Source organism: Megascapheus bottae, unplaced genomic scaffold (assembly GCF_031878675.1).
Source record: "Megascapheus bottae isolate mThoBot1 unplaced genomic scaffold, mThoBot2.hap1 HAP1_SCAFFOLD_43, whole genome shotgun sequence".
NCBI classification, from domain to species: Eukaryota; Metazoa; Chordata; class Mammalia; order Rodentia; family Geomyidae; genus Megascapheus; species Megascapheus bottae.
The window spans coordinates 235,655-379,833 of NW_028327392.1; the positions used below are offsets into that span (position 1 = coordinate 235,655).

A 144,179-nucleotide genomic window follows, 5' to 3' on the forward strand; every position below is an offset into this window, starting at 1 on the left:
AGAAGGAGACAGAGAGAGAGAGAGAGAGGGAGGGAGAGAGAGGGGGAGAGCCCATACATGTGGGAATGTACCTGGGTATGTGCCCATTATGTGCTTGAACTCAGGGCCAGGGCACTGTCATGAGCTTTTTGGCTCTAGTGTAGTGTTCTACCACTTAATCCACTTCTTACTTTTTTGGGGACGTGATTAACTGGACATCTGAATCACATACATTCCTGACCAGGCAGTCTTTGAACTGGGATCCTCAAATCTTAGCCTTCTGAGTAGCTAGGATTACAGGCATGAGGCATTATCTCCCAGTTGAAACATCTTTGGAAAATCTTTTCTGCATTACATTTAAATAGTACATTATATTTAATTAGTGGTTTCAATCGAACATGTCACTTTCTGAGTGCAATGCATGTTGATCCATGCCACGCCTTCAATCATTTTTCCCAATTTCTCCCAATCTTTTCCATTTCTCAAGTTACCTAGGTCCATTTTGATATAAAATTCCTCACTCTTCCTCTCTCTCTGGATCAATCTGATGTAGGGCATCTGAGCTGTTTCCTTAACATGGTTGTATAGTAATTAGTGCATCAATGAACATGGAGGTATATATATATATCTATCTTTATTGTATACTGACTTTCAGTCTTTTGGATAAATTCCCAAGAGGGTTACTGCTGCAACATAAGTAGTTCTAAATACCTATCTTACCTGAAAAATCATTTTAAAATTTAAAGAGCTTGTAACATAGTGTATTGGAAAAAATTATTTTCACTATAGACTATTAGAGGTAGAATGATGTAAATTATATGCATATTTTTCTAGCAGTACTTTTTTTTTCTGCTGGTCATGGGGTTTGAACTCTGGGCCTGGGCACTATCCCTTTGCTCTTCAGCTCAAGGCTATTGCCCTGGCCCTTGAGCCAGGGGCCACTTCCGGTTTTCCTAGTGGTTAATTGGAGATAAGAGTCTCATGGTCTTTAGTACCCTGGCTGGCTTTGAACCCAGATCGTCAGATCTCATCCTCTTGTGTAGCTAGGATTACAGGAGTGAGCCACCACTCCTGGCTTTTTTGTAGCAATTCTGAAAAATGGATACACAGGGAAGAAAGAAAATGAGTTGAGAGAAGAAGGCCAGTAGTTGTGGAGACATACAATTGGTAAATTCATAAACCAGCCAATTCAAGATTATGATGTATGTACATATGTATACATGCATTGATGAGTTCATAGAAACATACACACTCTGAAGAGAGGTTACTATTACCAATATATAATTTATTTAATAAACATACAGAATATAGTGTGTTTGTCACTGAAAGACTTCTTCAAAGAATATATCTACAGCAAAGTCTGGACGATATATGTTCCATGTCTTTTCTTTATGTGGATTGTCCAGGTCAGCTCGTGTTAAATAAAGTCTAAGGACAGGAAAAAAAGTCATTACATTTTCTTTTAGGGCTTACAGTATGTGATTGTAGTTCTTAATGTACTATGTTATTTCTCTTCTCGTTTTTTTGCCCTTATGGTTTTTCTCATGTTGTTACTGTGTGTGACTTGCTACCTGGTATATTGTATACATATTTATTTGTTTATTTGAAACAGGGAAGGGAAGGGGGAAAAAGAGAGGACTGGGAGGTGGAGGAGGAGACAAAAGCATGAGAAGGGGTACAATTATGTGAGAAGTAATGCACCTACTACCTGACGAATATAACTGTAATCCATCTTTACATTCTCCCGACATTAAAAAAAGAACAATAAAACCAAAACAGAATAGTCATCCAATAGCACACCCTTGTTTACAAAGAGACTTGCTGGCTGCAACCAGGATTTAAGTCCTACTTGTCTTCACTACTTAGCCCATTCTGCCTCTTTGGAATGACATAAAAGACCTTAATCTTCAGAAACAAATTGATCAGTCACAACATGCCTGTTAGAGAATTACTGACACCCACATTGAGCATATTATCTAAGTGTTTTGTAAAACTTTTTAAATTTCATTTGTCAGGTAGTAGGAGGTGCAGGTCTTCTCACACATTAATACACCTTCTCATGTGTTTCTCCCTGTTTCCCTCCACCCACCCCCTTCCAATCATGTTTCCCCCCTTTCCCTACTTCAAATAAACAAACAAACATATATTCTAAGTGTTTATAATTGACAAAAGTTACCAAGGGGCTGGGAGTTTGGCCTAGTGTAAGAGTGCTTGCCTAGCATGCATGAAGACCCAGGTTCAATGACTCAGTACTACATACATAGGAAAAGCTGACAGTGGTGCTGTGGATCAAGTGGTAGGACTCTAGCCTTGAGAAGGCCAAAGAACAGTGCAGAAGACATGAGTTCAAGCCCCAGGACTGTCACAATAATTACCAAGACATAATTGGGTGTATAATGAAACCTCGTAATTAAATAGTGTTCTGGGGTTTTTTTTTGTATTTGTCTTTGTTTTCGTTAATGACAGTAGTGGGGTTTCTACTCACGACCTTGAGTTCTCAATAAACTTTCTCTGCTCAAGCTGACCCTCTCTTACTTGAGCTCCAGTTGCATTTCTGATTTTTCAAGGACTCGTTGGAGATAAGTGTGACATAGACATGCCTGCCCAGGCTAGCTTCAAACTGTGTTCCTCAGATCTCAGCCTCCTGTGTAGCTAGAATGACAGGTCACTGAGCCACCAGTGCCCAGCTATATCGCCCTGAATCGGTGAAATGATGTTTTTGTCTAAGCCACAATCTCATCAGTGTAAAAAAGATTTATCAAGCAAGGAAAAAATGATACCAATTTTCCAGAAATGACTACAAAAAGGAGGATCCAATGTTCTTATAATCTCCAATGAGATGATGGTGGTGGAAAGGACAAAGCTATCCTTTAGCAAGAACCAGTTTGACAAGAAGCAACAAGTAAACACCCTGCCTTTGTCGAGGACTTTGCTCAAGAGACAGCTGGACACGTAAGAAAATTGATAGAATTTTTCCTTTAAATGTAGAGTTTACTCTTTCCAAAATCAAATTGTATGTGAGTTACAAATCTGTAGAAATGAGGCTTTCTTGCTGTTGTCTTAATAGATTTGAGGTATTATCAGGCCCAGTTCAGATTTCAAGAGAAGTCTGGCACTGGATGTAACCAATACTATCCAGCACCTCTTCTGGCTTTTTCTATGTATGTGGTACCGAGGAATCAAACCTGGGTCTTTGTGCATGTTAGACAAGCACTGTACCACTAGGACAAACTCATGGCCCAAGGTCTTCATTCTCCTCCCCGCCCCCCCGTTTCTCTCTCTCTCTCTCTCTCTCTCTCTCTCTCTCTCTCTCTCTCTCTCTCTCTCTCTCTCTCTCTCTCTCTCTCTCCCTCTTGGTGGGTCATGGGGCCTGAGTGTTGTCCCTGAGCTCTACAACCCAAGAATAACACCCTACCCTTAACTCAACCCCTATTTCCCTTTTCTAGAGGTTAATTGGAGATAAGAGTCTCAGGTCCTTTAGTGCCCAGGGTGGCTTTGAGCCTTAATCTTCAGATCAGGCTCTTGAGTAGCTAGGATAATAGGCCTGAGCCACCTCCCCCAGCTCCAAGGTCTTCATATCTATCCTCACAGTTTTATGAGGACATGGCAACAGTCATTTCTACCTTGATATGGATGATCTAGAAAGTGTTTTTCTTTTTACCACCACAGGTCAATACTCCTGAAAACTGAGTCTTTGTTGGTTCAGGAATGAGTTTCTAGATAAAGTAGTAGGTTCTTAGCAATAATACATCATTCAGTCATGAGGAAACCTTTTCAAAGGGGAGGTTAACCAAACAATGCTTTTGAAATTTCTAATACTTCTCAGGCCTTAAAACTTCTGTCCTACATGGAAATGTGCCTACAGCAGAAGAAAGCCAGCTAAAGCCTCCCTAGACGAATCCCACCAATCATGATCCAATAAAGTGACATCCACCTAGACCTTTCTATATTCCAGGAACCAGGTAGATGTACACGTCGTGAGAGAACTTGATCATTACTATGATCTGGGTAATTGCCTCTTCACTGACACATTGCCTTGTGGTAGGGGATAGGAAATGTTTGCTTAAGCAATTCTTTATTTTTTGTAGAAAATGAGCTTAGTATAGTAGGCAAAGGAATTGCCAATCTGTCTTAAAATCTGTCCTTACCTGTTCTTCTCTATGAGAGATGTATGGAACCACATGAAGAATGCACAGTCATCATAATAGTTTGGAAGCTTCTAAAAACACATGATTAAAGAAAGAGGTGATTTGTATAATAAAATGGATACCAAAAACTAATAATTGCATTGGGGTTGACGTTCCTTCCTTCTGCCTTTTTGTGTACATCAATTGCAACATCCTATCTATTACAATGTACTCAGGGGCTTGAAGAGAATACTTTTTCATTAAAAATATAAAGGATCAAAATTACTACAATGAAATAGAAAACAAGTGTTCAGTTGGATTTCATTAAAAGACATAATCAGGGTGAAAAAATGTAGCACCAAAATAGAGGGAAACATAGGCATATTTTGTATCTGGATGGGATCTTGTATTCACAATATTTTTAATTCAAAAACTAATGTCTGAAAAACAAAAGCAGATGCAACAAACACCAAGGGTTTGAGCATATACTTCAGTTAGTCAGAGAGTATACCCCAAAGGTGGCAAGCACATGCAGAGCAGAGCTGGACTTCTACTGTCTCACCCACTAGGATCACCAACAAAATTCAGCAAAACCACAGACCACTGGAGTCCTCAGACCTTGCTGACACAAATGCCAAATGGGAAAGCAATGGTAGAAAAGCGTCTGTGGGTTTCTCAATAAGTTAAACATAGAATGACCATTTGGCACCAATTCAACTTCAGGGATGTTTTTATATGATAAATATAGACAATGATCTCTCAATCTGATTAGAACACCACTAAAGAATCAACTAAAGACCTATGTTTACACACACACACACACACACACACACACACACACACACACACACACACACACCAAACATACTGTGGTGAATTCTTCATCCTTTCTGTTTGCTCTGCTTTCATTTTGACTCTGTTAGGCTGGAATACCAGAAGCAGGGCACAGCCACCCCCAACAGTTTCCAGTCTCTGCTACCTCTCAGTTCCTCAGTGGGAATGAGCTAGACACCTGTCTCATGCACCCATTTTCTAGTGATCACCTGTCTATGTGACAGCAGATACAATGCACTTGACCTAGTGACTTCATACTACCAGGGACCTCTGAAGATATGTCACAGTGACTACTTGTGTTACAGCACCTTGGGCCACAATGAAACCTCCCATGGAAAACCTGCTAAGGTCACACCTGGCCCCCAAGAGAATGTTATTTGCTTCTAAGGTTGCCTTGTGTCCCTCCACTGGTCAGGTATCAGTTTCCCCTGGATGGCTCCCCTCCATCCACTGGCCCTGCAAGATGTGCTGCCTTTCCCTTCTCTGTCATAAACTGCTTCTCTTATTCACTGTGTTGTGTTTTCATGCTTTGTTGGTGACTTATGTAATAAGCATATACAACCTGCTCTATTCAGGGTTTTCCTAGAGTGATTAATTTGGTAGAAAGTCAGACAGTAGCTATAGGTCATGTGTCAGTACAAACAAGTTTCCTGTGAAGAGGATCCATGGTCACCAGTGGGACAATTAGACATGAAGCCACTCCCCACCAGGGTAAACAATCATCCTGTGAAAGACACACTGTACAGCATCCACAGCCATTTCACCTGGAGCTCCATCACAACAAAGCTGGAATGTATGGTCCTGTCCAGAGACAGAGTCCTTGAGAGTCAGCCCAAAGACATAGAACTCACATCTATTTCCATAACTGACAGCTAGTTTGAATAATTAGGCATCAATATTGGTGATGGCTAGCTACACAAGAAGCTGAGATCTGGAGGATCAAAGTCAGCCATGGCAAAAAGTAAAATATTGTTTCCACGTTAACCAGCAAACAAACAGGCCTGGAGGCATGACTCGAGTGATAGATGTTTAGCCAAGCAAGCAAACCAAGCAAAAATCCAAACCAAAGTATGGCCAAAAACAAAACAAACCAGTAATCAATAATTTCCTCATTTTTCACAAGCATGCCATCCCATCTTAACCCTTAATAATCACAAAACTAGCTCTCATCAAGACCCCCTGCACCAGGGAAAAAAACCACAGTGTTTGTTTAGAGACACTAGCTAAGCAAGAATTCACAGTGGTTCTGTTATCCAAGGGGAAACATTGAAATGGAGAGACTTCCCAGGTGGTCACTTGCTTCAACATTCACATTCACATCTCAGTACCTAAGACTGCTCAGCAGTGAGCAAGCAGGTAATGAAGGAGGGCATACAGAACACATGGAAGTTCTTACTGAGAGTAGGAATAGATGATTTCATAGAAAATCATTATAGTCATATATGACACTCAGACATGACATGTACGGCTGATCCATTAAAATTACACAGTCATACTAATGATAGCAAGTCAACAGATAATTATGGACAGGAAAGTAAAATCTCCCTCACATTTGGTAGACACACTGATCATGACGTGTTTAAAAGATAGACAACATAACTGTAATTACTCTTATGGAAAGTCAACAATGTCGGTTTCTTTTTAGCATCTTTGCTTTCATACTTTTCTCATTTGATAAGTAACAGATATCAATTGCTTACAATTCAGAAGAAAGTGATCAGAAATATTTTAAATATATACAAGAAATTCTGATGACTTTGTTTTGTGTTTTCCTCCCCTTCCCGAGACATGCATTTTTATCTGTCCTTTATATTTTAGGGAACTGCAGCAAAGGAAATTGCAAACCCAGACCAAACAAAAGAGCATACAATCATGCAGGATACTTGAGGACTCACCGAAGAAGAAAATTTTACTTTTATATCATCACATAAGTCCGGACAGTTGGGCACCAAAAAGATTGCTCTATTTGTATCAATATCATGGACAACCTGTCAATGAACACATGGAATTAGGAACTCAAAGTGTTGCCAGCGATTAGTATTCTTTTTCACTCATGAAATCATCCTTAATTCATTATATACTCATAATTTCATAGCTCAGTAATTTCATATAGAAAATAGCAGTAATTTTTTTCTGAAGTGGTAAAGGTACTGGGCTCCAAATGTTTGATAGCTATCTTAAGACTACACTTGAGAAGCAAAGTATTCATTTTTGACAAGTGTCTTTTTGTTTATTGTAATGTATAGAGGGATTACAGTTATATTCACCAGATAGTAGGTGTCTTACTTCTCACACATTGATACCACCTCTCATGGTTTTGTCCCCATTTTCCTCCCCCAACACCTCTCCCAATCATATTGTTTCCCCACTTCTCTTTCCTATTTTAAATAATCAAATAAACATACATACAATATACCAGGTCACAAAGTCAGATACAGTAACAATATGAGATTAACCAGAAGGAAACTAAACAGAAGAGGAATAACGGAGTGCATTAAGAGCCACAATCACACAAGATAAAGCTCTTGTTTCAATATCCTAGAGATCCTTTCATTTAGTCTCATCCTATATGACCAGGAGTTTCTAATGTAATACACATGACTGTTCTATGTGAATCATCCGATTTTTATATTCTTTTAAGGATGCGCTTTTAACTTCAGTCTGAAACAGTATATTGATGTTCAAGAAGCAATGAATAATTGACCCCACTTTCATGACAAATATTATGTTGCTGATGAGGTCAATGAGCCATTCCAGTGAATGGAATGACCACAAACAGGTCAAGTTTGGGGATTAACAACTATGAAATCATCCCATGTATTACTCTGATATTCATATACCATCATAGAATAAGAAGAAAGCTATGCTAGGCTTCAAGAAACATACCCACAGAAGACTCTCACATGATTTTCAAGTTTTCAGGAAGTTTTCTACATACAGAACAATATGAAAATAATATATTGTTTTCAAGCTTTATAAGGAAGTGTGCAAGTGTGTCCTATGGGAGGGCAGTATACAGCAGAAAGTTTGAATAACAAAGCATATTCTAGAAAGTAGACTTTCAGTTGGTCATTGGAGGATTTTAATAAAGGAGGAATAATATAGGCCTGAGAAGAGAAACCAGCAAAAATATCACTGAAACTGAGAATTTTATTCCATGTGCCAAACAGATGAGTCAGTCTTCTCTAATGGGAATTTGTAGGTCCACATATTGATGGAAATAGCTTGGCTACACTAGGGTTTTCATGGATTCAGAGCTTAAAATCCAGGAAAATAAGAATAAATGTGGGCTAAGAATTGATGGGATCAGTGTCCTATGTGACAAAGTGGTTTGAAAATGGTCACTTTTTACACTGATTTGATAACTCATAGATTAGAGATTAAATTCAAATATATTACCTAAACCTCACAACACACTACACTTGTGTGCATGTACAGAAGTTACAACAGGAACCTGGGAATCATTCTGAAAGCTTCCTTTGGGATTAAAAAGGAAATTAGCCAATTCCTCCTAGAAAAGGTGCACAGTCTTGAGAATTTCTTGAACATTTCAGAAATGGCTGTGGGTAAAGAGGCATCTCCTCAGTCCATATGCTGTCTCTACTGCTCTCAAGGTGACATCCAACAAAACGTCTCAATGACAGTCACTGAGCCCATTGCTGAGTGGACAGATTCTGCATCACTCTTTGAACCTATGACTTTCCACTTCCACAAGTGACAAGGTGACCTTCAAGAACACTGCATTTGAGAATCAGAGCTTTGTAATAAATGATCAAAATGATCAAAAGGAAGATCATATGGCAAATACTGACATGATGTATGCATTTAAATCCTCGAGTAATACCTGGGGACATTCTTAGCATTTGTGGGCACAAGTGAATTCGAAGCAGCACTAAACTGAAGCCCAGTTTGACAATATCTTTCAGAAACTGTTTGGAACAAGGCTCTGCTTTGCATCTGAACTAAGCAATGCCAACTGGAATGGTGACAGAGGGCAAGAGCTGTCTCTTTTTGGTGAGTGTTACTTTGGGGAAGACCATCATGCCACTTGACTGGGAGCTTTGACACAAACATGAGAATTCTCATTTATGAGCTTTGGCTCACCGTGCAGGTTTGGCGAGTACAAGTAAATACAGTCTTGTGCTGCATTATTATTTCAATTTTCAGGTCTGCTCCATTACCTTCTCCTACTCCTGCATAAAAGTGAAAAAGAAAACGTATATGTTTGTTAGAGTACAGAGCAAAATGTCTTGCCAGTTAACTCAATGGAGAATAAAGAGAGAAAATATGGGCCAGCTAAGGTTGTGGGTTTAGTTAATTATTTGATCTTGCATAGAATTTGTCCTTTACAAATGGTTTCTGCCTCTTAAAGCAGTTCACAATATTGCAAAGAAAGACAAAAATCATTATATCTTAATCTTCTACAAGATAAATTCTTACTACATCACCATTCCAGGAAAAAAAAACATTGGGAGCTTCCAGAATTTCTTGCTTATGAAATGCTACCTTTAGAGTTCTATAATAATAATCTAAATTTAATTTTCTCTAAGTCAAATTTATAAATCAATATCAAGGATAATATTGGTCAGGTATACCCAAACATTAGAGAGAAATAGTCCTATGCCATTTTAACTTATACTTTTAGTATCTTAGGTGGTTACACAAGCGGGTTTACATTAACCAATCAGTTTATAAGTACAATATATCTTGATGGATATATCAACCCCTATCCTATCTTCTCCATTTCCCTAGGTTCATAGGATATATGTTGTTAAATATTATGGCTGCATTCCCCTATTCTCTCCACATTAATCTAAATTCCTCCTCTATATAGACATAAAAACCTATGACTTTATAGACATAATGTTTTATTTCATAAATTAATGTGTTTCCATGACATACAAACCTTAGCTTCATTGTGATTAAGTTCTAAATACTAAGTCCCAGTGATTGTAAATAGAGATTGCCTCCTTGAACACTTGTATGTTAAACTTGTCATTTAAAAGATGATGTAAAAATCAACGTTAATAAATTCTTTTTTTTAAAAAAAGAAAAGGTTAAAAAAAAACTAATGGGTTGTCAGCCTGACAAAATGAGTGTGCTCAGGAAAACAACCAGGGAGTCATTGGGAGAATTCACCAAAGTCAGGCCTTAGGTTTAGCTTCTTTAACCAGTTTGTGCAGAAATTTGCAGGCAACCCAGCAGGAGGTGTGACATTCCATTGGAGTTACTGAGAGATGAAACTGCTGCCACATATTCTGTTCTGCCTGATTCTACAACCACCCCACAGCCGTTTCCTGAGAGGACTGGAACCAAAAACTCTTGGTGATGGGACATTCTGTGCTAAACTCAAAGTCCCCTAGTTGGTTCCAGCCATTGTGGTGACTCTGGATGGGTGAATTTTCCATCCAGTGCTGAACAGCCTAGATGAGGGAGATGCTAAATGGGTATGAGGACTATGGGCCCCCCAGAGGAACCATAATCCCCACCCGAGGGATATGCATCTACCCTTGACCGGTGTAGAGCATTTGCATGAGGTGCAGCTAAGACTGCGAGGAGACGGCCTAAACAGCCCTCAGTCTCGGGGTCTCCTGAGGGACACACCCAATAGCATGGAGGTTGGCATCTATGAAAACCATTCCCCCGCAAAAAGATGCTTGGCCTCAGCAGAAAGACAGATACATGAGCCAGTGGGTCTTGCTTCTTCCTCAACATGGCCTCCATTCTAGGAATCAGGGCCTCTGTCCCCCCTCTCAGGTTAATGCCTACCATAATTCAGATATTGCCTAAATCCTTGCCCCTCACTTATTTCAAGATGACGGGAGGAGATCGGGGACATTCTCCCCCTCCCTGAATTCTTACTGTAAGAATGTGCTTGCATCTTGTAAGTAGGTCACTAAGCAACACATGCCTGCTTGCGTTGATATGCAAACATCCTACTACCTGGCCTCTACCCCAAGCAAACATCCTACTACCGGACCCCCTCCCCCGAGCAGTTCCTATACCCCAATCCCTCTCCTGAAGAGGCATATAAACCCTTGTGTGAAAAATAAAATTGGCAGCTTGATCAGGATGCTTGTCTTGCTGCCTTCTTCATGTCTCCTGTCCCTTTCATTCCTCCCTCTACGTTCTTGGCCCTAGTTGATGTCCCGCTGGATGGGACACTCTTTCACTTTGGAATATTTATAATTAATTGGGGATAAGTGTTTTCTATCTGGGTTGGCTTCAAACCACAATCCTCAGTTCTCAGCCTCCTAAGTAGCTAGGATAACCAACGTGAACCCAGGGTGTGTGACCTTTTCCTCAGTTCAAATGGCCCCTCTTCCTTTAGCCTTTCCTCCAAGATCTGGTTTCAGAGTCCACAATGAAGTTTTTCCTTTCAACCTTGCCTATTTCACATTAACATGAAGCATGTCTGATTGGGTTTTCATCTTGCCTTGTTTTGGTGTCTCTTAATTTCATGGATCAAACACTATCATCAGAAAGATTTCTGATGGAAACATGGCTTTTGCTGCACTCTCCTCTCCCTTGTTCCAGTTGTCCAACTGCTTTCTACTGATATCCTCTAGCAATAAGCCACTGAAATTCACAAGTACAATGTGCTAAGCCTTTATTTTCCTCACATTTAAACAATTTACATCACACAAAGGAATTTCATCCTTGAAAAATACAGACAAAGCTGGGCTCAGTGGCTTCCATAGTAACCATAGCTCCTTAGTGTCTGAAATCTGAGGATCAAGGTTCAAAGCCAGCCTGGGCACAAAAGGACCTGAGACTCTTATCTCCATCTAACCTCCAGAAAACAGTAAGTGGGGCTTGGCTCAAGGGTACTGCAGAGCTTAGGGACAACACCCAGGAACAGGGCTTGGGTCGTAGCCTTGAGCTGAAGAGTTCAGGTACAACTCACAGGTTGGGCTGGAAACCCATGATCCCCCCATGCACCCACCGACAAAATGCAGACAAAATGAAGTGAAAATTCTCTGTCTCACCTTCTTCTACGTGTTTAGGTTTCTAGCTCTAAATAAATAACCTCTTTCACTATTTTCTAGGCCAGCCTGGGTAAAGAGAGACTTCATCTAGGAAAAGAGTAGAGCGGCCCAAGCCTGTAGTCCCACTTGTGGGAAGACTGAGATGGAGAACCCAGGGGAAAACTTTGGAGAACTGGGTGGTCTGTGCCAGTCTTTCCAGCAATATTGGGAAGTCTAATCTAGACAGTCTGATTTCTTGGAAACAGCACCAACTTGGCAGTTGCTAGAGGAGTCTAGTAGAAGAACAAGTTCTCCAAACCTGTTCTATGTCCATGGAGATTCAGGTGTGAGTGTCAAACAAGGGCAGTCAGGGGAATCCAAGTGCTGCCCTCTAGGAACCTTGTCTGTACTACCTAAACCTGGCCTGCAACAGAGTCTAACTTTTGTATTTGCAACTAGCAGAGTTTGAAGTCTGGGTCTTGAACCTGCTCAGCTTGTCTAGCTGACACTCTATCACTTGAGGCATGCCCCCATTTTGCTTTTTTTGGTTGCAATTGGAGACTCAGAGTGGCTTGGGATGGCTTCAAACTGTGGTCCTCCACATGTCAGCCTTCTCAGTAAGGAGGCTTTTAGGTAAAGAGCCTTGAGAACCCCTGCATTGTAGTTGATTTTTTTTTAAATCTAAGCACTTATTTGTCTTTTCTGCTCACAACCCCAGCTGAATGCTAGCATATGACCTGGCCAAAGGTGGCAACAAATAAAATAAGGCATCCTGATGGAGAAGATAGTGAGGAGATGCTTAGAGGAGGAGGAAAGAGAGAAAAGACTATAGTTCTGAGAAGAAAGGGCCGCTGGAAGGACTGGCCAAGAAAATGAGGCAGGGCCAGCAATGCTGAGATGAACCATGAAGGAGAAATGAGTCTGAGAAAGAAGGATTCTACTGGGTTCTTTAATCTTCTCTTCTATGAAAAAAATCTATCCTAGGTTGAGACAAGAACATCGAGAACAGAACGCAAGGGGTAGAACCTCCCCTCAAGTGGAAATGGGCAAGGGAATAAGAGAGGCATCTAAGGAGAGCTCAAGAGGGAGAAGGTCACATGCATTGACACTTAGCTGTGATGTAGGATCATTTGCATAACATAAGCAAAACCCTCCCAAATAGTGGATCGCACATCCTCTTGTCTTCTCCTTCCTTTCTAAAGCACTTACCTTGGATGGAGTAAATCACAAATTTCACAATTTTAAGAGGTTTTTTCACTGGCATTTCCCAGTTCAACACATTCTTCAAGATGTCAAAGTAGTGGACATAGCGACTCTGTAAAGCAACAAAAGCCTCCACTTTAGTGGGAATGCCAGATGTAAAGTCAGTATCCTAATCTCCTTCTCTTTTTCAGCTTGTGAACAGCAGTAAGAAAGGAAGACAACATTTAGGGCTGGGAGTTTGGCCTAGTGGTTAAAGTGCTTGCCTAGCATGCATGAAGACCCGGGTTCGATTCCTCGGTACCACATACATAGAAAAAAGCCGGAAGTGGTGCTGAGGCTCAAGTGGTAGAGCTCTAACCTTGAGAAAGTCCAAGGACAGTGCTCAGGCCCTGAGCTCAAGCCCATGACTGGCAAAAAAAAAAGAAAGGAAGACAACATTTAGAATGAGCCCTTACATTATCAACATTCTTATGTATTTTCCTCATTGTGGAAAAAGAGCCCAGCTGAGACTTGCAGACAGTAACATGGAAAGAAGAAGCCCTTGCTTCTAGGCTTGCTTATGACCATGAGAACAGTGAAGGTGCTGAAACAGCGATGACAAAATCTGTTGTCATGCACTAGAGAAAGGACTATGGTTTGGGAGATAGTTCCTCATCAGGAGGAATGACATCTCCACTTAGCTGCACTAGATGATTCTGTACCCTTAGTTAGGGGTCCTCTACAGAGAAGAAATTCTTTATCTACCTTTTTCTTCAATATGTTTTTTTTTGGTAAGGGAACCTTTCAATACTCTGGCTCCTAGCAAGTTGCTCAAACAGGATTTCTTAGAATTCTCTTTGAGAAACTCCAGATGTCTGATGATGAACCAACTGAGAAGAGTTCATAAAGTGAACTGCCACATTTCCAATTAGCAAAAGCACTTGTACTGCATGCGAGTGGCTGATGTCTGTAATCCAGGCTACTCAGGAGGCAGAAGCTGAGAGGACTGAAGAATAATGCCAGCCAGGGCTGAAAACTTTGAGATAATCCATCTCTATATACTTAGCCAGAAGTTGAGCTAGAGATCTAGCTCACCTGGTAAAGTGCCACTTGTGAAGAGTTCAAGCCTACTGAGCAGCAGGCCACTGAGTTTAAGCCCCAGGATGGGCAAACAATGAAAGGGCAATAGTGAGAAAGATGCCTGAAAATGCAATAGGGCAATGCAAGATGCAATAGGGCAGTGCTGTACCACTTCGCATCTCCAACTCAGGCTGTTTTGGTTCTTCATTAGAACTAAGAATGAAAGGATTTCCTGCCAGGGCTGGCTTTGAAACACCATTCTCAAATCTCAGCCTGTATCTAGAAATACAGACAGGTGCCAGTCATCAGTGTCGGGTAGATGCTTTGCAGTTGTTGGATTTTTTTTTAAGAGTGCATATGTTGGGTGTCATGCCAAACTTCTTGTGAGGTAAAAGGACCTGATGAATAGAATTTCCTTCAAAGTAATCCTGGTTGAGGAAAGAAGAGTAGGAAGGGTGACCCAGGGTTTGAGAAGAGTGGGGAAGGAATAAACAAAGCATGACTGTAGGTTGGGATGATGATTGTAGAATGCACTGTATGGTTCCATCTTTGTGTGTTAGAATTTGGATATGAAATGTGCACTTAAAAGGCTCATAGATGGAAGGCTTGATCCCCAGTATACCAGCAGCATTCAGAGGTGGGTATGGGGAAGTAATTATATTATGAGGCTTTTGACTTTATCCACAGATTCATTCGGTGAGGGCTTCCTAAATTTAAAGCATTAGTAGGAGGTGGGGAAAATGTTAGGAGTTGGGGCCTCATGAAACCAAAGAAGTCACTGGAAGGATGGATCATGTCGCAAACCCTTCCTTCTCCTCAGCTTCCTGGGAACCTTGAGGTGAGCAATCCTTCTCCACAATACCCGCCTCCTTGACATGATTGTTCAGTGTCAGTGTAGGCCCAAAGCAATGGGATCAAGTGGCCTTAAAGTAAATCCTGAAACTGTGAGCCCAAATGAATCTTTCCCCACTTTAAGTTCTTTGGTCAGTTATGTTTTTTTATAGTGACCAACACTCCAATCCAATATAATTGGGATTTTTCATATTTTCATAATAAAGTATTATCAGAGGAAAATAGGACAACAGTGGATAGTTTAAACAATGTTAAGAATATGGAATGAAAGAATATGATAATGTCTGCTGGAACAAGATTTGTAAAATACTTATTTTCCCAGTTCATTCTGTTTTCTTCTTTCATATTCCCATTATCTCTGTGTGTCTTTATCTCTCATTCTTGGTCTGAGGATCTCTCATTCTTTCTCTTCTCTGCACTCTTCTTTCCCCTACACTGGGGTCATCACAAAACCATCCTGGCAGTGTTCTAAAGACCTTGAATTGCTCATTGCCTTAGCAAAAACTGGTGAAGGATCCAATCTCTCTTTCTAGGGAAACCAATGGCTAGTAGATCCTCTACTAGCCAGAGATCATCTTCAGGCATCAGAAAACCTCAGATATTTGACCTTCCTTTTTGGGAGGGGACTCAATTCCAGAAGCTGTAGGGAAACCTTGAAACTGACTGCTCACATTCCTGTCAGTTCTGCGCTCCCCGAAGTATTCAAGGCTGTCCTACAGAAAAGGGGTTAATACAATCACAGTGCTTATCTGTCCTCTTTGGACAGAGCTACTTATGAACTTTCTTAGTTCCTAGCTTTTTAAGTGGCTAAGATTACAGGCACAAGTCTACAATGCCCACCTTTCCTTTGATTCTTTTAAAAATTACTTTATTATTTTTTGAGAGGTCTTTCTAGCTCCATTGCCAAATTACTAATTAGCTCATTAGTTTTGGGGAGATGTTAATTTTTGAGCTTCTTGTATATTTTGGATATTAGGACTTTGTCAGATATATTGCTGGTAAAGATCTACCAGTCTGTTGGCTGTCTTTTTAATTTAGCACCTATGTTCTTTGCTGTGCAGAAAATTTTTATTTTGATATAATCACATTTGTCAAGTCTCTCCTACTTTCTGTGGCCTTGCCACTATTTCCAAAAAGTTCCTGCCTATGCCTATCAGTTCTAATATTTCTCCTACTCCAACTTGCAATAGTTTCAATGTTTCAGGCCTGACTTTGAGGTCTTTAAATTCATTTGAGTTGATATTGGTGCATGGTGATAAACAAGGATCCAATTTTAATTTTCTACATATGGAAGTCCTAATACCAATTATTGAAAAGACTATATTTTTCCATCACACATTTTTATTGTGCCTAATTTCTTTATATATATATATATATATATATATATATATATATATATTAAGATGCTGGAGGGGATGTGGCCAGGAGGGATCATTATTACACAGTTGGTGGGAGTGCAAACTCATTCAAGAATTATGGCAGCTCCTCAAAAGACGAAACATAGAGTTCCCCTATGACCCAGCAATTCCACTACTTGGCATTTACCCAACCGTCCAGAAACAAGGACATACTAAAGCTACTAGCACAACGATATTCACTGCAGCACTATTTACCATAGCAAAGATATGGAACCAACTCTGATACCCTTCGATTGATGAGTGGATCAACAAGATGTGGTATTTTTACACAATAGAATTCTATGCTGCTGTCAGAAAGAATGACATAACTCCATTTGGAAGGAAATGGAAAGACTTAGAAAAAATCATATTAAGTGAAGTAAGTCAGACTCAAAGGAACATATACTCAATGGTTTCACCTATTTGTCATAATCAGTAGAAACCTTGGGCTCTCCTAGCAGCGATTTACAATAGAGCAAAACCTAGATACATAAGGACATACAGTATGTCGCTAAATGAAAGGACCTATAGGAAATAGAAACAAAAGCCATAAAATGAGTGATTGTTGTACTATGTTATCTCCCATTTCTTTTGCTGTCCCTTGGTTATCTCATATTTTTATAGTATTTCACTTTGTTATCTGATATATTGTATATATGCCTATTTGGTTATTTGAAATTGGATAGGAAAGGGGCAAAAACAAGATGAGGGTGGGAGTGGGGGGAGGGAAATGGGGACCAAGACTTGAGAAAGGGTATCAATGTATGTGAAGTAATGCACCTTCTATCTGGCGAAAGTAATGTAACCCTCCTATTAAGTACAATAAAAAGTATTTTTAAAACTCATTATAAAGGTGTTGTACAGAGAGGCTACAATTACATAAGTCAGTTAATGAGGATATAGCTTTTTAGAAAACGTTGATTCTTATTTCTTAAATACGGAATTACAAAGTCATGTGTATATCCTACAACATTAAAGAAATGGTAGGAAGGAAGTAGTGGGTGGAGTTGGAGGGAGGAGAATGATGAACGAGTGACCTTACTCACAATGCACTGAATTCTCAAACTGCTTTTTTGAATGGCAACTACTTATAGATGGTAAAAAAATATACCTTAAAATGCTGTTCTTCTTAGTAATTCTGAATTTGGACATTCCCTCGCATTTGTGTCTCACTGCTCTCACTATAGGCTTGGCCCAGAACAAGAATACAAGGGTACAAGTCCAGTAAATAACTGCATATTAAACAAGACTGCATTAATCCAGGCTTTCACTTTCACTTAATCACCATGAGCTAAGCATTTCCTTAATATTGTACCATGAATGCTTCAGAACTAGCAAATTCAATACATATAAAAGACTAAGTATCAAAACCTTTTTCCTACCTTTGCGGTTAAAAACGTGCCAGTGGCAAGAAGTAGAATAGATATCATTGTGCCTGTTCGTCCTAGAAAAGAGCAGAAATGAGTTCAAGAAACCTTTGTTCCAGTGTAAAAATACACTCACAAATACTCATTTGGTATTGGTACTGTTTCTTCTGAAGTGTTGCTGTCTCAAAATTTCCAACTGAGAAATATTAAGACTTTATTTTTCATTAATGTAATGAAAAGAACGCTGGTCCTCATGTATAATTCCAGATTCCCAGGTGGGAAGATCAGGATGGTTGTGATTCCAACCAGCTTAGGCAAAATAAACAGGACCTCATTCTCAACCAGCAAGATGGGCCGGGTGCTTCACATCTACAGCCCTCATTGGGTGGGAGACATAGAAATGGGTTTCAGACTGATGCCAGCTCAGGAAAATGTAGGAGGTACTTTCTCTAAAAAAAGCATTGAAGCAAAACAGAGCTGGGCATATACCTGAAGTGGGAGAATGCTGGCCAAGCACGTGCCAGGTGCTGAGTGCAAATGCAAGCAGGAACCCACATTACCAACTAGAATTGTAGTCCCTATGTAATTGCATTATTTGAATTGTATTGTGAACATTTGCAAACATAAGAATGTAGAGAGACAAGCATAATGAATACGCATATTCCTATTCCTCAGATTATATAATTCTAAATATTTTGCTGTAGTGTTCTTGCTTACTTTCTACCTCAGCTTACATGCCTGCTTTTCTCTCTTCTCCCTCTCTCTTTGCCTCTGCCTGTGTGTGTGTGTGTGTGTGTGTGTGTGATAGTGTTTTGTAGCAAATACTTTGACAATTATAGCAAATCCTTGACTTCTTCCTGCTTCAAATCACTCATCCTCTAAGTCTCTTCTGTTACCTTCTACTTTTATCTTAGTTTTGTCCTACAAAATTTAAGTTTGAAAATATGTTCTTTTCTCTTTCTATATTCATCCTTATAATCTAATTTTTAACATACCCATTCACCTGAAAAGTACACATTTTTCATCTAGTCTTTAAACATTTTTTTCCACTGGAGGAAGAACAGATTTATTATCTTCATGTACAGAGAAATCAACATTGCACATCTAACCCAGCTTAGTAGCCAGTTCCTTAGCCTTTGCCTTTTCCAGCTTGCCAATTTGAGTCACATATTTTGGACTGAGGACGTGCCTTCCCAGTGAGGATGGATCTCATCGTGAGCTTCAACTCATGAACTCCTTTGGCTTCTTTTGAACAAGAGAAGGTACTCTACCAATTCAGTCATATTATCTCTACTTCTAGCCTTTTGTTTGTTAAACAGAGACAACCATCTTAGGGATTTTTTTTTTGCCTGGGTTGCCACAAATCTCACATTCCTGAGTAGCATGGGTTACCAGTGCCTGGTTGAAACTTTCACAAGGGCAAAAACAAAGTATCTTAAATGCCAAGTGAGAAGTCATTCATGTTGAGGTCTGGTTCTCAGAAGATATGCAAATGGCTAATTGATACCTAAAGAAATGTTCAACTTCTTTAACCATAAAGAAAATACAAATAGAATCTGTGCTGATTTCATCACACCAAGGCAGAATGGAAGTCATAAAATAAAACAATAGCAAAGGCTGGCAAGTATGGAGCAGAAAGGTGAGAATGAACTATATTAGTATACTGTTGGTTGGTTTGAAATTAGTCTATCCACTAGAGAAATCAGTATGGAGGGTCTTCTTCAAAACACTAATCATAGACTTACTTTGTAAGTTTTATAGGTCTTATAAGTTACAAGGTAACTTCTCATTTTATAGAATATCTTGTTTGTGACTTTGGATGTGGTGAGCTCTGTGTGTGTGTGCTGTGTGTGTGTGTGTGTGTGTGTGTGTGTGTGTGTGTGTGTGTTTCATACGTTTTACTACAGAAAAATCTCAAACCAACGATTTAATGGTACAACTTAAAATGCTGGAAAAAGAGTACCAAACCCAACCAAAATCTAGTAGAAGGAAACAAATTATTAAAAGTAAAGCAGAATCAAATGAATTAAGAATCCAAAAAACCCCAGAATCCACAAACAAGGAGTTGGTTCTTGGAAAAAATTAACAAAACTGACAGACCCTTACCAAATCAGATCAAAAAGTGAAGGGAGAACACCTAAATAAACAAAATTATAGACAAGAAGGGCAATATAACAACAGAAATTACCAATATCCAGAGCATCCCAAGGGATTACTTGTCAAATCTTCATGCCAACAAATTTGAAAATCTAGAAGAGATGGACGAATTTCCAGCAAATATTGAAATAACCAAACTGAACCATGAAGATCTAAATCTACTAAACAGACCCACTTCAAGTAATGAAATAGAAAAAGCAATAAGAGTCTATAGGATTCTTTAAATACAGAATCATGTCATCTGCAAAGTGGGATAGACTATACTCCCAAGCTCCTTGAGCTGATTCAAAACTTAGGAAGAGTAGCAGGCTATAAAATCAACCCTCAAAAATCAACTGCCTTCCTTTACGCCAACAGTGAGAGGAACGAGGCAATAATCAGGAAAGAAACTCCTTTCACAATAGCTTCAAAAAAAATAAAGTACCTATGTTGTCTCTCATCTCCTTTGCTGTCCCTTGGTTATCTCATATTGGTATAGTATCTCACTTTGTTATCTGATATATTGAATTTATTTGTATTTCGGTATTTGAAATTTGATAGGGAAAGGGGGAAAACCAACACGGGTGGGGGGTGTTGGGGGGGAGGGAAACGGGTACCAAGCATGTGAAAGGGTATCAATGTATGTGAATTAATGCACCTTCTATCTGGCAAATATCATGTAACCCTTTTACTAATTACAATAAAAAAATAAAAAATAAAAAATAAAGTACCTAGGAATTAGCTTAACTAAGAATGTAAAGGACCTTTTTGACGAAAACTTTAAAACCCTAAAAAAGGAAATTAAAGCAGAACTAAGGAAATGGAAAAACCTCCCATACTCCTGGATTGGAAGAATCAACATTGTGAAAATGACAATCTTGCCAAGAGCTATCTACAAATTCAACGCAATACCCATCAATATCCCAATGTCATTCTTTAAAGAAATAGAAAACGCAATCCAAAATTTCATATGGAATAATAAAAGACCCCGTATAGCAAAAACACTTCTTAGCAGAAAGAACAGCGCTGGAGGAATTTCATTTCCAAACTTTAGACTCTATTACAGAGCTATAGTGCTCAAAACAGCTTGGTACTGGCACAGGAACAGGCCTGAAGACCAATGGAATAGAACTGAGGACCCAGATATTAAACCACAGACCTATGGCCACCTAATCTTTGACAAGGGAGCCAAAAAAATAGAATGGAAGAAAGACAGCCTCTTCAACAAGTTGTGCTGGCAGAACTGGTTAAGCACCTGCAGAAAACTAAAGCTGGATCCTTCGTTGTCACCTTGCACTAGAATTAACTCCAAATGGATCAAAGACCTGGAGGTAAAAGCTGACACACTGAAAACATTACAGGAAGGAATAGGAGATACACTAGGCCTCCTTGGCACAGGTCGAAACTTTATTAATAAGGACCAAGAATCACAACAAATCAGAGAAAGGCTGGATAAGTGGGACTGCATTAAACTGCAGAGCTTTTGTATGACAAAGGACATAGCTAGTAAACTAATCAGGAAGCCTACAGAGTGGGAGAAGATCTTCACCAACCAAACAACGGACAAAGGCCTCATATCTAAAATATATCAACAACTCAAAAAATTGAATCACTCCAAAACTAATCTCCAAAGTAACAACCATCCCATTAAAAAAATGGGCCAAAGACTTAAAGAGAGTCTTCTCTGAAGAAGAAACAAAAATGGCCTATAGATACATGAAGAAATGCTCAACATCTCTGGTCATAAAAGAAATGCAAATCAAAACAACTCTAAGATTCCACCTCACTCCAGCTAGAATGGCCAGGATCAGGAAAACGAATGACAACAGATGCTGGAGGGGATGTGGCCAGGAGGGATCACTACTACACTGTTGGTGGGAGTGCAAACTCGTTCAACCACTATGGAAAGCAGTGTGGCAGTGCCTCAAAAGGCTAAACATAGAACTCCCCTTTGACCCAGCAATTCCACTACTTGGCATTTACCCAACCATCCAGAAACAAGGACATACTAAATCCACTGGCACAACAATGTTCATTGCAGCACTATTCACCATAGCAAAGATATGGAACCAAACCAGATGTCCCTCAGTTGATGAGTGGATCAACAAGTTGTGGTATTTGTACACAATGGAATTCTATGCTGCTGTCAGAAAGAATGACATCACCCCATTTGTTAGGAAATGGAAAGACTTAGAAAAGTCATATTAAGTGAAGTAAGCCAGACTCAAAGGAACTTAGGCTCAATGGTTTCCCTCATTCGTCATAACCAGTAGAAACCTTGGGCTCTACTAGCAGAGATCTGCAATAGAGCAAAATCTTGATACATAAGGCCATATAATGTGAAGCTAATTGAAAGGACCTCCAGGATATTGAAACAAAAGCCATATAATGAATAATTGTTGTCCTTAATGCACTATGTTGTCTCTCATCTCCTTTGCTATCCCTTGGTTATCTCATATTGGTATAGTATCTCTCTTTGTTATCTGATATATTGAATTTATTTGTATTTGGATATTTGAAATTTGATAGGGAAGGGGGGAAAACCAAGACGGGAGGGGGTGTGGGGGGGAGGGAAATGGGTACCAAGACATGTGAAAGGGTATCAATGTATGTGAATTAATGCACCTTCTATCTGGCAAATATCATGTAACCCTTTTACTAATTACAATAAAAAACAACAACAAAAAAAGCAATAAGAGACCTCTCATCCAAGAATAGCCCAGGACCTGAAGGATTCATAGCTGAAATCTATAAGGCCTTCAAAGAAGAGCTCACACCAATACTCCCCAAAATCTTCAATGAAGTTAAAAGTGAAGGCTCTCTACCAAACCCATTCTATGAAACCAGCTTAACCCTCATGTCAAAATGAGACAGGAACTCATCAAAGAAAGAGAACCAGAGACCCAGTTCTTTAATAAATATTGATGCAAAACTGCTCAACAAAATATTGGCCGATCAACTTCAACAACTCATCAAAAAATTATACACTGTGATCAAACAGGACTGATCACCGGGATCCAAAGCTGGTTCAATACATGCTAGTGGGTTAATATAATTCATCACATCAAAAGTAGCAAGGACAACAATCACATGATCATCTAAATAGATGTAGACAAGGCATTTAACAAGATCCAACACCCCTTGATGCAAAAAGTTCTGGAGAAAGTAGGAATCATGGAACATTCCTCAGTATAATCTTACACGACCACCCTACAAACTAGCATAAAAGTAAATGGAGAAAAGGTAAAGCCATTTCCTCTGAAATCAGGAATGATACAAAGATGCCCACTTTCTCCACTCCTGTTCAATACAGTATTAGAATTCCTAGCCAGAGCAATAAGGCAAGAGCCAAACATAAAGGAAATTGAAATAGGGAAGGAGGAAGTGAAACTTTCTCTCTTTGCAGATGACATGATTCTTTTTTTCCATACATCTTTTATTGTAATTGATAGAAGGGTTACATTATATTTATCAGATAAAAAGTGCATTACTTCACAAACTTTGATACCATTCTCATGTCATGGTCCCCATTTCCCTCCCCCATTCCCCCATTCCTCTTGATTTCCTCCCTTCCCTATCCAATTTCAAATGACCAGTTAAGTATATATAAAATGTATCAGATAACAAGGTGAAATATTGTAATAATATGAGATAACCAAGGGACAGCAAAAGAGATGAGACATAACATGGTACATTAAGGACAACAATCACTCATTATATGGCTTTTGTTTCTACATCCTGGAGGTGCTTACTAGATTTTGTTCTATTGTAAATCTCTGCTAGGAGAGCCCAAGGTTTCTACTGATTATGACAAATGAGGGAAACCATTGAGCATATGTTCCTTTGAGTCTGGCTTACTTCACTTAATACGATTTTTTCTAAGTCTTTCCATTACCTTACAAGTGGGACAGTGTCATTATTTCTGACCTCAGCATAGAATTCCATTGTGTATAAACACCACATCATCTTGTTGATCCACTCATCAACTGAGGGACATCTGGTTTGGTTCCATATCTTTGCTATGGTAAATAGTGCTGCGATGAACACTGTTGGGTTCGTGGATTTAGTATGTCCTTGTTTCTGGACAATTGGGTAAATGCCAAGTGGTGGAATTGCTGGATCATGGGGTGATCTATGTTTAGTCTTTTGAGGAGCTGCCAAACTGCTTTCCATAGTGGTTGAACAAGTTTGCACTCCCAATAACAGTGTAGTAGTGATCCCTCCTGGCCACATCCCCTCCAGCATCAGTTGTTATTAGGTTCTTGATCATGGCCATTGTAAATAGAGTGAGGTAGAATTTTAGAATTGTTTTGATTTGCATTTCTTTTATGACCAGAGATATTGAGCATTTCTTCATGTGTCTATAGGCCATTGTTATTTCTTCTTCAGAGAAGACTCTCTTTAAGTCTTTGGCCCATCTTTTAATGGGATGGTTGTTAATTTGGAGATTAGTTTTGGAGTCATTCAATTTTTTGAGCTGCTGATATATTTTAGACTTGAGGTCCCCAAAATACAAAACAATACAAAACAAAATTAAACTAAATCATAGACAAGAATGCAAATATCACAGCAGAAATTACCAAGGTACAGAACATCATAATGGAATACATCTCTAACTTTATGCCAACAAATTTGAGGATCTAAAAGAGATGAATGAATTTCTCGCCAATATTAGCATACCCAAGCTGAACCAAGAAGACCTAGTCCAAATAAACGGACCTATGTCAAGTCCCGAAATAGAAATGGCAATAAGAGACCTCCCATCCAAGAAAAGCCCAGGGCCAGTTGAATTCACAGCTGAATTCTATGAGGCCAGCAGAACAGAGCTCACACCAATACTCCTCAAGCTCTTCAATGAAATTGAAAGTGAACACTCTTCTACCAAACTCATTGTACAAAGCCCCCCTAACCCTCATCCCAAAACCAGATAGGGACTCATCAAAGAAAGACTCATCTCTTTGATGAATATTGATGCAAAACTGCTCAACAAAATACTGGCCAACCATCTTCAGCAACTCCTCAAAAAATTATACACTACGAAAAAAAATTATACACTATGCTCAAACAGGATTCAGCACAGGGGTGCAAAGCTGGTTCAATAGACGCAAGTAAATTCCTATAATTCAACACATCAACAGGAGCAAGGGCCAGAATTCCATGATTGTCTCAACAGATGCAGAAGAGGCATTTGACAAGATCCAACACCCCTTTATGGTAGAAGCTCTGGAGAAACTAGGAATCCATGGAACATTCCTCAGTATAATAAAGGCTGTGTATGACAAACCCACAGCTAGCATTATACTTAGTGGTGAAAAGCTAAAGCCATTTCCACTAAATTCAGGAATGAGACAAGGATGCCCACTCTCTCCACTTCTCTTTAACATAGTATAGAATTCCAAGCCAGAGCGATAAGAAAAGAAGCAAGTAGAAAGGGGATCCAAACAGGGAAAGAGGAAGTGAAACTTGCCCTCTTTGCAAATGACATGATTCTTTATTTAAAGAAATCTATAGATTCTACTTGCAAGTTGCTTGAGCTGATTTGAAACTTTGGCAAGGTAGCAGGGTATAAAATTAACCCTCAAAAATTAACAGCCTTCCTGTATACCAGCAATGAGGGGATTCGGGCAGCAATCAGGAAAGCAACTCCATTTGCAATAGCCTCAAGGAAAATAAAATACATAGGAATTAATTAACTAAGAATGTAAAGGACATTTATAATGCAAACTTTAAAAACCTGAAAAATGAAATTTAAGCAGATCTGAAGAAATGGATAAACTTCCCAGGCTCCTGAATTGGAAGAATTAACAACATGAAAATGGCAATCCTGCCAAGGGCTATGTACAAATTCAATGCAATAATCATCAATAGCCCAATGTCATTCTTTAATGAAATTGAAGAAGAAATCCACAATATCATATGGAATAATAAAAGACCCTATATAGCAGAAAGAGCAACTCTGAAGGAATATCCATATCAAATTTCAGACTCTATTACAAAGTTACAGTAATCAAAACAACTTGATACAGGCACAAGAATAGGGCAGAGGACCAATGGAATCAAATTGAAGGCCCAAAAATCAACGCACAAACCTATGGCCACTTAATCTTTGATAAGGGAGCCCAAAAAATAGAATGGAAGAAAGACAGCCTCTTCAACAAGTGATGCTGGCAGAACTGGTTAAGCACCTCCAGAAAATTAAAGTTGGTACCTTCTATGTCACCGTACACTAGGATTAGTTCCAAATGGATCTTAAAAACTTTACAAGAAGGAATGTGAGATACACTAAGTCCCCCTGGCACAGATCGAAACTTTCTTAATAAAGACCAAACAAGCACAAAAAATTAAATATAGCTAGGACAGAGGGGAATGCATTAAATTGTAGACCTTCTGTAGGTCAAAGGACATAGGTAGCAGGTTAAATAGAAAGCTCACAGAGTAAGAGAAGATCTTCACTAATCATACAACAGACAAAGGCCTCATATCTAAAATATACCTGTAGCTAAAAAAAAGGAATCATTCCAAAATTAAGCTCCAAAGAAATAACCATCCTATAAAAAGATTGGCCAAGACTTAGAGTCTTCTCGGAAGAAGAAATAAGAATGGCCTATAGACACATGAAGAAATGCTCAACCTCTCCAACCATAAAAGAAATGCAAATCAAAACAACTTTGAGATTCCACCACACTCCAGTTAGAATGGCCATGATCAAGAAATGTAATAACTACAGATGCTGGCTGGGATGTGGCCAGAAGGGATCATTACTACACTGTTGGTGGGAGTGCAAACTCGTTCAACCACTATGGAAGGCAGTGTGGCAGTTCCTCAAAAGGCTAAACATAGATCACCCCATGACCCAGCAATTCCACGACTTGGCATTTACCTAATAGTCCAGAAACAAGGACATACTAAAGCCACTAGCACAACAATGTTCATTGCCACAATATTTACCATAGCAAAGGTATGCAACCAACCCATATGCTCCTCAGTAGAGATTGAAACACCAAGATGTGGTATTTATACACAATGGAATTCTATGCCGCCATCAGAAAGAACGACATTACACGATTTGTAAGGAAATGCAAAAACTTGGAAAAAATCATATTAAGTGAAGTACTGAAAGAAACATAGGCTCAATGGATTCCCATTTGTAATAATTAGTACACATCTAGTTTGCCCCTAGCTGAGGAACACAGTAGCTCAAATCCTACACACATAATGCCATATAGGATGAGGCCAAATTAATGGACTACCAGGACATGGAAACAAGAGCTTAATTATAAGTGACTGTTATTGTAATGTATCATGTTCTTCTCTCTACTCTTGTGTTGCCCTTTGGTTAATCTCATATTGTTACAGTATCCCACTTTGTTACCTGGTATATTATCTAGATGTTTACTTGTGTATTTGATATAGGAGGGGAAAAATCAGGGGAGGGGTTGGGCAGAGGGAAATGGGGACAAAAACATGAGACGGGATATAGATGTGTGAGAAGTTTGGCACATTCTATCTGGCAAATATAACTGTAACCCCTCTATACATTAAATTTTTAAAAATAAAGTAGATAATCAGCTGAGCAAAGAGGTATACGCTATGGAACCAGAGAATCTCCAAAATGGGTTAAGAAACAACACAAATAGCAAGACAATACATTAACCTTTCCTAAAGCAGGACAAAGAGGGAGGTATGGTGGCCATTTCTGCCATTCAGCACACAGAGGCAAGGGCAGGAAGATAACAAGCTTGAGACTATATAGGGAAATCCTTACTCAATCAAAACCAAAAAAATGCTCACAAAACACAAAGCCAGCCAGCTGTAGTGGCTGTATTACTAGCTATTCAGATATAGACAATGGGGAGGTTTGTCATTCAAGGCAAGCCCAAATCTATACAAGAATTCTTCTCAAGTAAAAAGTAGAGCATCACAGTATGTATCCATGAACCCAAGTGTGTGAAAAAGTTAAAGAGGGTCACAGTCTAGGCCTTTCTGGATTCAGGATGAAAAGTGAGAACCAATGTGAATAATGACTAAAGCAAACAGGTATGAGGAATGTAAGTGGCTCCAGTAGTAAAGGGCCCCAGGACGTGTGAGGCCTTGGGTTCCGACCATATTAATGGCAAGAAACAATACAAAATCACCCCACGCTCCCAAGAATCAAAAGGCAGTGTGGTAGGACACAGTACTTGGAAAGACATTTCTGAAAACGAAACCTTAAAGTGGCCAACAGATTTGTGAAACAATTCTCAATGTCACTAGGTAACAGGGAAGAGCATCTTAAAAGCCCAAGGTGAGAATGCATTTGTTAACTAGCTTCATTCAGCATTCCACATTGTATATAAATAGGAAAGTATTACATTTACATGATACATAAGTGCAGCACTGTCAGCTAAAGAAGAAAAAGGCATCACTGCAAATGAGATACAAATGCAATACCATCCTGAAGTTGAACACTGTTTGGGGGAGGCAGGTATACATGGGTAAACCAAAATGGAAGAAACCCATATAATCAGCAATTAAGGGAAGTAGCTCATTGTCCTCCCTTCTTTACATTAGTTTTTCCTTTGTTCTTCCCTCCCCTTCTCTATTTTCCTTTTAGTATTCTTTGCTTCTTTCATCCTTTAAACACAATATTAATATGTTAGCAATGATGAATCTATCTGAGCAGTAGCAGTAGGTATCTTCCTACTGCCTGTCAATATTTATTCTCAACTATCTTTTTACAAAGGAGACAGAAAGGAAAGCATCATTACCTTTTCCACCTTTGCAGTGAATTATGATGATGTTGTGAGGATCCTTGGATAACCAGGCAATGACTTCTTTAGCAAATGAAACCATCTCTCTGGTTTAACAAAAATTTTTAGTTAATTAAAATTCATTCCCAAATTTCAAGCCCAGTGAATTTAGTGCTTTTCTGACCATCCGTGTGGCATCAGACTTACTCAAGAGTGGGGACATTGTGATCCTCTATCATTATTCTATGCACACGGTGATGAAAATACTTAGGGTCATAAGACCGTTCGCCTGAAAGAAATGAGATATGTGTCAGAGCTGTATGCCTACTGACATGAAAGTTAGGAACGAAGTTTAAAATTTCTCTTAGGAATTCTTATCTCCTTTTCATTGTTCTAAAAGGATTTTTAACATCACCAGCACAAAGGTCCTGAGAGGAACACAGGCAGACCAGTGGACAAAAAAGCCAAAGAGACATGAAAAACATTAGGGACAGATTCTTGTCCTTAAAGACTTTTTCATCCCAATTAATTTAAAATCAACTCATGTTTCATATTCCTTACCTTTAACCTTCTAACAGAGTGATTATTCGATCTTCTAGACTGCATATCCTATCATCCTGCATTCTGCTTATTCTATCTTCTAGACTGCTTATTCTATCATACTACATAGGTACCACTAAGTAGAGGCTAATGGTGCTGTCTAAATGCTCAGTCCCTGAAAATATCATTAAATGTTTATTCTGACAATAAAATGCAATAAAAATGTACATAAAAATCATGATTGGGAAATCAGGGGACAGTGAAAGGGAGACAAAAACATGAGAAGGGGTATCACGGTTTGAGAAGTAATGTAACCATTACCTAAAAAAATCTAACTGTAACCCTTCTATACATTAACCCTAAATAAAGTACAAAAAAAACCCACACCACCATAAAAAAATCTAGACAGGTGTTAATGTCTAGACAGGAGAAAAACTGAAGACAGACACAGCAGAGAAACTGGGGGCACATTCTTCTCTTTCTTCTGTTTTCTTTTGTCGTTTCTCATCGCGCCTTGTTCTCATCACCAACTCTTTCTGGTGGATCATAGAACATACTTGCTGAATTGTCTGTGATACAATCTGGCATTAAAGGCAGGAAGAGTTGATTGAGCATAAGAGCAGATCTTTCCTGAGCACTTCCTCTGTAAGTCTGCCTCTTCGCTCTCACTGGCCCATCTATTTCTTAGGGAATGTTGTGCTGCCAAGCTCACTTTTCCTACTACACAGCACCAGGGCAATACAGAGATTTCTGATCTGACTTCTTACTACGTAATATTTACAATTAAATGAAAGATACCCAAGGTGACTTTCTTACATATCTACAGTAGCAAATATATTAAAGTGATATACATACTACAAAGGTTGTATACAAAATAATGCTCAGGATGTCTGGTGTTGAAGAAACGAGCCACTTCCTAAAAAAGATAAATACATTCATAAACTATATTGTTGAAGGCGGCTCCTTTGTACAACTACTTAAAGATACTAGTAAAACATGCTCTCTACTTTGGAAAACGCTTTTGTCACAGCTTTAATCTTCTGATTTTCTTCTTCTTCAAGTCTGCGAAATGCTTCTTTTGACCTAAGAGTATACACTAGCTCCCCCCTTGTTCTGAAGGACAAAGCAGCCAAACATTCATGCCTTCTAATCCTTGTCTATCTCCAGATAGACCCTCAGATTAAACAGGAAGGTGCTGGAGGCATTAAGGTAGGCATGTTAAATCTGTCCAAGTCTCAGTCTGAATGACCTGCCCTTAGCCTTTGTCTCTGGAGGCCTGGCCAGTGTTTATAGTTCTGGATTTTTCTCTTCAAGATGACAAGAAAAGGCATTGTGTTTGGAAAGCAGTCTGCCTTTTGCAGTTTTATAAATCCTGTTCTTCCTGGATCCCTAGATATCTATGAAGTGACTACAAGAGAGCATGGCTAAGATCAAGAACACATTGTATTTTCCAGCAAAAGTAGCTTTTACTTGACTTAGGGGCAAAGGGACATGGTCTGACTGCATACAGAAGTGGCCAGACTTGTTGATGCTTCCTCACTGTGTTTGTTTCTCCAGTAACTGTGGCTGTGTTCCACGCATCTGCACTCTGACCCTTTTCTTTCTATATTCAGTGTTGTTCAAAATACAATGCTGAAACCTTCTTCCCTTTGAAGGACAAGCAGGAACATATGACCTGATTAGCCTCCTCAGGAATTAAGTTTGTTCAGTGTTATGTTTATGATGTACAGATCAACACAAAGTACAATGTTTACCCTCATTGTTTTCAAACTCAAATATTTAAAGTCATATGAGCTATAAAATGTCCACTCAAAAACTTCCAGCTGCCAAATTTACATCTCTTCCTCCAGCTTTATTTTGTCATAGTTGCATGTTTTCCTTTCTACCAAATGGATTTGCAGAATATAATGCATTTCATGACACTTTGGAGCAGTATATAACACTATACTTTCTGTGCGTGCATTTTCCATAGATCCATAAATATTAATCCTATTTTTAAAAGAACAACCAGGGCACAAAACTAGAATTTCTTTTGCTGGTAGAAACTCAGTTACAAAAGACCTACCATATGATTCTTCTATGAGAAACTCAAGAAACATTAAAACTGATCTATGGCAATCAAAAATCAAAAGAACACTTTCAGTGTTTAAAAAGTGATTATAAATGCCAGAACATAGTCAACAATTTGATAGTGGTCTTCATTGCATGCCCTCATACATAATTGCGTTAACAGACAAATGTAAGATGAGGGCAATGTGGAGTCTGCATCAGTAAAGGTTTATTTATATAAGCATGCATTACATAATGATGGTTTTTCAGTTAAACACCAATTGTTTTTTTGTTGTTGTTGTTTTATGCCAGTCCTGGGATTGAGCTCAGGACCTAAGCACTGTCCTAGGACTTTCTCAAGGCTAGAGCTCTACCACTTCAGCCTCAGCACCACTTCCGGCTTTTTTCTAGGTATGTGGTACCGTATTGTTCTTTATTGATACATACGGAAGAATAAATGTCATGCAGATTACTAAGTATCACATGAGATTTTGAGACACACACATGTATATGCGTATACACATACAAAAACACATACATACATGTACATAAATCAGGTTAAATACAACTATTATGTCAAGCATTAGATAACATCATAGTGAAACTTTAAAATCCTTTCTTCTTTAATAATATATAACACAATGCTGTTGTGTGTAATCAATCTACTGTGTAACAGCTCAGCGAAAAGTTACCTCTTATGTCATTATAATCTCTTGCTCATTGATCAACCTTTGTCCAAACCTTCCTCCTTCTGACTCACCCAAGTTTCTGATATTCACTAGTCTAGGCTCACCTTCATTGAGATCAATGTTTTTTTATTTCACATATTCCATACTTGCCATTTGGCTTATTTGATTAACATATAACTTCTCCTTTTGTGTTATTGACAAAGACAGTTGTTTGCAGGAGTAAACAATACACTATCATGTAGAGGTGCCACAACATTCACCTTGGAATGGAAACTTAAGAGGTGGATTTCATCCCTTGGCTATTCACTGCTGAGCAGTGAGCTTTTAACCAGGGGTACATATGTCTCTGCCACATAATGTTCTCTTTAAGTCGCATCAATACCCAGTCAAGGTATGATTGGATCCCAAGATCATTGAAGTGTGATTTGTTTGAGAATCTTCACACTGTTTTCTTGAATGTCTATGCTAATTGATATCATCAATAGCTTGCCATGGGCCATCTTTCTCCACAAGTTTACTAGCATGTGTTACCTCTTAACTATTCAATAATTGTCATGCTTGTGGAATGTTGCAGTGCTATCACATTGTGGTTTCCACCTGCATTTTTCTGATGATGAGTGAGGTTCTACATTTTCTCTTACACTATTTTTTTACCAATCCTGGGGCTTGAATTCAGCGCCAGGTGCTCTCCTTGGATTTTCTCAAGGCTAGGGCTCTACCACTTGTGCTACAGCACCACTTCTGGCTTTTTCTGTGAATGTGATCCCCAGGAATGGAACCCAGGGCTTCATGCATACTAGGAAAGCACTCTCCTACTAGGACTTGCTCGCTTGTCTCATAAGAGTTGTGGAGCATTTATTATTTGCCTTGTGTGGGGAAAGAGACCTGTAGTCCTGAGGCTATGTTTGGATAACTGATGCCCAGCTTACACAACAGTACTCTTATGGGATGAAGCTGCTGAGAATTCCAGGAACTTACTTCAAGTACATTCATTGATGTTCACACACTGAGTGATCACCCATCAGAGCATTTCCTGTCATTGACCACTGAATGTAAATACGTTATATATGAACCCATACACAGATCTCCAATTATATTTCATTAAGGAAAAACAGTAGGAATTACTACAGGAATTCACTGTATGTGAATACATACGTACATATATCCCTAACCCCAAATTTTATGTGCTTTCTTAGTAAGGAGCTTCAAGGGGCTTAAAATTAAGTTAGTCACTTACAGAGCCAAAAGTGGGATTTCCCTTATTTAATTATCAGGGAATCTATGTGAAAGAACATATATATTTTTAGACATGGCTTTCTTCTCCCTAAAAGACTACATATGGGGACACAATTCCTCTCATCCTGTGATGGAGCCTATTTTCTGATCCTTGAATCCAGACTGCTTTTGTAATTCATTTTTGTCTTAGCTAATGAATTCAAGGCCACTCACACTCACTTGAAGACTTAGTCTTAATGTAATTACACTCATTTGCTTGCTGTTCCTAAGGCCATCTCAATGGTCCCCAAGATCTAGCTGCCTGGGAGAAGAGACATAATAACAGAGAGGCAATCAGGAAAACCAATTCAGATTAGCCAGTCCTCAGAGGAGCGGCAACTGATCAGAGATGCCCAGATCAGCCCAGTGAAGTAGCCAGTCCTGTACCTAATCATTGGAACCACTCCATTAAGCCCCATCCAAATGTTCAAACCACTCTATCTTGAGATAAATAAATGGGTGCTCTTACGAATCAGTAGGACCTCCAGGGCTTCGCATAAACAAAAGCAAGTTGATACCATGCTTTTATGATTTTTCACCAGAAAGAATAAAATGGTAGAACACTGCTTTGCCTGGGTCAACACTAAGCTCTTGAGTCTATAGAGTTCACTCTGTGCTGCACAAATATGCTTACCTGCATTGGATTCCTATAGAATGTATGTATCCCAGAGGATGGAAATGACATGGCGACAAGACGGTCTGGAAAGCAAAAGAATCCCTATTAGGAAAGTCAGTACAGATGGGAACAACAATAATAACAAAAATTATTTGTACATCTATCCAGGTTCTTTTCTCAGAGTAAAAGAAGAGTTGATATGATAGTGACATAACCAAGATGATGCATTAAGATGAAGCAATAGAAGTCTAGGGAGGTGATTTTGTGGCAGAGCGTTTGACTTGCATGCAAAAACACTGAGTTGGATTCCTCAGGACAACATAAAGAGAAAACACCAGAAGTGGCAGTGTGGCTCTACTGGTAAAGTGCTAGCCTTGAGCAAAAGAAGCTCAAGGACAGTTATCAAGTTCTGAGTTCAAGCCCCAGGACTGACAATACAATACAAAAGTAAATAAATAAGTTATGCAATATCATAATATCCTTAGGCTCAACAGGAACTTAGTGTTTGAAGCCGTCTTCCCTTAGCAAACCTGACCTCATGGATAATGAACTTGTTCTCTGGGATTTTAGAAGATTAAGGTCTCTTTCTCTTGGATGCTTAGATAGCTAACAAAACTGAATAAATAATAAGTGAAATTTTAATGGAGCCACTTGAAATTGCATCGTATTTACTGTCTAACCACCAGGGAGTCTTGGTTTGAAATGAATGAGATTACCTGTGCCCAGATGTAATCTACCAATATATTACCATAACACAGTAGCCTATGAAATCATTGAGAAAAATACTTTGAGAGTATGGAAAGGAAGGAAGGAAAGAAGAAAGAAGAGAAGGTAAGCAAGACGGAGAAAGGAAGAAAGAAGAGAAACAAAAAAGAAGAGAGAGAAAGCAAAAAAGCTAGGCATTTTTGGCTCAATCTTGGAAATCAGCTATTCAGGAGGCAAAGATCTGAGGAACATGGAAAGACTTCATCTCAATAAATGGCTTGGTACAATGGTATACAAGTAGAAGAACTGTAGCTCAGAAAAGCTGGGACAGAAAGCAAGAGCCTACCTTGAAAATAACAATTACATAAAAAGTGCTAGTGGTGTGGCAGAAGTAGGAGAGCCTCCCAAGCAAGCAAGAGACTGAGTTCTTTTCCCAGAACCACCAAAGAAGCCAACGTAGTAACAAATCAAAAACAAAAAGCATAAACCAATGTGCCTTAGATAAAAAACATTGTACTTTGGGAAAATCAAAGGGAATATTCTTACTTCAAAGGAAAATGTGGATTAAACATAAGTCAATCACATGACAAGTTTCAAAAAACAGTGATATAATTAAGAGAAGTCAATCAACAGTTAAGTTTCACAAACCAGTGATGTAAGTTAAATCTAGGTCAAATCCATCCTTGGCATATCGTCTCTTATTGCCAGACACCTGGGAGGAACAAAAATGATGAAGCTGTAAAACAGAAGTCAACCACAAAGAATTTGATATTGCTACCTAAAACTTTTACCAGGATGGGAAGCAAACATGTCCTGCCCACTTACCAGTCTTCTGATTAATTTTTCTAGATGTCTTTTCTGAGTTGCAAGGTGAAAGATCCTCATAAGTGTTATCAGCCTCAGAAGCCGAAAGAATACAATCATTCTAAAAATTTATAGATACATACTTTTAGTTCAGAAAGAGAAGAGTTCATCAATACATACGTTTAAATCTGTGTACATATGTTACATTGCTCTGCACCACCCCCATGGCCTCCACGTTCTGCTCTAGTGCTCTAACAGTCAGCTATACCCCTCATCCCAGAGGACACTGGGTAACATATGGACATACTTGGTGGTCACAACCAAATGGATGCAGGTGCTAATCACATCTAGGACTGCTGCTAAACACCCTACAATAAATATGAATCTAGGAAGAATGATAGGATGTTTTTGTCCTCTCTTCCCTACCCAAGTAATAACTATCTTCTCAAAATATCAGTAATGCTAAGATTGAGAAATTACTGTCTGGACAAACAGTAATGAGTTCATTCAGATTTATAGACTATTTTAGTTTTCATCTTCCCCCCAAATGAACTTTGATTGTTTGTACATTGGTGTTATTCCTTTTAGTAACAGAGGCTCCCTACAGCTAGTACATGCATATCAGGCAGGGAACAGGTTGCAATACTTCCCAACCATACTGGCTGGTGTTTCTCCTCCATTCAGAAACACAAAGGTGTGGACATGTCCAACAAGATTCATTTGGCAGAACTGCTTCAACCATGGTTCACAGATCCCAGAGTTTCCAATTCAGTGGTCCAGGGTGGAGGCTGATGTGTTCTTTCTTTCTTTCTTTCTTTCTTTCTTTCTTTCTTTCTTTCTTTCTTTCTTTCTTTCTCTCTCTCTCTCTCTTTCTTTCTCTTTCTTTCTTTCTTTCTTTCTTCCTTTCTTTCGTTCTTTCTTCTTTTCTTCCTTCCTTCCTTTCTGTCCTTCCTTCCTTCCTTCCTTCCTTCCTTCCTTCCTTCCTTCCTTCCTTCCTCATTTCTTCCTTTCTATCTTTCTTTCTGAAAAACGCACTTTATTGGGAAGCAGAGTGCTGCACAGCATAGACAACACAGATTACCAGATGTGAGACCTAAAAGCCACATTTCCTAAGACAAAGGGGAATTTTTAGTAAAATCATCTGACCCATGGTTTCCACTGGGCAGGCACTAATGGCTTCCCAGTGGAGAGCTAGGAAAACTCCCATCACTTTCCTGAGGCAGTTGTGGTTCCTAGAGATAGAGCCCCTCAGGTGTGCCTTCTTGTTTTTAATAAACAAGGTTTTCTTTACATTTTTTGAAGTCTACATTTGTTACTTCCATTCTGCGTTCCCTCAAGGCCATCAGCCCAGCTTCCGTACAGATTGCCTTATTGTTGGCCCCAGAGAGATCATCTTTGCCCTGATCAAGTCATCTAGAGTCACGTTGTCTGCCAGGACAGTCATGCTTTTATGAATGTGGAAGGTGAGCTTATTTTTTTTTCTCATCTGGCAGGGGGAACTCAATCTGTCTGTCAATGAAGCCTGGTCTGATCAGTGCTGGATCCAAAGTTTCTATCTGGTTTGGGGCCATGATCACTTTCACATCCCCCCTTGAATCAAAACGATTCAAGTGGCTTAACAGCACCAACATGGTTCTCTGAACTTCTCTCTCACCTCCAGAGTCCAAATCTTACATTCTGGTGCCAATTACATCAATTTAATCAATAAACACAATGGATGGTCCGTGTTCTTCTGCAACTCAAAACAATTCCCATACAAATAGGGGCCCGTTGCCTAGGTGCTTTTGAATAAGTTGTGAGCCCACCTCTCTCAAGAAAGTGGCCAATGTTTCATTTCCTACTGCTTTAGCCAACAGTTTTACCTGTGCCAGGTGGCCTATAGAGAATAATGGGTGTTTTATACCAATCTCTTCATAATATTCAGGATGAGTGAGAGGCAATTCCTCAGATTCCTTAATATACTGGATTTGGTTGTCTAAGCCACCCATATCTGCATATGTCTCCTGGGGAGCCTCTCCACCTTCATCACTGTGACCAGGGGGACCGTGTCATCCTTTAGCATCCCTATCACCGCATGCACTTTGTGGTTGAGCAGGACTGAGCAGCCTGGTTCCAGCAGGTTCTTGTCCAGGATGGAAAGGATGATGACACAGTGCTCAGAGCCCACAGATGTGGACACCATGGCACAAATGTCATCAGTGATCCTCTTCCAAGGTGCCTACCGACATCAGGGTCCCTCCCAGGTCATCCACCTTTCATCTTTCCTCCTCTTGCTTTGCTTCTAATAGCTTCATTTGTTCCTGATTTCTAAGAAATTCTTCTTCCATGAGAAGATAATCTTTAATTATCTCTAACTTCAGTTATTTCAAGCGACACTGAGTTTAAGGTGTCACCAGTAGCAGTTTGCTGGCAGCATCTGGTCACTTCGTTTTCTTCTTCTATTTCTCCACTCTAGTTGGTACAGGTGCTTCATATTTCCTTTTCTTGTCCTTATGATCCTTCTTGCTACCTCTGGCCATGACCACGACTCTGACTCCGATCCATCTTGATTCAGCTGCTGTAGCTGCTACCTCAAGTGTTGTCTTGCTACCAAGGTCTCAAGTGGTGTTGAGGTTGCCCATTGAAGGACCATATGGATTGAGGTTATTTTCAAGATCCAAACCCTAGCCAAAGCAATATTTACTTGGGGATCACACTGGACCTCTCAGAAATTTTGGTAAGAAAGAATCTATTTCTTTGACTTCTAATGAATATAGCTAAAAGCCTCCTAACATTAGCCCTCCAATGTACATTGGTATTTTTCTATCTCATTTAGGGAAAGGGAGATAGAGACAGAGGCAGACACAGACACAGATACAGACAGACAGCCACACCCATACACATATTACTTAGTAATCCCTTACTGCTTTAACTTTGCCTTAACATTCTTCGTTTTACCAAACTGCCATTGCAAAAATCCATTATCTGGGTTGCCATATACGTGATTTCCTGGTTTCCATCGGCTATTTTTTAGAGAAGTATAACTAGAGCCACTGAAACTTCATACATGTTCAAGTCAATACACTTGCAATATTAGGAAAAGCAGATTAGTAGATCATCAAGGGGGGATTTCAAAATGATGTTCCAGTTCCTATATCCAATGGAAGTACTTTAGTGAAGACACCTTTAACTGGCTTTAAATGCTGTCTGTTTTTAGATCTCAAGGGTATGAAAATGTATCATTTTCCCTTCATTTGTTCTTCCATTTTTGTGTTACAGTCCCTTGAAATCAGGTTCTTACACTTGCTAAGTAGGCCTCTACCACTCAATCCATGTCATCTTCCCTAATATTTTATTTTCAAAAAATGTATCAGGTTCAGAACTTAAACAGAAATCAGTTCAATATACACAATTTAAGACAAGAATAAGTACAAATTAAGGAACAAATGAAAGAAAAGTGTGACAGTTAAGTCATGGGCTTCCTACCTTTGGATATCTTTAAAAAATGTAGCATTAAAGAATATGTATGTGATGTCCATAAATAAAATAATGATAGTGATGGCAGCATCTGTAATATTGAGGAAATCTGAAAAATAATGCTTTTTCCTGTAAGAGAAAGTAAAAAAATGGTTATCTTCTTTAAGAGGATAGAGGAAAATCTTTAGAGCAAAAAGTACTTGACTCAACTTCATTAAAATTGTTATTGTAATAGATTCTATGAAATGGATGGACTGGATTTGGGAAAGAGAAAACATAATACTGGCGGAAGGTATTCAAGTAGTAAATTTGTATTATTACATACTTGCATACGTGATGACAATCAAAGCTTAATGAATAAGCCATCTACCCCAGCCATTGGACAACAGGTATGCACTGCCTTCTCCAGTGGAGTTGGAAGAAGACAAATGCAACAGTTCTGTTGAGCAACAATTTCAGTACATCATACTATCCCCAGATCAATATATGAGTATCATATGAGATGGGTATGAACTGCGCTTCTGAACTCATAATCTGTCCTTGCACCCACAATGGAATCCCAAGGGGCTGCTGTGTCCTTAAATGGACAAAGACCGACATCCATCTACCAGACTCCTTTCCACCACTGACTCCTGCAGAGGTGAGCACTAGTCCTCCAGGAAAAGCATCTTCACACTCTGAGGCAGTCTGTCAGGATCAGACTAACCTGGCAGTGAATAACTCTGCTTTGCTCAAGAGAAGAAGGAGAACAAGTCCTCAGGAAAGAACATACACTGCCTTCTGAAATGACTTGGAGAAAGGAAGGCTAGGAAACCCAGTGCCTGACTCGCCCAGCAGCCCATCCCCAAGGCTTGCCTCACCCATCCTACTTTTCAGAAAACCAGCAAGAAGGAAAGGGAAGCAATCTATTTCTTTCTTGCTACATCTCACTAATGAGATAAGCAATCTCCACATCACCTGCAGATGCTTTCATTGAAAATTTTCCTTTCAATGAACTCGGGACTATTTAGAGTGCAGTATCTAGTATTTCACATACTATCTAACGTTACTTGAAATTCCAGTCAGAATCAAAGTATTGATCTATAGACCTCAAGTATATACTTCTCCTTCTAATTTTTAACAGTCATGGGGCAGGACTCTGGGACTGGTTACTGTCCCTGAGCTATTTAGCTCAAAGATACCATGCAACACTTGAGCCAGAGAAACACTTCTGGTTTTCTAGTAGTTACCTGGAGATAGGAATCTCACAGACTTTAGCACCTGGGCTGGCTTGGAACTGTGATTCACAGATCTCAGTTTCCTGAGTAGCTAGGATTACAGGCATGAGACACTGGGCCCAGATTCTCCTTCTTTTTTTTTTCTCAAGTCTTGGTGCTTCAACTCAGGGCCTGAACACTGTCCTTGGACTTTCTCAAGGTTAGAGATTTACTACTTGTGCCACAGCACCACATCTGGCTTTTTCTATATGTGGAACCGAGGAATTGAACTTGGGTCTTTCTGCATGCTTGGCAGGCATTCCACCATTAGGACAGACTCCTGGCACTCATACTTCTCCTTCTTAACATACACATTGACATATTAATTACCTGGTCCCTTTTGGTAAATCCCTTTAAGCTTTATCTGTTCAAAGACTTTTCTCAACTACTCCATGAGAGTGTCTCAAGCAATATAAAACTAATTAAAGCTACTCAATGAAAATCTGGGTTTGGGCCTTGGCTTCAAAATGCTTTTCAAGAGGCACACATTTGTTTGGATTGATCTTCTAATTAATTTAGTATCCTGAAAAAAATTTGGCTGGGCGTTTGTCCTAGTAGAATGCTTGCTATCATGCACCAATAACCTGGTGCAATTCCTTGGCACCACATATATAGAAAAACACTGGGAGTGGTGCTGTGGCTCAAGTGGTAGTTCTTTAGCCTTGAGAAATGTCCAAGGACAGCGCTCAGGCCCTGAGTTCAAGCACCAGGACTGGCAAATAAATGTGATTTTGTGTAAATCAAGGAGATAAATGGGAGTTTCAAGCACACAGTTAAGGGAAATAGTGAGCCTGAGCTACTTGGTGGAGTAGCCAGTCTCAGTAGGGTTCTTCAGATTTAGACTTCAGAGAGAATAAAACTTACCCTTTCAGAAATACTTGTAGAACAACATCCAAAAGGAAAAATATAGCAATCACAAGGGAAAGTGTTCTATACTCTAATGGAATATGTAGTTTGCTGGTTGTAACTATAATATCTGTTGCCATTAGACCAAGATCGACAAAAATCAGTAGTATTGCCAAAATCCTAAAATAAATAAAGACAATGAAAGTTTGGCACCACATTTCAACAATTCCTAAAACTATATGTCAGATGCTAAAAAGACATTATTTAAGATTATAGTGGCCAATGGTATGAAGAATTAGTGCATTCCTATCTAAAAACATTGTTCAGTTTTTTATCCAATAGAAGCACTGCATAGTGAACCACATTCCCTCCTAAACAGTATACTGGAGGGTATGTAGAAACCACACAATAACTGCAAGCTAGAACAAAAATGGAAATGAAATGACTAGTCTGTCAGTATAAACTCTTTAAATATTGATAAATTCTGAAGATGAATCTATCAGTTTCTTTTAGCACATAAAAAGTCATCAATCTGAATCTTTGTCAGACTGTAATTGTTAAAGCTCAGTGAAGGCATAACTGACCTAAGCGCTTGAAGGACTACCTGCCTGTGTGCGGTGGTTCATAGCTATGATATTAGCTACTCATGAGACTGAGGAGGATACCAGGTCAAGGCCAGCCCCAGCAAAGAAATTCCACAAACCCACTTCAACAAGACAAGCTAGGTGTGATGATGTGAGCCTCTTGTCCCAGCCAGGTCAGTAAGGCAACTTCAATCTTCCTACTGAAGTCCAGGCCAGTCAGAGAAAAAGGCCAAACCTTATCTCAGAAATAAGAAAGTAGGAAGGGCTAGAAGTCTAGTTCAGTCAGTAAAATGCCTGTCCAGGAAGCATGAGGCCCTAAAATGACTAATGCCCACTTGGATCCTAAGATTTTTATTGAGGATTTTAACATGTATATGATTATTTATTTGGGGGTACTCCTTGCGCAGCTATGGACACATGAAAAAGAATTCAATTCCATACATATTTATGGAATTTTCTGTCACATATTTTAAACGAACTACCCATTGGTTGATTGTATCGTTTATGTCGTTATGACGATGAATTGAGAAGATTTCAAAGTCTTTAAAACTGAAACTCAAATGAAAATACTATTAATTTTTATGTACTCTAAGGCACAGTATAAAATTATTCTCATATGTAGAGTGGAAGCCTAAGGAACGTGTTTCCAGAATGGAGGAATCACATAAATAAGGGAGTTATTAGAATACAACCTATACTTCCAAAAGTTTAACACTTCGTTGTTATTCTTTCCTTTATTTTTGCTTTCCTTCTTTCCTCACTCCCTCCATACTTTTCCCTCTTTCCTTCTTTCCTACTTTCCTTCCTTCCTTGCTTCCCTCCTTCCTTCCTTGCACTCCCTGTCCCTCTCCCACACCCTCCCCCTCTCAATCTCCCTCTCCCTCTCCCTCACACCCCTCCTCTCATTCTTCCAGTATTTCTGTCTTTCCTTCTTCCTTTTCCATTCCTGAGCCTTGTACTCTAGGTGCTGTCCCTGAGCTGCTTTTGCTCAAGACTAGCAAACTCACTTGAGCCAAAATGCCACTTCTGGCTTTTTCTGGGTCATTTATTTGAGATAAGAATCTCAAGAACTTTCCTGTCCAAGCTGGCTTCCAGTGGTAATCCTCAGCTTTCAGCCTGGATTAGAGATGTGAGCCACCAGCACCCAACTTATATTTACTTACTTTCATGAGTAGAAAAACACATAGCCATATGTCATTACATAGACTTGCTTAAATGCCATTTTCTTCTGAGTTATAAGACCAGCTTAAGACAATTTTCCAAGATCAATTGGATTATAGTATGAAGGCACACACGGGTTATTTTTCAACATCTTAACAGTAGAAACTCTTGTTGCTCAGTTTGGACTTTCTTAGATTCTTTTCACTTCAAATATTGATGTTATATTTTATATACATACTTCATTGCTTGTATTTCTAGTCTTACCCACCTGAATGATAGAGACAGTAGAATTTTATTTGCAATTTTCTTCATGTGGTTGCTGTAAAATGTGAATAAAAATAAAATCAGTCACATTTTGTCTCTCTTGATATGGCTTTTTTACCTTTTTAGGAAAAGAGTAATCTGTTGGTCTTAGGAACCGAAACTTTGGTGCAAATCCAAACAAAAGTACATGCATTGTACAAGATTAACCAAAACCAAAGTCCTGTATAATATCAATTTAAAGGGATATTCTACACCAGTTTTATAATGAAATGCTTTTAATAAACAACTAAAATATTTACATTTATGTTTCATGAGTTTTTCACCTTCACATCCAGAATATATGAGGAAACAAACATACATATACCATACACCAAGTTTTGAATCTTTAGTGTAATATTTACCTTTCACATAAAATTCTAACCCTGACTTGATGGTAAGAGACTTTTCATCCACTAAATAAAGCACATACGATATGAGGGGCCTGTCCTCAGCTGTCAGTTCTCCATGAACAACTGGAAACCTAGTCAAGTCATTATATATTGGCCAACCCAATTCCCAGAGCAATGAAATGAGATACATCGGGGATAAACACGGGCCCAAAAAGATTCTCGTGTCTTCATCATCATCTCTTGATATAGACATCTGACACGTAGTTGGGCAGAATTTTGTTTAAGGCTTGAAATACACCTTGGAGGTGAGCCATTATAGGAAAACATATTTCAAATTAAAACTTCCCTAAGGACTAGTCTTTTCTCATTCTGAGAGAGAGAGGGGGGGAGGGAGGGAGAGAGAGAGGCGGGAGGGAGGGAGGGGGGAGAGAGAGGGGGGAAGGGAGGGAGGTAGGGAGGGAGGGAAAGAGAGAGAGAGAAAGAGGAAGAAGAAGGAGGAAGAGGAGGAGGAGGTGGTGGTGTAGGAGGAGGAGGATCAATGCTGGTGTTGTATCCTCTAGCTGGAAATAATGGAGCACCTGCAGAGTAGTTTCTTACCCTGCTGGGGCTTCCATCAAAACACTGAATTGGCTTTCGCCACTACAATAGATTAGGAATAAGAAGAATTCTTGATATTTATTCTTAAGACAGCTAAGGTTTTAGAAAGGTAGCTGCAGATATTACATCCAATGCATCTTAGAAAAATATCAAAAATCCTGTATTGTCATCAATACTTCCAAGAAAGTTCTCTAATCTAAATCACTTTCCTTTCTTTGACTATACTTTCATGTGTGTCTGTACCTACATTCATGTTAATATCTATAAGTATACCTAGGTGAGTGGTGCATATAGGTTCAGAACATACCCTTCATTGTTGTTAAGTTCATCACGTTTTGTTGTGGTATCAGACAAGATATCGCTACAGGATGAAAACAAAGCACATTGTCAGGTATCTTCTAGACTTGATTACATATCCCCCCATATTTCTCCAATAACCATCAACCAACCGTTCAAAAATGTTTTGTTCTACTTCTATGTATTTCAATATATTCTGTAGTTTATCTAGCTGTCTATTTCTACTGGAATTCCATCATGGGATGAGAGCATGCAGTAATACAATCATTTCTTTTTTCCCATATATGTTTTGTAATTAATGGAAGGGTTACATTATATTCACCAGATTGAAGGTGCATCACTTCACATACATTGATACCCTTTCTCATGTCTTGGTCCCCATTTCCCTCCCCTCCCCCCGGAACATTATCTTGTTTTCCCCCCTTCCCTATCTGTTTTCAAATAACCAAATATATGTATATACAATATATCAGATAACAAGGTGAAATACTGTAACAATATGAGATAACCAAGGGACGGCAAAAGAGATGAGAGATAACAGTACATTAAGGACAACAATCACTCATTATATGGCTTTTGTTTCTATATCCTGGAGGTCCTTTCATTTAGTGTCATACGACATGGGCTTATGTATCTAGGTTTTGTTCTATTGTATATCTCTGCTAGGGGAGCTCAAGGTTTCTACTGATTATGACAAATGAGGGACACCATAGAGCCTATGCTCCTTTGAGTCTGACTTACTTCACTTAATATGATTTTTTCTAAGTGTTTCCATTTCCTTCCAAATGGGGCGATGTTGTTCTTCCTGACAGCAGCATAGAATTCCATTGTGTATAAATACCACATCTTGTTGATCCACTCATCAACTGAGGGGCATCTGGGTTGGTTCCATTCTTTGCTATGGTAACTAGTGCTGCAATGAACATCGTTGTGCTAGTGACTTTAGTATGTCCTTGTTTCTGGACGATTGGGTAGATGCCAAGTAGTGGAATTGCTGGATCATAGGGGAGCTCTATGTCTAGATAAGTAGGACTGCGTTAAACTGCAGAGCTTCTGTATGGCAAAGGACATAGCTAGAAAATTAACTAGACAACCTACAGAGTGGGAGAAGATCTTCACTAACCATGCAACAGACAAAGGCCTCATATCTAAAATGTATCAACAGCTCAAAAAAATGAATCATTTCAAAACTAATCTACAAAGAAACAACCATCTAGTAAACCGACGAACCAAAGACTTAAGAGTCTTCTCTGAAGAAGAAATATGAATGGCCTATGGACACATGAAGAAATGCTCGACATCTCTGGCCATAAAAGAAATGCAAATCAAAACAACTCTAAGGTTCCACCTCATTCCAGTTAGAATGGCCGTGATTGAGAAATCTAATAACAACAGATGCTGGAGAGGATGTGGACAGGAGGGATCATTACTCCACTGTTGGTGGGAGTTCAAATTCGTTCAACCACTATGGAAAGCAGTATGGCATTTCTTCAAAAGACTAAACAGAGCTCCCCCAATCATTTCTTATGTGTATCTATTAAGACTTACTTTATACTCTACAAAGAAAACCATTTGTATAATTACATTTTAATAGAGAAGAAAAGAACAATTCTGCCTTTGTGCTGTAAATATTTCCTTTGGAGAAAGCTTGGGGAGTGCTGGGATGATACTTATTCTGTGACTGTTGAGTGGAATAATAGGCAGATATGTGCTTCCATTGGCTATATGTCATCAGTTGAATCGGTTGTGGATTCTATGGAGAGGATCTAACATGGTTGGGATCCATCTTCTCATTTATGTGCAGCGGTGTCTGTTGTGTGAAATTGGGTGCATTGAGGCTTAGCTGCCTTTTTGTTGCTAATCATTGCAGTATCTTTAGCCACATGAAGTCACTTTCATCTTGTATTATTTTCAAGTTTTCTTTGTTACATAGAAATACATTTTCATTTTCTTCCTTTTCAGCTCCATTCTGGGAATACCTTTTTCCATCCTTTCACTTCAGCCTGTACTTGTCTTTGCTAAGGAGGTGAACTTCTTTTTGGGATATTTTTGTGCTGAAACTACTAGGGCTTCATCTTAGGGATTGGTTGCTCTTCCTTAGGTTTCTCTATCAATTCTGGTACTCTACCACTTGAGCCATACTTTCAGCTTTTTGCAAGTTAAATGGAAATCACAATCTCATACATTTCCTGCCTATGCTGTCTTTGAACCATGGTCTTCATGAGATCTCAACAGTACTGACCATTACAGGCATGAGACACCATTGCCCAGAATCTGTGTCGTCTACCTTGACTGAGGTAAAAAGTACCAGGTGTATAGTATTCATGAGGTACATAGTATACATGATTCCATAATTTCAGCAAAGCAGTGCCAATATATATATATATATATATATATATATATGTATAAAAACACACACATGGAGAATTCTTAGGTGAGTCTCCTGTCTCCTGGAATTTATCATTTGTTTAGATATAAGACTCTTCTTGCGGTGGCTACATAAAGACAATCGCATTTGGAACAGCATGAGGTAGTGGTAGGCAGGAAGCAGAGGTGACTTCAGAAAGTTCAGTGAAGCTAAGAATCCTACAAGTGCTCTTCCCTCTCAGGTAGTGTTGTCTCTATGTTAGGTGGGTGCCCCAGGCCTTCACAAGTTCCTTCATCATTCCTGATGGAGCTTCTCTCACAGCCCTATAAAGTCTTGATATGTCTTCACAGAGATGAAACACTGAACATTGAGTTTTTCGGCTGTTTTGCTTTGTTTAGTTCGTTTTGTCCTTCTAGTCCTGGGTCTTGAACTCAGGGTGTAGGCACTGTCCTTGAGCTGTTGCAATCTATCCCTCTATCACAACCTACCACTATAGCAGCACTTCTGAATTTTTCTATGTGCATGTAGTACCTAGGAATCAAACCTAGGGTTTCCTGTGTGCTAGATAGGCAATCTAATAGTAGACCACCCACTCAGACCAGTTGTTTATTTTTTTCTTTTATTTCCTTTCTTTCTTAGTTTCACTCCCTTCCTTCCATCCTTCCTTCTTCCCTCCCTTTCTCCATCTCTCTGTCTCTGTCTCTCTGTCTGTCTCTATCTGTCTCTCTCTATCTGTCTTTTTTCTTTCTTTCTTTTTCCTTCACCTGGCTTGATACTTGATTTTTGGGGAGAATGCGGCGGGCGTTGGTCCAGAGTCTTATACTCAGGGCTTGGCTGCTCTCCCAGAAGTCTTCAGCTCAAAGCTTGTGCTATGTTCCTGGAGCCATAGCTGCACTTCCAGTTTTCTGATGATTAATTAGAGGCTCCTGGAGTTTTGTGCTTTGGTGACTTTGAACTGCAGTCCTCAAATCTCAGCCTCCTGAATAGCTAGGATTGCAGGGGTCAGCCAATGGCACCCAGTGATACTTGATAATTTTTTAATGAAATATATTAACTGTAAAGTGAGATGACTCAAGACTTGAGCTGTGGCATTCACAATCAAATCAAATGTCAGTGACAACATTGATTTGTCTTTTTAATCAGCTGCAGTTTGGAGGTGTAAATGCCCTCAATCCACCCAGTTTGCTGATTCCTTCATCTCATCCATTCTTCAGCATCATCTTGAAGCTTCTGTCTCAGATAGGATTCAGAAACCACAGTCCTGAGGCAGGAGCTCGATCCTTGGGATTAGAATTGTGGCCCTCACTTCACTTGGTAGACGCACCATAGCAGAAGCACTCTGGCAGGATAATGAATACTTCTAGGATTTTAGTTTCATTGTTTTCTGCTAAAGAGTCTTCAGAAAACAGTGGAGCCTCCTACATCCTATTACCTCCAAATAAAACTGCTTTGTAAAACTTAAGAGAACTTTAATCTCCCTGAGAGAGTCCACATGAAGTATCTAAGTGACAAATGTAGGAATGATGATTCCCTCAATAAGAAAATCACTCCCCCCTGCCCTCCTCCCCCTTCTTCTCCTCTTCCTGCCACTTTCTCCCCCTACTCTTTTTCTTCTGTGTCTTCATCTTTTATGTCTTCCCTTTGTCCAATTGTCTTTCTCTTGCATTGTAATGGGGATTGGACCCAAGAACTTGCCCATGCTAGACACTTAAATGACTTGCTACATATATCCTATCTCAAACCAAAGACAGAGGAATAGTCTGTAAAGATCTTAATGCCCGCTTCAGTGAGGAAAATGCTCTGAAGTCTAGACACTGGCCGTCTCCCTTCCCAGCCCTTCCAGTCCCTGTGACCACCCCAGCCAAGATGGCCTCTAGAGTGCAAGTTGCTGAAGTGTGTCACATTTTCTATGACATGGAAGTTTAAAAATTCTCCACACCAGAATAAAGCAAGAAAAGGAAGAAGGTTGTCCTTTTTTGTCTCATTGCAGACAAAACTTACATCATTGTTGAAGAAGGCAAAGTAATTTTGGATGGAGATGTTGGTGTTACCATAACTGATCCTTTCAAGCATTTTGGGGGAGTGCTTCATGAAACAGGTTGTCACTATGCTTTGTATGATGCAAGCTTTGAAACCACAAATTCTAGAAGAGTTGATATTTTTGTGGGAGCAAAAAAAGTCAAATGATCTGTGTGAACTCCATGCCATTACAAAGAAGCTTCAAGGCATAAAGCACGAATGTCAAACAAATGGGCTGGAAGACCTCAACATGCTTGTATTGCTGAAAAGCTAGGTGGGTCATTAATTGTACCTTCTGAAGGGTGCCCTGTTTAGGCCATCATTCAGTGCCACAAATTAAAGCTTCCATGTTTAATGTTATCCTCTTGCTACCTAAGTAAAGCAAATTTACCTAGGACAGGGTTTTACTGGGGGAAAGCTGTCTTGTCATCTTCTAGAGTAAACTAAGATATATAAATATATGGGGAAAATAGCCATAAATATATCTAGAGTCTAAAGTTAAAAACAAAATCTTGGTGCAGGAGTGCGGGAGTTGGATGGCGGGAGGTGAGGTTCCTGGTTTCAGAGAAGATGACAGAGGAACTGGATTTCATAGGGCAAGACTCAGTGAGGAGGTGGTCCTAACTCTTGCAGAGCTTATTGAAAGGCTGGAGCAGGCCTGGAGGATGCAAAATTTGCTCCTGAACTTCTGGAAAGCAAGTGTGAAATTGTAGAATGTGTCACAGAACAGCTGGATCACATGGAAGAAAATCTCAAAAGAGCCAAAAAGGGAGATCTGAAGGTTAGTATACGTCAAATGGAGATGGAGAGAAGCCATTATGTCCTTAGCAGCTGCTTGCAGTATTGACTCACAATGATAGAGAAGTTTTTCCCTCACATTCTAGAGAAGGAGAAGACAGGATCCTGAAGGGGAACCTTGCAGCCTTTCTCCAGAGGAATTTCCCTTCACCAAAGAGCACATGGCTCACAAGGACACATCTTAAAAATGTCACCTTAAAGCACATGCCTCCCAACTTACAGAAGGTGGACCTCTAGAGGGCAGTTACCAAACTAGATCCAGACTCATATGTGTTTCTGAGAGTAAAAGAACAGCAATAAAATAGATTGGTAGAACCCGAATAAGATGAGCAGATGGATTGGATGAGGACTCCCAACACTTGATCCAGTATTGTTCCTCTAATTGCTTCTGGAGCAGTGCAGCTAATTTAAAAATAACCAAGTGTGAAGACACGGAACCCCAGAAAACATGAGAAAGCCTATGCCACTACCTGCCTCAGAACACTAAGGAGCTATAGCTCCTGACAGCAGGCTTTTCTCCCATTGCTGTGGGCCAGTAAGAATGGCAGGAATGCTACACTTCCATCTCAGCCAGCATCAGTGGGTGGGGCCCTTGCTCTTTTTGTTCTGAATATGAGGCAAATAAACAAGTCTGTATACCTTTTCAAAATAAAATTCTTTGAAAAATAAAGAATAATTCTTTAAAAAAATCTTAATTGTGAGAAGACTTTAAGAACAGTGTTGAAAGAAATCTATGGACACTTGGATGCCAATACAGTGATCTCCATGTTTGCTTCTTTACACACACACACACACACACACACACACACACACACACACACACACACACTGTACTTTCTATCTTACATTTTAATTGGTAATCCACTTGTAGGTACTCTTTTGGTTTCTACTTCAGTTTTGCTAAAGAATAAAAAGGAATGCAAAAGAAACCATCAGCTTGGGTCAAGTTAGTTATAATTAATGTTTAACTAGCAAGCTGATCTTCTAAACTTTACACGTAGCAATCTACCATGTCATCTGTTCTAGAAAATGATTCTAATTGATCATATCAGGCCTGTGAAGACAGAAGATTTCAACCTGGTTATAGTTCTGCATGCCTGTAATCAATGCACACTGAACGCAGGAGAAGAAAAATCATTCCAGGAGAGCTCAGAGTACCTTGAGACCATGGATTAACAGCAGCAGCAAAATGCCGAAAGATGTATTGTTGAACTTCTTATTTTTACTACAATAGGACTTTATAGGCTAGCAATGAGGACCTCAGAAAATAGCATTATAAAAGTATCTTTATTAAAAAGTGAAAGATTTATACAATCTGAAGAGAAACCAAACTACATGACTCTGATGACAAAATGCCATAGGAAGAAAAAGTGTCGTCATATTCATAAAACTCTCACCATAATGTGGAATTAGGCAGACAGGCTCACAAGATGACCTAGGACTGGTTAAAGAAGAGCTTATGTGTGATCCTCGACTTTGCTCCACAAAGGATTCTTTTTTAGCATAAACTTTCAGTCAAAAAACTGATTACATATGAACCAATCGATTTTCACTGCTCATGTCATATTGCTACTTCATATGACACCATACATATTAGTAGCTAAAATCAGAAGATAAGTGAATTGGGTCACCATTTAATTAGAATAAAAATGATACGGCTTGAGATAAGTGCCTTCCCAAGCAGGCCTCTAAATGAGATCACATCCAACTTCCACTCACCACACAGCCATGTGAGAGGCATGTGTGACAGGCTGACCCTTCCTGATGTATGCTTCTTTCATTTTCCTAGCAGCAGTGGTGTTCCAACACAGGATCTTTACTTTCTGCCATGTGCTGCATCACGCCTGCCACCAGTCCTTTCATGGTGTTGGTGTTTCTTTGTGTCCAAGTGCTCAGCTCCAGCCATGTGTATGTGCATACTTATGAGTACATGTGTCTGTACATATATATATATATATATATATAATATGAACATAAACTTCCACTTCTACACTTGTCTTGGTTTATATCTTACCTTTCTGTCACATCGCCATCATCAGGTGCTGGACAAGGATCATGTGCAGTTGTGCTAAAGTAACAAAAACACCTATGGTCACATATCACATGAATACGGAGGAGTTCAAATTCTGGGTCAAATTCTGATGCAGGTCCTGCATTCATGCACTGTTTTTTCCCTATAACTGGTTCTCTTCTCACGTTGATTTGAAATAAATGCAACCTTATAGTTTCAGACCATGAAGAAATACACTTGATGACACAAAAATGACAGTTAGCATGACTGGCATTCTGGGAGTGAGTGTGTTTCTAGATCAGTGTGTCATTAAGGAGGACAGGTGCAAGGTCATCTCCAAAAGAGAAAACAACCACATTACTCACCAAGCCACCAAAGAAATTTGGCCTCAAATCACTAAGGGGAAGGCGGGCTCGTCGACTATCCATGACCTTCCTCACATCTAATCAAAACCTCCAGTTTTTCCAAGTAACTACAGTTAGATGAGAAAAAGTAGCTACAGACTCATTTCTGATCTGAAAACTTCAGTGTCCTCCATTCACATGCTGGGGAAATCATCAGAGTGACTTGGAGCAAGGAACTTTTGTGTAGTCCCTCTATTGAACATTTATTCCCATGTCAATCCATCACTTTGAAACTTATCAACCACTTTTCTATGCAAATAAGTGTGAGTATTAGGGGAAGGGAAAAATTTAATCTGAGACGATTAGATAGAACAAAATCTTTATGTTCGTGACTTACAACTAAGTGAAAGCAGTGCTCTTAGCTTTTTGTGTTTTCTCCCTAATGGCCCTCTGTTTTCTCAGTCCAAATTTCCTCTTTCTTCCTAGTTAAGTTCCAGGTTCTCCACTCCTTGTGCCAACTTTTTATTGCCATCATTATAAATATCTACCTTGCTCGAATACTATGTGTGGCACGAGGTCGAGCCTTTTCAGTGTGTAACAGACTTGGATAAGAACAAGTCTTGCATGGTGGCAGAGCAAGACACAGTGCCATTGTAGACACTAATTTCACAATGACAGAGCTCTGAACTATCAGGGATGCATGCATGATCTTGATCTTATACATGCAGTTCTGTGCAGACTCAGTAGCCTCTATTTTTGTTTCTTTTACTTTTCTGCACATCGGATCTGCTCCTTTGGTCCAATCAATTACAGACTCACAAGTTGGAAACGTCATGTTTTCTAGAGGAATATGTTACTAATGTTAACAATGTACTTGAAGCATATTGTCATGACTGAGTCTTTCTCCAACGCTTCAATGGTATTAGAAAAGAAAGTGATCCACAAATCTCTCAGGGGCTGAGATCTGAGCACCATGGTTCAAAGCCAACCCAGCCATGAAAATCCATGACTCTTATGTCCAATTTACCACCAGAAAACCCAAGGTGGCGCTGTGGCACAAGCGGTAGAGCACTAATAGCCTTGAGCTGAAGAACTTAGGGACAGCACCCAGTTCAAGCCAATGGATTACCAAAATAAAAAATAAAAAAAAAAAGTGAGAGAGAGGGAGAAAGAAAAGTATACCATAACCCAACAAATCTACCTACTCTAATAGATAATGACTTCTTGTTCGCATTCAACTCACTTCAGAAGAACTCAAGACTTACATATCATCTAATTATCATCTAATATTCCCTGCTGCTGCTCCTGCTCTTCAGATAGGAATAAGAAAAAGCAGTCTAGAAGTAAGGCTCCCCTTCAGTATGAATGTGGGCCTTTCAGGGTTTAAGCATTCAAAAGAAGGAAGGATCACCTCTTAGCTACTGGTGCTAGGCCTACTTTTTGGTTTCAGCAAAGGATTCCCAGGTCCCTTGCCACATTCGGAGTAGCTGACAGGCACCGTGATAATCTAAGAATTTGGGTGCTAGTCGTTGCCTTCATAGCACACCATGAGCGAGTGTCTTTGGACAGGTTCTATCATTTCTATTGAGTTTCAAAACACATCATGATTACATTCAATATTGATAAGCAGTGCTTGTGTACCCTGAAGATATCATTGTGCAAAACGAGTTATCACTTACATGACAAAAAAATCAACTCACCAACTACTGATGTCTTCATTGGAATGAACTATAACAGCTCTTAAGCCACTATCCTCACTGTGGACATATTAAAAACACACAATAATTAACTGGGAAAATGTGGGAATTAATCATGCATTTTTTTCCAGAACACTAAGTTAGGAAACTAAGGTCTTATGAATGCAACACAAAAATGCTGCCAACAGAGCTTCATCTCTACCATTTTTGTCCCTGCCACTCCTGCCACTACTGAGATCTCACCCCAGAGCCCTGTCCTTGCTACTCCTTTGCTCATGGTATGGTGACAATTTGGGCCTATAATGAGAAATGGTAATCTAAGGGTTTTGGGTGCTAGGATTTGTCTTCACAGCACACCAAGAACCACTGTCTTTTGATCTGCTCTATCATTTTCTACTTAGTTTGAAAACATGTCAAGATTTTGTGTGATATGAACAGGCAGTCCTGTGTGCTCTGAAACGCCATCATTTTCCAAAATGATTTATCAATTAGATGAAAAATGAATCAACTTACAGTAAATGAAAAAAAACTCTAGAATACAGAAACAAGAGCTTTAACTTGTGTGATTGTTGTTCTTAATGTAGTATGTTATTTCTCTTTTCCTTTTCCCCCTTAATTGTTAATCTCATATTGTTATTGTATCTGAAAAGTTACCTGGAATATTACATATGTTTATTTGAAATAGGAGAGGGAGGGGATAAAGCAAGTTGATTGGAAAGGTCTAGGGGAAGGGAAATGGGATGAAAACATAAACAGGCGTATCAATGTGTGAGAAGAAATTCACCTACTATCTGGGGAAAATAAGTGTAAGCACTCTATACATGATCCCCAAAATAAAAAAAAATTAACTCACGCAGTACTGATGTCTTCGTTTGAATGAACAACAGCCGTGGTTAAGTTGCTGTCTTTGCTGTGGACAAATTGAAACATATAAAAACTAAGTAGGACAATGTGGGAAGGAATGTTGTATTTATAACAATATTAGGTTAGAAAACTATATCTTGTGCATGCTACACAGATGCTCTGTCAAATGTACTATGCCTCTATCTCTTCTGTCGCTGCCAAAACTTCTCTCCAGTACTGAACTCTGAACTCAGAGCCCTGTCCTTGCACCTCCTATGGTGATGGCATGGTGATCCCTCCTACCTAGGCTTGCCTGTTCAATGACACTTCCCCTTAGGATTTCACCAGAATGGTAGATGGATGTGTAGACTTGGGTTCACAGGTGTGATTCTGTCTACAGTGGGGGTGAACAGCAGAGGATAGCAATATGAAGCCTTGCACAGTATTCCTTCTGGCAGAAGTCCATCTCCACTGAATGAGCAAAATGCATTGCATGTGTGAATGAGGAAGAAGAGATACAGTGATAAACAAGAAAGTAAAATATTCCTGGAGCCCTGACTTGAAGCCATAGTATCAGAGTATTGCCACTCTGCCACACACGTGTGGACATGATAGATCTCTCTCTCTCTGTCTCCTACCTCTTTCATTGTAAACATAAATTTATTCACAAACCCTGTATTCACAGATGTGAGCAATAAGGAGCTTGACATAATGCTGTGGAGCCATCTGTCTATCCAATCGAAATGGTGCCCATAAAGTACTCGCACTGTCACAAACCTTACAACCACAGTTTTGAAAAGTTGGCATTAATGCACAATGAAAATAATATGTATAATTTAAGATCTAGGCCTACAGAAAGTCTATAACCATCAAAGAACTGGACATAGCCAACAGAATATGGAAAGGACCGAACAAACATGTAGCCACTTCGATCTGACACTTGTATTTCTTCACCTGTGAAGAAATTGTTATGGCAGGAAATAAATGCATAGGATTCTGTGTCTTTGCCATCAGACCAAAGGAACACAACCAGTTGTAGTAGGATCTCATACACTGGCAATGTGGGGGGTTTTAGGCGTTTCCCTTCACTGCTCTCTACAATAGCAAAACACTTTTGTGCAACTCATTTCTCATTTACTCATCAAAATGGAAAAGGGGCAATCTGACAGACAGAAGGTACACTGACAATATTTGGAAACTACCCAGAAATGATCAATCTGTTTCATAACATTTATATTTATGTATGTTTATCTACTTGTAGATATCTGACCTTTGCTTGAATTCTTCCGTCCCAAGATCTGGTGGGTCATTTTTATCCAAGCTAAAGAGAATTAAATTATAGATAATCAAATACCATGTGCAATCATAGTTTTATGTTTTCACTCAGTGTAGTAAGTTAATCTAAGACTAACAAATTTGTAGAAATCAAAACTTTTACATATTTAGCTAAATGAACAAAGGAATTTAATTTGGCGTAGGGAGTTGCATTTTATTATTTCAAAAGAAATCTTTTATGCATGGTCAAAGAATTTTTCTCTGTTAGTAAACCTAATACACTGCTCCCTACAATAGCAAAACACTTTTGTGCAACTCATTTCTCATTTATTCATCAAAATGAAAAAGGAATAATATGACAGACAGAAGATACACTGACAATACTTGGAAATTTCCCAGAAATGATCAATATGTTTCCTAACATATACACGTTGATGTATATGTCTATATCTGACCTTTGCTTGAATTCTTCTGTCCCAAATTCTCCTGGATCATTTTTATCCACGCTAAAGAGCATTAAATTATATACAGCCAAATACCAAGTGCAATCATAGTTTTACTTTTTTACTTAAGGTAGTAAGTTAACCTAACACTTACACATTTGTAGAAATGGAAACTTTTACATATTTATCACTTCAAAAGAAAGCTTTTATGCACGGTCAAAGAATTTTTCTCTCTTACTAAACCTAACACACTGATTATTGGTATCATGTAGTTTAATTGTACATGCAACTCACTTCAGAAGAACTCAATCCATTATACAATCTGATTTTCAGCTTTCTAAGTCTGCTCTTCTCTCTCCTTCCTGTCACTAACTTGGCTGATTTCTTAACTGCTTCTCACCAAAAGACAAGAAACTACAGCCTAAAAGCTGGACTCTCATCATACCTGAAAAATGAGCCTGTCTACTAAGTACCAGATTTCTAGAGAAGGAAAGAGGCCCACCAACATTTTCACCTCAGAAACACTGAGGCCACCTCATTGTTCCTGACTGGGACTCTCTCCTCCATTGTCTCAGTACAAGTTGCATGTAGGAAATAGGTAAATAAGGTAGAGAATAGGTAAATAAGGATACGGTTACTATGTTTTACTTCACAGTATACCATGACCAAGTATCTGCTGCCTGACGCTATCATTTTCAATTTAGTTTCAATACAAGAGAAGGATACATGAGGACACTGATCAGCTGTCATATAGATTGGGTACTAACCTCACCCTAGAAGTGAATTTACACTCAGATGACAGAAAATTCAACTCACCAAATGTTAATGCTTGGGTCACAAACTGCAATGGCAGTTAATGCTGTGTCATCTCTAAAAAATAAAATAATATAAAATCAGCCACAGAAAATTAGTTGGAACATTTAGAAGAAACCAAACTGTTTCTACAAGGCTGTGTACTAAAACCATAACTGTGTTCATCTGAGGAACATGCTCTGCCACTTGAGCTACATCGCCATCTCCAGCTCTTCTGTTCCCTCTAGCTATTTGCTCTGGTACTATGGTGTGAAGTAGGAGACCTGTACTTAAATGAAAAGCAGTATTTCCATTTTACAATAGAATGGATTTGAATCTCTTCAGGAACTTAAACATGGAACTTAGAAAAGTAAAGTTTTCACACAAGATAGAAGAATTGTTCCCCCTACCACAGTACCTAATGCCATCTTGTATTACTTTCAATGCAATGCAATTCAAGGGAGCTCAACCCGGAGGTCACAGCCAATATTCTGCTTCCTCTGTTCCTTCTATTCCCTTCTTATTTTCAACAATCGTGGATGTCTTTACTGACTTACTTGCAGAGAGTACCAATGGGTGGCAGGCCAGAAGCAGAGAACTCTCCACTGCTAACCAGGACAGAGAAAACTCCCTCTCCTCTGCAGTCTCAATCCTTCACCCAATTTGCAAAAAGAAAGAATGGCACAAAAAATTGCACTTCCCTGACCTTCCAAATGGTTCCCACAAACATGGTGCTTAGTCTCTGTACAGCTTTCTACACAAGTCTGTCGACATTTGGGTATCTGACCACTTAGGGCTGTCTTGTGTGCATCCATGTGCATCCTGCTAGTTATTATCAACATCAATAATTAAATTGCACACAGTCAAATACTGTGAGAATTCCAAAACCTACTTTTTCTCCCCAAATAGCTATAACTGCCTGAAAACTAACTCTACATATACTGTATATGCAAGGGGGTATTTCGTGTGCTTTCCTAAAAATATGGCCTCTCACTTCAATGAAATGTTCACCTGTGCTAAACAACCACTTATGCAAGACTGAAATATTCTTTTCCTAAACCACTGGTAGCACTGTTTTTATGGGTTTCCTTATCTTCCATTTCCCTTGCGATGGAATTAATCAAGCTGATCTACCACCTACATTTCTGCTTTCTCTCTTCCCTCCATGCTGGCACTATTGTTCTCTATCCATCCAGCTTCTCTGAGTGATAAAAAGGATTTGTGTTTCATGAGTTATTCACATTAATATCCAGAATATATGTTGGAATGATCGCACAGACGTGCTTTTACTATTTAGTAGTATTTCACATTCACATAAAATTCTAACCCTCACTTGATGGTAAAAGCCTTCTCATCCCCTAAATAAATCACAAATGGTATGAGGGAGGTGTCTTCAGCTGTCACGTCTCCCATGAACATCTGATATCCTAGTCATTATATTTTAACCAGTCTCCTTCCCACAGCAATTGAAGGAGACACATCAGGGATGAATACGGCATGAAAAGATTCTCTGGTCTTTTCATCACCATCTCTTGAAATAGACATCCAGCACATAACTGTGTAAATTTTTGTTTAGGCTTGAACGTGAACTTAGAAGTAAGGCATTTTTGGATAATACCTATCAAATTAAAACCCAGTAATGACCAGCCTTTACTCATTCATTCTGGAGGAACGGAGGGAGGGAGAGAGGGAGGAAGAGAGAGAGGGAGAGGGAGATAACCATCCTCTAGCTAGAGAAAACAAATTCAATAGAAAGAAGTTTCTTAACCTGCTAAATCTTACAGCAAAACATTAAATTGTTTTTGGCCATTAAAATAGATTAGGAACAAGAAACATTCTTGATATTTCTTCTTAGAAATAGCTAACATTTTAGAAAGGAACTACTGATATTATGGCCAAAGTAAATTAGAAAAATATCAAAGACCTTCAGTTGTCATCTATAATTACAGGTCCCTAATCTCAATTACTTTCTTTTCTGTGACTGTCCTTTCATGGATGACTGTATTTACATACATGTAAATATGCATAAATACACATGGGTGACATTGTATGTTTATTTGGACCTTACCCTTCATTGTTGGTTCCTTTGTCAAGTTCAGTTGAGGTATCAGATAAAATATCGCTAAAGAATGAAACCAAAATATATAGTCAGAGGCTCCAATGATTTTCTACATTTGATTACATGTCCCTCCTTTCTTTCTTCCATAACCCATTAAACATTCAGATTTTTATTCCATTTCTATGTATTTTAATTTTTTCTATTGTTTACTTCCATGTCTATTTCTAGTTGAATTCCACCATAGTATGATAGCACATGGTAATATTATCTTTTCTTATATGTCCTGTTAAGACTTCCTTTAGACTCTGCCAAGAAACCTCTTTGAATAATTACTACGGAGGAGTATTAGAGAAAGGAAAAGGAAAAAAGAGAATAATGCTGCCTCTATGCTCTAAATATTATTTCCTTTGGGGAAAGCTTGGGGTTGCCTGGATGATACTTATTCTGGGACTGCTGGATGGAATATTCTGCAGATATGTGCTACCTTTGGCTCTGGGTCTTCAGTTAAATCTGGTTTCTTGCGGATTCTTTGGAAAGGATCTAACATGGTTGGGATCCATCAACTCATTTATGTTCAGCGATGTCTGTTGTGTCAAATTGGGTGCATTGAGGATCAGTTGCCTTTTTGTGGTTAATCATTACAGTGTCTTTAGCAAAATGAAATGACTTTCATGTTGTAATACTTTCAAGTTTTCTTTGCCAGATAGGAGTACATTTACATTTGCTTCCTTTTGGGTGCCATTCTTGGAATATCTCTTTCCATCCATTCACATCAAGCATGTGACTGTCTCTGCTAGGGAGGTGGACTTCCTTCTTTCTCTTTCTTATTATGTTTCTCTGCAGGTACTATTGGGTTTCCTCTTAGGGCCTGGGTGTTCTACTTTAGCTTTCTCTATTAAGATGAATACTCTACCACTTGAGCCATACTTCTGGCTTTCGGAAAGTAAACTGGATAAGAATCTCATAGGGTTTCCTGCCAATATTCCTATTTAGAATGCCACTGCTTTGTTCCAGAAAGGATTCTATCCTTTGGTTGACTGCATTTGTAACATCTTGGGAAGTGTAGCTGACATAATGACTAGAAGAAATTCTCCTCATGACCTATTCCTCTCTTACCCTAGTTGTTATGAAGAAGGAAGAAAGATGTGCATTTGTCTCTCAGTAGCTGGGCTGTCATGCCTGTGTCTTAGTTGATTCCCATACTTCTTATTTTACATTTTGACATCTGTTGGTGTACGCACAAATATATTTCTTTCCTTCATGCTGCCTTTAGAAATATGTGTGGATATATATATGTATATATATATATATATATATATATTCAGAGAGTCTTCCTAGATTTAAACTCACATTTCAATGCTAGATCCCACATAACATTCTACAGACACTTCTTCCAGGATAAGAAAGTCTCGTCATAAGGCACAACTATACTATACATTTTCAGTCAAATAGCTACCTACTTTATACATGAAGTGATCAATTTTCTCTACTGCTATAACGCTGATACTTCATACTTCAGTATACATATAAGTAATTAAAATCAGTAGATAAATGAAGCTAGGTCATCAGTTTGATTCGAATGAAAGTATGTTGTTAATGATTACTAATAGTGGAACTGTCCCTCACTTAACAACAGTTTCTTAGTATTACCATATATGCACATGAAGGCATGTATCACTTGGAAAGTTAGAGTGTAAATTCTGCACCCACACAGATTTTACTGATTATTAAGTCTTTTAACCATATGCTTCCTGTTGCTCATTAAGTTAACTACTGCCAGTAGTAAAGAGTAAATTGATAGGCCAGATACACAAAGAAGAAGAGAATAAAACTTTCTCTACACTTTCTCCAAACAACAAAGGAGGAAAGAAACAAGGATACAGTAAAGAAAAAGAAATTTGAGCAATATGTCCCTTATGATCAAGCAGAATTTGGGTGATACGGACTATTCTCTTTAATGAAAGATGCCAATGGTTTTAATGGTTTAAATATAATGAATTTAACCTTGACTCAATGATACACTGCCCACTAAACACGCATTTCATGAGTGAGTATGGAATGGAGGAATTTATTTCTGGAAAACAATCAAATGTAAGCAATGACAGAAAATTCTTGTTACACAGTTAAAAGAAAAGCACAGTAAACAGTGGAAAAGTATCAAGACTGGCAGGAAATTTTGTGAACTATATCAAATAAACAACCATGGCAGCATAGATTATCTCCTGATTTCTGCTTTTCTGAGGTGTTATTCCTAAAGAAGGAAATTAGTCATAAGTTCTTGTCTCTAGACTTTCTTTATGGAGAACTCAGGTTAAAATATATAAAACTAACAAAAATAGAAACCCCATCTTGTTTTCCCCCTCCTCTTCTCTATTTCAAATAAGTGTATTAAAAGGGGGAAGGGAGGTTAGCCTACTGGTAGAGTGCTGGCCAAGCATGCAGGAAGACTCGGTTTCGATTCCTCTGTACCATGTACATAGAAAAAAGCCAGAAATGGTGTTATGGTTTAAGTGGAAGAGCTCTAGCCTTGAGAAAGTCCAAGCACATTGCCCAGGCCTTGAGTTCAAGCCCCAGGACCAACAAAAAAACAACAACCATGAATAGTCATTGTAACAATATAGGTATATAGTGCAGGAAACTGCTCTTCTATAAAACCAACAGCATGAAATCTTCAAGGAGACATACACTTGAATAACATTAGATGCATTCTATCCATTGCTAGTAAGGAAAGATCAGTTAGACAAAAAATATTAATCAAAAAACATCAAAGTTTACTACAGTCCAAATTTGTTTAGAAGACACTTGAAAACATTTCATCTTTTAGCTGAAGAATATATATTCTATCAGAAGATCATATGCTGAGCTACTAACCTAGTCTGAAGAAATCGAAAAACAAAATTGAAATCAAAAGTGTATCTTACTTTTTTCAATTCATGTGGCTTCAACACTAGGCCTGGGCTCTTTCCGTGAGCTCTTCAGCTCAAGACTACTACCCTGTCTCTAGAGTCACAGCACCACTTATGGTTTTGCTAGTGGTTAATTGGAGGTAAGAGACTCACAGAGTCTCACAGGCCAGGGCTGGTTTTGAACTGTGATCCTCAGATCTCTGCCTGCTGAGTGGCCAGAATGACAGCAGCAGTGTATCTTATTTAAGGACATAGAGCTACAAAAATACTAAAGGTATTAGAGATTATATTAGATATGAAAGTTAACTGATAAGTAATTGATCAATCAGAGGACTGATAAACCAAGAAAGAAAGTTTAACTTACTTAAAGGAAATGGGAAAAATTGATATGATTGCAAAACACACTAACTTTGATATGGTAGTAAAGCTGATATTCCAGATGTGTAAGATGGAATAGTAGTCAGAGATAAGGCGTTGCCAGTGTGGGTAGAGGGATTGTGAAATGTCCCTTGCATTGTGCTGGTGTTTTATCAGTGTCTTACCTCCTGGGAACTACAGACAAATGAGAGTATCTGTTTGTTTCAGAAAAGGATTCCCTGCGACCTTGGCTCATTGTGAGTAGCTGACAGGCACCTAGGGATTCTAGGTGCTAGTTCTTGACATCACAGCACTCCATGAACCACTCTCTTTTGATCTGCTCTTCATATCCTGCTTAGTTTCAAAACACATCTGGATTACATATGATATTCATAGGTAGTCCTCTGTATCCTCAAAAGTGACCACTGTCCAATTCTGATTTATCACTTGATGACAAAAAAATCAATTTACACTAAATGAAAGGAACTTTAAAAAATGGAACCAAGAGCTTTATTTTGTGTGATTGTTGTTTTCAAGGTACTATGTTATTTCTCTTTTCCCTTTTCCTCTTTATGGTTAATTTCCTATTAGGACTGTATCTGACTTTATCATCTAGTATATTGTATATGTTCTTATTTGGTTATTTGAAATAGGAAAGGAAAGGAGGGAAGACAAGATGATTGGGAGGGGGTGGGGAAAATAAATGGGGAAAAATATGAAAAAGAGGAATCAGTTTGTGACAAATAATCTTCCTATTACCTGACGAATGAAGTGTAACCCCTCTATACCTTGTCACGACCAAAAAAAAAAATCAGCTCGCACACTACTTATGTCTTCATTTGAAGGAACAATAACAGTTGCTGTCCTTGTTGTGGACATATCAAAACATAAAAAAATTAAGTGGGAAAATGTGGAAGGAAATGATACAATGTTCTAACACTACCGGGTTAGAAAACTGTGGCCTTGTTTTTCTACACAGGTGGTCTGTCAAATGTACTATGTGTCTAGGTCTTCTGTCTCTGTCAACCCTTCTTTTCCTGAGGTCAGAACTCAGAGCACTGTCCTTGCTACTCCCATGATCATGGCATGTTGATCCTTCATGCCTAGGCTTGCCTGATCAATGACCCTTCCCATTAGGCTTTCAACAGAATTTTACATAGATGTGCAGACCTTTGGTTTACAGACGGGGCAAATAAGACAGGATAGCAATAGAAAGCCATCCAGGGTATTCCTTTCTGCAGAAGTACATCTCCACTGAATCAACAAAAGGGTGCACTTCATGTGTGGATCAAGAAGCAGAGGCCCAATGATAAGCAAGAAAACAGATTAATCCTGGAAACCTGATTTGGAGCCCACTACCGCACACATGTGGACACACACTCTCTCTCTTAGTCTCCTAGCTCTTTCATTGCAAACATAAATTCATTCACAAACCCTGTATTCACAGGTGTGAGCAGTAAGGAGCTTGTCATAACGCCGGGGAGTCATCTGTCTATACAATATAAATGGTGTTCATAAAGTATTCACAGTGTCACAAACCTTAGAACCACAGTTTTGAAAAGTTGGCATGAAGTTCACAATGAAAAGAATAGATACAGAGAAAGAGTATACCCATCAAAGAACTGGACATAGCCAACAAAATATGGAAAGACACGAACAAACTTGTAGTCACTTTGATCTGACACTTGTATTTCTTCACCTGTGAAGAAACTGTTATGGCACGAAATAAATGCAATGGATTGTATATCATTGCCAGCAAACCAAAGGAACACAACCAGTTGTAGTAGGATCTCATACACTGGCAATGTGGGGGGGGGGTTAGGAGTTTTCCTTCACTGCTCCCTAAAATACCAAAACATTTTGTGCAACTCATTTCTCATTTACTCATCAAAATGAAAAGGAGTAATATGACAGACAGAAGGTACACTGACAATATTTGGAAACTACCCAGAAATGATCAGTCTGTTTCATAACATATATATTTATGTATGTTTTTCTATTTATAGATATCTGACCTTTGCTTGAATTCTTCTGTCCCAAATTCTGTTGGGTCATTCTTATCCAAGCTAAAGAGAATTCAATTATATACAGTCAAATACCATGTGCAATCATAGTTTTACTTTTTTACTCGAGGTAGTAAGTTAATCTAACACTGACAAATTTGAAGAAATTGAAACTTTTACATATTTAGCTAAATGAACAAGGTATTTCTATTTTTTTCCCTAGAAAGGAAATTAGTATGCAGGAACTTATATTTTTACCTCTACAAAAGAAAGCTTTTATGCATGGTCAAATAATTATTCTCTCTTAGTAAACCTAACACACTGTTTATTGGTATGCGTTAGTTCATTTGTACATGTAACTCACTTCAGAAGAAATCAATCCACTATACAATCTGATTTTCAGCTTTCTAAGTCTGCTCTTCTCCCTCCTTCTTTTCACATACTTGGCTGTATTCTTAACTGCTTCTCACCAAAGGACAAGGAACAACAGCCTAGAAGCTGGACTCTCATCATAACTGTCAGTGGGCCTGTCCAAGTATCAGATTTCTGGAGAATGAAAGAGGCCCACCAGCTCTTTCACCTCAGAATCACGGAGAACACCTCACTGTGCCTGACTGTGATTCTTACCTCCATTGGCTCAGTAAAAGTTGCATGTAGGCAGTAAGTAAATAAGGTAGAGAATAGGTAAAGAAAGATACGGTTGCTATGTTTGAATTCACAGTAGACCATGACCAAGTATCTGCTGCCAGATGCTATCATTTTCTATTTAGTTTCAATACAGGAGGAGGAATAATGAAGACAACGATCAGCTGTCATATAGACTGTGTACTAAACTCACACTAAAAATGAATTTACATTCAGATGACAGATAACTCACCAAATGTTAATGCTCGATTCACAAACCGCAATGGCGGTTAACGTTGTGTCATCCCTAAAAAGTGAAGTAAAAAAAAAAAGACACGGAAAATTGAGTTGGAAACTGTAGAGGAAATCAAACCTTTTCTACAAGGCTGGGTACTAAAACCATAACTGCGTTCATCCTAGGAACAGGTTCTGCCACTTGAGCTACAGTTCCATCTCCAGCTCCTCTGTTCCCTCTAGCTCTTTGCTCTGGTACTCCGGTGTGAACTAACAGACCAGAACCAAATGAAAAGCAGTATTTTCATTTTACCACAGAAATACAGTTGAATCTGTTCAGGAAATTAAATATGGACCGGTTTCATGCAAGGTAGAAAATTTTTCTCAGTACCCCTACCACAGTATCTCTTGACATCTTGCATGAATTTCAATACAATACACTTCAAGGGAACTCAACCTGAGATCATAGCTAATATTCTGCTTCCTCTGTTCCTTCTATTCCCTCCTTACTTTCAGTAATCCTAGATGTTTTTGCTGACTTACTCTCAGATTGGACCAAGGGGTGGCAGGCCAGAAACAGAGAACACTTCATTGTTCACCAGGACATTGAGAATTCCCTCTCCTTACAGGAGCCTCAATTCTTTACCCAATTTGTGAAAACACGGAATGGCACAGAAAAATTTCACTTCCTTGACCTTCCAAGGGGTTCCCACAAACATGGTACTTAGTCTCTGTACAGCTTTCTACACAAATCTGTCTACATTTGAGTATCTGACAACAAATGGCTCTCATCTGTCAATCTATGTGTATTCTGCTCCTCATTATCAACATGAACCATTAAATTATGCACAGTCAAATACTATGGAAGTTCCTAAAGAGACTTTTCTTCTCAAATTGCTATAATACCCAGAAAACAAACTCTACATACTCTATATATGTAAAGGGGTATTTCCTAGAAATGAGGCCTCTCTCTCCAATGAAATGACTACCTGTGCTAAATAAAAACTTATGCAAGATTCACAAGAAGTTCTTTTCCTATGACCCTAAAGCACTGTTTACACTGTTTTCGTGGGTTTCCTGATGTTCCGTTTCCCTTGCTATGAAGGAAATTGAGCTGATCATTCATCTACATTTCTGCTTCCTCTCTCCCTTCCTTGCTTCCTCTGTCTGTCCAGCCTCTCTGATTCATAATAGGATTGGTACTTCATGAGTTATTCACCTTAAACTACAGAATATATGTGGAAACTAACACACAGACATGCTTTGGCTATTTAGTAATATTTGCCTTTCACATAAAATTCCAACCCTTACTTGATGGTAAAAGACTTCTCATCCACTAAATAAATCACAAATGCTATGAGGGAGCTGTCTTCAGCTGTCACGTCTCCCATGATCATCTGAAAACCTAGGTAAGTCACTCTATTTTAGCCAGCCTCCTTCTCACAGCAATGAAATGAGACACATCAAGGATGAACATGGGCATGAACAGATTCGCTGGTCTTTTCATCATCATCATCATCTCTTGGAATAGACATCCAGCACATAATTAGGCAAATTTTTGATTGGGGCCAAAAACGCACCTTATCAGTAAGCATTTTAGGAAAATACATAACAAATTAAAAAGCCCCTAATGATCAGCCTTTACTCATTCATTGAGAGAGAGAGAGAGAGAGAGAGAGAGAGAGAGAGAGAGAGAGAGAGAGAGAGAGAGAGAGAGACAGAGAGAGAGACAGAGAGAGAGACAGAGAGAGACAGTGTGTGAGAAAGAGAGAGAGAGAGCGAGACAAACAGACACACAGACAGACACACAGACAGACAGACAGACAGACAGACAGACAGACAGACAGACCACCTTTAACTTGTCTTATCCTCTAACTAGAAACAACGGAGTCACCAGAACGATTAACCTGCTGAATCTTACAACAAAACACTAAATTTCTTTTGGCCACCAAACTAAATTACGAACAAGAAGAATTCTTGATATTTCTTCTTGAAAACACCTAAGACTTTACAAAGTGATCTAGAGATATTACAGCCCAAGAATCTTAGAAAAATAACAAAGGCCCTGCAGTGTCATCAATACCTAAAATAAAGTTCTGTAATCCTAATCACTTTCATTTCAATGACTATCCTTTCATGTGTGACTGTACTTATACACATTTAATTATGCATAGATGCACATAGATGAGAGTATATGTATATTTAGACCTTACCCTTCATTGTTGTTTGTTTCGTCAAGTTTGGTTGTGGTATAAGTTGAGGTGTCCCTATAGAATGAAACCAAACGTCATAGTCAGACTCTCTAATGGTTTTTGTAGACTTGATTACAAATCCCTTCTTTCTTTCTTTAATAGCCCATTAACCATTCACAGTGTTTGGTTCGATTTCTATCTATTTCAATATTTTCTGCAGTTTATCTTGCTATTTCCAGTTGAATCCCACCATAGTATGATAGGAAAGAGTACATTGACTTTTCTTATATGCAATTGTTAAGATTTCTGCCAAGAAATCTCTTTGAATAATTACTGTAGAGGAGTATTAGAGAAAGGGAAAGGGAAAAAGAATAATGCTGCCTGTAGGCTCTAAATATTATTTCCTTTGGAGAAAGCTTGGGGGTTGCTGGGATGATACATATTCTGGGACTGTTGTGTGGAATATTCTGCAGATATGTGCTGCCTTTGGCTCTTGGCCTTCAGTTGAATCTGGTTTCTTGCAGATTCTTTGGAAAGAATCCAACATGGTTGGGATCCATCAATTCATTTATGTTCACCACTGTCTGTTGCGCCAAATTGGGTGCATTGAGTCTTAGTAGGATTTTGTTGCTAATAATTGCAGTGCCTTTAGCCAAATGAAATGACTTTCAGGTTGCAATACTTTCAAGTTTTCTTTGCCAGATAGGAATACATTTACATTTGCTTCCTTTTGGGTGCCATTCTTGGAATATCTCTTTCCATCCATTCACAACAAGCCTGTGACTTTCTCTGCTAGGGAGGTGGACTTCCTTCTTTCTCTTTCTTACTGTGTTTATGTGCAGGAACTATTGGGCTTCCTCTTAGGGCCTGGGTGCTCTCCCTTAGCTTTCTCTATTAAGACGGGTACTCTACCACTTGAGCCATACTTCTGGCTTTCAGGAAGTTAACTGGATAAGAATCTCATAGAGTTTCCTACCGATATTACCATTTAGACCTCCACCTCTTTGTTCCAGAAAGGATTCTATCCTTTGGTTGCCTGCATTTGTAACATCTTGTGAAGTGCAGCTGACATACTGAGTAGAAAAAATTCTCTTCATGACCTGTTCCTCTAGCTGAAGAATATATATTCTATCAGAAGATCATATGCTAATAACCAGATCTCAAGAAGCTGAAAAAATGAAATCAAAAGTATATCTGATATTTTTTCATTCAAGGGGCTTGAACTCTGATCCTGGGCATTGTCCCTGAGCTCTTCAGCTCAGAGCTACCACTCTACTTCTTGAGCCCCAGCACCGCTTCTGTTTTTTTCTGGTACTTAATGGGAGGTAGGAGTCTCAAGGTCTTTTGTGCCAGGGCTGACTCTGAACTACGATTCACAGTTCTCAACCTCCTCAGTAGCTAGGATTATAAGCTCTATGTATCTTTTATTTTTATAAAGACAGAGCTACAAATATCCCAAAGGCTTCAGGGATTTTGATAAGACATGAAAGTAAATTGATAAGTACTTGATCAATCAGAGGTCTGATAAACCAAGAAAGAAAGTAAAAATTGCTTCAAGCAAATAGAAAAATAAATCATTCTATTGCAAAACGCACTAATTTTCATGTAGTATCTCAAGTTGATATTCTAGATGTGTAAGACAGAAGTGTAGTCAATGGAGGGGATTTGGTAGTGTGTGTCCAAGGATTGTGAAATGCCCTTTAGATTGTGCTGGTGTTTTTGCAGGATCTCAATCACAATGGGGACATGAAACATATCTTAATATATTTCTGTTTTGTCCAAATAAAATTAGAAAGATTCCCAGGCATACAATATCGAGATGAGGTAGAAATTTAGTTGATGTCATTTTCTAGTGCTGGAAAACTCTCCCTGAACATCAGAAATCTGTCTCCACATTTCTCTACTTATTAGGTATCTTCAGTATCCACACATGCAAAGAAACTGAAGTGAGGCTTTTTGCAGAAATTAAACTTTTACACCTGCAAAAGATGATTTTTATCCAAGGGTTAATAACACTATAAACAAATAAATCTACCTAACCTGGTGGATAACAGCCTCATCTATTTGCACCCAACTCAATTCAAAGGGACTCAAGAGTTATATCTAATTTCCGCATGCCACTTGCCTTCCACTCCCAGCTCTATTTCCTGCCTCTCAGTTAGGGAAAAGGGAGAGCAGTCTAAAAGCAGGACTCCCATTCAGTGTGAATGTGCTTCTTCCTCTTGTGCCCTTCAGACACCTGGGACAACCTTTAGGTTTCAGAAAGGGATTGCCAGGTCCCTGGGCTTCTGGTGAGTAGCTCATAGGCTCTGTGATAATCTCAGGATTCTGGGTGCTAGTTCTTGACTTCACAGCACTCCGTGAGCCACTGTCTTATGATCTGCTCTATCATTTCTCCTTAGTTTCAAAACGTATCATGATTCCATGCGATATGGATAGGTAGTCCTGTGTACTGTGAAAATTCATCATTGTTCAAAATGGTTTATCATTTAGATGACCAAAAACTCAACTCACACTAAATGAAAGGAACTCTAGGATGTGGAAACAAGAGCTTTATCTTGTGTGATTGCTGTTCTTAATGTACTATGTTATTTCTCTTCTCTTTTTTTCCCCTTATGCTTAATCTCATATTGTTACTGTATCTGGCTTTGTAACCTGGCGCACAGTATATACGTTTATTTCCTTGTTTGAAATAGAAAAAGAAGTAGAAAAAACAAGATGATTGGGAGGGGGAAGGCACATGGGCACAATAACATGAGAAGGGTTATCATTGTGTGAGAAGTAATGCACCTACTATCTGGCAGATGTAATTGTAACCCCTCTATGCATTACTCCAACAATCAAAAATAAAATAAAATTTAAAATTAGTCAACTCACCCCCTCTTGATGTCTTCATCTGAATGAACAACAACTTTGGTTAAGCTGCTGTCCTCCCTGTGGATATATTGAAACATACAGAAATTAAATCAGACAATGTAGGAAGAAGTGATGCATTTTTCTGATGCTTCTTGTGGCCTTGTGTGTGCTACACAGGTCATCTGTCAAATGTACTATGTCTCTAGCTCTTCTGTCTCTGCCAAACCTTCATCCAGTACTGAAGTCTCAACTCAGAGCCCTGTCCTTGCTACACCTTTAGTCATGGCCTGGTGAGCCTTCATGCCTAGGCTTGCCTGTTTAATGACACTTTCACTTATTCTTTCACCAGAACTCGAGATGGATGTGCAAGCCTTTTGTTCACAGATGTGATTCTGTTTTCCAGGGGTGTGGTGGATGTGGGGGGAAGACCACCAGAGGATGGTAAGATGACGCCATCCAGGGTAGAAAATCCTTTCTGTGGTAGGCCATCTCCAATGAATCAGCAAAATGGTGTGCTGCACATGTGTATCAAGAAGCAGAGCCTCAGTGATAAGTAAGAAAGGAAAATATTCCTGGAGCCCTGACTTTAAGGGATATCAGAGTACCGTCCTTCAGCCACATGCATATGGACTCTCTCTCTCTAACTCTCTGTCTCGTAGCTCTTTCATTGAAAATGTACATTTATTCATGAACCATGTATTCACAGATGTGATGAGTAAGGACCTTGTCATAATGTCACCGAGTCATCTGATTATCCAATATAAATGGTACCCAGACAGTGTTTATAGTTACACAAAACTTAGAACCACAGTTTTTAAAAGTTGGCATTAAGTGCACAATGAAAGGTATATGTAAAAATTAAGGTCCAGACCTAGGGAAAGGGAATACCCATCAAAGAATCAGACATAGCCAAAAAACTACGGAAAAGATCAAACAAAGTTGTATAGCCACTTTGAACTGACACTTGCATTTCTTCACCTGTGAAGAAATTGTTATGGCAGGAAATAAATACATAGAATTGTATGTCATTGCCGTCAGAAAAAAGGAGCATAACCAATTGTAGTAGGTTCTCATACACTGGCAATGTGCAGGGTTTGGGGGGTTTTCCTGCACTGCTCCCTAAAATAGCAAAACACTTTGTGCAACACCTTTCTCATTTACTCATCAAAATGAAAAGGAGTAATATGACAGACAGAAGGTACACTGAAAGTATTTGGAAACTACCAAGAAATGATCAGTCTGTTTCATAACATATATATTTATGTACGTTTTTCTATTGATAGATATCTGACCTTTGCTTGAATTCTTCTGTCCCAAATTCTGTTGAATCATTTTTATCAAAGCTAGAGAATTAAATTCTATACAGTCAAATACCATGTACATTCATAGTCTTACTCAAGGTAGCAAGTTACCCAAACACTAGTGAATTTGTAGAATTTAAATTTTTCCATACTTAGCTAAATAAACAGAGGAATTCTACTATTACCCAGAAAGGAAATTAATTTCTGTGGAAACTTACATTTTATCTCTTCAAAAGAAAGCTTTAGTGCACAAGTAAAGAAATTTCCTTTCTTAGTAAACCTAACACAATGTTTATTGGTATCATGTATTTTCATTGTACATACAACTCACTACAGAGGAACTCAATCCTTTATGCAATCTGATTTTCAACTTTCCAAGTCTGCTCTACCCCCTCCGTACTTACATTAACTTGTTGTTTTCTTAACTGCTTCTCACCAAAAGAGAGTCCAAACGCTGGACTGTCATCAGAACTGAGAGTCCAAATATCACATTTCTGAAGTATGAAAGAGGCCCACCGGCTTTTTTCACCTCAGAAACACTGAGACTACCTCATTGCTCCTGATTGGGATTCTTACCTCCATTGGCTCAGTGCAAGTGGCATGAAGGCCCTGATAATAGGTAAATAAAAATATGCTTGCTACTTTTCACTTCATAGCAGACCATGACCAAGTATGTGCTAACTGACTCTATCATTTTCTTTTACTTTCAATACAAACAAAATGATTACAGGAGGACACTAAGAAGCTGTCATATAGATTGTGTAATAAATTCACACTACAAATGAATTTACACTCAGATGAAAGATAATACAACTTACCAAATGTTAATGGTTGGGTCACAAACTGCAATTGCAGTTAACGTTGTGTTATCTCTAAAAAATAAAATAAGACACAAACAATTGATTTGGAACATACAGAGGAAATGAAACTTTTCGACAAGGCTGGATACTAAAACCATGACTGTGTTCATGTAGGATCATGTTTGCCATTTGAGCTACAGCTCCATCTCCAGCTCTTCTGTTCCCTCTAGCTCTTTGCTCTGATACTCCGGTGTGAACTAACAGACCAGAACCAAATGAAAAGTAGTATTTTCATTTTACCACAGAAATACAGTTGAATCTGTTCAGGAAATTAAATATGGAACAGTTCCATGCAAGGTAGAAGAATTTTTCCCAGTACCGCTACCACAGTACCTCTTGATATCTTGTATGAATTTCAATAAAATACTCTTCAAGGGAACTCAACCTGAGGTCACAGCTAATACTCTGCTTCCTCTGTTCCTTCTATTCCCTCCTTACTTTCAGTAATCCTAGATGTCTTTACTGACTTACTCTCAGATTGGACCAATGGGTGGCAGGCCAGAAGCAGAGAACTCTTCACTGCTCAGCAGGACAAGGAGAACTTCCTCTCCATACTGGAGTCTCAATCCTTCACTCAATTTGCAAAAAAGACGGAATGGCACAGACAAAATTACACTTCCCTGACCTTCTAAATTGTTCCCACAAATACAGTGCTTATTCTCTCTACAGCTTTCTACACTACTCTGTCTATACTTGGGTATCTGACACATATGGCTGTCCTCTGTCAATCTATCTATGTTCTGCTCCTCATTATCAACATGAACCATTAAATTATGCACAGTCAAATACTATGGAAGTTTCTAAAGAGACTTTTTCTTCCCAAATTGCTATAATACCCGGAAAACGAACTCTACATATACTATATATGTAAGGGCGTATTTCATGTGCTTTTCTAGAAATGAGGCCTCTCACTCCAATGAAATGATTACCTGTGCTAAATAAAAACTTATGCAAGATTCACAAGGAGTTCTTTTCCTATGACCCTAAAGCACTTTTTACACTGTTTTCGTGGGTTTCCTGATGTTCTGTTTCCCTTGCTATGAAGGAAATTGAGCTGATCAGCCATCTACATTTCTGCTTCCTCTATCCCCTCCTTGCTGGCACTACTGTCCTCTGTCTCTCCAGCCTCTCTAATTCATAAAAGGATTTCTAGTCCATGACTTATTCACCTTAACCTACAGAATATATGTGGAAACAAAAACAAAGACATGCTTTGGCTGTTTAGGAATATTTGCTTTTCACATAATATTTCAACCCTAACTTGATGATAAAAAAAACTTCTCTTTTACTAAATAAATCACAAATGGTATGAGGGAGGTGTCTTCAGCTGCCACTTCTCCCATGAACAACTGAAATCCTAGGCAAGTCATTCAATATCAGACAGTCTCCTTCCCACAGCAATGAAAGAAGACACATCAGGGATGAACATGGGCATGAGCAGATTCGCTGGTTGGTCTTTTTATCATCATCATCATCTCTTGAGATAGGCATCCAGCACATAATTAGGCAAATTTTTGTTTGGGGCAGAAAACGCACCTTAGCAGTAAGGCATTTTAGGAAAATACATATCAAATTAAAAATCCCCTAATAATCAGCCTTTTCTCATTCATCGAGACAAAGAGACAAGGAGAGATACAGAGCGAGAGAGAGAGAGAGAGAGAGAGAGACAGAGACAGAGACAGAGAGACAGAGAGACAGAGAGACAGAGAGATACAGAGAGAGACAGACAGAGAGACAGACAGAGAGAGACAGAGAGAGAGACAGAGAGACAGACAGAGAGAGACAGAGAGAGAGAGAGAGAGCTCGCAACTGTAACTTGTTTTATCCTCTAGTTATCAGAGAGACGTTTTTAAATTGCTGAGCCTTACAACAAAACACTAAATTGCCTTTGAACACAACAATAGATTAGGAACAATAACTCTTGACATTTCTTCTTGGAAACACCTAAGATTTTAGAAAGTTATCTACTGATATTACAGCCCAAAAATCTTAGAAAAATAGCAAAGGCCCTGCAGTGTCATCAATACCTAAAATAAAGTTCAATAATCCTAATCACTATCTTTTCAGTGACTATCCTTTTATGTATGACTGTACTTACATACATTTTATTATGCATAGATACACATAGATGAGAGTATATATATATATAGAGAGAGAGACCTTACCCTTCATTGTTGTTTGTTTCATCAAGTTTGGTTGTGGTATAGGATGAGGTGTCCCTACAGGATGAAACCAAATGTCATAGTCAGACTCTCTAATGGTTATTATAGACTTGAATACATATCCATCCTTTCTTTCTTCAATAATCAATTAACCATTCAAAGCATTTTGTTCCATTGCTATGTATTTCAATATTTTCTGTCTTTTATCTTTTGTCTATTTCCAATTGAATTCCATCATAGTATGATAGCAAACAGTAACATTGTCTTTTCTTATATGTGATTGTTAAGACTTCCTTTATACTCTGCCAAGAAACCTCTTTGAATATTTACTGTAGAGGAATATTAGAGGAAGGGAAAGGGAAAAAGAGAATAATGCTGCCTCTATGCTCTAAATATTAATTTCCTTTGTAGAAAGCTTGAGGGTTGCTGGGATGATATTTATTCTGAGAATGTTGTGCGGAATATTCTACAGATATGTGCTGCCTTTGGCTCTTGGCCTTCAGTTGAATCTGGTTTCTTGGGGATTCTTTGGAAAGGATCTAACATGGTTGGGATCCATCTACTCATTTATGTTCAGCGATGTCTGTTGTGTCAAATTGGGTGCATTGAGGATTAGTTGCCTTTTTGTTGTTAATCATTGCAGTGTCTTTAGCAAAATGAAATGACTTTCATGTTGTAATACTTTCAAGTTCTCTTTGCCAGAGAGGAGTACATTTACATTTGCTTCCTTTTGGGTGCCATATTGGAATATCTCTTTCCATCCATTCACATCAGGCCTGTGACTGTCTCTGATAGGGAGGTGGACTTCCTTCTTTCTCTTTCTTACTGTGTTTATGTGCAGGTACTATTGGGCTTCCTCTTAGGGCCTGGGTGCTCTCCCTTAGCTTTCTCTGTGAAGAAGGTACTCTACCACTTGAGCCATACTTCTGGCTTTCAGGAAGTTAACTGGATAAGAATTCCAGAGTTTCCCACCGATATTACTAATTAGATCTCCACTGCTTCGTCCAGAAAGGATTGTATCATTTGGTTGATAATTCAAGGGGCTTGAACTCTGAGCCTGGGCATTGTCCCTGAGCTCTTCAGCTCAGAGCTACCACTCTACTTCTTGAGCCCCAGCACCGCTTTGGGTTTTTTTGATTGTTAATGGGAGGTAGGAATCTCTAGGTCTTTAGTGCCAGGGCTGTGTCTGATCCACGATCCACAGTTCTCAGACTCTTCAGTAGCTAGGATAGAGGCTCTATGTATCTTTTATTTTTATAAAGACAGAGCTACAAATATCCCAAAGACTTTAGGGATTTTGATAAGACATGAAAGTAAATTGATAAGTACTTGATCAATCAGAGGTCTGATAAACCAAGAAAGAAAGTAAAAATTACTTCAAGCAAATAGAAAAATAAATGATTCTATTGCAAAACACACTAATTTTTATGTGGTAGCTCAAGTTGATATTCCAGATGTGTAAGACAGAAGTGTAGTCAACAGTGGGGATTTGGTAGTGTGTGTCCAAGGATTGTGAAATGCCCTTTAGATTGTGCTAGTGTTTTTGCAGTATCTCAATCACAACAGGGACATGAAACATATCTTTTATATATTTCTGTTTTTCCAAACGAAGTTAGAAAGATTCCCAGGCACACAATATCAAGATGATATAGAAACTTAGTTAATGTCTTTTCCTTTGTTGGAAAATTTTCCCTGAACATCAGAAATCTGTCTCGACATTTCCCTAGAAAGGAAATTAATTTGTTTGGGAATTTACACTGTTATCTCTTCAAAAGAAAGTTTCTATGCACAAGTAAAGAAATTTTCTTTCTTAAAATTAACAAAATGTTTATTGGTATCATGTAGTTTAATTGTACATGCAACTCACTACAGAGAAATTCAATCCTTTATGCAATCTGATTTTCAGCTGTCTAAGTCTGCTCTACTCCCTTCTTATTTTCACTAACTTGGCTCTTTTCTTAACTGCTTATGAACAAAATACAAGGAACAAAAGCCGAGAAATTGGACTCTCATCAGAACTGACAGTGGGCCTGTCTAAGAAACAGATTTCTGGAGAAGGAAAGAGGCCCAACAACTCTTTTAACCTCAGAACCACTGAGACAACCTAATTGTTCCTGACTGGGATTCGTGTCTCTATTAGCTCAGTGCAAGTTGCACGTAGGCACTGATAATAGGTAAATAAGGATATGATTGCTAATTTCACTTCATGGCAGACCATGACCAAGCATGTACTAATTGACTCTATCAATTTCTACTTAGTTTCAGTACAAAAATAACTATTACATGAGGATACTGATAAGCTGTCACATAGATTGTACAGTAAACTCACACTACAAATGAATTTACACTCAGATGACAGATAACACAACTTACCAAATGTTAATTCTTGAGTCACAAACTGCAATTGCAGTTAATGTTGTGTCATCTCTAAACAATAAAATAAAATAAGACACAGAAAACTCATTTGGAACATACTGCAGAAATCAAACTTTTCTACCAGGCTGGGAACTTAAACCATGTCTGTGTTCATGCTAGGATCATGTTTGCCACTTGAGCTGCAGCTCCATCTCCAGCTCTTTTGTTCCATCTAGCACTGTTCTCGAGTACTCTGGTGTGAACTAAGAGATGAGAACCAAATGAAAAGCAGTATTTTCATTTTACCACAGAAATGCAGTTGAATCTCTTCAGGAAATTAAATATGGACCGTTTTAATCCAAGGTAGAAGAATTTTTCCCAGTAGCCTAACACTGGACCTAATGCTATCTTGTATGACTTTCAATATGATGTTGTTCAAGGGAACTCACCCCTGAGGTCATACCTAATATTCTGCTTCCTCTGTTCCTTCTATTCCCTCCTTACTTTCAGTAATCCTGGATGTCTTTATTGACTTACTCTCACATTGGACCAATGGGTGGCAGGCCAGAAGCAGAGAACTCTTCACTGCTCACCAGAACAGTGAGAACTCCCTCTCCTTACTGGAGTCTCAGTCCTTCACCCAATTTGCAAAATGATGGAATGGCACAGACAAAATTGCACTTCCCTGACCTTCCAAATGGTTCCCACTAACATGTTCCTCCATCTCGGTACAGCTTTCTACACAAGTCTGACTGTATTTGGGTATCTGACCTCTTATGGCTGTCCTCTGTAGATCTCTGAGTGTTCTGCTCTTCATTACCAACATGAACCATTAAGTTATGTGCAGTCAAATACTATGGAAATTCCTAAAACTACTTTTTCTCTCCAAACAGCTATAACTAGCTGAATACTAACTATAAATACTCTTTATATGCTAGGGGTTATTTCCTGTGTTTTCCTAGAAATGAGGCCTCTCTCTCCAATGAAATGTGATAAACAAAGATTTATGCAAGGTGTAAAAGGAGTTTTTTTCACATGACCCTAAACCACTTTTTGCAGTGATTTTGTGGGTTTCCTTATGTTCCATATCCCTTGCTATGAAGAAAATGGAGCTGATCAACCATCTACATTTCTGCTTCCTCTCTCCCCTCCTTGCTAGCACTACTGTCCTCTGTCTGTCCAGCCTCTCTGATTCATAAAAGGATTTGTAGTTCATGAGTTATTTACCTTAATCTACAGAATATATGTGCAAACAAACATACAGACATGCTTTGGGTATTACCTTTCACATAAAATTCCAACCATCACTTGATGGTAAAAGACTTCTCATCCACTAAAAATATCACAAATGGTATGAGGGAGCTGTCTTCAGCTGTCTGTTTTCCCCAGAACATGTGAAATCCTAGGCAAGTCATTCTATTTTAGCCAGCCTCCTTCCCACAGCAATGAAATGAGTCATATCAGGGATGATCATGGCCATGAAAAGATTCTCTGGTCTTTTCATCATCATCTCTTGAGACAGACATCTAGCACATAATTAGGCAAATTTTTGTTTGGGGCTGAAAACACACCTTAACAGTAAGGCATTTCTGGAAAATACACATCAAATTTAAAAACCCCTAATGACCAACCTTTTCTCAGTCATGGAGACATAGAGAGAGACAGGGAGAGACACACAGAGACACAGAGAATAGACAGAGAGAGAGAAACAGAGACAGTCAGTCAGACAGACAGACAAAACCCCTGTACCTTGCTTTATCCTCTAGCTAGACAAAATGGAGTCACCAGAGAGAAATTTCTTAACCTGCTGAGTCTTACAGCATAACACTGAATTGGTTTTGGCCACTACAATAGATTAGGAACAAGAAGAATTCATGGTATTTCTTCTTGGAAATACCTTAGATTTTAGAAAGGTCTCTACTGATACTAGAGCCCAAGGATCTTAGAAAAATATCAAAGGCTCTGCAGTGTCATCAATACTTAAAATTAAATTCTCTAATCTCTATCACTTTCTTTTCTGTAACTATCCATTCACGTGTGTCTGGACTTACCAACATGCAAATATGCATAGATACACATAGGTGAGAGTGTATGTATATTTCGACCCTACCCTTCATTTTTGTTTCTTTCAGGAAGTTCAGTTGTAGTATCAGATGACAGTTCTCATTTTGGGGCAAAATCTCTTACCTCTCATACATTTCCCACAGAGTTTCCTTCACTGCTTAGGTTTGACAGCAGACTATAGTATTCCTACCTATGTCTCACAGCTGGGATCTCATGCCTATACCATATTGCTCTGCTACTTCTTGTTTAACATGTTGACATCTGTTTGTGTATGCACACATTTCTTGCCTTCATTCTGACATTAGGAATATGCATAGATATGTATATATGTAAATACCATCAGATCATTGAGAGCCTTCAAGGATATTAACTCACATTTCCATCCTAGATCACACATTATGTCCTACAGCCAATTCTCAGGATAGAAGTGTATTGGAATATATAGGCAGGCATGACACATAACTTTATCATACATGTTCAGTCAAAGAACAATTTACTTTATACAATTTTCACTACTCGTAGCAAATTGCTACCTCATAGGATACCATACATAATGATAGATAAAATCAGAAGATAGATGAAACTAGGTCATCATTTTGATTATAATAAAATGATATATTAACATTTACTGATTGTATAACTATCCTTCACTTAACAATAGATTGTTAATATTACCACAGACCCCACAAAAGCATTTATTTCAAGCTGAAATAAATATGTACTTTGATGACAATCAAGTATTTTACTCATATCTTTACTGACACTCACTAAGTCAACTTACTGCCAGTCATACAGGGTACAATTTTAGGCTAATACACAAAGAAGAAGAGAATCAATCCGTCTCTGGGTTGGCAGCCACCAAATAACAAAGAAGCAATGAAACAAGGATATATGACAGAAATAAATGAGAATGGGAGCAATATGTCTTTTCTGATCAATCAGAAACTTAGGGGAATATGCATTATTGTATCCAATGAAAGTGCCAATGGTAGTAGAGTAAGTTTGAAAACCCCTGCCCCAATGATATGCTGGCTGCTGAATACCCATTTTTAAGAGTGAGGATGGAAAGGAAGAGTGTATGTCTAGAAAAAATCAAATGAAAGTAATAACAAGCAGTTCTTGATATGTAAAAAAAAAACCCAGACTACAGCAATCACTGGAAAAAGATGTCAAGAAGAGCAGGAAATTATGGCAAATACATCAAATAAACAACCAGGAATAGTTATTGTAAAGATAGAGGTATATAGTGCAGGAAAATGCTTTTCTATAAAAACAACATCATGAGACCTACAAGGAGACATATACTTGAAGAGTATATTACATGCATTCATATCCATTGCTAGAAAGGAAGGATCATTCAGACAAAAATGCCAATCACAAAACATCAAAGTTTACCACATTTCAAATTTGTCTAGAAGACACTTCAAAACATTTCATTTTCTAACTGAAGAATATACATTCTACCAGAAAATCACATGTTAAGCTAATAACCAGGTTAGAAGAAACTGAAACAAAAATTGGATATACCAATGTATCTTATTTTTACAAAGCAATAGAGATACAAAAAGAGAGAGGACAAAACAACGCATGAAAGTTAACTGATAGACACTTGAATGATCGGGGGACTGATAAACCAAGAAAGAAGTTTAAAGTGTCTTGAAGCAAATGAAAACAAAGTGATGATATTGAAAAACATACTAACTTTAATGTGACAGCTCAACATGATAGTCAAGAAGTGTGAGGTAGAATAGTAGTCACAGGGTGGGGAGTTTTGGAGGTGGGTACAGAGTCAGTGGTGTATTAGCACAGAAGGAGTCACACCTAATGTTTTACAGAGCCCAGTAGGAGCTTGTTGGAAAGTTACTGAATGCTTCCCCTTTTTGTCACACTGGAGTGTGATGACAGGACATTCTGTTTGCCTGCTAGGCAAACACTCGACCACCTGAGTAATGGCCTAAGTCATTTGGTGCTGTAGATGTCTTTCCAGGAAGGTCTTCCTTCTGTCTAGGTCTGGAAGTGGCCTCAGATCATCACCTGGTTATCTGTGCTCCTGGGAGAAGGGAATACAGCTGTGAGCTCCTAGGACAGGCTCATTGCTTGAGATAAGGGTCTCAATAACTTGTTTTCCATGCTGGCTTCTACATAGGATCACCTCCAATTTCCACATACCACACAGTCAGTGTGACAGGCAGACCCTTCCTGATGCATATTTCTTTCATTTTCCTAGCAGCACTGGTGATCCAACACAGAATCTTTCACTTTCTGAATTGCACTGCATCACACATGTCACCGCTCCTTTCATGCTGTTTGTATTTCTTCAAATACAAGGGCTCAGCTCCAGCCTTAGGAATGTGGATACTTATGTGTCCATGTGTCTGTACATACATTCATATAAAATATGTACATAAACTTCTACATATACATTTGTCTAGCACTCTATTATATGGCTTGGATTATAGCTTACCTTTCAGTCACACTGTCATCATCATGTGCTGAACAAAATTCAAATGCAGATGTGCTATAGGGACAAAAAATACATATAGTCAGATATCACATGAATAATTAAACTTCATATTCTGGGTCAAATTATTTTGCAAGTCACAAAACAGTGGACTATGCTTCTTCCCTATAACTGAGATATTCTTCACACACTTGATTTCAAATCAGCACAACATTACAGTTTAAGATTATCAAAGAAATATACTTAGTGATAAAATATTAACAATAAGCGTTCTAAAGTAATTGTGTATCTAGTTCACTGGGTCAGAAAAGAAGACAGGTGCAAGGTCATCTCCAAAGGTAAAGAGAACACATTACTCATTGAGTCACCAAGACACTAGGCCACAACTTCCTAAGGAGAAGGCAGGGTAGTCATCTATCCATGATCTTCATCACATGTAATCAAAACCTCCAGTTTTCCCAAGTAACTGAAGACAGAGGAGAGAAAGTAACCATGGAGTCATTACTTGCGCTGAACGATACTGCTATATCCTCCATTCACATGTTGGGATAATCTTCAGAGTATGTGGTGCCAAGATTGAACATTATTACCATATCAATCCAGTCACTTTGAGACTTGGCAACAACCTTTCCATATAAAGAAGAGAGTAGTTTGGGAAGGGACATATTTGGTCTGGGACAATTCCATACAACAAAGCCATATCCATACAACAAAACTTTTATGCTCATTGTTTGCAACTAAGAATAAACATGAAACACGTATAAATGTGAGGCGGGTTCCATCAACAGTGATGATGAGTGGGTACTTGTAGAACCAGCTTCACCTGCTGTTGAAGGTTCCTCTACGCCCTGCCAACTGCAGCCTGTTCCTGGCTCTTTCCAAATTCTTTGTTTCTTGCTCTTTCAGGATTCTTTTGTCCTTCACCCAATCTGAAAAATCTCATACCAAAGCATTTTGAATGAAATGTTCTTTTAGATTGTGTGGGTGTTTTTACAGTGTCTTAAACACAACAGGGACACGAAACATTGCTTTCTTGACATGTTTCTCTTTTATCCAGATAAGTTTCTGTTTTATCCAAAGAAACAAAGTTAGAAAGACTCCTGTACACACTGTATTCAGATCAGAGAGAAACTAGGTTAATGGTGTTCTCTAGTGCTGGAAACCTCCATGAACATCACAATTCTCAGTCTGCACATTTGTCTACTTGGATAGGTATGTTCAGTATCCATACATGCTAAGAAACTCAATTGGAGGTGTCTTAGAGAAATTAAACTCTTCTACTTGCAAAAGGTAAGACTTTTCCCTAAAAGTTAAGAATACTATGACCCAATAAATCTACCTGATCTGATGGAGAATAACCTCTTCTGGTTTCAGTTCAACTAATTTCAATGGAAATCAAGACTTAGATATCATCTAAATATCAGCATTCTAGGTGTCCTCTATTCCCTGGTGACTTTCCTGCCTCTAAGATAGGGACAAGGAACAGAAGTCTAGAAGCAGGGCTACCATTGATTGTGGTTGCAGGCATCTATAGAAGGAAGGATATAATCTTCCTTTATGGGCCATATAGACCGCTGGGATTACTTTTTTGTTTCAGAAAGGGATTCCCAGCTGCCTGGGCTCATGTGACTAGCTGACAGGCACTGTGGTGATCTAAGGATTTGAGATGCTAGTACTTGACTTCATAGCACCCCATGAGCCAGTGTATTTTGATCTACTCTATCATTTTCTAATAAGTTTCAAACCAGATCATGATTACCTGCAGATATGGACAGGCAGTCCTGTGTAGTCTGAAGACACATTATCCTCCAAAATGATATATTACTAAAAAAAATCAACTCAACAATTACTGTTGTCTTCATTAGAATGAAAAACAACCATTGTCAAGTCATTGTCTTCACTGTGGACATATTAAACATATACAAAAATCAGGTTGCACCATGTTGGAAAAAAATCACACATTTTTTTCTCACACTACTAGGTATAGAAATTATGACCTTGAGTATGCCACACAAGTATCTGCCAATGGAGCTGTATCTCTAGCTTTTCTGTCCCTAACATCCCTTATCTCCAGTACTCAGGTCTCAACTCAGAGCACTATCTGTGATACTCTCTGTTCATGGTATGGTGAATCTTTGTGCCTAGGCTTGCTTGATCAGTGATCTTTCCACTTGGGCTTTCACCAGAATGTACGATGGATGTGCATGCTTTTGGTTCATATGTATAATTATATCTACACAGGTGGCAAAGATCAGAGGACAGCAATATGAAAACATCCAGGGTAGAAATTTATTTTTGTAATTGTCCATCTCCAAGGATCCAGTAAAATGTTGCACTGTATGTGTGGTTCCAGAAGCAGAGCCTCAGGTATAAGCAAGAAAGCAGAATATTCCTGAAGCCCTGACTAGAAGCCATAGTATCAGAGTACCCCATCCCACATGCTCGTGGACCCAATCTGTCTCCAAACTCTTTTATTTGAAATGTGAATTTTTTCATGATCCCTGTATTCACATGTGAGCAGTAAGAAGTAAAATAAAATCATAATGCCATGGATTCATCTCTTTCACCAGTATAAATGCTGTCTATAATCTGAAAGGGTATCAATGTATGTGAATTAATGCACCTTCTATCTGGCAAATATCATGTAACCCTTTTACTAATTAGAATAAAAAATGCTGTCTATATAGTGTTCATAGTGTCACCAACCTTAGAACCACAGTGTTTAAAATGTGGCATGAAGTGGACAATGAAAATATTATGCATAAATGAAGTTTTGGATCTAGAGAAAGAGCACACCCATCAGAGAACTGGGCATAACCAGCAAAAATATGGGAAACAGTTGTACAAGAGGTTATTTACCCCTTTCACAATGAAACAAACTTGTAGTCTCTTTGGTATGACATTTTATTTCTTCACCTTGAAAAAATTCATTTGGTCAGAACAAATGCATGGAATTGTGTGTCACTGCTGTAACACCAAAGGAACAAATCTAATTCTAGTAGGATCTCATATATCAGCAAGGTGTGGATTGTCTAGGAATTTTGCTTCACTGCTTACTGAAATAGCAAAACACTTTTATGAGACTCGTTTCTCATTAATTCAACAGCCATGGAAAAGGAGTAATATTACAGACAAAAGCTGCACTGAGAACATTTTGAACATAATTCCCAGAAACACTCTGCTTAACAACCATGTATATTTATATATCTTTATCTACATATAGATATCTGACCTTTTTGTCAATTCGTCTGTCCCAACTTCTGTTGGATCTTTTCCATCCGTGCTAGAGGATTAAACGATAGTCAAATGCCATGTGAACTCATAGTCTTAGTTTTTTATTCAAATTGGCTACAGTTTATCTAACACAAATAAATTCATAGGAGTAGAAATAATACATAACTTAGCAAAATGAACAAAGGTATTTCCATTTTTCCCTGGAAAGGAAAATTAATTTCTTGTGTAAAAGAAAACTTTTATGCATGATTAAAGTCTTTCTTTCCTAGTAAACTTAGCACAATGCTATTGATATTATGCAGTTTAATGCTAGTTGGAACTCACTTCAGAGGAACTCAATGCTTTAGAACTTCTAATTTTCTGCATTCTAAGTCTGCTCTACTTCCTCTGTCCTTTCATTTATTTGGTTGTTTTTTTTTAACTGCCTCTCACAAATGGACAAGGAACGGTAGCCGAAGAAGAAGGATTCTCATCAGTTCTGATAGTGGGTATCAGAATTCTGGAGAATGAAAAAGATCTGTTGTTCTTTTCATTGAGAAACCATTAAGACCATTCTCACTGTTTCTAGCTGGGATTCTTACCACTGTTGGCTCTGTGAAAGTTGCATGCAGGAACTGATATGTAAATAAGGATTTGGTTGCTAGGTTTCACTTCAAAGCAGACCATGATCAAGTGTGTGTTCATTTATGCTATCATTCTCTATTTCAATACACACAAGGATTACATGAGAACTCTCTGAGAAGCTGCCATATTGATTGGGCATTGTACTTACATTGAAATCAGTTTAACTTTCAGATGATAGACAACTCACCAAATGTCAATGTTCGAGTCACAAACCGCAGTGGCTGGAAACGTCGTGACATCACTAGTAATGAAATAAAATTAGAAACAGATAATTGAGTTGGACCATGTAGAGGAACTCAAACATGTTTTATACAAGCTGGATATCGAAATCATGGCCTTGCTCCTGCTAGGAAAATGTTCTGCCCCTTGAGCTACATCTACATCTCCAGCTCTTGTGTTCCCTCCAGTGATTTTCTCTGGTACTGCAGTGCAAAACTGAGAGGCATGTTATTAAATGAAAAGCAGTATTCCATTTTGCCATAGAAATGGAATTGTATCTCTTGGGGATATTAAATATGGACCTCAGAAAATTAAAGGTTTCATCCAAGATGGAAGAATTTTTCTCAGTACATCTACCACAATGCCTAATTCCATCTTGTGTAACTTTCAATGCAAGTCAAAGGAACTCAACCCTGAATTCCCTAATTTTCTGCTTCCTCCATTCCTTCAATAATCTGGGATATCTTTACTGATTTCAACTCTCAGATAGGAACACTGGACAGTAGGCCAGAAGCAGGACTTCCATCAATATAATGGTGGGCTTTTCAGTATCACCATTGTGGAGAATGCAGGGTCAATCCACACTCAATAAGAACTTTAATAGTAGGCTCTACACACCATTTCACCACAGGGTTAGTTCTGAGTAGGACTGTCACCTCCGTTGGCTAATAGAAAGCAACATACAAGCACTGACATTATGAAAAATTTGGTTGCTTCCTAGACTACAGAGCAGCCAATCCAGCAGTGTTCTTTGACCAACTCAATCATCCTCTATTTGTGTCAATATTCAAAATGACTTCATAAAGATATTCCTAGGCTGTCTGTATAATCTGTATTGTCCTCAGACTCCAAAACGATTGTACACTGAGATGTCAAATCAACTCACCAAACATTTGCGCTCGGTTCAGATATGAGGACCTCTAATGTGTGGTGCTCACTATAACAAAATACAAAACATAGAGACAATTAAGTGGGACACTGGGAGAAGAAACAATGCATTTCCCTAAATGGTTGGGGGTTTAAACTATGGTTTTCGCTAGATATGCATTTGAGTTGTGTATCTAACTGTTCTATAGCTTCAATCCCTGTCTCTGAAACTGCAGCTTAAAGTTTGGGCCCAGTGCTAAATGAAGCTTCTGAGGACAGAAGATTGCTTTTGTCTATGCTGACTCAATCATCCCTTGCTGGCTGTGCTCTCAGGATGATCTGGCATGGGTAGATGAACCACTGTCAGACCTCTGTGATCTACTGGATCATGTACTGAGAGAACTGAAGACAGATGACAAAAACAAAGTCACTAAGGAAAAGAATGTGTCTGAAAGGCTAATTCAGTTCAGCAGCAAAATGCTGATGAGGGAATCTACAGATCAAGAATGGAAGCAACAGGGCCGGGAGTTTGGCCTAGTGGTTAAAGTGCTTGCCTAGCATGCATGAAGACACAGGTTCGATTCCTCGGTACCACATACATAGAAAAAAGCCGGAAGTGGTGCTGAGGCTCAAGTGGTAGAGCTCTAGCCTTGAGAAAGTCCAAGGACAGTGCTCAGGCCCTGAGCCGAAGCTCAGGACTGGCAAAAAAAAAAAGAATGGAAGCAACACCCGTGGCACAAGAACAAAAGGAGCACAAGGCCAAATACCACAGCAACTGCACAGGAACACACACACACACACACACACACACACACACACACACACACACACAATTGGTAATTTCCTTGATGAAGAATGTGATCTTGTGAGAAAACCCAGCAACTGTCCATTTCAAAAATTACAATCATGTCTTGATGCCAAGATTTTAAGGCTTTACCCAAATAAATGACGTCTGTGCACTATTCATGGAGTCAGAAACCTTCGATTCACATTTATGAAAAAGTTGCATTAACTGTACAGAAGAACATGGCATCTGCCAAATAGGATAGAAATCTAAAGGAGGAGTGGATGGGCCAAACAATTGTCCAAGCCAAAAGGGAGACTGTGGAGACATTCTCTTCTACTGTCTCGAACAAGAGACAAATGTTCACAGCCACTTTCAGACCTATAATCCCCAGTCGTGGGAGGTAAATTGTTAGTGCACAAGTTCTTCCTTTGTGATCCTTTGTTATTGCCATCCTAGAAAATGTGTACAAACCCTTCAATCTGTGTCTCATGCCCAGGTGGTCTGATCAGAGTTTTCTAAGAGTTCCCTTCACTGCTCACAAGGACCGGGAGAATTCACTTTCTCCTGGAGTCTGACTGAGTCCTTCACCCAACTTTCAGAAGGATGGAATGGCACAGACAAAATCGCACTGCCGTGACACTCCAATAGTTCTCCACATTCTATGTGCTCAGTCTCTGAACATCTTTGTACACATGTATATCCATATTCTGGTATCTGTTATTTTATGCTGACCTCTCTAGATATATGTGTGATCTGCTTTGAATCATTAAATTATACAGAGTAAAACACTGTGGAAATTCCTAAAACTATTTTTCACCCAAATTTGGTACAATTCATCAAAAACAATCACAAAATATACTATTTTTGGAAGGGGGAATTTCCTAGAAATGAGGTTCTTGGTCCAAAGAAATGTTGACCTCTGATAAAGGAATCTTGTATAAAAGATTGACAAAGAATTCTTTCCTTATGGACATATATTGTGGATTTGTGTCTTTCCTTATTTTCCATTTCACTTGCTATGCAGGAAATCAAGCTGATATACCATCTACACTGCTGCTTCCATGACTCCCTCAGTTCCCACTTGCTGGTGCTACTGTTGGCTGTCTTTCTAGCCTCCTTGATTGATAGAAAGATCTGTAGGCTCCCATCCAATGTGATAGTATGCCTTTCAAGGTAACAGAGGAGTGGAGTATGAAGAAGTGATTCAGGTTCCATTAGTGTTTTTTTTATGTGAAATCTGTTTCCAATACATTCAATTGGTGTGAGTTTTATACATGAACTGTGACCATCTTCATTTCCCTTTATAGATCCTACTACTTGACTTTCAAAGAAAACAGGAACAATTGTCTTTTGACCTTTTCTATTCTTATTTATGTCAAAACTTAAAACAAGGATGTACTGATACTGATCGACTGTCATATATATTGTCTACGGTTACAACACTTTACATTGTTTATCACTCAGTTGACAAGTACATGGACTCACCATATGTTGAGGGCCGGACAGGACTGGGATACATTTCCCCTCTCGGTGTCAGATTCCACACTGTGAAGAAATTAAAGACATACACAAAAATTGAGCCAGAACAGTACAGAAAAATATCTACATTGCTGGGTATTGAAACCATGCCAAGCATGGGATCTGATATTAGAGCTCCACCTCCACCTCTGCTATCCCTGCCAGGCCTCCTTGAAGTATTGAGGTTTGACTTCAGAATCTTGGGTTAGATGAAGCTGCATAGGAGTGATTCGAGTTTTGGCAATGCTGCCTCATCATGTGAACCTCTGTTTTCTCTTAGAATGGCAGGGAATGGACTGGTGAACCACTGAATAACATTTCGTGGAAGATCTGATGATAGCAAGTGGAAGGCACTCAGAGTAGAAATGGCTTTGAATGGCTATTTCCAATCCTGCACCAAAACATTGGACTACAAATGTGGAGTTTGAGTGATAATGCGTTATATTAGAGCACAAGAGCAGAGGGGAATGTCATAATACCAGTGCATAATCATATGAATACACATAAACACACATATCACACACACACACAAACACACACACAAACACACACACATACAAACACATAGGTTAAACAGTCCATAATTTCTTTGGTTGAGTATGTGATTTCTTTGGAACACCCAGTCACTCTTCACTTCAGCAATTAAAATCATGTCTTGATCCCAAGACTTTAATGATTCGCCCAAGATAAATGATGCTATACAATACACATCAACTCATAAACCCTGGATTCATATTTGTTAAAAATTGGCATTGGGATGGGAATTTGGCCTAGTGGTGGAGTGCTAGCCTAGCACATGAAGATCTGGCTTCAATTCCTCAGTACCACACACATAGAAAAAAAAAGCCAGAAATGGTGCTGAGGCTCAAGTGGTAGAGCTCTAGACTTGAGAAAATCCAAGGACAGGATTCAGGCCCTGACCTCAAGCCCAGGACTGGCCAAAAAAATGTTAGTATTTACTGTACAGAAAGAATGGCATGTGCCAAGTAGGTCAGAAAACTAGAGGATGAATCCATGGGCAAGAAAACTATCACAACAAAATGGGACTTTGTGCTTCAATTATTTTCTTCATCCTTGAGTCAGAGCCAAGTGTTCATGGGCCCTTGGAGAACTGAATCCCCTCAGTGCTCTCAAATACATTGTTAGTGCAGAAGCTACTTCATTGTGATTTGTCACTGAGCTCTAGAAAACATACACAATCCCTTGGAATAAAGTCTCATGGAGGTGATCTGATTATAGATTTTTCTAAGAGTTCTCTTTATGGCTCACTAGAACAACAGGAACTCCATTCTCCTCACTCATCTTAGTCATTCACCCAACTCGTGAAAGGATGGAATGGCACAGATAAAAGTGCACTACTGTGACATTCAAAATACTGCCCACAAACTTGATGCATACTCTCTGTACAACTTTATACACATACCTATCTATATTCCAGTATCTGACCCTCATGGCTGACTTCTCTAGACATACATTTCCTTCCCCTTATTATCACTACTTTATCTTTAAATTATACGCAGTCAAATACTATGTTAATTCTCACACCTACTTTTTTCCCAAAGTATCTATAATTCATCAAAAACTATCTATATATTGTATATGCAAGAGAGTACTTCCTGAATTTTCCTGGAAAATGATGCTTCGTACTGTAATAAATGTTCACCTCTGCCAAACAAAGTTTTTATTCAACATTGGCCAAGAGATCTTGCCTTATGAATGTACACAGTGTTGACTGTGGCTTTGTGGCTTCCCTTATTTTCCATTTCACTTGCTATGTAGGAAATCAAGATGACATATCCTTTACATTTCTGCTTCCGTAGCTCCTCTGTTCCCTACTTGGTTGCAGTATTAGTGGCTGTCTGTCCTACCTCTCTGATTGATAAAAGGATCTGCAGGACCTCTATCTGATGTGATGCTGAGTCTTTCAAGGTAACATAAGTGTGGGGTATAAAGAACTGATTCAGGCTCCTTTAGCTACTTTGTATGTGAAATCTGATTCCATTCCATTCAATTAGTGTGAGTTTCATATATTCACTGTGACCATCTTCATTTATCTGCATAGATCCTGGAACTTGACTTCCAAAGAGAATAGGAACAGTTGTTTATTGGTGTGTTCCATTGTGGCCTGTTTATTTTCAAAACTGAAAACAAGGTTGTACTAACACTGTGTGCCTGCCATGGGTATTGTCTATGGTTACAACACTGCATATTGGTTAGCATTCTGATGAGAAGTACACGGGGGACTCACCAGATGTTCAGGGCCGGCCAGGACTGGGACAACTTTCCCCTCTGGGTGTAAGTGTCCACACTGTGAAGAAATTAAACACATACGCAAAAATTGAGTCTAAAAAGTAAAGAAAACTATCATTTTCTATCTACAATGCTGGGTATTGAAACCATGGACTTCTCCATGCCAAGCATGGGATCTGCTACAGGAGCTACCCCTCCACCTCTGCTATCCCTACCAGGCCTCTTTGCAGTACTGAGATTTGACTTCAGAAGCCTGCACTAGATGAAGCTGCATGGGATGAGACTAGCATTTGGCAACGCAGTCTCATCACATGAACCCCTGTTGTGCCCTCAGCATGGCCAGGAATGGATTGGTGAACCACTGCTCAACTCAATAATGACATTTACTGAGAGGACTGATGATAATAAATGGAAGGAAATCAGATAGAAATGGCTTTGAAAGGACATTTCCAATTCAAAATATTGGCAACAAAATATTGGACTGGAAAGGAAGAGTTGAAAAGAAAATATCAGACTTAAGCACAAGAGCAGAGGGGCAGATGTCATAATACCAGAGTACCAGCACACAAACACACATATAAACACACACACACACACACACACACACACACACACACACACACACACTCCCTAATTTCTTTGAGAATATGATTTCTTTGGAACACCCAGTCACTGTTCATTTTCACAATTAAAATCATTCTTGATGCCTAGACTTCAATGCTTTACCCAAGGTTAATGATATCTACACACTATTCATTGAGTCATAAATCTTGGATTTAGATTTTGAAAAAGTATTCACTGTACCAAAAGAATGTGTTATTTGTACACACTGGAATTCTATGCTGCTGTCAGAAAGAATGACATTGCCCATTTGTTCGGAAATGGGAAGACTTAGAAAAAAATCATATCAACTAAAGTAAGCCAGACTCAAAGGAACTTAGGCTCAGTGGTTTCCCTCATTTGTCATAATCAGTGGAAACGTTGGGCTGTCCTAGCAGAGATTTGCAATAGGGCAAAAACCTTGATACAAAAGGCCATAGAGTAGGACGCTAAATCAAAGGATTTCTAGGATGTAGAAACATAAGCCATATAATGAATGATTGTTGTTCTTAAGGTACTATGTTATCTCTCATCTCTTTTGCTGTCCCTTGGTTATCTCATATTGTTACAGTATCTCACTTTGTTACCTGATATATCGGATATATTTCTTTTTGGTTATTTGAAATTGGATAGGGAAGGGGGGGAAACTAGATGAGGGGTGGGGGTGGGGGGAGGGAAATGGGGATCAAGACATGTGAAAGGTTATCAATGTATGTGAAGTGATGCACCATCTATCTGGCAAATATCATATAACCCTTCTATTAAGTACAATAAAAATATATGAAAAAATAAGAATGGCATGTGCCAAGCAGGGCAGCAATCTAGAGGAGGAATCATGGGCCTGACAATTGTCCACAACCAGGAAAACAGGGAAAGGGGATCTACAAGGAACTTCCTTTTCCTCAGCCCTGTGTAGGTGCCAAGTAGCTGTGGGCCCTTTGATTTGAGCCCTATATCCCCCAGTGTTGTGATGTAAATTGTTACTGCGGAAGCTACTTTTTCTGTGATCATTTGTCATTGCAGTCTACAAAATGTGTACAGTCTCTCAGAATAGGGTCTTATAAACAAGCTATCCTATCAGAGTTTTCTAAGATTTCTCTTTACTGTTCACTGAAACATCAAGAACCCCATCTCCTCACTGGTGTCTCAATCATTCACCCAACTTTAAAAGGACAGTATGGCATAGATAGAGCTGCACAGCTGTGACATTCAAAATAGTTTCCATAATGCAGGGATCAAGTGACTAAAATCCTAGCTACTCAGGAGGTTGAAATCTGAGGATCATATTTCAAAGCCAGCCTTGCCACTGTAATTTCCAATGAGACTGGAATCTCCAGTTAGCCACCAGAAACCCAGAAGTAGTGCTATGGCTCAAGTGGTATAGCCCCTGCCTTGTGCTGAAGAGCTCAGGGACAATAGCACACAGGCCCAGAGTTCAAGTCCCCATCCTACAAAATAAAATCAAAGAAAATAATCGGTCCTACATACTTATTTAGTCTCTGTATATCTTCATACATATGCCTATCTATGTTCATTATTTGACCTATCATAGCTGACCTCTCTAGATAGAGATGGGATCTGCTTTGAATCATTAAATTAAGCACAGTCAAATACTATGTACAATCCTATATATACTTTTTTAATTTTTGCTAATTCTGGAGCCTGAACTCAGGGCCTGGGCACTGACCTTGAGCTTTCTCAAGACTAGCGCTATATCACTTGAAACACAGCACCATTTCCAACTTTTCCTGTGTATGTGTTACCAAGAAATAGAACCGAGGGCTTCCTGCATGCTAAGCAAGCACTCTACCACTAGGCCATACACCTGGCCCTTCCTATATGTACTTTTTCACACAAATTAGCTGCAATTCACTGAAGACTAACTATAAATATGATATATATATATATATATATATATTCAAGAGGGTATTTCTTGTGTTTTCCTAAAAAAGAGACTTTGGGATCTCGCTAAATGTTCATCTCTAAAAAACAAAGCTTTTAGACAAGACTGATGAAGAATTCTTTCCTTGTGAACCTACACCAATGTTTTTTGTGGTTTTGTTGTTTCCTAGATTTTCTTTCCCTTGCTATGTAGAAGCTGAATCTGATATATCACCCAAATTCTGCTTCCAGGTCTCCTTTTATCCCTTTTGCTCGTTATGTAGAAACTCCAGCTGATATGGCTTTTAAATTTTGTATCCTTGTTCACTGTTTTCCACTTCATGCATTATAATAAAAATTCCAGCTGATATATCATCAAAATGTTTGATTCTGTTTCCCCTTTACTCCTTGCTTCCACCAATACTAGCTTTCTTTCCTGCCTGTCTTATGGAGAAAAAGATCTGCACAGCGGAAGCAAGATTCCTATCCATCATGATGGTGGTATTTCAGGTGAAATAGTCCTGGCTTTTGACACATTTATCCTGATTCCTTTAGCTACTTCATATCTGAATTCCTCCTCACTTCAAACTAGTCATTGTGACTTGAGTGCCTGACCTGTGATACTCTTTTAGCTCCTCATAGTTAACTTTAGAACAGCCTATGAGAAAGTTTCTTTTGACCTCTTTCCTTTGGTATTTATTTTCAAAACAGATAATAGTTACATGATATGGTTGGGCAGTAATATCAACTTAGTCTTGGTACCATATTTCAAAATGATTTTACTTTCAGATGACAGGTAAATCCACTCACCAATTGCTCATGCTGGATCAACAGCTGCTGCCAGAGCCCAGTTTACATGGACTCAGGCATGCCTATCACAGCATCTCAACTGCAGTATTTTAAACAGAAGGAAGCCTGGTGGTGCTGGCATACGCTGGTAGTTCTCCTCTGTAGGAGATAGAGCTGAGGCTCAGGGTTGAAGCCAGCCGCAGCCAACAGTCCCTGAGACTCTCATCTGCAATTCACAAACAGAAATGGAGATATGGCACAAAGTATCTGAAAACTAGCTCCAAGCACAAGAGCTCAGGGACAGTGCTAATGTCCTGAATTTTAAGTACCAAGACCACAAAAAGAAAAAGAGAAAGAAAGAAAGAAAAAGAAATGTGTTTAATTTGTGAATGTGTGACATATCATTTCCATAGAGTTGACATTTATTAACAAAGAAAGTATAGGTATATTCTCAATCTCATCAGCCCAGCTTGGGACTTTTACTCATGGTTTAAAGCATCTTTGAATCCCATGACTTACATATTATATTTGTTGAGGGTCAACACTGCTACAGTGTAATCCGGATATATCTCAGTATAGTATCACTAGGTAACAAACCATTCACCTAAGAGAAGGAAAACACAGAAGAATTTCACACTGATTGTGTTGAAAATATACTTAATATACCAAACATTATGGAAAGTCATGCACACAGAACTGTTTTAGGTGGTGGTGAGCCTTTTAAAATCTATAGCCTATGAAACCTTGAAAGCCATAATTCTTCAGAGTTGACCAATCCTGGGAAAAGTACATTCTGCAATTACTTTTCAAAGTTCTGTTACAGAACAAGAGAAGAAAAATTTTTGAATCAACAAACTTTCACTGATATACAAGGCACCTTTACAGATAATGCATTGCTTCACAGGACATAGAATGTAAATAAATCCATTATTAAGAGAGTTTATATCACAGTTATTATGGATTTTCTACTTGGAAACATTTTATAATAGAAATAAAAAGGATGAGAAATATTGTACATTCTATAATATTTCACAGAGTGGGTACATGTTAAGATAATACAATGTCAATGGGAAATAAAAAGATATTATAACCCTAGCTACTAAGGTGTTCTGAGGATCTCAATTCAAAGAAACCTAAAAAAACAGCCAGGAGACTCCACTTATCTAAAAGGAAAAAAAGCTGCACTTGAGAAAGGGTATCAATGTATGTGAAGTAATGCACCTTCCATCTGGCGAATGTAATGTAACCCTCTATTAATTACAATAAAAAATATATGAAAAAATATATATCTGAAAAAAAAGCTGAAATTGGACCTGTAGCAGATGTCATAATTCACTAATCCTGGGTGCAAAAAAAGTTGTGAAAGCATTTAAGACCCTTAATTAAAACCCCAGTGTTACCACACATTCACAACATCTGTACACACACACAAACACACCCACATACTCAAAATTGTCCAATAATAATAATAATATGATATTTACACTAAGGCATCCAGATACATGTAATACATTCCTACACTCTTCAAAAGAAAAAGTAACATGAAAATAAAATTCTTCTTGTAAAAATATATAAATAAATACATTTAGGTAAAATACTGGTTCTGACTTTTAGATCTGGAGCAGACACTTGTAAAGCACATTGTATCCAGCCATACCATTTCATACAGAAAGGAAACAGAACTCCCAATGCTTGCAGTCCCTAGTCCTTAGTCCCTAGCCATGGGAGCCAGAAGAGGTTAAGGCAGAGAAAAAAGACTTGTAGCCAGCCCTGCTTCTGCTGTGGAGCTGGGACAGAACTGTGAAGAGCTTCAGATACCCTAAAATAATTAGGCAAAAGGACTCAAACTGTCTCCAGCCTTTCAGTTTGTAAACAGCTAGACACAGAGGAGGATCAAACTCTGTCACAAATTTAAATCATAGCTGATTTTCCTGCTACCTTTCAGGCTAAGAACTTTCTTTTCTTTTTCTTTTCATTCCTTTTGGTTCATCACTTCCCCTAAACCCAGTTTGTTAAGATAAATCTTTAGAGGAAATGAGCTTTAGGTGATTGACTAATCAGAAATCCCAGCTATTCAGGAGCTGAGATCTGAAGACAAGAAATTCAAAGCGTCAAAAAGCTTCGTGGAACTCTAATCTCCACTAACCAGCAAAACTTGTACATGGAGTTGTAGCTCAAGTGGCAGAGTGGTAGGAGTTGGAGAAAAAAAAAGCTAAGGAACAGTGTCCAGGCCCCAGTTTCAAGTCCCCATACAGACACACACACACACACACACACATACACACACACACACACACACACACACACACACACACACACACACACACACACTTTATTCAGGTAGCTACAAGGCAAAGCCTTCATATGTAAGAACCAGAGAGATCCCCAGTCAGCTCTCACTCCTCCAAGTCCCCTCCAATCAGCCCCTTCTCCTCCTCACATTATCCAACAAGCCCTCCCTCAAAAAACTCATTCTTTTTACTTTAATCCCTATGGAAAGGATGGGAAGAAAGTCCAATGTCATAGAGAGCAAACCCTATGATAGACAGACTGCCCTTGCTCAGTCCCTTACCTTGTAGAGCAAACTCTACTCATATAGTTGCTCCTATGGCAACCCCAAACAGAATGTACTGGTCATCTTTACATCACTGCAGAATGAGGAATGGAATGCTCGAGAATTAAAGGCATACCAGTTCTCCTTAAAGACAGTGGACTGAAATTGGAAAGGACATAAGACCAAAGTCGAACACTACAGTAAAATAGTTTCAACACATAGAATACCTCACCTTTTCTTTTGCCTCTATATTTAATGTGGAGAATTTTTCCGTTAACCCAAACTTGAAAAATGATTTCTGAAATAAAAGTCTGGGAGATTGGCCTAGTGGTAGAGCATTTGCCTAGCATGCATGAAGACTTGGATTTGATTATTTGGTTCATACCTAGAAAAAATCCAGAATTGGGGTGTTACAAAACCATTTATTAGCTCAAAATTCAGCCAAAAATTAGATATGTTTTTAATTTGGCAAAACTAGTGGAGCTTGTTCCCATGGAATATGCTGGCATACCAGAATGCATAAAACAAGTTGATCAAGAACTAAATGGAAAACAAGATGACCTGAAGAGTGAACAGTAAGTTTGGCCTCTCGTCCAGACAGAAGTGAAGAATGTGCTGATGAAGCAGTGCCCTTTTTACTTTTATTTTTATGTAAAATGTTACAAAATTGACTTTTCTTAATGGACTTCTGTATTAGGAACTGTTCACTGCTGTATTGGTTTGCAGATATTTACCAAAATGCTTCCATATCACTTAGTTGAACTAAGTACTTTGAGCTAGTCACATAAGGTGTGCTATAAAATTTTTGTGGAATTCTGTTTGGCAATACTGTAAATTACATTATGTTTCCAAGTCATAGAACACCATTACATTGTTGTTTGGGATGACACATTTAATAGAAACATGAAAAATTTGTTCTGCATTGAAATAAATTTTATTTTTGCCTCCAAACCCAGATTAATTACATAGAATAATCCTATTACAAGTAGCATACTATATGTCATATACTAGACATAGATTTACTTAGTAAACTTAATATCCAATATATTTGAAGGCCATACTTCAGAGCTCTTCATATAAGCTCTTTTTTCAAGAGTGGCCTAGATTAGTAAAATTAAACCAGAAGTGAGCTAAGCTTTTAAGATTCATTCTCTCTCCTGTACTGAACACATTATATCTATGGTTCTTTGTTTTTTAGAAATTTTTTGTATAAACTTTCTTTTACAAAGGAATTCTTTTTTAAAAAAATTTATTCCTGCTAAGTCAAATCCAGTTATAAGAGATATTGAAGCATTCCAGGGGTTCCCCAGTAGCCTCTTATCTTTGATCCAAGATGTCCATCCTGTATTAATGTCACTACAGTGAGTTAAGCCAAAGACTTTTACTTAGGCATTCCTTCTGAGTTCAACACATCAGAATTATGAATAAAAATCATGTTGGGTTTCATTGTAATTGCATACGGTATGTGGAGGACATCTCAAACTGTCACTCATCTATATGTCTTCATCATCTTAAAATGGACTGAACTTTTGGGAGGTGGTTTTCTACTACATTTAGGACTTGGCTCTTCAAAGAGTTTCAAAAATACAAAAAATAATTTCAAAAAAAAAAGAAAAAGCCAGGAGTGGTACTGTGGTTTAAGTGGTAGAGCTCTAGCCTTTAGAAAGTCCAAAGACAGTGCTCAAGCCCTGAGGTCAATCCCAGGACTGGCAAAAAAGAGATTTCTGAAATAAAAAGCTTTACTAAACTCTTACAAACTCTAATTAAAAATAAGTGTTAATACTAGTTCCAATTCCCTACTGAGAATAGGTAAAAGGAAAATTGCCCACCTAGTGAAGAGAACCAGGGTATTTCATTAATACAAAGAATATCTTGAAAGAATACTAAAATATTATACTGCATCACATGAAAAGGAAAGCACAACACAAAGGGAGGAAAGTCTTGAACTGATAGAAATTTGCTCTTCCTTGATTGGTTCTTAAGGAGAAGTACAAAGTTCTTGGTGACTAACCTTAAGAATACAGGGACTCAGTTGAAGCATTGTCCCCTTTTCTCTAGTTTAATGTTGTTGATGTACTCTGTTTTTCTCTTTCCTCCTCCATCCTACAGTCAGTAACAAGTTGAGAAGTCTCAGAATCCTCTTATCACCAATTACGTATTCGGATAAATATATTACATTGATCTGTGTCTTCCACTGTCGGTTGGATAGAATGACTAGAAGGCTGGATATTTTCTGACCCATATTCAATTGGGGTCCACTAGGCAAGAGCGATAGTGAGGACTTGGGGAGGAATAGTTGAATCGCTCACGCTCTCATTTCAGAGAATTGAGAATTTATATGGCTGGGTATGGTGGCTGTAGCTTGCCATCTTATCTATTGAGAAGCAGAGACTGGAGACTGTGGTTCAAGGTCAGCCAAGGAATACTAGTTCTTGAAAGCACATCTGAACTAACTGTTATTATCCTAGCTCCAAGGGAGACACAATGGCTGGGATCCGTGTTGCACACCTATCCTACCCAGCAAGGTGACTGCAAAAAGCTCATCTGGACCAGACACAAAGCAAGAGCTGCCTCCCTCAAAAAGAAATGAAAAGAAATAAATCACTGCAAATTAACATTTTTAACACTATACATCATAGTTATGGTTGAATACAGTAACAGAGGAAAATTAAATGAAATAAAGCTAAAATGCCCTGGATATGACTCCTTGGAGATTTCTATGAAAAAAAATTACCACAAAGGGGGACTCAGTAACCCAACAAATGGGCAAACACACGGAAGAGACATATCTTGAAAGAATACAATCAGGAAGAAGTCTTCAAAAATTCCTTGCCCTTAGAGAAATACAAACCAAACGTGAGAACTTCTTCAACATCAGTCAGAATTGGCAATCACTCACAACACAAACAACAACAAATGGTAAGGAAACAGAAATCAGTACAAGCACTATGGAAACTGATACGGAGGTTCCTCAAAAACCTAAAAATACATTTACCAACCAATACAGTGATAACATTTTGGGTCATGTATCTGAAAGAATGTAAATCAGGATATGATAGAAGCACAAGCAAACACACAATCTTTGTAGCACTGTTTAAAATAGCCAACATATGGAAACAGTTGACCCAAAACTGTCAAATGAATTGATAAATGGGGTATAGCTACATAACATGTATTATTCATCCATAAAGATGAAGTTATATTGTTTTCAAGCCAGGTTCACAAGGGAAAAATCACATGTTTCCTCTCATATATGCAAAAACATATGTAAAAGGATACATGGGATCATACACAAAAATACAGGAGTATCTTCATTATTATGGGAATGTTTTATTAGATTAGAAGGAAATGAGGAAAAGAGAATGATAGATGTTGAAAACTACTGCAATAGAATGTATCTGTGAATGGAGACAGTATCACAATCTTACTAATGAAAACGCTGCTGAATAATACCAGATATAGGGAGAGTAAGAAAACGTGGGTCCATCTAATTCAAGAATACTAGGTGCAGGTTTGAAACACCCTGGTGAAGGATGTAGGTTCTACAAATAGATTTAGCTTGGGACCCTGCCATATTGCTATTGGGGATATATCTCAAGGAATCTAATGAATATACAGGAAAACCCATGCATACCATGTTTATTTCAATTCGATTACCACAAGCATACGATGGATTCAGCTAAAGTGCCTAGGAACTAAAGATTAAATAAAGAATTGTAGTACATATATATGATGGAATATGACTCCGTTATTTTTTCTCTCATATATTTTATTGTAATTAATATAAGAGTTACATTATATTCACCAGATAGAAGGTACATTACTTCATATATATTCATACACTTTTTCATGTCATGGTCCCCATTCCACTCCCCCTTCCCACCGCACAACTTGATTTCCCCTCTTCCCTCTCCTATTTCAAATAAGCAATGAAGCATATATAAAATATAACAGATAACAGGTGAAATATTGTAATAATATGAGATAATCAAGGGACAGTAAAAGAGATGAGAGATAACATGGTACGTTAAGGACAGCAATCACTCATTATATGGCTTTTGTTTCTTTATCCTAGACGTCCTTACATTTAGCGTCATACTATATGGCCTTATGAATCTAGATTTGGTTCTATTGTGAATCTCTGCTAGGAGAGCCCAAGGTTTCTATTGATTATGACAAATGAGGGAAATCATTGAGCCTGTGTTCCTTTGAGTCTGGCTTACTTCACTTAATATGGTTTCTTCCAAAGTTTTCCATTTCCTTACAAATGGGCGGTGTCATTCTTTCTGACTGCAGCATAGAATTCCATTGTGTACAAATACCACATCTTGTTGATCCACTCATCAACTGAGGGACATCTGGATTGGTTCCATATCTTTGTTAGGGTAAATAGTGCTGCAATGAACATTGTTGTGCTGGTGGATTTAGTATGTCCTTGTTTCTGCATGATTGGGTAAATGGCAAGTAGTGGAATTGCTGGGTCATAGGGGAGTTCTATATTTAGTCTTTTGAGAGACTGCCTTGCTTTCCATAGTGATTGAACGAGTTTGTACTCCACCAATAGTGTAGTCATGATCCCTCCTTGTCCATATCCCCTCCAGCACCTGCTGGTAATAGATTTTTTGATCCTGGCCATTTTAACTGGAGTGAGGTGGAATCTTAGAGTTGTTTTGATCTGCATTTCTTTTATGACTAGAGATGTCGAGCATTTCTTCATGTGTCTATAGGCCATTCTTATTTCTTCTTCAGAGAAGTCTCTCTTTAAGTCTTTGGCCCATCTTTTAATGGGATGGTTTTTTCTTTGGAGATTACTTTTGGAGTGATTCAATTTTTTGAGCTGTTCATATATTTTAGATATGAGGCCTTTGTCTATTCTATGGTTAGTGAAGATCTTCTCCCACTCTGTAGGCTTTCTAGTTAATTTGCTAGCTATGTCCTTTGCCATACAGAAGTTCTGCAGTTTAATGCAGTCCCAATTATCCAGTGTTTCTTGGTCCTTATTAAGAAAGTTTCAACCTGTGCCAAGGAGACCTAGATTATCTCCAATTCCTTCTTATAAAGTTTTCAGTGTATCAGCTTTTACTTCGAGGTCTTTGGTCCATTTGGAATTAATCCTAGTGCAAGGTGAAAAAGAAGGATCCAACTTTAGTTTTCTGCAGGTGCTGAACGAGTTCTGTCAGCAACATTTGTTGAAGAGGCTTTCTTTCTTCCATTTTATTTTTTTGGCTCCCTTATCAAAGATTAGGTGACCATAGGTCTGTGGGTTAATGTCTGGGTCCTCAGTTCCATGCCGTCTTCCGTAAATCCTCAGTTACTTTTTTTAAAAAAAATCCTAACATCCTGTGATTTACAGTAAAGTGGACAGTCCTGGAGATGATCATGTGATTGAGATGAACCAAGCTCAAAAAGAAAATATCACATTTTCAATTATTGCTGGAATCCAAACTTTAAAGGCATACCAGTACATGTATATTATATATATATATATATATATGTCTGTACACACACATATACACAGAAAAACCAACATGGAGGCTAAATATAATCAAACTATAGTAAATAAAAAGGCTGTTAATGAACAGAGGAATGGGAGATGGAAAGAGAAATAGGATGAGATTCTTCCTATTAAAATGCAGTGTATACACATGGCAAATATTATGGATATACTGCTTTATGTAGTAAATATACACTAAAAATTAAGCTCTTCAATTAATACCAGCCTTTATTAAAACAATACCTAGCAGGAACCCTAAATAATAACTAGAGGGGCGTACTCTATCAATCCTTCAAAAATGGATAAAGACATTAAAACATGGAAAACTGAATTGTCGGAATTTATATTAATAGTACTTCATCATTATAATTAAGGGATGGTTACAGTAAAGCCTTAACATGTATCATTATTTCATGTTAATTATTTACTAATTTCAGTTTTAAACCTTTCTGAAAGTAATCTTCACATCTCTGCAAAATTTCACCCAAACTTCACAGTGATTTTTTTCCTGAAATCATCATAGCAATAAATCATTGAATTCATAAGGAAACATAAAATATCCCAGGTAGTAAAAAATAATCCTGGGTAAAAAGATCAAAACAATAAAGGTTTTATACTACCAGACTTTAAAAGATTGTAAAGCTACATGGATAAAAACAACATGGTCCTTAGAAAACTAAGAAAACAAAATAGAAGACTCAAAATTAAATGCACACAGCCATCCTCATACAATTATTGGAAAAAGGAATCAAAAGTATGGTTTAACAATTTTGAACAACTGCTTATCTACATGTAGAAGAGTGAACCTACAATCATAGTCTCTCTATACAGTTCAAAAATCAATTCAAAATGGATAAAAGCTATTTATATTAAGATTTGAAACTTTGACATCACTACAGAACAACACAGGGTGCAGTGAACAAGAGAGACAGGAAATTATCTCCTGGATAGGACTCAAGAAAATAAGAACAAGAATTAGTTGACAAATAGGATTCCAATCAATTAAAAAGTCTCTACACATCAAATGACACCATAAATTCATGCAACAATTTACACAATAGGAGAAAATCTTGGTCCTCTATAAAACACATAAGGGTTAATATGAAGAATACACAATTCTACAAACAAAAACCAATTAATAAATTAGCAAATGACTTCTTCAGGTTGCAGCAGTACAAACAGTTTCCACCTCATTTGCAAAGTGACCCTGAGACTGCAATCTCACCACAGTGAGAACAGCAATTATTATAAAAGCAAACAACAAATGCTGATGATGAGGTTGTGAGAGTAGATGTGGGGAAAATATCCTTTATACAATACACTACAGTGGCTGGGCATGTAATTTCGTGTGTCCACTGTGGAAATCACATACTTATAGGATGCTATAAATATATACATACTTGTATGTAAATATATATATGACTATATATACACAAACTCACATATAAGTATGTATATATGTGTATGTATCAGTATATATGTGTGTATATACATAAAGGTATTTATACATATATATTTATTTATTTATGTTGGCTAGTTCCATTAACCCTAGCTAATCAGTAGAGTGAAACCTGATAGATGACAGTTCCCCCCAGCCCTGGAGGAAAGACCATGGTACTTCATCTTCCAAAGTGACCAGCAACAAGCCACGCTGGAGTATGGTTTAAGTGGCTAAGTACCAGCAAGCAAGCCAAGAGAACAAACTCTAGGGCTTGACCTAAAATTCTCCTATTTAGGGGCACTTGGGATAGGCTAAAATAGAGCAACCTTATAATCCTGCTGTGTGACCTTTGCATATAGAGTCAAAGGATTGATTAGACATAAAACTCAGATGCTGCTATATGACCTTTGGACAAACATCTGGAGAAATGTAAGTTGTTAAAACAGTTAAACATTTATAATACCCATTTTTATTGTAGTGCTCTTCCCAACAGTTAGGCTGTGCCTCAGCCAAGGTAAACAACAACCAATGAATGCGTAAAGAAAATGTAACACTCGCGCCCAAAGGATAGCCTAGTGGTAGTGTGCCTGCCTAGTATGCAGGAAGCCCAGTGTTACATTCCTTGGTACTACCAACACAAAAGCCCGAAAAAGCCAGAAGTGGTAATACCCTAGCCCTGAGAAATCCCAAGGACAGTGCTCAGGCCTTAAGTTCAAGTGCTAGGATTGGCAAAAGGAAAAAATGTAATACTTACAAGCAATGGAGTTTGATTCACATGAAGAAGAGTCAAATATCATTGTCTCTAGGCAAATGAATGCAACTGGGATCATCATGTTGACTGACATAAACCAAGCTCAAGATGTCAAATAGCACAGGTTTCCATTCATGTGGAAACTAGATCTAAAGTAATGATAATAAATAATAGTAAAAATGGGAGATGTGTAATAAAAAAACAAAACAAAGTGAAACAAAAACACAACAAAGGGAAACCTGCTGATTAAATAAGTGAGAGAGGAGATGGAAACCAGGTGTGAGGAAGATGATGTTTCATACAGACACTCACCTATATATGGAGAGAGTCTGCAGAAACCTATTAAATGCTGTATGGACAAATGGGTTAAAAAGGAATAGGACAGGAGAAACTCATTCAAAGTTCAATGTACATATGTATAGGAATATCATAATTAAACCCCATGGTACTATTCATAAATGCTAATAAATTGTTTAATCATTACAAAATGATAATTATGCAAACAAAATTAGTAAATCTCATTACACTAAAATGCTGAAACCAATTTCAATACCAAGGAAAATTGAAACAGTTAAGTCAATATGATCTATCGACTTCAGAATTTGCCCTAGTTATAGAAAGTAATGTGTAGGAAGAGTAGACATAAACATGACTTCTTATTTTTATAAAGACTGTTCATGAGCTTAATATAATGTCTGTATAGCTGCAATATCACACAGCCATACAAATTAAAAATGCAACAAAATGGGAGGCAATTTGAGAACATCTCATAGAACCCAACAAACTAGCTTCACAAAAATTAGGTCTTCATTCACATGCGGAATCAAAAACTAAAAGGAGTATATATTCATGTTTAGGCCTATATGGATAAATATACAGCAGGAATTTGACTAAAGGACTACGTAAGTATAAATGGAGAAGGGTGGGTAAAATAAAAGTAGTGGGTAAATATTGAAATAGCTAGTTTGATTGCAAAAATTCTGACAGAGCAAGGAAACCTGTTGAAAAAATTGGGGGAAAGTAATAAAGGAAGATTGATTACAATATATTGCATACATGTACGAAAAAAAGGCAAACCAATTCTCCACCTTAAAATTAATATAAGCTAATACAAGACTATTTGTAACTTATGTGTCAATATGCACAGGAATGGTGAGAAAGGAATCTCTCAACATACTGAAAAAAGTTTTTCAGAATACTTCAGATTCTCTATGCAATACTATTGAGGGGAAATAGAACTGAATGAATTTTTCCTCACAATGAAAACATTTGAAATACAGCTGGCTGTACCCAAAAACACAGACAATACCGAAGGCTGACAAGAGACATGGGGAAGAATTGGGAACAAGACTACAAGGTGATGCAACTGCTTTGGAAAATGCATGTAATGAGGCAGATCTTCACAGTGACCATAGGACTCAATACTTCTAATGTAAGCTGTGTACATACCCAAGAGAAATGAAAGCACTTATCCACAAATGTTCACTGCTGTATCACTCAAACCACCCAAAAAGTAGTAACAACACAAATGAATGCTTGAAATATGCCATGTCTATGCGATGGGGTATTGACCATCCAAAAGAGTGCAGAATAGATATATAGATACATACTACAACCAGGAGGAGCTTCCAAAGCATACTAAGAAAAACAATCCATGAAAAGTCTGAAAAAGCAAATACACAGATACATTAGTAGTTGTTTATAGCTCTGATGGAGAGTCAGGAAAAGAACAGGAAATATGACTGCTATTAGGTATGGGGTTTCATTATGTGTGATATGGAGTGATAGTTTCCTCACTCTGACAATGTAAAGAAAGTACATTAACCTGTATATATAAACATAACTACATAGACATAAAAATCTATGATGGGCAATATACTCTATAGAATAATGTTTTATTACATAGATTAATATTATCTATGCCACACAAAGACTCAGCTTAATTTTATTTATGTTCTAAAATCTATGTGCCAGTGACTGTATATTGACATTCCCTTTGTTAAACATGACATTTGAAATAGGATGTAAAAATCAATGTTAAAAAAAAAGTGAAATGCAGGGTAAATGAATTAGCTTGCAGTGAACATGTAGAAAAATCTACATTCAGTGACGCTTCTAAGGGTGGTAACTAGTTCCCATCTGATGGTGTAAGTGATGCATGCTAGGCTCTCCATGAATGCACAATTTACTAATACCTGAGGTTGTGAAGACTGAATGCTCTGCTTCAACACACAGACCACTCCTGGACAACTACGATGGCCTCCAGAAATCCTGTTCCTGTCCCTCATGCGTTCCCTTGTCCTTGAACCTGGCCTCCATCACCTCTTCTTCTTGCTTAATTCAGGACTCAGTATTAGCAGCTGCATGGCCAGGGTCAAATCTTCTGGAAGCCAGTCCAGGCAGACCACAGTCTGAATACAAATGCTACAGGGAGACAATCTGGCATACTTGCTCTTCATCTGGGGAAGAAGAGGGGCTGGCCTCCATCCCTTCACTCACAGTCCTTCCTGCCCCTTCCCCATGTTTCCAGAACCCTGGGGCTCTTGGGGCTGCAGCAATTTAGGCCAGGCCATGGAATAACTTCGGCAGGTCCACCAGGCAAATCCCCCAGTCTGGCACTGCCTAGATGCCTCTTCTCTCGCCGCAGGCGGCCCACTGGGTCAGGCAGGCACCAACTCCTAGGCCTGGAGAACAGCAAGTCTGGGCCTTTGGCCCCACCACTCGGCCAGCCAGGCAGCCCCTGTAGGATGGAGGTTCCAGGAGCAGCGGTCACCTCTTGTGCAGCCTGGGCTCTGACAGCCCAAGTGGACCGGCGGGCCGGGCCCCCCACGCAGGCCGCTGCCGGGTGCTCGTGGGCTCCAGGCCGCTTCAAAACTGCCGGCAGGACAGGTGACCCGGGCTGCCGAGAAACCCGAGGGTGAAAAGGAGTCCTGCCACTCCTTCCCCAGGAAGGCCATGGGGACAGAACTTAGTCCCCTAGGTGCAGCTGGAGGAAATGGCCGTCAAGAGCCGGAAGTAAATGTTCCCAGTGTCCCAGCATCCAGCTGAGGCTGCATCGGTGACATCCTGGTTGAGGCTCCGCCCCTGCCCAAGTCCATGTCCAGTCCAGGTCCTGTCTTCAGGTAGACCCGCCCCAGAGCAAGTCCACGTCCAGTCCAGGTCCTGTCTTCAGGAAGACCCGCCCCCAGAGCAAGTCCACGTCCAGTCCAGGTCCTGTCTTCAGGTAGACCCGCCCCAGAGCAAGTCCACGTCCAGTCCAGGTCCTGTCTTCAGGTAGACCCGCCCCAGAGCAAGTCCACGTCCAGTACAGGTCCTGTCTTCAGGTAGACCCGCCCCAGAGCAAGTCCATGTCCAGTCCAGGTCCTGTCTTCAGGTAGACCCGCCCCCAGAGCAAGTCCACGTCCAGTCCAGGTCCTGTCTTCGGGTGGACCCTCCCCAAGGCCCCAGCAGAAGCCCACGCCTACTTATCGGTCCTGCCTTTCAGTGACCCCAGGAATGGCTGGCAGCTCCCTGAGGTGAATTTTGGGCTCAGGTGATTTCCCTCACTGCATCCGGAATTTGCAGCCCTAGATGATCTTGGTTCCTCCCTGGGTGCTGAACAGCCCACCTGGGACACACAGCCAATGGTGGGAGTGGCCGGTTTCAAGGTGGAGCAGCAGCTGCTGCCTCCAGACATGTCTGCCTCAGGTGGTCTTGTGACCCATCTTCCTCTGCAGTTCAATACTTGAATATTAACAAGAATTCTCAGAAGACTTATTGTTTGTATAAAGAATCATCCAGTCTCAACTATCAAGTTATTCTCAGCAAATCTATCTCCTGGAGGGTAGGGTAACCAAACAAGTCTGGGAATACTTTCAAAGCACATTGTCATGACCTGTGAGAATTTAGGCAAAAAGGTTACTCCACCCTTGCATAAAGGCAGGCAGATTGTACTCTTCACCCTTTGTCCTCAATATAGGCCTTTCGAGTATAACTCTGTTAGACCCCAGACTCATATTGGTTTCCCACAATACCTAACATAGAAGTTATTAATATTCACTTATCCAGCAGGCATTCTAGTGATGGCAAGGCAGTGAGAATTTAAAGACAAAGGTATAGAGCTCACAAGTGTGGCACAGGAAGTTTGACCTGTAGCATAGTAAAATCCAATTATTTGCTTAGAACTTAAGTGAAATCTACCATCACACCCAAAAGACTTACAGCAATAAATGTTATTTAAAAAAATTAATGTGAAAGTGTGGTCAAGAAAATTACAATTTAGAGATTTTGTGTTTGCACCTAGGATTCTCCTGGTAGAGGATTACAATCGCACAAAACCTAGATACATAAGGCCATATAGGATGAGGCTAAATGAAAGGAGCTCCAGAATATGGAAACAAGAGCTTTATCTTGTGTGATTATTGTTCTTAATGTACTATGTTATTTCTCTTCTCTTTTGTTGCCCTTTGGTTAATCTCATATCATTACAATATCTGACTTTGTTGCCAGGCATAATGTACATACATTTATTGTTTATTTGAAATAAGAAATGGAAGGGGATAAAACAAGATGATCGGGTGGGGAAGGGGAATGAGGACAAAAACATGAGGAGTATCAGTGTGTGAGAAGTAATGCGCCTACTATCTGGCAAATATAACTGTAAACCCACTATATATTACAATAACAAAACCACATAGAAAAAGATTTTGTGTTTGAACAAATTTTATTGACACAATTTTATTCATGAAACAGAGTTCATTTTTAAAGTTTACAGGTCCATAAAATTATTTGCTGACATTTAATTGTAAGCATATGAGCTCCAGCATGGAGGGTAAGCTTGAGATGGTGCAGGACAATCAGGTTTCGCGAGGTGAAATCACGCAGGTGGTGAGCATGGCCAGTGATGTGTCTAGACATCAGTGTTCATTTCCAAACCAGTTCAGATGCCGCTTCCACAGAAACTTAAAATATGCTAATTCCCATATCCTTATGGAGTCAAGTTACACAAAACATAACTTTTCTCATCGTACCTTTGTGCCTATTTTAGCACTATTCAAAAGAGTTGAAGCTGGACACCAGTGGCTCTCGCCTGCAATCTTCACTAGTCAGGAGACGAGATCTGAGGATCACAGTTCAAAGTAGCATAGGCAGGAAGTACATGGCACAGTACTCTCCAATTGATCACCAGAAAAACGGAAGTGGCATTGAAGCTCAAAGTGTTAGAGCCCTAGCCTTGAGCTGAAGAGCTCAGGGAAAGAGCCCAGGCCCAGAGTTCTGGTCTCACAACAACAACAACAGCAAAAATGTTGAAACACAGGAATCAAAACTATTGCCTACTCATCAATGAGTATATACAAAACTGCTATATGTGGACAAAATGAGGAATGAGTCTCCTCTAAAAATGGAGTGAAATCATTATGAGGACAATGGACAGGAGAACTCATCATGCTAAGCCAAATACATCACACTGAGAGCCAAATGTCACATCTTCTCTCCATTTTGTAAATCTAGATTTTAAAGATGAATAATAGGAATGTACAAGAGGACCTTTTGCGGTAAGGGCAGAAGTGGGGAGTGAGGACATGACAAGAGAAGGTATGGGACATGTATAAAATGCTCTTCAGTATACTATCTGATAAACATTAATAAAGTCAGAGCAACTGTTGAAATTATCCCATGAATGGAGAACACAAGTATGGAGGATACTGGAAGCCCCACTGTGAACAAAAAAGACATAACAATAACAAACAAACAAAAACAGCTGGCCAGGCACCATGGCTCCTGCCTGTAATCTTAGCTACTCAGGAAGTTGAGATCTGAGGATCACGGTTCAAATCCAGCTCAGGTTCTAAAGTCAATGAGACTCTTATCTCAAATTAACGACTACAAAATCGGAAGTGGCACTGGGGCTCCAGGGTAGGGCAAGAGCTTTAGCTTTGAGCTGAAAGGGCTCAGGGACAACACCCAGTCCCATGACCAAAAAAAAAAAAAAACCTGTAGCAATTCAGAATGAGACCTAGAGGTTTTAAAAAATGCCAAGATCTCCAATTCTTTTATGAACACTGAATGGTAGCAATCTTAACTGAATACATACAAGGCAGTCAAACAAGTCAGGATGTCAAAAACTGAAGAATAATCATTCAAATACCGCAAGCCAGTGGAAAACATTGACGCAACTGACCCTGCTCAGGTACTGGTCCAGGCTCGCAACTGAAGTGTATGCATTTGAGGAAGAAGTCACATGGTTTTCTCCAGGAGAGAAACTTCCCTTCAATTCTGCAACATGTGGAAGTTTTTCTGTAGAATAGCCCTCGCTGCTAGGCCTTGTGACAGGAGTATGGGCAAGAGACTGAGTGTGTGCAATCACCAAGGAAATTCCTTCAATGGCCTCCTTCATGCTGTCCACAGTCCTGTGAGGTTTGCCAAGGACAAATACCAGCATTTCATTAGTCAATAAAGAACTCCTAAGGAACTTGCATTTCTGAGAACCAGAACAAAAGAATAAATGAAAAATGCCTTTGCATCCATAGTGTTAGTAATATTGGAAATATGTCATAACATGGCTGAGTGCTGAGGAGCTGTGAATGAAGATTCTTTCTATGAGTATTTTTGAGATATTGATCAACTCATGTTTTAATTTTATAATCCTTTACATAAAAATATTTGTTGAAAGTAATTAAATAGGAACATATAAAATTATTTATATACAGAATATTTTTTCTGGCAGCATCAACAAATAACATATTCAAAATGTTTTGCTTTACAATGAGATCTCAGTATATTCTCCTTTTAGGAAGTCATTAAAATTGTGATTTAAGAAATATGCCTTTAATCATTACATGTATCAGTGGTAAACTAACTTGTCCCAAACTGTCAAACACTACATATAGATAGGCATTTACCTCAAAATGACAAAATTCTCCTTCCTGTTCTTCACACTGTAACTGTGATAACATATTCTTTGCTTTTTTTTTGCTCCTTGTCTTGGCATCTCCACATATTTCCCAAGCATATTCTCATATGTATTTTACATATGAATGAAGTGCATTCTGGCTGAAATAACCAACCTGAAAGAAAACAAGGGAAAAAGCTATGTCAGGTTGGGTTATCTTTTTATTATAAAGGAACACATATTTTCTCATCCACTCTCTGTCCAAGTGCATAAAGAGGTTCTACTTCATGAAACAACTACATGAAGATCTGCAGGTAGATGAGTTACATCCTTGTTCTGGGTTAGCTTAGAGACTAGGGCAATGGAAAGGCAGAAAAATGGCCACTATCGATTCACTAGATGCTGGAATAAAATGCATTTTCTCCTAGGAATTGACCTTCTTTAGGCACAGGAGTACTTTCCAGAAGAAAATAGCTACATTGATAGCTAAACACTAAAAAGGAAGCAAGAAGAGAGAATATGAACTGGCATTTATCCAGTCTACAATATTTACTGATGCTTCATGGCAGTCTGTTTCTACCTAAGGTGGAGTAAGCTGCACTGAGCTCTGTTTCTGTATGAAGCCAATCCAAAAATATTCAAGCAAACCACATTAAAGCACTTTGAAGACAACCTATTTGAGAGAATGGAGTCAGTGAATGCACAGACCAAGGCAAAGAAAGAAGGGAGCTAGGTGGTGCACACTCCAGGTTCCCAAGATGCAATGGTGAGTAAAACAGGCTGATGGAAGCGAGGAGGATGAGTGTCACGTGACAGCGCACTGGAGAGTTCAGACTGGTATGAGGGAAATCCAGGAGAGCTACACAGGACCCCCTTGCATATGTAACGGAGCAGTGGATCACGTGTGTTCAGAAAGGAGCCTGACATTGAGGAATAAAACACATGAAGAGATGACAGGAAACTACCTATTGTTCACACACTGCCAGGAAGTGATGTCTTTACAGAACAGAGGACATCAGAGATGCCTTGCTACAGCAGGGCAAAATTAACACTCCATAAATCCTGCCCTGAAATATCCAAAAATTTATAAAACCAAGAGAGGAAGAACCAACTTTCTTGTAAGTGATCTAATTATTGCCAAAAATAGGGCTCAAGAAATCTAATTACACATTACAGAGATAAAAGTTTGAAATCATACGGAAGGTTGATGAGCATAGCGAATGTTAACCCATGTGTTAAACATCAGTGTTTTATCTGAGTAGTCCTAATTACAAGTCATTTGTTTTCCTCTGACATTTCTTACAAGTGAATAAAAGAAAGAAACCCCATGCCAATAGATATGCATGCCAGTAGCTCATCTCTTATAATCCTATTTACTCAAGAGGCTCAGAGGATCTTGGTTCATAGCTACCAGGGGTAGGTAAATATAGAAGAACTTTACCTTCAGTTAGTCATCAAAAAACTAGAAAGTAGAGGATCAAGTGGTACAGAGCCAGCCATAAGTAAACAACCAAGCAAGTTTTTGAGGATTGGATTTCAAGCCTTACTATACACACACACACAGTGATCAAATTAGTGCCAGAAAGTATCCTCTCTAAGAAGGAATCTAGGGCTGGGAGTTTGGCCTAGTGGTAGAGTGCTTGCCTAGCATGCACGAAGACCCGGGTTCAATTCCTCGTTACCACATACATATATACAAAAAAGCCAGAAGTGGTGCTGAAGCTCAAGTGATAGAGCTCTAGCCTTGACAAAGTCCAAGGACAGTGCTCAAGCCCTGAGCTCAAAGCCCAAGACTGGCAAAAAAAAAAAGAAGGAATCTAGTAGACTGAAGAGACCCCTCTCTAGATTTCCCCCTAATTTCCTGAGTAAGCTGTGGGCTGTAAATTCCTGACAGAAGAACAAAGGCAAGAAACCAGGTGGAAATGTTACAATTTTATTGGCCTCTTGCATATGGCCAGCTTGTGCCTTATGGTCAAATTACTAAAAAAAAAAACCCTGCTAACTGAAGGGTCGGGGCTCTCAATTCTAACCTGCTGTGTGGCTGATGATTAGGAGCCCAGGCTCAAGCTTGCAATAAAAGGCTCTCAGGTGTTTACATCAGCTCCTAGCTACTCAGGAGGCTGAAATGTGAGGAACAAGGTTCAAAGCCAGCCCCAGAACAAAAGGACTTGAGACACTTTATCTTCAATTAATCTCTAGAAAGCGGGAAGTGGGGCTTGGCTCAAGAGTAGGGAAGCTGAAGAACTCAAGGACAACACCTAGGGTAGGGTGGTAAACTTGAGCTGAAGAGCTCAGGGACAGTGCCCAGGCCCAGTTCAAGACCCATGACTCACCCCCCAAAAATTACAAGATGTGGTTTAACAGATGCCAGAGGAAATAAAAGTAGTTTTCACAGATATTAAAACTCCATCTTGCACACTGAAATCATCATACAGAGAAAATCAGAGCTTTTATATTTGTGTTTATTCTTTATTTAACTTAAACTACTATAGTTGAGTATCAAATACATATTTTAAGTACTAATATCTTCACTGGGCTAGAAATAAAATATGAAAACACTTTCTAGAAGAAAAATTGCTTATGTCTCAAAAGATGATATTGATATAATCAGAGGGATCCTAATACTGAATTAAGCAAAAGAAAAAGTATCATCAGCTGGGCTCTAGTGGCTCACAACTGTAATCTTAACTACTCAGGAGGCCGAGGTCTCAGAATCCCTGCTTGAAATCAGCTTAGGAATCAAAGTCTATGGGACTTATCTCCAACAAACCTCCAAAAACACTAGAAGTGGAGCTGTGGCTCAAATGGGAAAGTGCTAACCAGGAGCAAAAACATGTAGGTGCCCAGCTCTGAGTTAAAGCCATAGGATCATCACCAACAAGCAACACCAACAAGAAGAAAAACAAGTATTTTCCTACATACAAAAGGACCCAAGAGGGTATTAATCTATTTATTAAGGAAAAGCTTTCTCTGGCAAGAAAGCAGTAAATCATGTGAGAGAGTTCAATGGAAATTTTCTTCTGTACATTAGCTTTATTTTTTTTCTTTTTTTAATTTTTTTTATTGTAATTAATAAAAGGGTTACATGATATTTGCCAGATAGAAGGTGCATTAATTCACATACATTGATACCCTTTCACATGTCTTGGTACCCATTACCCTCCCCCCCACACCCCCCACCCGTCTTGGTTTTCCCCCCTTCCCTATCAAATTTCAAATAACCAAATACAAATAAATTCAATATATCAGATAACAAAGTGAGATTCTGTAACAATATGAGGTACCCAAGGGACAGCAAAGGAGATGAGAGACAACATAGTACATTAAGGACAACAATCATTCGTTATATCGCTTTTGTTTCAATATCCTGGAGGTCCTTTCAATTAGCTTCATACTATATGGCCTTACATATCAAGATTTTGCTCTATTGCAGATCTCTGCTAGTAGAGCCCGAGGTTTCTACTGATTATGATGAATGAGGGAAACCATTGAGCCCAAGTTCCTTTGAGTCTGGCTTACTTCACTTAATATGATTTTTTCTAAGTCTTTACATTTCCTCTCAAATGGGGTGATGTCATTCTTTCTGACAGCAGCATAGAATTCCATTGTGTACAATACCACAACTTGTTGATCCACTCATCAACTGAGGGACATCTAGGTTGGTTCCATATCTTTGCTATGGTGAATAGTGCTGCAATGAACATTGTTGTGCTAGTGGATTTAGTATGCCCTTGTTTCTGGATGGTTGGGTAAATGCCAAGTAGTGGAATTGCTGGGTCATAGGGGAGTTCTATGTTTAGCCTTTTGAGGCACTGCCACACTGCTTTCCATAGTGGTTGAACGAGTTTGCACTCCCACCAACAGTGTAGTAGTGATCCCTCCTGGCCACATCCCCTCCAGCATCTGTTATTATTCGTTTTCCTGATCCTGGCCATTCTAATTGGAGTGAGGTGGAATCTTAGAGTTGTTTTGATTTGCATTTCTTTTATGACCAGAGATGTTGAGCATTTCTTCATGTGTCTATAGGCCATATTTGTTTCTTCTTCAGAGAAGACTCTCTTTAAGACTTTGGCCCATTTTTTAATGGGATGGTTGTTACTTTGGAGATTAGTTTTGGAGTGATTCAATTTTTTGAGTTGTTGATATATTTTAGATTGTACATTAGCTTTAAATACTATGTTTGAGCCAGGAGTTTGACCTATTGGTAAGAGTGCTTGCGTATCCCATATCACGTGTCATGTTTGATTCCTCGGTATCACATACGTAGAAAAAGGTGGAAGTGGTGCTGTGGCTCAAGGGCTAGAACACTGTCCTTGAGAACATAAGGACAGTATTCAGGCCCTGAGTTCAGGTCGTAAGCCTGGCAAAAAACAAAAAGGAAGAAAAGAGAAAGAAAGAATGAATGAAAGAAAGGAATAAGGAAGGAAGGAAGGAAGGAACTACAGCCAAGCACAGTGTCTCATGCCTGTAATCTTAGCTATTCAGGAGTCTGAGATCTTAGAATCTCTATTCAAAGCCAGATCAGGCACTAAAGACCCTGAAGACTGTGAGACTCTTCTCTCCAATTAACCACTAGGAAATGGGAAATGGCACTGTGGCCAAGGGGTAGGGCAGTAGCCTTAAACTGAAATGCTAAGGGACAGCACCCAAACCCAGAATCCAAGCCCAACAGCCCAAAACAGAAGAAAATACCATTTACAGCTTTCCTCTGTGAATAAAAAAAGTATAATAAGCTTTAAAAAAAAGGCAAAAGGACAGTTGCTTGCTTAATCCCTTTATCTTTCTTCCTTTGGATTTCAGATTTAGCTGGTTTCAGCCTTTAAACTGAGGACCTCTCTTACCCTTTCTCGCCTTTCTATACCACACTTGGCCTTTATCTCATGAGGTACACTGTCTGCCTCCTTTTTTTACTACTTATTGTGGATAGGGAGTCTCCCAGACTTTTGTGATGGGTTGGCTTTGAACTTGGACCTACCAATTCCCAGACTCTTGATTAACAAAAGTATAAGCTGTATATGGTAAGAAGAGTTACTTCTTTTTTTTTTTTTGCTAGTCCTGGGGCATGAACTCAGGGCCTGAGCACTGTCTTTAGGCTTTTTCCTCAAGGTTAGTTCTCTACCACTTGAGGCAAAACACCACTTCGGTGTATGTGGCACCAAGGAATCAAATCCTGGTCTTCATGCATGCTAGGCAAGCACTCTACCACTAGGCCAAACTCCTAGCCCAAGAAGAGCTGCTTTTTAAATGTGAGAAATCTCCTTGTCCTCCCGCTGTCATTCCTTTCTGTTCATTATAACAATGTAGATGCCAGGATAATGGTATCTTTCTAGCTGACACCTGCTCAGCCCCTGACTGTCAGGATAAAATGATGAACCTAGGCATGCTCTGCTCATCTCCCTGGATGATGATCCTCCTAGAGATTCACTCGTCTGTCAGCTTTCTTTCCATGGAGGATCAATGTCATATTAGGGAACCTGTTGTCTGAGTAGGGAATTTTCTTCCTTCTGGCTTCCATCTCAGGAACAAAGGAAATGTAAATCCTTCTCAACATCTTCACTGGAAGGGGTTCTAGAGCTAAAAATTCTTTGCTGACAGATTCCTTCTCTGTCATGTCAATACAATGCAAACATGCATGGTTTGTTTCCTGATGGTGTCTCCATAGGTAACTATTCAGAAAGGGAAACTGATTCAGTTTTGAATACACAACACAATTTTAACATGGCATGAAGCCATGATTTCTAAGTTTCTATTGGATATATGGATTAATGGTTTTCTTCCACTTGGTTATAGTCTATACAGGGTCTTTCATCTGTGTATACTCACAGCAGAAAGTCCAGTGTGAATCTATGCTAAGCTATATTTATATCAGTCTATAAAAATGTGGTTGTATTTTCTGATCCAATTCATTAAAATGAAATATTCTGGGTTTTTTGTAATATTCAGCACCCTTCCAATCATCTCCTTCAGACACATGTCAGACTCTTCTCTCCCTCAAGCCACACATGGAAGGCACGCATACCACATGATATATTTCTGCTCCAGTCTTTGGCATTAATGATTTTAATATGAAATTATGAATTGGGAGCCATTAAGAATTATTTCCCTTTGATAAGAAGCTAAGGGTTAATGACAAAATAGGATTCTTAATTCTGACTAATTAGTCAGTCTTTGATTTGGATTTAAAGTTTTATCACATGAGGCATATTTATTATCAGAAGCACAAATCAATCACACATTTTGAGCATAACTCTAAAGATCATACTTAATATGATGCTGATATTTCTTAAGTGTTTTAGTAAGTACTCATACTTGCAAAAATAATTATAGCAGTTGCTGATTTGACCTATTAATTGTTCAGGGTAGTCTGGGAAGTAAATTCCTTTGGCTATATTATTGAAAATACAAAACCCACTTATACGAGAAGATAGAATATAAATAATGAACATACCAAAGGCTGGATATGTTTCCTCACAACTGTCTTGCTCTTCTGATGCAATATACTGAATCACATCCTGTAAAGTCAGATAAATCATGGTATTTACAGCAAAAGAAACACTGATCCTTAAATAAGAAATAACAAAAGTATATTTCCTCAGGTGTTCAATGTAATTCTTATTGGAATACTTTTATTTTTCCTTCAGGTATTACTTCAGTGACCTAGATCTTCATCATTTAAATATATACTGAGTATCATGTAAGATGAACACACAGAAACATTTTGGTTGTTAATTTGACACAAGTAAGCTAGCAGAATAAAAAGAAACAGTAGGGCTGGAATTGGGAGCAGTAGTATTCTAATGGTCTAGTGCTCACATAGCATGTATGAAGCCCTAGGTTCAATTCCTCAGTATCCCATACACCGAAAAAAAGCTGGAAATGGTGATGTGGCTCAGGTGATATAGTGCTAGCCTTGAGAAAGCCCAAGAACAATGCCCAAGCTGTGAGTTCTAGCCCCAGGACTGGCAAAAGACAGAGACAGAGACAGAGAGACAAAGAGAGAGAGAGACACAGACAGAGAGGCACAAAATACCAAAATGAGGGCTGGGAGTATAGCCTCATGGTAGAGTGCTTGCCTAGCATGCAAGAAGCTCTGGGTTCAATTCCTTGGTACCATGTACATAGAAAAAGGTAGAAGTGGTGCTGTGGCGCAAGTGGTAGAACATTAGCCTTGAGAAAGTTCAAGACAATGCCCAGGCTCTGAGTTCAAGCACCAGGACTGCCATTAAAAAAATACCAAAATGAGGGGCCGGGAGTTTGGTCTGGTGGTAGAGTGCTTGCCTAGCATGCATGAAGACCCAGGTTCAATTCCTAGTTACCACATAACAGTGCTCAGGCCCTGAGTCCACACCCTGGACTGGCAAAAAAAAAAACACCAAAATGAGCAAATTTAAAGTGCACGTTATTGTGTACTTCACATGAATAACCTATAAACACCTTGTTCCAATTTCTTTCACCTCAACAATAGGTATTTTCCCAAAGTATTTCTTCGATTACTTTGGCAAGTCTTTTCCTCATTAAAGACTTAGTCTACCATTTGTAACCTTCATTAAGGATTCCTTTTCCTCCTAGATGCCCACACTAACATTCTTTGAGGTTAGCTTAATTCTTTATCAAATTTTCACTGTATCTATAACTCTCAGAATGGACAATATTTCCTTAGATGGTTTTCCCTTTCCTGCTGGTAAGGAGTTTTATACTGTCTTATTTTCCCTGACAAGATCAGAAAGGAATGGCCTTGTGAGCATGTAGAATTAAGATTGTATTTTGGTCCAGTGATCAGACTCTTTCCAAATAGCTTTCTCAACATTAAGAGTGACACCTAAGGGAATAATTTATTACATTTCTAGGAAAAAAATGTTGTTCTTCATTTTCCCATAGCCATTTCTATACACAAACTTTGTTTTCCTGGATCTAGTACATTGTCTCTGAGTGAGCTTCATTATCATTTCCTTCCTCCTGTAAGCCCTATTGAAACTCATTATGGAACCCCATTCTGTGGCATTTATAGAATTTGATGATAAAAAATGGTCAATTTACAAGGTAACTTTTGACCTATAAAGAAAAAGGCTAATTCAATATACTATTGTAATTATTCCTTGGATCTACCTTCTAAGCTTACCTTTATTATCTATCATTTGTTAGTGGCTCATATGTGTAACCCTAGCTCCTCTGCAGACTGAGACTTCGGGATAATGGTTTGAAGCCAACCCAGTCAAGAAAGTCCATAAGACTTCAATAAACCACCAGAAAGCCATAAGTAGTGTGGCTCAAATGGTATAGCACTAACCGTGAGCAAGAAAACCCAGACCTTTCCCCACCCCAGTTCAGGACCCACTCCCCAAAATGAATGAACAAATTATTAGTTATAAGTAAACTATATATAAATAAACGTTTAAATTATAAATAAAGTACATATTTTAAGTTAAAGTCAATGTACGAGCAAACTCCAAATGCTCCTTTAGTAGGTCTACCAAGAGCCCCTGTCCGTTGGCCTCCAACTGTGCTTTCCACAGGGATTCCAGGCAAGCAGCTCCCATGGTCCTCTGGGCAGGAGGGGCGTGTCTAAGCGCGGGTGGGTGGGGCCGCGGGGCGGGGCTTGGATGGACTGCAGTCCACCTGCAGGTTGCCAGCCCAGCTGGTAGGGGCATCCTCACTGAGCTCTGAGGGAAGGTCAGTTGAGCAAGAGCCAGCCGAACTCTGGTAAACCATCTGGAAGAAGATGGGTGAAAACCAGCTGGTTGCCACGAAATAGCTCTTGCACCCGCAGCACTGATCTCACAAACTTGGCCAGGATTTCTGTTCTTTTTGGTTCTTTCCATCTTCTTGTTAACTGAAGATAAGAGCTTCATACCCTTTGCAAACCAAGTTCAATTTGCACTGCAATCCTCAGATCTCAGCTTTCTGGGCAGCTAGAATTACAGGTGTGAGCCATCAATGTCCTGCAAAGCCTCTCCTCTTTAGAAGTTCACTCTCAGGTATTTGTTTCACGAATGGAAACTTGATTTCCAACATCTACCACTGCAAAAGCATGTGTTAACTAATAAAAAAATTTATCAGGCACCGAAAACCTCTCACCTATTCTGTCTAACAAATCTAACTAAAAGTAGTGATTTCCTGTCAGATATTTACATTGTCATAATTCTTGGGCATGTATGCCAGGACTGAGACTTAAACTCAGGGCCTTGCATTGTCCCTGAAGTTTTTTCTCAAGACTAGTACACTAGTGGTTAATTGGAAATAAGGGTCTCATGGAATTTCATGCATAGACTGGCTTTGAACCTCGATCTTCAGATCTCGATCTCCTGAGTAGCTAGGATCACAAACATGAGCCACCAGTGTCAGGCAATTTGATTTCTCTATTTCAAATAAATGAGAGTAGCTGCTTTCTTGGGGTTAATAATTTATCAGTAATATTTTACAATCTTTTTGTACAAACTAGGACTACAATTAATTCTCAATGTGAAAACACAACAGTTGTTGATTCCAGTGACTCACAACTATAATCCTTGCTACTCTGGAGGCTGAGGATAGTGGTTCAAAGCATACCTCAGCAGAAAAGTCCATGAGACTCACATCTCCAATTAACCAGAAGAAAAGCTAGGGGTGAAAATGTAACTCAATTAGTAGTGAACTAATGTTGAGTGAAAAAAGACAAACAAGTGCCTTAGGTCCTCAATTGGTGCCACATTAAGGAAAGAGTAGGAGGAGGGAAAGAATCAGGAGGAGAGAGAAGAAGACGGTGAGAGAGAGGGAAAGGGGGAGAGAGAGAAGGAGAAGGAGAGGGGAGAGATACAATTACTGAAATTCAAAGTCTTCTTTTCAGTTTCTCTTAGTCTGCTGCCAACCTGCACTAGCCATCTGGCTGCTTTACCTGAGTCTCCCTTCGGGAAGAACTATGTGAGAAAGAGAGTAAGAGGCCTGGGAGGTAGCTGAGTCATGCCCAGAGAAGCAATCCAGCTCATTCTTGTGGACTTTGGACACGATCTTTACATTCGAATTTGACATCTTCCTACCTTAACCCAAAATATCACTCACACTATCTGCCCATATGCGTAAAGTTTCTCACTTGCCATTTACAAAATAACTGGAGCCTACCAGTAAATTTTGATCTTATCTTTATAAAGACATTACTGTAAGTTGCCAAATGTAAAAGTCTTACATCTATTTAAACCATCAAACTACAGCTGCTAAGGAAATGTACTTAACATGTAAAACACAGGAGGCCTGAGGTGTTATAAGCTGTAAGCATACTATTACACATTCTAAAGCAGCATATGAAGGCAAGGACAGTTTTATTAAAGAATTTCTATATTAGGGGAAGCATTCACTGAAATCTAGCTGTTATTTTTACAGCACATCATTAGCCAAAGATGAGTTAGTGATAACCAAGAATCATTTATGAGAAGTGTGTGTGTGTGTGTGTGTGTGTTTCTTCCTGGGAATCAAAGTCCTGGCCTTGTCCTTGTTTACCATAGGGCTTCACCTACATTTCTATTCATGACATTTTTGGGGGGAGGGGTAGCAGTGCTGGCACTTGAGCTCAAGGCCTTTTTATTCACCTAACATGTCCATTTTTCCATGATTGCCTGAGTCAAGGATTAAAGCAGTTTTAGAATTTCAGATGTGAATTTTGTTTTTCAACTTGAAAGAGAAGCAGTAAAGGCTGGACTGTGGTTTGAAAAGAAATTGATAAGTCTTCCCCAATCCAATGTAAGTTCTGTAGTTAAGCACCCCCTGAAATTTTCATTTGATTTCAATGGAACTAATTGTACTCTGTCATGCTATCTGTGGCTGGTGGCTATTGTGTAAATGAATACAGATTGTACCACTTTCCCTATCTACCAGGGTAGCCTTCGTTCTCTCTTATGCATTTGCAAAATGTCCTCAACAAATGAATGGATAGAAAGATGGATGATGGATGGAGAAATGGATAATGAATGATTGTCTGTATGGGAGGATGGAGAGCTGAATGGACGAATGGGTGGTTATGAGGTATGAATGGATCAATAGGTCAATGCGTGAATGAACAGCCTCAAATGTGCTTAACAAGGTTGCTAGTGCTGAAATTAGTATGCAATTTCTTTTCTTTTCTGATATTTAGTTCAATTTTTGGTAGGGCCTCTGTGTGCTAGGGAGTCTTTACCACACAGCTGTGCCCTCAGCCCAAAGCACTGCTTCCTGTCATCAAATTCCTTTGTATAATATCTTGTTGCATGGAGCAATTTGAGCATTCTTGGTGGGTGCTGAACAGCAGACATTATTCTTGGCTTGGAAATACCTACCCATTTCTTTCCAAATCCTTTCAGTCCTTACTGATCCTACTTTCAAATGGAAAAGCGAAATTCACATCTATGATCCCCAAACCAACTGAATTCCTGACTGAAGGGAGCAGGAAAAAAAATGGACATATCACGTGAGGCAATATGACTTTTTTTTATTAAAAATAATTTTATTTAACAGGAATTAAACAATGTACAGAAAGAAAAGGTGCTGGTATCAAGATCTGTTTGTGTTCCTTCCCACGGCTTTCTGGTCTTCTTCAGCCATCATGAGGCGCTTCTGAGCCCCTTCATCAGCGTCCTTGTCTGAGCGCTCCAGGACATGGCGAGACCGAGCCTTGTCCCACTGACACATTTGCTCCGCAAAGGCATCGCATCCCGAAGGCGCTCTCGTTCTCTCCACCCGTCCTCTGATTCTGCTTTCGGTGTCCGTTCTTCATGCTCCCCTGTCTTCCTTTTCCTTTTTTTAGAAATGTCTTCCTCTTCTTCCTCCTCCTCATCACAGTGCTTCTTCCTGGGATGTTTCCATTTTTTACGCTTTTTCTGGAGGCTGCTCTTACTCAGAATCCCACTTTCCTCACTGCTCTCTTCACTCTCTTCCAACAACTTGTAAGATCTGTTCTTCTCTAGCAGGGCTCGAGCCTCTCGCTCTGCTACCCTAGCTGGCTTTTCTACCACCGGCTTCCCTGGTACCTTGTGCCACAGCTGGATGGCGAAGTCCCACGCGGGCGCGCTCAGGTCCAGCGCATCTTCCAGGTGCTGCAGGAACTCCTCCGCCGAGGCCTAGCGCTGCATCTTGGCCATGAGGAACCCCTGGAGGTGCCGCTGGCTCAGCCCCAGCACCAAGTGCAGCACCTCCTGCAACCTGTACTCCTGCTCAGTCGGCTCCTCCATGGCCACTCACGCTCTTGGCTCCCAGCCGCGCAGCGCAGCCCGCAGAGCCGAGGCTGAAGCTCCAAGCTTTGGCTCTGCAGCCAAGCTGCCTCACAGGTGGGATTTAAACCGTCTCACAAACCGAACCGTCTTCCGGCCGAGTCCAGACAGGATTTCAGAGTTATATTCTGATCCTGGATTAATTCCACCCTAAACGGGGTGGGAGCCTGGGGGTAGACTAAGGATTATGCAAATTGTCAGCGGTTTACTGTTTAGCTTTAGTTTGGTAGAGGATGCAGAGTACCTGGCTTCTTGGTGATTAAGAGTCCATCATTATGGTACCAAGTGAATAAGAAAAAATAGAGAAAGCTATTCCCTTACTGGCATGCTATCCAAGGTATTAGATTACTATGTTGGGTGTAAATCCTGAATTTGTTACTTTACTAATTTTTTGATATATCTAATTGTCCAAACTTCTAATTTCCCAGAAAAATAGAAGTAATGATAGCACTTGAATTATGAGGACTAAATGAATTTACTATTGAAGAGCTTCTAGGCAGTGCGATTTATTATGATTGGGCTCCATAAATGTTACTATTTTTAGAATTATCATAACTCTCTAAAGTAGCTACCGAAGTATACTAATAACTTTGCTCTTCTATGATATTGAAAAGTCTATTTTCCTTTTTAAAATTTGTGTGTGCATGTGTGCATATGTATGTATGTGTGTGTGAGAGAGAGAGAGAGAGAGCAAAAGAGAGAGAGAGAGGGAGAGAGAGAAAAAGAGAGAGAGAGAGAGAGGGAGACAGAGAGAGAGGGGGGGGGAGAGAGAGGGGGAGAGCCCATACATGCGGGAATGTACCTGGGTATGTGCCCATTATGTGCTTGAACTCAGGGCCAGGGCACTGTCATGAGCTTTTTGGCTCTAGTGTAGTGTTCTACCACTTAATCCACTTCTTACTTTTTTGGGGACGTGATTAACTGGACATCTGAATCACATACATTCCTGACCAGGCAGTCTTTGAACTGGGATCCTCAAATCTTAGCCTTCTGAGTAGCTAGGATTACAAGCATGAGGCATTATCTCCCAGTTGAAACATCTTTGGAAAATCTTTTCTGCATTACATTTAATTAGTACATTATATTTAATTAGTGGTTTCAATCGAACATGTCACTTTCTGAGTGCAATGCATGTTGATCCATGCCACGCCTTCAATCATTTTTCCCAATTTCTCCCAATCTTTTCCATTTCTCAACTTACCTAGGTCCATTTTGATATAAAATTCCTCACTCTTCCTCTCTCTCTGCATCAATCTGATGTAGGGCATCTGAGCTGTTTCCTTAACATGGTTGTATAGTAATTAGTGCATCAATGAACATGGAGGTATATATATATATATATATATATATATATATATATATATATATATATATATATATATCTTTATTGTATACTGACTTTCAGTCTTTTGGATAAATTCCCAAGAGGGTTACTGCTGGAACATAAGTAGTTCTAAATACCTATCTTACCTGAAAACTCTTTTTAAAATTTAAAGAGCTTGTAACATAGTGTATTGGAAATAAATTATTTTCACTATAGACTATTAGAGGTAGAATGATGTAAATTATATGCATATTTTTCTAGCAGTACTTTTTTATTTTTCTGCTGGTCATGGGGTTTGAACTCTGGGCCTGGGCACAATCCCTTTGCTCTTCAGCTCAAGGCTATTGCCCTGGCCCTTGAGCCAGGGGCCACTTCCGGTTTTCCTAGTGGTTAATTGGAGATAACAGTCTCATGGTATTTAGTACCCTGGCTGGCTTTGAACCCAGATCCTCAGATCTCATCCTCTTGTGTAGCTAGGATTACAGGAGTGAGCCACCACTCCTGGCTTTTTTGTAGCAATTCTGAAAAATGGATACACAGGGAAGAAAGAAAATGAGTTGAGAGAAGAAGGCCAGTAGTTGTGGAGACATACAATTGGTAAATTCATAAACTAGCCAATTCAAGATTATGATGTATGTACATATGTATACATGCATTGATGAGTTCATAGAAACATACACACTCTGAAGACAGGTTACTATTACCAATATATAATTTATTTAATAAACATACAGAAAATTTAAACAGTGATGGGTATAAAGATAGTGTGTTTGTCACTGAAAGACTTCTTCAAAGAATATATCTACAGCAAAGTCTGGACGATATATGTTCCATGTCTTTTCTTTATGTGGATTGTCCAGGTCAGCTCGTGTTAAATAAAGTCTAAGGACAGGAAAAAAAGTCATTACATTTTCTTTTAGGGCTTACAGTATGTGATTGTAGTTCTTAATGTACTATGTTATTTCTCTTCTCGTTTTTTTGCCCTTATGGTTTTTCTCATGTTGTTACTGTGTGTGACTTGCTACCTGGTATATTGTATACACATTTATTTGTTTATTTGAAACAGGGAAGGGATGGGGGGAAAAGAGAGGACTGGGAGGTGGAGGAGGGGACAAAAGCATGAGAAGGGGTACAATTATATGAGAAGTAATGCACCTACTACCTGACGAATATAACTATAATCCATCTTTACATTCTCCCGACATTAAAAAAAGAACAATAAAACCAAAACAGAATAGTCATCCAATAGCACACCCTTGTTTACAAAGAGACTTGCTGGCTGCAACCAGGATTTAAGTCCTACTTGTCTTCACTACTTAGCCCATTCTGCCTCTTTGGAATGACATAAAAGACCTTAATCTTCAGAAACAAATTGATCAGTCACAACATGCCTGTTAGATAATTACTGACACCCACATTGAGCATATTATCTAAGTGTTTTGTAAAACTTTTTAAATTTCATTTGTCAGGTAGTAGGAGGTGCAGGTCTTCTCACACATTAATACACCTTCTCATGTGTTTCTCCCTGTTTCCCTCCACCCACCCCCTTCCAATCATGTTGTTTTGCCCCTTTCCCTACTTCAAATAAACAAACAAACATATATTCTAAGTGTTTATAATTAACAAAAGTTACCAAGGGGCTGGGAGTTTGGCCTAGTGTAAGAGTGTTTGCCTAGCATGCATGAAGACCCAGGATCAATGACTCAGTACCACATACATAGGAAAAGCTAACAGTGGTGCTGTGGATCAAGTGGTAGGACTCTAGCCTTGAGAAGGCCAAAGGACAGTGCTCAAGCCATGAGTTCAAGCCCCAGGACTGGCACAACAATTACCAAGACATAATTGGGTGTATAATGAAACCTAGTAATTAGTGTTCTGGGTTTTTTTTGTATTTTTTGTTTTGTTTTCCTAATGTGAGTAGTGGGGTTTCTACTCACGACCTTGAGTTCTCAATAAACTTTCTCTGCTCAAGCTGACCCTCTCTTACTTGAGCTCCAGTTGCATTTCTGATTTTTCAAGGACTCATTGGAGATAAGTGTGACATAGACATGCCTGCCCAGGCTAGCTTCAAACTGTTCCTCAGATCTCAGCCTCCTGTGTAGCTAGAATGACAGGTCACTGAGCCACCAGTGCCCAGCTATATCGCCCTGAATCGGTGAAATGATGTTTTTGTCTAAGCCACAATCTCATCAGTGTAAAAAAGATTTATCAAGGGCCGGGAGTTTGGCCTAGTGTTAAAGTGCTTGCCTAGCATGTATGAAGACCCGGGTTCGATTCCTTGGTACCACATACGTACAAAAAAGCCAGAAATGGTGCTGAGGCTCAAGTGGTAGAGCTCTAGCCTTGAGAAAGTCCAAGGACAGTGCTCAGGCCCTGAGCTCAAGCCCAGGACTGGCAAAAAAAAAAAAGATTTATCAAGCAAGGAAAAAATGATACCAATTTTCCAGAAATGACTACAAAAAGGAGGATCCAATGTTCTTATAATCTCCAATGAGATGATGGTGGTGGAAAGGACAAAGCTATCCTTTAGCAAGAACCAGTTTGACAAGAAGCAACAAGTAAACACCCTGCCTTTGTCGAGGACTTTGCTCAAGAGACAGCTGGACACGTAAGAAAATTGATAGAATTTTTCCTTTAAATGTAGAGTTTACTCTTTCCAAAATCAAATTGTATGTGAGTTACAAATCTGTAGAAATGAGGCTTTCTTGCTGTTGTCTTAATAGATTTGAGGTATTATCAGGCCCAGTTCAGATTTCAAGAGAAGTCTGGCACTGGATGTAACCAATACTATCCAGCACCTCTTCTGGCTTTTTCTATGTATGTGGTACCGAGGAATCAAACCTGGGTCTTTGTGCATGTTAGACAAGCACTCTACCACTAGGACAAACTCATGGCCCAAGGTCTTCATTCTCCCCCCCGCCCCCCCCCCCCCCCTCTCTCTCTCTCTCTCTCCCTCCCTCCCTCCCTCCCTCCCTCCCTCCCTCTCTCTCTCTCTCTCTCTCTCTCTCTCTCTCTCTCTCTCTCTCTCTCTCTCTCTCTCTCTCTCTCTCTCTCCCTCTTGGTGGGTCATGGGGCCTGAGTGATGTCCCTGAGCTCTACAATCCAAGAATAACACCCTACCCTTAACCCAACCCCTATTTCCCTTTTCTAGAGGTTAATTGGAGATAAGAGTCTCAGGTCCTTTAGTGCCCAGGGTGGCTTTGAGCCTTAATCTTTTGATCAGGCTCTTGAGTAGCTAGGATAATAGGCCTGAGCCACCTCCCCCAGCTCCAAGGTCTTCATATCTATCCTCACACTTTTATGAGGACATGGCAACAGTCATTTCTGCCTTGATGTGAATGATCTAGAAAGTGTTTTTCTTTTTACCACCACAGGTCAATACTCCTGAAAACTGAGTCTTTGTAGGTTCAGGAATGAGTTTCTAGATAAAGTAGTAGGTTCTTAGCAATAATACATCATTCAGTTATGAGGAAACCTTTTCAAAGGGCAGGTTAACCAAACAATGCTTTTGAAATTGTTAATACTTCTCAGGCCTTAAAACTTCTGTCCTACATGGAAATGTGCTTACAGCAGAAGAAAGCCAGCTAAAGCCTCCCTAGACTAATCCCACAATCATGACCCAATAAAGTGACATCCACTTAGACCTTTCTATATTCCAGGAACCGGGTAGATGTACACTTCGTGAGAGAACTTGATCATTATTATGATCTGGGTAATTGCCTCTTCACTGACACATTGCCTTATGGTAGGGGATAGGAAATGTTTGCTTAAGCAATTCTTTATTTTTGTAGAAAATGAGCTTAGTATAGTAGGCAAAGGAATTGCCAATCTGTCTTACAATCTGTCCTTACCTGTTTTTCTCTATGAGAGATGTGTGGAACCACATGAAGAATGCACAGTCATCATAATAGTTTGGAAGCTTCTAAAAACACATGATTAAAGAAAGAGGTGATTTGTATAATAAAATGGATACCAAAAACTAATAATTGCATTGGGGTTGACGTTCCTTCCTTCTGCCTTTTTGTGTACATCAATTGCAACATCCTATCTATTACAATGTACTCAGAGGCTTGAAGAGAATACTTTTTCATTAAAAATATAAAGGATCAAAATTACTACAATGAAATAGAAAACAAGTGTTCAGTTGGATTTCATTAAAAGACATAATCAGGGTGAAAAAATGTAGCACCAAAATAGAGGGAAACATAGGCATATTTTGTATCTGGATGGGATCTTGTATTCACAATATTTTTAATTCAAAAACTAATGTCTGAAAAACAAAAGCAGATGCAACAAACACCAAGGGTTTGAGCATATACTTCAGTTAGTCAGAGAGTATACCCCAAAGGTGGCAAGCACATGCAGAGCAGAGCTGGACTTCTACTGTCTCACCCACTAGGATCACCAACAAAATTCAGCAAAACCACAGACCACTGGAGTCCTCAGACCTTGCTGACACAAATGACAAATGGGAAAGCAATGGTAGAAAAGCGTCTGTGGGTTTCTCAATAAGTTGAACATAGAATGACCATTTGGCACCAATTCAACTTCAGGGATGTTTTTATATGATTAATATAGACAATGATCTCTCAATCTGATTAGAACACCACTAAAGAATCAACTAAAGACCTATGTTTACACACACACACACACACACACACACACACACACACACACACACACACACACACACACACACCAAACACACTGTGGTGAATTCTTCATCCTTTCTGTTTGCTCTGCTTTCATTTTGACTCTGTTAGGCTGGAATACCAGAAGCAGGGCACAGCCACCCCCAACAGTTTCCAGTCTCTGCTACCTCTCAGTTCCTCAGTGGGAATGAGCTAGACACTTGTCTCATGCACCCATTTTCTAGTGATCACCTGTCTATGTGAAAGCAGATACAATGCACTTGACCTAGTGACCTAGTGACTCCATACTACCAGGGACCTCTGAAGATATGTCATAGTGACTACTTGTGTTACAGCACCTTGGACCACAATGAAACCTCCCATGGAAAACCTGCTAAGGTCACACCTGGCCCCCAGGAGAATGTTATTTGCTTCTAAGGTTGCCTTGTGTCCCTCTACTGGTCAGGTATCAGTTTCCCCTTGATGGCTCCCCTCCATCCACTGGCCCTGCAAGATGTGCTGCCTTTCCCTTCTCTGTCATAAACTGCTTCTCTTATTCACTGTGTTGTGTTTTCATGCTTTGTTGGTGACTTATGTAATAAGCATATACAACCTGCTCTATTCAGGGTTTTCCTAGAGTGATTAATTTGGTAGAAAGTCAGACAGCAGCTATAGGTCATCTGTCAGTACAAACAAGCTTCCTGTGAGGAGCATCCATGGTCACCAGTGGGACAATTAGACATGAAGCCACTCCCCACCAGGACCTGAATCTCCACTCCATGATCTGGGTCAGTTAACCTTTTCAAATTCCCTTATGTGATGGATGAATCACAGAGCCAGAACTCAGTATGAGCAGAGGGGCAGACACCCCAGAGAACTGAGTGCCACACCTGGCTTCTCAGTGGAAATGTCTCATTCCCACAACCATCCCATCATCTTCCCTGGCTCTTGCCCATCAGTGGCAAGGTCCTTACTGCTTCCAGGCCATCCAGATGCTGAAGCGCTTCTTGGTCGGAGGGCTTGCAGTGTCATTCTGTCCCGGGGGCTCCAGTGTACATGACAGGACATAGCTAGGCAAGGGGTGTGAGGTGAGCAGACCAAATTGAAGCTTGGGACCTCCCAGCGTCTGCTTAGAATTCAAAGCCTACCACCCACCTGGTCACTGCCCCTAGGGAGTGTAAGTCCTCAAGTCCAGACATGTGACACTCAGGCTGGCACCACATCCCAGTGACAGGCCACTCTCCCTGTCCTAGTGCCTCCCAGCTCACCTGGACTCCTCGCTGAGCCGCTCCAGGCCCCTGAACCAACCTAGAAACTTCTCCTCTGGGGTGATGTGTTCATAGCTGCAGCTTGCCTGTAGCTGCTTCAGTTGCTCCATGATTGCATATTCCTGGCCAGGGAGAGCATGAGGAGAGTGGAGGGCTGCGCTGTGATGCCCAGAGGATGACCATTCACCAGACTTTGCTCTGGGAAGCCTCAGTGCATCAGGGTGCTGTGGCTCTCACAACTGTGTCCACACTCATTCACAGGAAGCTCTCCTCTCCCACTTCACATTCCCACCCTGTCTTCGGGAAAGATCTGCACTCTGAACCAAATTTCCCTACCGGTCATGGTGACTGAAGCTGACTCTGCTGCTGGTCCCCATCCAGCCAGGAGGGCACCTGAAACTCACCTTTCTCAATTTCTCAAAATGGGTGACTCCCTCCTAGAAGGCAGAGAACAATGTGAGGAGAACCCCACCCTTCCTCCCTTCAGTCCTCCCTGTCAGGGGCTGGTCCTCTTCCATGGGACAAAGGGCATCTACATGTGCCTGTGAACCAAGTCCTAGATGGGACCTGGACACATCTCCAAAGAGGTTCTGGAATCATCTTGTCCAAACCTTTTGAGGACATGGGGAGACTGAGGGCTCAGCTGAGCCGGACTCACAAGTGCCTGCTTGGCCTGTCCTTTGTTTTCCACTAATCCCAACTGCCCAATGTGCCCAGAGGAACTTGAGTCCCAGCTGTGCTATGTGCCCTAGCTCCCTGTCCCAGCAGCTCTGGATGTCCCTTCTTAAGATGGATGCAGTGATATCTTAAGAAACTCTTCACTGTGCCAGAATTCAGCACACAGCAGGAGACTTTCTGTCCCAACCCCAGCAGCTCAGTGATGCCCAGACTACTCACATCCAGGAAGTCCCTAAAGGCCGTGTCGATCATTCGGAAGTCTCCCAGGAAAGTTTTCAGGTAGGGCACAGTGCCCTTGATGTGAACCTGTGCAATTGGATGGGTTGATGTGCCATGGCCTAGGACCCCATTGCAGGCCTCCCCAGACAGCCTCCATCCTCACAGGGCCTTTCTTATCAGAGTCACCTGAGGACCTTCTGCCAATCTGTTAGAGCCCCTTCCCTGCACTTGGGATAATAAACAGTATAAGGGTGGCATTGACACCTCCCCAAGTTAGGGAGCCTCTGAAGGCCACCTGCCACACAGGCTTTGCCATGCTCTGGCTTCTACTCCTCCTTTGTCTCTGGCAGCCAATCAAGACAAGGGATTATAAGAATCAAATCCCATGTCTATGGAGTTATTTCAGGCAGGGGAACAAGAGGTAAGATGAGCAAGCAGACATCTCTTCTCTTCTCTTACAGGCAGTCTTGGTGCGTTCAGGACACAGTCACTCACCATGTCCTCAGCTTGCCTCTGGCCTGTCTTGGCCTTCTTCTCCTTGGGGGCAAAGTCACCAGGCTCCTGTCACAATGGAGAGCAGAATTCCTGAGACATATGTCCACTCAACCTTTGTCCCTGACGTGAGCATGGATGGTGCCAAAGCTAGTGCCACCTGCTGCTCTGTTCTGGTTAAGTCTCTGCCTCAGCAGATCTGTGGGATGCCATGCTGTGAACTGGCCTCTCTCTGCCTGCTTCCTCATCTGCAAACTCTGCAAATAAATAACTTTCCTCTGAGCGCTATGGGATCCAGTGGTCTCTCCCACTGTTGGTGCTGCCCTGAGTTTCTCTGCCAGTGCCTTCTCTGGACTCCTGGAAATTTCTTTCTCCTCATTGTCTCATCAGTCATCCAGATTCCTCAGTCTTCATAGGTGAGAGGAGAGGACCGAGGAATAGGAAGGGATGGTGGCCTGTCCACTTCAGTGTAGGCAATCATAGAAGAGACACCCTAACTATGTGAGCAGGCTCCAGTAAGGGAGTGCTCCCATAGTTGTCATGGGCCGGAGGGTAGAATAGTCAAGGAGGGAGAGGATTATGGACTTTCAGCTAACTTCCTAACCCAAAGTTCTGGAGGATATTGAAACAAAAGCCATATAATGAATGATTGTTGTCCTTAATGTACTATGTTGTCTCTCATCTCCTTTGCTATCCCTTGGTTATCTCATATTGGTATAGTATCTCTCTTTGTTATCTGATATATTGAATTTATTTGTATTTGATTATTTGAAATTTGATAGGGAAGGGGGGAAAACCAAGATGGGAAGGGGGTGTGGGGGGGAGGAAAATGGGTACCAAGACATGTGAAAGGGTATCAATGTATGTGAATTAATGCACCTTCTATCTGGCAAATATCATATAACCCTTTTACTAATTACAATAAAAAACAAAAAAGAAAAAAAAACAAAAGTTCTGAATTTCCTCACCTAGGGTGGGGGGCTCAGAATCATGAGAAAGCTTCTGTCCCACAAAGCTCTTCCCTCTGTGTCTGTGTCCTGGCAGAAATCTTTCTCTATGCATCTGGGTGGGGAGTTCCCCAGATATACTGCAGTGGATAAGCGGGTCAAGGCATTGAGGAGTGCAATCTGTAGCCCTTCCCACTGAGACTTCTGGAATCATGTGTGAAGGATCTCAGTATGTTGGAATGTAGAGGTAGATACATCTTTTCCTTTCTTGATTTCTGTGGGTGACTCTATCTGAGCGACTATTTCACTTGGGGGGTTTCATGGTTGAGTCTCAAGGTTTGGGCTCGCAGTCATGTCCAGCTGAGATTTCAGGGCTGAGTGAGCAGTGCCTGGCCTCCCTTGTCAAGAAAACCCCCAGCCACCTTCAGTTCCCCTGTCTAGTCCTTCTCTGTGTTTGTATGGCGGTGAGCAGCATCTGCTCTAGGGAGAACAGAGAGACCCAGTTCCTTCAGGTAGACATCCTGGCTCTGAATGTTAAGATCCAAACCAAGTGTGTGCTATGTCTGTTTGGCTCCAAGGACAGCTGTGAAATATCCCATGGCAGAGCAACTCACTCCTGAGCAGTGCAGCTGACTTACATACCAGGTACTCAAGAGCCTGAGATCGGAGGATCCCAGTTCAAACCACAGTCACTGAGTCTGTGAATTACAATCAACTCCAAACGTGGAGTGGGCTTGGGACTGAAAATGAAGAGCACTGGGTATTATAAACGGTGGACAACAGCCATGCCCTGAGTTCAAGATTCAGAATGAAGAGAAAAAAAAACGGGAAAGCAATTCTTTTTGGAACTGGATCCCACTTTTGCCTTCTTAGCCCTGTTCTTTCTGACCCCTTTCTCTCTACCTGAAAGAGTAGCACTTTGGTCCGGAAGTAAGAGCATGAAGGAGAAATGATCTCTGAGAGTTTCTGGTATATCTGCATGCTGTGTAGGAGGGACAGAGAGAAGTGACAAATGGTCAGTGAGAGAGAAGGCAGACAGGCTTGGTTTTGGTTTAGAGCCAGGCCTGCAAGATGCCTGAACAGGAGGTTTCCAAATGATTGCATGACGCTCCCAAGGACCCAGGAGCTGGAAGCAATTTCTTCTTCCTGTCCCAATGGAGTCCAGCCCAGTTGTATTAGATAACTGTGCTTGGATTTCCATTGGATAGAAATGTAGAATTACCACAGAAACCCTGGACAGCTCCTCTGGGTCTCTGTCCAGCTTCCGTGAGACATTGAACTGAACATTTGCCGGTGCATGAACAGGCATAATGCAGGCACTGTCCCTGTTTTCCTGGCTAGCAGCCCAGGTCATACAGGCTTGGCTCTGGGGCTGGTGGTGAAGCTGGCTAGTCCCTGTGTGTGCCCAGCTTCTGTGGAGAGAAGGACCCACCTGGAGACCTCTTGCCATGTGCTGTCCAGGTGCTGGATGGCTCTGCTGTGTAGAGCAGGGAGGATGGCATGGAGGGAGGAGAAGTTCCTGAGGACTCTGCATTCCTGCATGGGAAGGGGGTGGGAGCCTTGCATGCTACTGCTGCCACCTGATGCCTTGCTGGCTGGGCTAAGCCAGGGTCAGTACAAGGATACTGGGGAGGTGCTTACGAGGTTTCAGAGGGGAGAGAGGGCTGACCAGGCCTGGGTGAAGTTGCCCCTGAGTCCTGAGTGTGAGGAAGGAGTGAGCACCATTGCATGTGTGGTATGTGGGAGTCCAGACAAGATTGCCTTGGGCAGGAGGCCCTGAAGTCCACACAGGGCTCTGAGCACATTGGAACACCTCAGAACATAAGACTCTGAAAGGAGAGTCTCTAGGCAGCAGTTGTGTCTTACCATGGCCACCGAGATCCAGTGCTCTAGCACCCTTGCCCTGGAGCAGGGCTGCATGCTGTGGTCCCCTAAGCAGGTGGTGAGCACGCAGGAGAACACCTGGTCGAACTGTGTGAAGGTGGCCCGGATGGTGGGGGCCAAGTTCTCCATGTCGTGTCTGTCCTTCTGGGAAATGGCAGAATGCAGGCAGTGGTGGGGCACCACCTTCAGGAACAGATCCTGCCAAAGGAAGGATTGTTTCCTTGCCTGGCCACAGCACTGTGCCCAGCCCCAGATTGGGGGCCTTAGATGCGCTGAGAACTCAGGCTGTGTAGGGGTCTCTGAGGCTTAGGCATGGGTTTGTAGGGATGTCATGCCGCTTCACAACCCTGGAGGGCATCTGAATGTCCCTAGCTCATGTCAGGGTCTGCTGTGCAATGTAACTCTTCCTCCTTGGCCTAGGCCTGAATTTCTCCCCTCCCAAGTCACCCTGTGCCTATCCTTTGGTTCATATCCACAGATGCTGCTTCTGTAGCACTTTCTGTTTTCTGCACTAGGCTTTGGCACACACACCAGAATCCTCATAATTGCTTGGGCTCATGTGGTCCCTGCCAAATGCGGAGGAGCTGCGATTCTGGCTGCACCTCTCCACGCATAGCTCCTGGGACACAGAGGTGTCATGTACACTTTAGTGTCTGCACTTAAGAGAGTGATTCTAGGAAGCGTGAGCCAAGGTGAAGCTCAGGCTGGATTAAAGCTTGGGCTCTAGGGGAAGGAGGAGGATGAGAATGCAGCCATGCACAGAAGGAAGCCTCGTGCACCCTTCCCTGCCCAGGGCCTCACCGAGTCCATTCTGGTGAGCTGCTCGGCCACCAACAGGGGAGGGAAATCCAAGACCTCCTTCTTCTCCTGGTTCAGTCCCTCCCCTGTGCTTCCTGAAGAAGGACAGGAAGATCCTGTGAGGAAAGCATGCCGGGTCCTATTTCGATTCTCCATAAATTAAGGGATCCCACCCAAGCTGTGGACCAGGTGCCAGGTTGTTGGTTCCCTTGGGAGAATGCCATGAGGCCAAGTTTCGAACTGGCTCCCAATCAGCAGAGCAAAGGAGGCTGGTACTGCATGTGACATAGCCTCAGTGTCCCCGGAAGACATGGCTGCCACCCACACCTGATGCTGCTGCTCCAACCTCATGGTGCAGTAGAGTCAAGGCTGACTTTGGGTTTTGGTCTAATCCTGGTAATGTTCCTGCAATTAGGCAGCATGCCAGAGCTTGGAGCTCAATGCTGCCTTCTTCTTATACTTAGACAAACACTGGGCTAATGCTAGAGCTGCAGGAGAAGACAGGGCCCTCTCCATGGAGGATTTGTCCCGAGGCTTTGAGAAGAGAATAAACACCCTCTTCCCCTTGACTTCCCTAATTCCATCCCTCTACACATACTCATTTTCAACGTCTCTGCACAGTCTCTATGTTCCAGCGTCTTCTTCATGGCACAAGGCCTATATTAGAGCCTTCTCTACCCTCTGATGGCCCACATTCATCCCGCCTCTTTCCTCTGCCTTCCCACCCAGTTTCCACACCATCAGGCTGTGACTGGCTGGGCTCTTGGGCCTCCATCTGAGCCAGGAGCAGTTGTGCACGGCTCTCCACGTGTGTTCCAGTCATGTGCCTGTTCAGGTGAACCAGCAACTGCTTGAGGCAGGCAATGTGTGCAGGCTGGCAGAAGTCCTCCCAGTACTCATCCAGCCACATGTCCAGGATAGAAGAGAGGGCACTAGGGGAAGATGGTGGGCAGCAGAGTCAGAAACCTGGCCAGCGGCTACCCCAGGCACTCTCAGCACTCATTTGAAACATGGACATCAGTATCTCCCCAAGCCAAGCTTCTTTGGTGGTGGAGGTAGTGACAGTCCTCAGGAACCAAGGAGGGATTGAAGGGAATTCCAGGGAGCCAGCACCCAATCATGGGTTGAGCAACTCTGCCCTCTCCAGGGAGCTCCCCATACTCCTGCAGCTCTCCAGTCCCTCCCCACTGCATGGAGTCTCCATGGGGTCTGTTGTATGCCTGGCATGAACTGGCTGCTGGTTCACATCCACTGGTGACTCTGCTGCCTCAGTTCCAAGAGCCACATGTGGGCTATCTCCCCACCTCACTGTTCTCTTGGTGACCCAGCCAGGCCTTCTACTCTGCCAGCCTTCCTAGGGTCAGTAGAAGTCCTAAAACATGACATCAATGCTCTAATCCTGTTTGCGAGGCCATGGTGAGGACAGGCAAGGCTGGGCATCAGGGGCTGTGGAGAGGATGGGTTGGCACAGGGCTCAGCTCTGAGTTGAAGCCTCCACCAGTGATCCCAACAGAACTCCCGGTCATGGGTCAGCCTGCTCCTGCATACATATGGCACACTTCAACCCTGTGGTGAGAACGTCAAGATCTCTGGGATCCTGAGCTTGCCCACCACGCTACACTCAAACCTGGCTCCACTGTGCACACAGATGCCCTCGTTTGTGACCAAAGTCCACTCACTTTCTGAGTTTGTCCTGTGGCATGCCATCCTGGCTGGAGAAAGGCAGGATTTCATCCTGTGTAGAGGAGTCCTTGAAGGCCTCACCTCTACTGAACCTGTGGAGGAATTGCACAGTTACTGGCTGTCTCTTCCTGTGTTTTATCCGGCTTGCAACAGTGCGGCTTATTTGTGCTTTCTCCCTACAAACATGTCCAGACCCGGAGGGGCTTCAACCTATGTGCAATGGAAAGGGACCAGCCATTTCTCCCTTGAGAATCCTATGGGCCGAGGGTCTCTCACTCTGCCTTCAGCTATACCTTCTCTGTCTAGATGTAGTTGAGGAACCATTCTCCAAACAGGGAAAGTCTGTTTTGTCTGAGGGCTTAGAGCTTGGAGGCAGAAAGCTGTGTCCAAAGGAAGAAGGTCACAGGTCTGAGCCTACACTACTAGGGAGCACACAAGGCATTTCCCATGGCCCTGGCATAACCTAAAATGCTTCTCTGCCCACCCCCACTCCACAGGATCACAGTAGCCCTGAGAGTTGTGCAGGTCATTCCCAGGGTCCCGTGGAGAAAAACAGTCCACTGCCCTTGCAGTTGGTACTCACGTTTGGAAGAGCAGGTCCAGGACCTGTTTGGTGCTGGTGAATTTTCGGTAAGTGGAGAGGAAGGTGGGGATGAAGAAGTGTTCCCCGGTCAGCTGGGCAGGCTCCAAGTGTTCCACCAGCTGCTCCAGGGTGCCTGCCCTGCATCCCTCCCCTTGGCTTGGAGCTTCATCCTGGAGTGGGACCAGGGGAATAGTTTAAGCTGAAACTAGGGAACCAAAGAGGACTCTGACATACAGTCCAGGGAATTATATTAAAATAAGTTCCTATTTTCTCTATGTATGTCTTGCTGTCTCTGTCTCTGTATCTCTCTTCCTGTCTCTCTCAGTCTCTGTCTTACTCTCTTGTCACTCTCTGTCAGTCCGTCTGTCTCCATGTCTTTCTGTCTGTCTGTATGCCTCTCTCTGTGTCTGTGTCTGTCTGTCTTTCTCCCCCCTCACACACACACACACACACACACACACACACACACACACACACACACACACACACAAACACACACAAATACACAGATGGAAAGTTGAGCTGGTAATGACTGGAGACTTAGATGTGGTGGGCTTTCCAGCCACTTACTGGCCTGGGCCTCCATGTTACCTGTGGGGTCCAATGACCCAGAAGTTTTCACTGCCAGGACTGGCCTTGTTTGGACACACGTGTGCCTGGCACCCTCTGTGCTCTTCCATGAGGCCTGAGCCTCTCCCATTTGAGGAAAAACTGCCAAACATCTCCTGAACATCTGCTAGCCACACAAGTGAGTTGTGGGGGCCTTGTGTTGACTGTGGGTGCTGGGATACCAAGGTTTTAAGTTCCATTGTGAAGGCAATGAGGTCATCTGTGGAGGTCCCTTCAATTGACCCCTTCCTTCTGACACACCCTCTCCAAAGGTCCCCTTCTCTATCCTTGTGCTGGCTCTGAGCAGGACACAGCTGTCCAGTGTTATCCCAGCACCTCAATTCTATGGTAGACCTGTGTGGAATAGACACCACCCTGGAGGAGACACAATTGGGTTCTCAGCCTCATGGGACCCAAACTTAAACCCCTTTTCTCTCAAGTCCCACTCTGTTCCTCACTTGTCTTCTAAGACAGGAAAGGGAAACCTTAAGATGAAGACTCCTGAGAGATGCTATGGATTCCCCAGTGGTCAGGCTTCAGGGTCAAGTCTCACCAGTTGTCATGCTGCAAGTAGATAATCACTGAGGCTCAGGTCAAGGTGCTCTGTCCCTGATACACAGTTGTTGTCTAGACAGGGCACAACCCTTTCCTTACTGGGACGGGAGGATTGACACCTGGGTAGAACATGCGTGAGTGTGGGCGCAAGGGAAGTGTGACTTCCTCATTTTGTGGCTGTCAGCAGTGGGTTTGGGGAACACTGTATTTCAGTATGGACCTGTGTGGCCATTTCCTGGTCTGGGAAGTGTGTTCTGTCATGTCTCTCCAGCCACAAGGACCTCTTTTCTAACCTGCTCCTGGACACACGTGTGCTTCTGCTGTCTTCCTGGTGCCTTCATCGCTCCCCCAACATTCTCCCACTTATTCCTAGAGAGTTTGGCAGGGGCCTGAGAGACTGAATGCACATCTGCCCTCAGGAGTGAGGTGGAGGACTGGGCCCCTCCTTCCTGCAGGCGGCCAGCTTGCAGAGGACCCCAAGCAGCCCGCAGGCTCTCAAAGCTGCGGTCACATAGCTTGGATCGCATGAGCACCTGGGTATTGTCAAGGTCTCCAACCTTGCCCTTCCTGTCTTTAGGAATTTGTACTCAGGACCTGGATGTTGTTCTGGAGCTCTTTTTACTCAAAGCTAGAGTGCTACAGCTTCAAGCCCCATGTCTACTGTGGCGTTTTCAGTGGCTATGTGGCAGGAACATTTCATGGGGACTTTTCTGCATAGGCACCATGATTTTCTGATCCACCCACCAGAACCAACCAGGCTCTCACTGTGATTTTTATCACTATGTAAAGAAGTTACATTATTTTCACAGATGCGTAGAATGGTTACAGTTACATAGGACATGGATTGAGTTCTTTTCCTTTTGTCCAGTGTCATTCCTTCCGCAAACTATCAGTTTCCTGCTTCTGTTTCTACATGTGACTTTTCTAGATGTCTTTCAGTACAATGTCTATTGAACATCACTGATGAACATTTTCACACTTTTGTCCTGAGTTCTATGTTCCTACCCAAGATAGACACCAAAAGAAGTGTACAGAAAGAAACAAGAAAACAGAAAAAGCAAAACCATACAAGAAAAATACGTTTTTCTGTACAGTGTCGGTCATAGAGATATGTTTCTGAGTATGTATATACACCTATTGTTTAACACATGTATACATCAGTATGTAGCTATTTATATATATATATGTATATATATAAGGCAAACAGATTAGTATATGGGGTAATTGTTTTGTCATATGTTTCAGCCTGGTTTTCACAGTTGATTTAGTTGGGTTAACATTTACTTTGCTGAGAGTAGATTGTTAATATCTATTGTTGAATGGATCCATCGTCTTTGGGTAGCCTCAAGACACTGTTTTAAAGTGTATGTAGTTCATTCATTGGTTTGTGCATCAATGTTTATTTACCTCTTCTTGCGTGTTTTCCCCTTAGATCATTCCCTTCATTAATATGCAGTGTCCTTCATTATCTCTTTCCACTGGTTTGAATCAGAAGACTATTTTATTGTAGAACCTCATACAAACCCCACATTCAGCCAGATATGAGGAATGATGTGCATGTTTGGTATTTTTTAGGTTATTTGTGTATCCTAGCAGTGGATCATTGTTGGAGAATGTTCTGTGTGCAGCTTCTTGAATGTGAGTTTCATGGTCATCTGGTGACATACTCCTTTGAGACCTATAAGCCCCATTGGCATTATTTGAATTCAGAAATATGTTGTCCATTTTCTGCAGTGAAATCACTTTTCTAGCAATTATTGGACTGAATAGAAGTCAGCATTTCAGGACATCATAAGACATGGAACATCTGTACAAGAATGAAGCTTCTTTAACAGTGGAAGGGCCTACACACTGAGGAGAGTCATTAGATCTAGGGATGCTGGAACTCTTGACTACATACAGCAGCTGCTTTTTATCTCCACTATGTTACATCATACCATTGAGTTTCTTGAGCACACACACACACACACACACACACACACACACAGACTCACTCACACACACACACACTTATATATACTTATGTATTTGTGCATCTCTCTCTTCTATGGATATATGCAAGTAATTTTCAGAAGCCTAGACTGAATTGCCAAATATAATTTTGCTTTTGTTTTACCAGTCTGGATATCTTTAAATCTATGCTTGAGAGCTGTCCTTAAACTTTATTTTTTCCTCTGACTAGTGCTGTAGCATTTGAGCCACAGGGTCACTGCCTGGTTTTTTGGAGTAGTTATTTGGGGGTTGGTGTTTCCTAGAGATTCTGGCCAAGGCTCTACCTCTTGTTTCTCAGCACCTCTTGCAGGCTTTCCTGTTTCTGTTGTACTGAGGAGTTGAACCTAGGGATTTGTGCATGCCTGGCAAGCACTCTACCCCTAGGCCACATTCCTGGCCCTGAGCATCTAAATGGAATACCCTATGATGTAAGTCCAGTGTATGTTCTCTGCAATTCCAGAGACATTTTCTGAGAGGCTGCAGTTCTGCGTGGGTGGGTGACCACGGGTCTCTTGAACCTCATGCCTATGGGATGACCACCATTCATAAGGAGGATTGGATCAAGGTACTCTTATCTCATTGAGTATCCTCCATACTCAACAATGCACTAACGAGGAGTCCACTTATTGAAAAATGAACTGTGATTAAGGTTTACAGGCTTATGGCTTGTCTCTTACAAATAAGGTCTCGAGTTCAATGCATAACTGAAAAACAAGCAAACAATCCAAAAATCATGGTCCTGTCATGCTTTGATTCATTCCTTTTCTAAGGTGAAAGAAACAGGCTCAGTGACAGTCGCTCATGCCTGCACTCTAGCTACTCTGGAGTCTGAGATGTAAAGGAGATTCAAAGGCAGCCTATGGAGGAAATTCTGTGAGAGTTAAAGGTCCAAGTATCCTCCAAGTACCATAATAACATGTGTAATATGCAGTATGGTACTAACCTGAGAAAGGAAAGCCTGACAATGTCTGTGTTCCCTTAGGATGACTTTCACCTGGCCTTCCCTTTTGAGACCAAGCATACTCCTTATGTTTCATCCTGAGTAGTGTGTCATCACACACTACAGGAGTGGGGATTAGCCAGAGTCAACGAATATGAGTACACATCTCTAATTTTTGTTTGTCATTCATTTAGTACGCATGCACATGACTATTGACAAAGCATACTTAACAGCTCTATGCTAAAAAAAAAGGCACAAAGAATATGCAAACATAGGGTCAGGTGAATTACTTAAAAATTATTAACCACACAAACACCTAAGCACACACGCATGCACACACAGACACAGACACTAACACACAGGGAGAGCAGAGCCGTTAATGACCAGGGGATTTAGATATGTTCAGCTGCCCAGACTCTCACTGCCCTGAACTTCCCCATGTCACCTGTGGGGTCCAATGACAGCATCTCCAGAAGTTTGCACGGCCAGGCCTGGCCTTGTTTGCACACAGGTGGGCCAGGCACCCTCTGCGCTCTTCCATGAGGCCCGAGTCTCTCCCATTTGAGAAAAATTGGGCAAACATCTCCTGAATGTCTGCTAGCCACACAAGTGAGCAGTTGGGGGCTTGTTTGACTGTGGGTGCCAGGATACCAAGGTTCTAAGTTCCACTGTCAAGGAAGTGAGGTCATCTGTGGAGGTCCCTTCAGTTGAGCCCTTCCTTCTGACACACCCTCCCCAGATGACCCCTTTTCTCACCACTTGCTAGTCCTGAGCATGACCTCATCCATTCAGTGTTTCAGCAACTGTTCAATAATACTCTCCCCAGGTAGACCTGGGTGCAGCAGCCACACCACCTTAGAAGAGATACAGATGGGCTCTGTGCCTCCTGGTGCCCAGTCCTGTATCCCTCTTACCACAATTTCCAGTGTACTAAGGTGGTGACTTCAAAGAGATAGAACAGAGCAATGGAAATTTGAGGAACCATAAAGATTCTATGGGATGCCCGGTGGACAGGCCTCAGGGCTAAATTCCACCATGTCCCAACCTGCAAACAGAAAAGCACTGAGGCTCAGCCCAATATGTTCTGGCCCCTGACACAGAGTCTCTCAGTGTACAATCACAAGCCCGTCCTCACAGGGCCCTGAGCATTGAGGCCTGGCTGAATCCTGTCTGTCTGATGGAGTTAGGAAAATTTGATTTCCTTCAAGTGTGTGGCTATCAGCAGTGAATTAGGGGACACTGTATTTCAGCTTGGAAAGGTGATGTCATTTGCAGGCCCTATGATATTCCTTGGACACCTGTCCCTTGATGCCCCCTCATCCACACTTACCTCTGGACTGGGATATTCCTATTTATGCCTCCAGTGGAGCTTGGAAGACAGATATGAAGTGGTTAATGTTTGTGTTCTTTCCTGGTGCCAGTTGTGAGGCTTACATTCTGGTTCTGGGCACTGTCCTTGAGCTTCTTGGCTCCAGGCTGGTACTCTGTCACTTCAGCCACTCTTCCACTTTTGACCTTTGAGTGTCAGGAACTTTTCTTCTGGAGATGGCTCGGAACCTCAGTCTCCACATCTCAGCCCCTGAGAAGCTATTAATACAGTGGTTCCTCATTGGCGCCTGGTTTCTATAATGAATTTTCACTGTTGTATATCACATCTCCTTTTCCTTTCAACTGCTGGACACACTGTTGTTGTCGTGACCTTCCTGACAGGCCAATATCTGAAGGTCCTTTCCCGGACTCTGTGTCATAGACCTTTGCGTGGCCTGCCAAGGAAAATACAAGCAGTGATGATGTCCCTCAGTTGATGAGTGGATCAACAAGTTGTGGTATTTGTACACAATGGAATTCTATGCTGCTGTCAGAAAGAATGACATCGCCCCATTTGTTAGGAAATGGAAAGACTTAGAAAAAAATCATATTAAGTGAAGTAAGCCAGACTCAAAGGAACTTAGGCTCAATGGCTTCCCTCATTCGTCATAATCAGTAGAAACCTTGGGCTCTCCTAGCAGAGATCTGCAATAGAGCAAAATCTTGATACATAAAGTATGAAGCTAATTGAAAGGACCTCCAGGATAGTGAAACAAAAGCCATATAACGAATGATTGTTGTCCTTAATGTACTATGTTGTCTCTCATCTCCTTTGCTTTCCCTTGGTTATATCATATTGTTATAGTATCTCTCTTTGTTATCTGATATATTGAATTTATTTGTATTTGGTTATTTGAAATTTGATAGGGAAGGGGGGAAAACCAAGACGGCTGAGGGGTGTGGGGGAGGAGGG

The 144,179-nt window shown here is 40.0% G+C and overlaps 1 protein-coding gene, 4 long non-coding RNA genes and 2 pseudogenes across 13 annotated transcripts; 1 reads left to right on the plus strand and 6 right to left on the minus strand.

The window, feature by feature from the left end:
- Positions 1-1,230: 1,230 nt before the first annotated feature.
- LOC150039928 (phosphatidylinositol 3,4,5-trisphosphate 3-phosphatase TPTE2-like) lies at positions 1,231-50,266 on the minus strand. 4 transcript variants are annotated; one of them, XM_090327496.1, is made up of 16 exons: positions 50,211-50,266; positions 44,190-44,243; positions 42,901-42,951; positions 40,906-41,067; positions 38,795-38,914; positions 35,174-35,450; positions 33,839-33,903; positions 30,047-30,107; positions 28,859-28,940; positions 28,670-28,758; positions 17,802-17,863; positions 13,118-13,223; positions 9,045-9,133; positions 6,836-6,928; positions 4,128-4,198; positions 1,231-1,407 (listed from the first exon to the last, which is right to left on the minus strand). In XM_090327496.1, the coding sequence occupies exons 7-16, from the start codon at positions 33,887-33,889 to the stop codon at positions 1,299-1,301; spliced, it is 813 nt and encodes a 270-aa protein (XP_090183622.1). In that variant the 5' UTR covers positions 33,890-33,903; positions 35,174-35,450; positions 38,795-38,914; positions 40,906-41,067; positions 42,901-42,951; positions 44,190-44,243; positions 50,211-50,266; the 3' UTR covers positions 1,231-1,298. The 4 variants fall into 4 exon arrangements, with proteins under 4 accessions (XP_090183622.1, XP_090183623.1, XP_090183625.1 ...); XM_090327497.1 differs by lacking the exon at positions 50,211-50,266 and adding an exon at positions 44,921-44,939; XM_090327499.1 differs by lacking the exons at positions 30,047-30,107; positions 33,839-33,903; positions 42,901-42,951; positions 44,190-44,243; positions 50,211-50,266 and having other exon boundaries at positions 40,906-41,008.
- Positions 36,562-37,792, minus strand: LOC150039929 (26S proteasome regulatory subunit 4 pseudogene; annotated as a pseudogene).
- Positions 48,071-48,881, plus strand: LOC150039930 (destrin pseudogene; annotated as a pseudogene).
- Positions 50,267-55,420: 5,154 nt separating the features above from the next.
- Positions 55,421-65,026, minus strand: LOC150039931 (uncharacterized). Of its 2 annotated transcripts, none has more exons than XR_016534174.1 (4): positions 64,972-65,026; positions 58,838-58,891; positions 56,794-56,847; positions 55,421-55,580 (listed from the first exon to the last, which is right to left on the minus strand). It is a non-coding gene; the product is annotated as an uncharacterized LOC150039931 (long non-coding RNA). The 2 variants fall into 2 exon arrangements; XR_016534175.1 differs by lacking the exon at positions 64,972-65,026 and adding an exon at positions 64,107-64,161.
- Positions 65,027-84,405: 19,379 nt separating this feature from the next.
- On the minus strand, positions 84,406-86,218 carry LOC150039932 (uncharacterized). The gene is made up of 3 exons (XR_016534168.1): positions 86,167-86,218; positions 85,249-85,302; positions 84,406-84,486 (listed from the first exon to the last, which is right to left on the minus strand). It is a non-coding gene; the product is annotated as an uncharacterized LOC150039932 (long non-coding RNA).
- Positions 86,219-90,692: 4,474 nt separating this feature from the next.
- On the minus strand, positions 90,693-104,477 carry LOC150039933 (uncharacterized). Of its 3 annotated transcripts, XR_016534159.1 has the most exons (5): positions 104,216-104,477; positions 96,759-96,911; positions 94,492-94,576; positions 93,994-94,198; positions 90,693-90,760 (listed from the first exon to the last, which is right to left on the minus strand). It is a non-coding gene; the product is annotated as an uncharacterized LOC150039933 (long non-coding RNA). The 3 variants fall into 3 exon arrangements; XR_016534161.1 differs by lacking the exon at positions 96,759-96,911; XR_016534160.1 differs by lacking the exons at positions 96,759-96,911; positions 104,216-104,477 and adding an exon at positions 96,545-96,616.
- A 5,254-nt stretch (positions 104,478-109,731) lies between these two features.
- Positions 109,732-119,622, minus strand: LOC150039934 (uncharacterized). Of its 3 annotated transcripts, none has more exons than XR_016534157.1 (4): positions 119,521-119,622; positions 117,532-117,595; positions 111,094-111,258; positions 109,732-110,601 (listed from the first exon to the last, which is right to left on the minus strand). It is a non-coding gene; the product is annotated as an uncharacterized LOC150039934 (long non-coding RNA). The 3 variants fall into 3 exon arrangements; XR_016534158.1 differs by having other exon boundaries at positions 119,496-119,622; XR_016534156.1 differs by lacking the exon at positions 119,521-119,622 and adding an exon at positions 119,203-119,486.
- Positions 119,623-144,179: the final 24,557 nt, after the last annotated feature.

Coding starts and splice junctions, on each gene's coding strand:
- LOC150039928 (XM_090327496.1), bottom strand. CDS start 33,889: ATGTCATTTCCATCCTCTGGGATACATACATTCTATAGGAATCCAATG. Junction 13,224..17,801: donor GCACGTTTTTAACCGCAAAG/GTAGGAAAAAGG, acceptor GTTGCTTTACAG/AGTCGCTATGTCCACTACTT. Junction 4,199..6,835: donor AAGTAAAATTTTCTTCTTCG/GTGAGTCCTCAA, acceptor ATGTGTTTTTAG/AAGCTTCCAAACTATTATGA.